Source organism: Varanus komodoensis, unplaced genomic scaffold, assembly GCF_004798865.1.
Source record: "Varanus komodoensis strain SLA01 unplaced genomic scaffold, ASM479886v1 scaffold3, whole genome shotgun sequence".
Taxonomy (NCBI): domain Eukaryota; kingdom Metazoa; phylum Chordata; class Lepidosauria; order Squamata; family Varanidae; genus Varanus; species Varanus komodoensis.
This window is the reverse complement of record NW_025335761.1, coordinates 1694482-1838660: the sequence shown is the minus strand read 5'-3', so window position 1 is coordinate 1838660 and position 144179 is coordinate 1694482. Positions and strand designations below refer to the sequence as shown.

General features: G+C 43.1%; 4 protein-coding genes across 19 annotated transcripts; 3 read left to right on the top strand and 1 right to left on the bottom strand.

The window, feature by feature from the left end:
• The first annotated feature begins 12860 nt into the window (after positions 1-12860).
• On the top strand, positions 12861-24880 carry FGF4 (fibroblast growth factor 4). The gene is made up of 3 exons (XM_044436942.1): positions 12861-13182; positions 16335-16438; positions 24704-24880. The coding sequence occupies exons 1-3, from the start codon at positions 12861-12863 to the stop codon at positions 24878-24880; spliced, it is 603 nt and encodes a 200-aa protein (XP_044292877.1).
• A 33333-nt stretch (positions 24881-58213) lies between these two features.
• On the top strand, positions 58214-64288 carry FGF19 (fibroblast growth factor 19). The gene is made up of 3 exons (XM_044435662.1): positions 58214-58448; positions 59139-59242; positions 63805-64288. The coding sequence occupies exons 1-3, from the start codon at positions 58214-58216 to the stop codon at positions 64135-64137; spliced, it is 672 nt and encodes a 223-aa protein (XP_044291597.1). The 3' UTR covers positions 64138-64288.
• Positions 64289-70382: 6094 nt separating this feature from the next.
• On the top strand, positions 70383-105751 carry LTO1 (LTO1 maturation factor of ABCE1). 16 transcript variants are annotated; one of them, XM_044435649.1, is made up of 8 exons: positions 70397-70563; positions 72362-72467; positions 72773-72843; positions 75313-75430; positions 75557-75693; positions 82511-82635; positions 88699-90275; positions 95415-95460. In XM_044435649.1, exons 1-5 carry the CDS (start codon positions 70505-70507, stop codon positions 75623-75625), a joined length of 423 nt encoding a protein of 140 aa, XP_044291584.1. In that variant the 5' UTR covers positions 70397-70504; the 3' UTR covers positions 75626-75693; positions 82511-82635; positions 88699-90275; positions 95415-95460. The 16 variants fall into 16 exon arrangements, with proteins under 16 accessions (XP_044291576.1, XP_044291578.1, XP_044291577.1 ...); XM_044435641.1 differs by lacking the exons at positions 75557-75693; positions 82511-82635; positions 88699-90275; positions 95415-95460 and adding exons at positions 99117-99353; positions 100456-100521; positions 100800-101137 and having other exon boundaries at positions 70383-70563; XM_044435643.1 differs by lacking the exons at positions 75557-75693; positions 82511-82635; positions 88699-90275; positions 95415-95460 and adding exons at positions 99117-99353; positions 100456-100521; positions 104432-105751 and having other exon boundaries at positions 70384-70563.
• Positions 95211-120402, bottom strand: CCND1 (cyclin D1). Its single transcript, XM_044435640.1, has 5 exons — positions 119832-120402; positions 117953-118168; positions 116834-116993; positions 110152-110300; positions 95211-98657 (listed from the first exon to the last, which is right to left on the bottom strand). Exons 1-5 carry the CDS (start codon positions 120027-120029, stop codon positions 98502-98504), a joined length of 879 nt encoding a protein of 292 aa, XP_044291575.1. The 5' UTR covers positions 120030-120402; the 3' UTR covers positions 95211-98501.
• Positions 120403-144179: the final 23777 nt, after the last annotated feature.

The window sequence follows — 144179 nt, the reverse complement described above, 5'->3', positions numbered from 1 at the left end:
AAAGAGTATAGCATTAAGGATAAAAAGCTTGGTGGAAATAATTTCTTTGTCACCTACCATCTAAAGGACCCTAGGAAGGTATTTTAACTTTTCTGGGGAGGGAATTCTACAACTTGGGCTATTGCACAAGGATTCTGCTATGGGTCCCTGCCAGCCAAACCTCTCTAGGAAGTGTGACATTCAGCAGGGTCTCGGATGACATGCTCACATTTTGTTCAGACTGATATGGGAAGAGGCAGTCTTTCTGATATCCTGGCCTCCAGCCATTTAGGGCTTTGTAGTAAGAACCAGCATTTTGGGCTTGGCACAAAATGGAGGCCTGCACAACTGTTTCAAGGTTTATGTTATCTGGTCTATAAAACACACATCAGAAAATAGTGCGGCTGCCAGATTGTTCACTAGCTGAAATTTATACACACTCTTCAGGAATAGCCCCCATGTAATCTAGATGTGAGGTTATTAAGTCAGTGACAGACACACAAAGGAGCAACAAAGACAACGAGACACCACATGAGCACAAGCTAACAACCCTATACTTCTTTGCCTTGCTGCTACTCACTAAACAATTCCGGAGCCAGGAGAGGGCATTAATAACAAGATTCAAAGCAAGAAACAAAACACATCCTGGATATGATATGAAGGATGGAAAGCACATCTAGTTCATGGACAAGCCAAGTCCCTTTGGCTTCCACAGAAGCAAGTTCTACATAACTAACCTTTTAACATTCTTTGAAAATGCAATTAACACATGGAAAGAGGCATTTACTTGGATTCCCAAAAAGACTTTTGACAAAGTTTTTCATCTGAGAGGTCCTCTTACAGACGGCTAATTAGCTAGAAAGAAAGGAGTCTGAATAAATGGTCAATTCTCCCAATGGAAGAATTTAAACAGTGGTGTCACTGGGAGCTGCACAGAGTTATGATCATCACAGAGAGTTTAGAGATGGTGAAATTGCAGGAAAGGGCTAATAAAATTATCAAAGGGTTAAGGCAACTTCCCTATGAGGAATGGTTATGACAGCTGAGATTGCTTAGCTTAGAAAAAAGGCAAATCAAGGGAAACATGATAAAATGTACACAATTATGTAAGTTGTAGAGAAAAGGGACTGGAACACATTTTTCTGCCTCTCTCATAATCCTGTGACCCGGAGCCATTCCATGAAGCTGACTGGTAAGAGATTCGGGAAATGCTTCTTCACACAGAATACAGTTAAAGTACAGAATTCACTTCCTAGAATGTAGAGAGGGCCATTTTAAAATGGAACTGGACAAATTCAGAGAGGAGAAGAAGCTGATGGCTCTATGCTGCCTCTGGAGTCAGAGGCGATATGTCTCTGTACACCAGTTGATGGGAAATATGTGAGGGAGGCTGCTGTCGTGATTGTGTCCAACTTGTGGGTGTCTTGTGGGCAGCTGGTTGGCCACTATGTGGCCAACATAAAAATGTAAAAAAATAATACAAATGTAAATCAATACACAAAACAGAATGCTGGACTAGATGGATCCTTGATCTGATCAGCAAGGCTCTTCTTACCTCCTTACAGCTGGTGTATTTTAACTTGGCTAGCTGCTACTCCCAGTATAAGAGGCAGTATGCCGGAGAACATGCTTGGGAGAGGACTATAGTACTCGTTTTCCTCCTGTGGTTCAGCTGGTTGTCCACTGTGTGAAGAGAAGCTCCACTAGGAAGCAGAGCAATCCAGCACCTCCTTTTCTGATCTCATCATGCAATTTCCCCATGTTCTTTTCCCAGGTTCTACGTACACTTGTTGCGATGTGTCACGAAGCCTGTGACTTCCTTTATGGAATTGATCCATCTCATAGTTCATCCTCCTATCCCTTTGCCTGCAACTTTCCCTAGCATGATTGTGTTATCCAGTGAGTCTTGCTGTCATAGTTCATGATATGCCTGAACTATGACAGCCTGAGTTTTGGCATTTTTGCTTCCATGAAAATAAAATAGAATACATAAAATGGATAAAATGGAATATATAAAATCAAAGTTTAAAAGTTAAACTATTAAAATATAGGGAAAATAAAAAAGGTCTTCACTTGATGCCAAAATAATACAAATTAGGCACCAGGTGCATCCGACTGAGCCAAGGTACACAAAATCTTTCTCATTTTCAGTGTTTTCATTGTGAACTTTAAAGTTGTGTAATTCTTCTGCAGTCATGTTTTTGCTGTCTGCTTTTGCACTCTCTTCTTTCACTTTTATCAGGAGTTGTTTCAATTTTGCTGCTTTCTGCCAGTAATATGGTACCATCTGGATATCTTACATTATTAAAGTATCTTCTGCAACTTTTCACACCTACTTCCTCTGATCCTAATCCAGTCTCTCTTATGATCTGCATACCGATTGAACAGATAGGGAGATAAAATACACCCTTGTCTGATGTCTTTCCCTATAGGAAACCATGCTGTTTCTCTGTTTTCTACTGTGGAAAGTAGCTTCTTGTCCACAGTACTGGTTACGCATCAGGGCAATCAAATGCTGAGGCACACGTGTTTCTTTCAGAACCATCCACAGCATCTCATGATCTACGCAAAGGCTTTGCAATATGGACTGCACGCTTACCTGGGAGTAATTTCCAATTTTCCAGTGGGGTTTAACTTCTGAGTAAACAGGGATAGTGACCCTTGCAAGTGGCAATTTTACTTGGGAGTAAGTCCCAATGAAGTTAGTAGGCATTGTTTCTGGGAAATCATGCTCAGGAATGGGCTGCATTTCAAACCATAAAATTTAACCTAGCATTTGTGCTCCATGACTATGGTGATTTAAAACTTCTTGAAAGTCACTGCACAGTCTCTCAGGCAGAAGAACATTAGAGAGGCATTCTTAACAAAACAGTAAACATCCTTGGTAAGAGTCCCTAGATTTGTGGACAAGCCTTTGAAATCTGCAGAGACAGACTGGTCCTCCACAACGGTTGTTAAAAGATGCCTTTTAAAGAGGTATTTGACAACACAAGTTCTGTTCCACCAGAGCAAAAAACGAGGTAATAGCTGCCGAGATGGTCTCCGCGCATTGCAAAACAAATGTTTTTGGTGGGGCTGAGAGAGAGTCCCATTAAGGCTTTGTGTCTCTCTGAGCACATTTTCATCCCTCTTATTGGTGTCTGTTTGCTCAATGCCCCATTGTGGCTGGCCACTGCTATACTCCACTGCCCCTGCCCGACATATTACAGTGTCTCATCGTCTGAAGTATTATGGTCTTGATCAGGGTAAGGCGTGAACAACAGCAGGCAACAAAGGAGCACAGAGATCAAATAGGGCAGCAGAATGAAAGAGAGAAAGAAAGGAGTTTGTGTGCCCAGATCGCCAGATTGTCAGCATGCGCATGAATGTGGCCGGGCGTCTGCAGGCAGGGCAGCCTCCAGAGGCCTGGCTGGTGAGGGGTCTCCCGGCGACACTCGCTAGCCATTCCAGGCTTGGGCCCCCCAATACCGGTCTGCATTCCAGCCGGTGCTCCTCTCCCGGCCACAACACTGTGACATAGAGAATCAGCCAGACGTGAACGTGAGAAAGCTTTGGCAGACGAGTCTCTTCAACGGATTGCTGCTGCTCGGAGGCTTCTGAAACGCTAATCATCAAAAGAGGCGTGTGCAGCAAGGGGCCTGGAAGGCGCAAGCAGAGGAATGGGCCTGCTTGTTTGTATTGACCTAGTTCCATACAAATATGGGGCGGGGGTGGGGATCTGCCCAACAATATACTTAATGAAAGGTCAGTCCATGTACCCTGATTGTCCCAGGACACATGAGCCTGATCAAAGGGTGATGGGACAATGTTTTCCTTCATGCTCAGCGTTTACAAATTACATCCATTTAGCCTCCATTTAGCAGAGTGAATAAAGTTAATTCAAAAATATGGATGCTGTGGACATGTGTGCGAGTGAGTGAGCGTATGTGTGGTGTGATATACTGTATAGCTGCATGTGATGATGGTAAGAGTGGACTAGGCAGACAGGGTGGTAAAAGGTAGACACAGAGATCCTGGCAGTTCATAGTCACGCCAAATCCATTGAGGATAATTTGCTGAAGAGAAGTGTGTATCTACTCAGTTGCCCCAGAACCCCGTAGAAGCTACTGCTTTCCCATGCACACAAAGTCTTTCCCCTTCGCAGCAGGGTTCCCTCTGTTCCATCTACACAAGCCAACCAGATGGGCTGGTGAATTGTGCTTCAACACTGGTAACGGGGCAACTTTCTCCGCTGCAGGTGGAGACTGCACGCTGCCTTACCAGGGGCAGGGGACATGGTGCATGGGCTGTTTGCCAAGCCTTAGTATCTGCCGTCTCACATGGCTGCTGCAGCTAAGGCCTGCCTCCAACCTTGGTGGTACTGTCACAGGATTAGATGGACTTGGTATAAGATGGGATGATGCCTACCATTTTAGCGTCACACCAAACTTGATCTAGGGCAGCCTTGGTGCCCTCCAGAGTTGGACCCCCAAAAGCCCTCAGCCTGTTATGTCATTCAGGTTGGGGTAAGTGGACAAATAGTCTGGCGGCTTCCCATGTTTTAGAAAATTATGCCTCTTCCAACAACCCTAGTTTGACTGGTGGGACATTAGACAACCTATATTCAGTGTAAGGAAAGCAGAAGGCTCCACAAAGTTAGAAGAATAGCAGGTACAATAGGTTTATAAGGCCCTTCTCTCCCAGAGGTACAGGGCAGTGGCAAGATAGTTTGACACCCCGCACAAGGTACAGTTCCAACATCCTGGCTATCAGTTGGTCATCTTGTCCCAAGATGTCGCTGCCACCTGAGGCAGGTGGCAATGAGAGAGAAGGTCTTCCGCGTGGGGTTACTCAGCCTGTGAATGCTCTTTCCAAGGCTTACTTGGATATCTTTCTAGCACCAGGAAAAATCCTTTTAATTTTCTCAAAACATTCTGTTATTGCTGCCTTTGCAAACAAGTTTTCTATTTGTTTTATATGCTGCTTTTAAATGGTCTTAGGGCACAATCCTATGCAAGTTTATACAGGAAAAATGCCGGGAGTTGTATGATGACTTTCTGTCCAAACTGCATAGGATTGCACTTAAATGTATTTGGGGGCATTAAAAAAATACTACACATCTACCCTGGAAAAAGACATTATTTAGAGATTGAAATAGATTTTTATAAGAAATATTGTAAAACAGCAAAATCACAAATTACTTCTCATGCAGGCTGGGGTATGCTGGGAGTCACAGACGATTTTTCTGCCTAAAGAGGCATGGCATTGTGCCCTGAGTTTGCTGTACTGGATGCAAGTACCTAAACTTGCCACTGCAGCCCCCGTGCTTGTCCTGCCCTGCTTGGGTTGCCTGTGCTTTTAACAACTTTGTGGCAAGCAGCAAGTCAACATGTGAACATGAGCCGTTGAATCTGGTGGCTCCTGAAAGCCTAACCATTGTATTATGGCAAATTGCAGGAACCACAATTGTATTGGAGGATTCTCTGTTCTGCTGTTTTTGCTGCAGCCATTGGGGTCGACTCTTCGGAATTAGGTGGCACTTTGTCACCTTGAAGCTGTGCTTGTGCAGAGTTGCACCAGAGCTGACTGTGGCTCTGGACCACAGCTTGCTGTGAGGACCCAGGCAAAGCTTGCACATGCTTCCTTGGGATCTTTCCAAAGTGGGTGGTTTTACACTGAGAGCAGAAGGGAACTGGTCCACTGCAGAATATAGGCTTTTGGCCAGCCGTTCACTTAGCAGAAGGCTGACAGAACATCCCATGGTGTTGGCACTATGGACAAGAGACCCCTTTGCCTATTCCTACCATTAGAGAGAGAGACAGATAGTGAGAGAGGGGAGTCCCCTTTTAGTTAAGACAAGGAACAGTAAAGGAGCTGCCAAAATGACTACTATTGAGCATGAAACTTGGCATCCATGATCTACCCAATGAAGTCTATTATTGTGTGAATTTTGGAACAGATAAAATTACCACAGGAGCAGCAGTGCTGGAAACTGATATAACTGTACTTTTTCCTCCAAGCTGCAGACTAGTATATTTCTGTTTCTTTCGGATTTAGTGAAAAGTATGCAATATATTTTATTCAGGTTTGTTGAGATGTGCCTTTCCTGGATTTGGTGAAGTTTGGAGCAGTGGCTTAAAAGTTTTTAAGGGGTATTTTTGCCCATAGAAGTCTATGGCAGCAACTGCTGGCAAGCTAATATTAGGCATGCTCAGTGTCATACTGAAGCTAGAATGCTGCCAATTTTCTAGTGTTTTGAGAAGAATTCCCTGTTTCTGTCAGCATCCTGATGGAAGCAGGCAAGGAGGGAGAAAGGAGCACTATCAATTGAGATAACAGAATACAATAAATAGGAAGGTTTGCAGATTTCTTCAGAAGCTTTCACTGCTTGATAGATTGCTGATAAGGTGATGAGGAGGGGAAGCGGAAGTACATGTTGCAATCCTGTGTAAAATTTATTCTGAAATAAGCCTTTTTTAACATATACAAACATATCTATTCTCCTGTACAGATCTACAGATAATGACTTGCATGTGTTTTATTTTTGAGGTTTTGATGGAGGTGGTTGTTGTTTGAATAACAATGTAATCATACATTTCCTTCTTAAAAACTAGGAAAATTCAATTAGCAACACCCCCGCCTGCCCCTCCCCCCCACACCCCTCCCTCGGGTGCCAATTTAAGACTAGAGTAAAGGCTACCTCAAGAAACTGGAAGATGAGGGTGATGGCTTAACAGCCTTGCCCTGTGGTCAGGAAAGGTATTGTGCAATGTCACAAATTGTGCTTGCTCACCGCTAAAACACTTCCTGGATCTTCTGGTCCAACTCCAAATGGGAAGGATGAAGTACCTTGGACCAGCAAAAATGCCTTGGTGTGTGGATATATTTTATGATCTGATTTTTCACCTTTTCCCTCCTTTGCTGCCGCTGTTGCACTGCAGATGATGGTGGCAGTGGTAGTGATGGCTCACCTCATCCTGGCCCTGTATGGCCTTTTGAACCATATGGATATCACTGTTTTGCTAAATGAATGTGCCTGCAAATTGCTGCATGACTATTTGTTGCTTGTAGCCAGGCACCATTGGTGACACTGTACAACAGGTAGTAACTAAAGGGCATGTCTGTCAACTTACTGGTCTTACTTACTGGTCTTAGCTTCCAATTTCCTGACTTTGTGGAGCTTGAGCCAATGTGAGCTAGTCATAGCTCTGGTCTGAAACCAATCAATTTGTTGTTGTCATTGTTGTTTTTAAACCAGTGTGTATGTGAGTGTATAATATACAGACATATGTCGTTGTTGAGTTTTCTTTAACGTGAACATTTTTATGGACAGTTTTGTTGACATATAATGGGGAGCCACAATTTAATCACCCTCTTATTTTGCACCAAACAACTATCAGTACTAGAAGTAAACAAATATGTACTCATGAAACCCTGTAGTACGTGACACAGTTCTAAGTTTGCCTTTCCTGCAGCCAGTTGGCATGACCTGACTTCAGCATATTATGAAAATAGTTTCTGGATTTCCTCATGTGTTCAACAGTCCATCCATCCCACCTGGACCATACCATGTTGGGGAAGCCACAATCCAGCTTTCCTGAGCTCTGAGAATGCCAACTCTAATCAGTGCTTGCCAGCATGGCCAATAGTGAGGCATGCTGGGAATTGTAGTCCAAAACATCTGGAGGGAACCAAGTTGGGAGAAGCTGTCCTATTCTGTTAGCGCTAAAGAGGACTTGCCTTGCTGTGCCATGACTCTGCTCTAAATTTTATGAAAGTGGAATCAATGAGGAGAGAGCGAGAGAGAGAGAACTGTGTGTGGAATGTTTTCCCTGTTTCCAGCTCACTGGGATCAGAGCTAACAGTGATTTAGCCTAGATTATATGCACACAGCATTTGTTGTAGAGTACATATGCATAAGGGAAGAGGGAACTCCTGGTTCATCCAGGGCTGGACACCCTCTGTGAGCCCCAACAACTTCAGCTGCAGCTTCTGAAGATACTAGAAAACTCTAAGATTCAGAGGAAGGTAAGCAATATATATGTCCAGGGATCTGAAGAAGCCTGGCATGAAGAAACATAGAAACAGATCAAGTCACGAGGGGTCTCCTGGGCCATCTAGTCTGACCCCTGGGTCCAGCTGGCTTTGCTCATGACATGCCTACCATGTGCATGTCCAGCCCCAGCCTATCCTTGAACACCCTCACTGCTGGGGCTTCAACCACCTCCCGTGGAAGCCCATTCCATACCCTTGGGGTCCTAACTGTCAGGAACGGCTGCGATATTTGGGTTTAATAAAATGGTGAGTCAGGTGATGGTGAGCTACAGGGCAGAGGCATTCTGGTCACTCACCTGAATTCATTGCTGAATTGGAAAAAGCAGAGAGAAGGGAAACAAAAATGATCAGGGGGATGGAGCAACTCCCCTTTGAAGAAAGGCTGTGACAACTGGGACTGTTCAGCTTAAGAAAAGGTGAGTAAGGCAAGACTTGATAGAGATACTTATTATGCACAGAGTAGAGAAAATAGAGAAGGATGCATTTTTCTCCCTCTTCTACAACACTCAAACCTGCTGACCGGGGGAAGGCTTAGGAGAGACAAAAGGAAATACTTCTTCACATCTATCATTAAACTGAGAAATTCCCTGCCATAGGAAGTGGTGATGGCCACCAATATGCAGGGATTGGACAGATTCATGAGGGAGGAGGCTCAGTGGCTACTGGACTTGCTGGCTATGAGCCATCTCCTTTACCAGAGGTGGCAAACCTGCATGCATCGCTTGCTGTGGAGCCTGGGCAGGTGGAGGTCTTGCACCCATCCTGTTTGAGTGATCTTGTGGGCAGCTGTTTTGCTACCAGGTGTACAGAGTGCTGGACTAGATGGACATCGGGCCTCATCCAGCATGGCTTTTCTTATGTGTGAGGTGAAGAAAGAGGGAGAAGTTTTTCATTCTTCTCTCCTAAGGTGAGAACCTGGGAATCATTCAAGGAATGGTGGGAGATTCTCACAGTGCATCATTAAACTACGGCATTTGCTATCACAAGACGTGGTGATCGGAACCGACTTAGATGCCCTTAAAGCCGGATTAGCCACATTTCTGGACGAGAAGGTTATCCGTGGCTGTTAGTCCCTGAGCTAGCCCTGTGTGGCCAGCAGGCTGTGACGACTGGGCAGCCCCTTCCGCGCCAGCGACAGAGGGTGCCGCAACGGACGGGCCCCCGGTCTCGGCTCTGACCCAGCGCAGCTCTCGCGGCCGCGCGATTGGCCCGCGCACCGGCCGGGCTGGGCGGGCGGCGGGCGGCGAGCGAGCAGCGCCGCGTTCGGCGACGGCGGGCGCTGGCAGGTGGCTGCGGCGACCGCCCCGCTCCTCTCGCCTCCGTGCGGGCCAGCGGGGAGCCGCGGCGCCGCGGCACGGACGTGATCCCGCCGCAGGCTCCTGAGTCACTCGGGCACCCAGCCGGCGGCCGGCCTTCCGCTGTCCGTTCCTTCACTGTAAGAAGCATCCGGAGCGGCGTGACGCCGCCGCCGCTTCGTTTCCAAGAAGAGCGCAGGGGGAAACCAGCGCGGCGTGGTTGGGCGGGGACTAGGCCAGCCGCTCGCTTGCAGCCTTGCCTACCTCTCAGGCCTGTCGTGAGAATAAAATGGAGGGGAGCGGGTTATGTAAGCCGCCTTGAGCTCCGTGCAGGGCAAGGAACAGGGCAGGGTATAAATAACAGTAATAAGGAGGTCTGCCCGCCGGCCATTCTTATGCTCCTTGACATTTCCCTTTATTGTTACTAGGAACTTTGGGTCCGTCACTGGCTCTCCACACAACCCACTTCACAGAGTTGTGAAGGTTAATGGAAAGGCAGATTAATTTTTGATTTAAAATTTGCTTTGATTTTTTTCCAGGAAAAAGATGGTATGTAAATATGATACATTCAAAAAATGTAATAAATAAAATGTGTATTATGCGTGAATTGATTAGGTTCATGAGATGCTCAATTAAAGAAAGAAAGGTACCTGGAGGCAAGAATTCCCCATTGCTGTCTGTTTGTTTAAACAACAGCTTTATGCTTTGAGCAAAAGCAGTATATAAGTAAACCAACAAAGTACCCACTCACATACATTAATTGTTGTGTCTAGATTCTTTCCCAGTGAAACACAATAGAGGCTGCAGTCTTAAGACACACTAACAGTACAGTTGTGATTGTGACTAGTCAGGACTAAGCCCCGTTCTGTTCAATGGGATAGTCTCACAGCTAAGCATCTTTAAGAATGTGTAGTCTAGGGGTTGGGAGACCAAGTCCCAGTGGGTGTAGGAGAACTTACCTTCAAGTCAGAATAGCTATTGCAACTGGCCCTCAAACCCTAAATGCCTTTCACCCCATGCTCAGCTCATGGATAGATATGAAAGAAGAACATGCAAGCAAGCATGGATTCTAGTGACCACTTGTCCCCTGTTGTTCCCAGGCAACTTTACTGAGCTTAGAGGAGTATTCCAATCAGTATCCCACTGATTGTGTGACAGCAGGAATAATTTGCAGGGGTTTGGAGGGTTAACATACAGGATATCCACACTTCTTGCAACCATGTAATCTGGACCAGCATTATTAATCTTCCTTCTGCTTGGAATAAGGTCACCTCAGGAGTTCATGACTAATGCCAGAATTTGTAGATTTGGGTTCTTGCTTGTTCATAACTTTTGGGGGTGGGGGATTCCCAGAAAGATTCCCAGAAAGCATGCCTGGACATGTTCAGAGCATGTTTAGACAAGCTCTGTCTAAACATGAATTGGTTTGCACCCTAAATCCATCTTGTTTCAGAGGCCTCAGGGCAGATAGTATCAAATAAATAAGAAATAATTTATATATTTATATGATACAATTACAATATTATAGAGTTACAAATAGGGAATGCAAGTTATGTCCAAGCTCTTCACCCAAAGCTGCAATGTATTGCTTTCCCTATACCAACATGCTGAATTTGACTTCCAGTGCATCCCATTCAGACAGATACCAAAGATGTCATGTTCTATTAAAAAGAAAGAAAGAAAGAAAGAAATTTAGAGTAAAAGCAGGCCAGCTTGCACAATTATTCAATTATTTATTTAATTTCTATACCACTCAACAGCCAAATCTCCCTGGGCAGCTCACAAAGCAAATGCAGTTGTTTTAGTGTTTTTCTTTTCTCTTTTATTTCTGTCACATCATTTCTTGAAGATTCTTTGGATCCAACTTTGGCACACTTTCAAATGGAGATGCACAGGGAAAGAGGAACCTGAGCATCTTACAGAATTTATATAGGAGGTACCAGGTTTCTCCAAATATATACTTCTCTTATTATCCTCTCTGGCAAGGTCTGAGCACACTTTCCTTGGTTAGAAACAAAACCCTGTGGGAAGAAAATACTGCTGAGAAAAATGTGTTTGGAACTGTGCTGCCAGAACAGTGTATATATATTCTATAGATTCTATATATACACATATAGGCAGAAAAATGACTCCAAGGAGCATATATGTAACCAGAGAACAGCTCCTCCATTGGCCTGTCAGCCTGACACTTGAAGAAGTGTCTGTGTAACATAAAACGATCAGATACCAAAAGTATCTTTAAGATACCATTCCAGTATCCGTGTGCTCGCTGGAGAATTTGCCTCCTCACCCTCTAAGTGACTCCACAAGGCATTTTTCTCTTTCTTACAGCCCAATCCTATACATATCTACTCAATAGTAAGCCCCAGTAAGTTTGATGGGACTTACTCCCAGGTAAGTGTGCATAGGATTGCAATCCTACAGTTCCAACCCAAAGAGTGGCTTTTCTCTCTGCCAGTTCTTTTAAAGGTCCAGCAAATATCTTTTTTCCCTTCTTTTTTGCCTCTAGTGAGCGCCCGACCTCTTTTGCTTTAACAACTTACTTGTGTGGGTCTGAGAACGAGAAAAAAAATGAAAGTATTTTTCTTCTGGAGGAATAATGCCTTCGACCTCCCATGCAACAACTGTTTTGGCCTGTAATGAAGGATCTGCTACTTTTTCCTGTTCTTCTCTCTCTCTCATACACTCTCTTGCTCGCTCTCTTTTGCAAGCTTAACACTAAAAGCTTAAATTCCACATATTTCCACAAAGTAAGACATTGTTGGAAGGAGGTGGAGGAGGAAGAAGTGGGGAGAGGATAGAAAAGAGTGGCGTGTTGGGCATTCTTTGATTGTTGCGTCTTGAACGAGCAGCATGGACAGACTTGGAAAACAGAAGGGAAACACAGAAGAAAGTTGCAACTTGCAAAGGGTCTGTATGTTAAGGGGAAACTTTTTTAAAATTAAAAGCTGCTCTGCCTGTCTATCCAGAGATATCCATCTTTTCCCCTTCCTCTTTCCAGCGCGCTTTGCTAAGCCCCAATTGGAAGTGGTGGATCATCAGTTCAGCTCAACTGCCTCGCAGCAGCAGCAGCAGCAGCAGCAGCAGCAGCAGCAGCAGCAGTAGGTGGTGATGTAATAGGTACCAAGGCACATGGATATATAAATGTTGTTGGTTTAGGGGGTGAAGGACTATGGCTGAGCAGCTCGAGAAGAAGGTCCCCACTTGAGAGAAACCCTCTGGAACTGCGATCAAGTTCAGAAGAAGCTTCAGCTGGGTGCCCCCCCGCGCGCCCCAGCCCTCGCTCCCTTACACACACTCACACTCACACACACACCCTCGGACTGCTCATAGGATTTCTCTCCCAGGCAACCCGGAGAGAGGGTCTCCAGTGCCTTGGGGGACTGAGCTGCTTGGGATTCCCCCCGCCCAGGATCATCCCCGTCTTCTTCCCCTCCTCTCCCCCCTTTCCTCCTGTGATCCAAGTCCGAAGTGGGAGCTCGGCGGAGAGGGTATATTTTTAGAGCGATTGCCTCCCTGGGAAAACCACGTGTGCTGCCCATGTTGCTCAGGATGACTGGCCCGTCTTCGGCCTGCTTGCCAGTCTTGCTCCTGGGACTGCTTTCGCCGTGGCTGGCAGGGCGCTGCATGCCCGCCTTCGCCCAGCAGCAGCAGCAGCAGCAGCACAACGAGAGCCTGGAGTGGCGCTGGGGCAGCCTCTTCTCGCGCTCCATGGCCAGGCTGCCCGGGGAAAGGAAGGAGCTCAGCCGGGACGGGGACTATCTGCTGGGCATCAAGAGGCTGCGACGCCTCTACTGCAACGTCGGCATCGGGTTTCACATCCAGGTCTTGCCAGACGGCAAGATCAACGGGATCCACAATGAGAATCGCTACAGTAAGTCGCTGCGCCTCGGCCGCCGTCTCCCACCTGGTCAGTTGCAGGCGCGTCAGCTGAGCTGCCGGAAAGGGCGCTCGTCCCCGCGCCTGCCGGGAGAGCTTCTGACTAGAGGGATAAATAAAAGCCAGCCAGCCAGCCAGCCTGCCTTCCTTTTTTTGGGTGGGGGGGGGCGGACTTCTTGTGTTCCTTTAGATCGGGTTGACTGAAGGGTGTAGGGTGGAGAATAATCTGCCCATTTCATGCGTCTACTTACGCCCCGATCATGAACACGTTTACCTAGAAGTAATCCCGATCGCCAACTTTCCAGTAAAAGTGCCAAGCTGTCCAACTCTCCGCCCCACCCCAAACAAATGTTCCGTTTCAAGACGGCAGGGTCAAAGTCAGAGCTAGCCCTGGCTGCACTAGCCTTGCAGCGCCCTCGAATGCAAGACCCGGCCTCTTGGAGAGCGGATGGCGATCCAAAAGCAGCTCCCATGAGGGAAGCCTTGGTCAAGTTAGTGGGACTAAACTTCGTTTCATACCTCTTAAGTTTTCTTAGGACATACTTATGCGGGACGGGTGGGGTGGGGGGATCATGCAAGTTGCATATAGGTTGCCAGGTGTGATGATTTTGCTTGCATGCTTGTTAGTAGATGCTGGAGAATCCAAGCAGCTAAGACCAGACCTGATGATTTGCATGTCAATTGCACATTTTTTGCCTTGACAAAAGGGTGTTGAGTTTTGTTTGTTACAGTTTGCTCAAATGAGCACCTTAATGGGTGAGGAGTTCCTTAATGTCATGTATGAAAGAATTCTGTTTCTGGACTTAATTCTACCAAAATTTAGCCATGTTTCATTTATATATGACACAAGAGGTGTGATAAAATGCTTTTTTAAGCCACTAGTCCTCACGATTTCAAGGGGGAAATTATTTAAAATGCCTAATCCAAAATGTCACCTATGGGACAATTAGTTTTATATTCTCCCACACAGGCAACTAAATACTTTGCTTGTGGCTGGCATTGGTTACTTTTGTTAAGTGAGCACAGACATCTACATTGTAAGAAGCAGAATTCCAAAATCCTCTGTTAGGAAGTTTGTTGCATCACGTTACCTGGGAAATTCACTCAGAGAAGAATAAACAGATGTGCTCATTCTGTGAATTCAAGGTATGATCCCACAGAAGGAAAAACTTGCACTACCCAATCCTGATCATGATTCCTGAGCAGCTGGGTTCAAATAAGCCTAAATATTTATTCATGTATTTATTTCTAGACCATCCAATTGCTGGAGCATCTCTGGATGGTTCGCAACAATTACAATGCTAAAAATACAACTAAATCTTTAAAACGACTATCTAGCAATAATAAAGTTTAAAACTACAGTACTTCTGTTAACCGAAAGGCACCGGGTGCTTTTTGTAATGTCTTGATGCCTCCAGAATTGCAATGAGCAGCAACTCGGATGCCCCCCCCCCCCTTGCTTTTGCAGCAGGCTTACAAATAGTTAATGAGGGACTCCAGATCCCACAGCGACTCTGCCAAGTAGTTAGGATAGTTAAGCATCTGTTAGTGACTTAACCCCATGGCCCCTTGGCTCTAATTCTAACCACCACCCAACTGAAACAATAGGGCTGGGGAAGAGGGGTTAAAGACAGCACCATGACAAATGTTTCACATGTCCTGAAACATATTGTTACTTATTTTAACCTGGAAGATGTGGGGGGTGACTGTTAAACCTTTTTTTAACAAACAAAACCTGTAACTTTTAAAATGTATCTGGCTGATTTTGTAGGTGCTGAAGATGCACTGAATGCATGACAGGACTTCACAGTGCTTCAAATATCAGTTAGCAGCTTGGCTGGGGCAAAAGATGATAGAAAGCCAATGGTGGGTTGAAGACAGAATAGACCAAAGGCACAATCCAATCCATGTTTAGACAGAAAGAAGTCCTACAATTTCTACCAATTTCCCCAGCCACCATGGAACACTGAACCTTAAGTCGTCCCCCACCTGATGCTCTCCAAGTGGCCAATGGCCATGCTTTCCAGGAATGATGGGAAATGTTGTCCAGCACATCTGGAAGGTGCCAAGCTGGGGTGGGCTGAGGTTGATTGTTACACAGGAACCCCCATCAAAGTCAGCCGTTCTAAATCACTTGCTTTGCAGCTGTCATGTGGTGAGTCCTTCGTGGAGACCAACTAGACCATGCAACTTGAGCAGGTTGCTTGCTTATTTTAAATTTTTTTAGGCTGTGTTTAAGGGAGAAACTTGTTAAGGTTTTTTTTAACAAGACCATACAAAGAGGGTATAAAATCCAGAAAGATAGAAATCACCAATACAAATCAATGGAAGTGAAATGTACTCATACAGACAGCAGCCAAGATGTATGGAAAGGCTAGCAAAAACAGGAGAGTCTTTAAAGCTTTTCAGAAGACCAGCAAAGGGGCCCGGTGTTCCTCAAATCAGTGCTGGTTCCACGAGTGTGGAGCCACCACTGAAAACGCCCCTGCAGTCTGGCACTTCTTGGCCCTGTCTTCTGTCTCAGGTTCTGAACTAGCATGAAATCCAATAGGGCATAGACTATATGTCTGTGGATGATGGTGGGGGATTGGCTAACAGCTCTGCTGAACCACTGTGTGGTAACTGAGTGCCACATAGTGGCAGTACAATGTACATCAGCCTTATACTTACTCATGAGTAGCAAGCTCCAAAGAAATCAAGCTTCTGCTTTGCAGCCCATGCATGCTACAGTAATCCAAAGAAATCTGTGGAAATACTCTGAAGCCAAATACCTTGGCTTGGAAATTGTCTGGAGATTTTTAATATATAAAATAGTATAAAAACTTTAAATAAATTAGTAAATGCATCATGCATTCTTGTTTATATAATCATGTAATGTGCTCACCAGAACAAAATGCAAGAACCTTGCAAGTGAAAATTCCCATTTATCTCAATCTAGTCCTATTGCATATATCAGAAAATTCTGGATTACATCCTATCTATCTTACCATGCTAGATTGGCTGCTATACTGATATAATCATGAGAATATTAATGTCACCAGAACAGCACTATAGCAAGAGCGTCCTTGATCATGTGGTTTAAGAGAATGACAATTGCTCTGCATATATCTCTTAACTGACTCCCAATGCACTGTGCTTCTCTTTCAGGTTTGCTTGAGATTTCTCCAGTGGAAAGAGGAGTAGTGAGCATCTTTGGTGTTAAAAGTGGACTTTTTGTAGCCATGAACAGTAAAGGCAAGCTGTATGGATCTGTGAGTAGCAATTACGAAAGTGTTCACCTCAGTTTTTTTTAATTCCTCCTTTAAAATGTGTGTGTTTAACATGGAAACACTCAATCTATAATTTAGTCAAAATATGTCATGGGAACCAGTGTTATGTTTCTTTTGGTTGAAGAGCAGTGCTAGGAGCTGCTGGGACCATGGCATAGAAGTATTTGAATAAATACATATTATAATCTGATATAGTTTCCTTACTGACTAAGCCCAAATGGCACCTGTGTGGTTCTCTTGAATAAGGGCTGTAGCATTAGAAAAAGGTGCGGGAAAGGAAGGACCTAATCTTCCCTAGAACATGCCCATGCTTACAATGGGAGGTCATTCTGAAGGCTGCAGGGTAGTAGGAAGATGCTCTTAATGGGAAGTATATCTCCAAACATGCAACCTATTTGCCTGGCAAACCAAAGGACAATACTAAGAGCTTCAAGCAGCTAATACAAGGATCTGCATGTGTTTTTGCAAGGTACATTCCCAAACTGACTTCCAGGACACATTCATGTATTCAAAACCATGAAAAGGGTGCAATGCTACACATGTTTGTGCTGGAGCTGAGCACACTGGGTCTTTCCTTTGCAGTGTGTTATGCATAGGATGGCAGTCTCAGATTAATTCAAATGCTCAGAAAGAAAGGAGGCTGTGTTCACCGGGCTGTGACTTTCTCCTTCTTCCAATCAACATTTGCCAGGTCAATCATCCTGCTACACAGACCCCAAAAAATTGCCTGCCCTCAGAGAAGGCATGTTCTAGAAAGTGACTCATACAGAAACACAGGAGGTTGCCCTAAAAGTAGGAGAAGGCCTTTATGAGGACCAACTCAAATGTCACAAGATGCTGAGCAGGACTGATGTTCTCCAGGACTTTTCTTGAGGCCAGAAGTCAAGCAAAACAGGTGGGAAAGGGTGTTCATGCAGGGTATGGTGCAGGAGCTCAAATGCTTGCAGTGAAGGTACAGTACAAGAGTCATTGTGCAGATTTAATCAGGACCTAAATAGTTATTCATCCAACACTCTGCAAGAGGAGGTTTGGCCCTTTCCTCTCCAGTCATGATCCTAAAAGATCCCACCCCCCACCCCCCGCAACCCCAGTTGGTGCAGTTAGTGCTAGGAAACCCACTCCCACTGTAGCTTTATTCTCTCTTTAATAGCAGCACAGGGTGGTGTGATTTGCATTGGGACTGTGGCTGGCAACACAAGGAGCCTTCCCCACTCACAGTGTCAAAAGGTAAATCTCCATCCACCATGCCTAGGAGTTAAATGTTGGAATCCCCTAGTTTTGCTGACAGCCATGCAATTAATGTGGGAGGGGCTGCAGCTGCAGGGACTGGTGGAGCAACTCCTTGGCACAAGAAGGTTTCAGGTTCATTAGCACTTCCAGGTAGGGCAAGGAAAAGATGCTGCCTGAAAACCTAAAGAGCTGCTGCCAGTCAGTGTTGACAGTACTGGGCTAGATGGACCAAAGTTCCGACTCAGAATAAGGTAGCTTCCTATGTTCCCAAAATGCAGTTAAACCTTAAGATTAAATCTCTGCTAAGTATAAAAGAATTCCAGTTGCATACAGAGGTCCTACGACACTGAAACAATACTTTTGGTTGTTTTGTGCACTCTTAAAAAATATAAATTGAACACTTATCCAGGTCTGTCTCTAGCACAGAGTCCCATGCCATCTCTGTAATCTCCCCATATGAGTTAGAAAACATTCTTCAACTCAAGGAATCACTTATTTTTTTTAAAAAAAATATTTATTTAATGTCTATACCGCCCAATAACCAAGGCTCTCTGGGTGGTTTACAACAGTGCAAATTACATTAAAAACACTATCTACACACAATAAATACACCATGTTAAGCATCCTTTTTAAAAACTTACCAAAACTGTATTAAATGCATTTTTATATTCCATGCTCTAGAGAAGGAAGAAGCAGAGGCCCACAGTATGAGGGAAGGAGAATTTTAGAAATTCTCTTTTCCCTCTGCCAATCCTGATAATGATCCCTTCTCCTGCAAAGCCAGTATTTCTCCCACTCACTTGTGGAAGCGCATATTCCGGCAAGCTGGGTAACAACAACTTTACCTGAAAATCTCAAGATAAGATTTTCAGATACAGAATGCTATCAATACACCTGCGGGATGCTACTGAGATAGCAAAAGAGATAGGAGCGGGCATAAGGGCCAGTGCAGTGTGGTGGCTAGAGGGTTGGACTGGGGACCTGAAAGATCCAGGTTCTAGTCCTCACGCAGTCATGAAGCTCACTGGGTGACTTTCAACCAGTGACTCACTCTTAGCTTAACCTGCCTCACGGAGTTGTTATTGTTGTGGGAATAAAAAGGGAGCTATGCAAGCCACATCGGGTTCTTCAGAAGAGGGAAGAAGATGGGGTAGAAATGCAATGGAAGGTGGAGTATAAATGCAATGTAATCAAGATCAATTATCAAAGCATGCCCTGCCTCATTCTCCCTCATCCAACTAGGCCTAAGCATGCTTCCAATTTTGATTCAGAAGGAAGTTTGGAAATGCGGAAAGCTGGCAAACCGTCACTCCACATGGTGAGTGGCCAGGGCCTGCCCTACCATTAGGTAGCCTGAGGCAGCGCATTCAGGAAGGGGAGGGGTGGCCAGTGTTGCAGCTGGATGGGAATCACTCCGCCTGCCCCACACTCCCTACGCCGTGCTGCCATTGCCGTCATGCTGCCAGCCCTGAAGTAAGACTCGTCTGCCGGTGGGTCTACAGAATGAAGGAAAGGCAGCAAAACATTTAATTCCAGCCCTGTTGTTGGCTGTTGTTTTATTTAGTGACAAAGCAAGCCAGTGGCTTAAAACAAATAATCCAGTAGCCTGTGCTTCAGATATGCACACATTCATGTGATCTCTTGTAGAAGGAATGAGTTGTTTCGGGGTGGGGGAGGCACTTTTTTTTACACGCTGAATCTTGAGAACAAACCATCAGAGGCATTTCATTTCTTGAAGCCCACTTGGTTACTAAAAATAATTCAAGTCTTGTTTATGGTCATTTCCAGCTGTCCTTCTGTTGTGGCCTCGCTGTTTGTATAAACTGAGGTGGGCTGGGCCCTCTTCCCTGTGTTTCTGCAGAGCGATCGCTTTCACACTGACGGGCCCAAAAGCAAGCGAGATAAATCTAAGGGTGTAAAGGGCACAGGGGCAGGCAGGTAATTTTAGACTGGGGACTTAATGGTCTCATTCCCCACCCACCCCCTCTTTAGATTGAAATGTGTGTCACTGCTGCACTTCCAACATGGTAAGTTAACCCTGCTGTGTTTGGGAGCCTTCCTGCTCATCCTTCTGAATGCGTCCTGGGCATCTGCTCCAAGTCCTGCCCTAATCATGAGCCTGACACTTTCATTGCAAAAGTCACCTTCTTGGGCCTTGGTCAGCTTCTAATTTTTAGATTACACTGGGGTCTGACTCTTTGTTATTTCTGTGCCTGTAGTGATTTGCATCAGATGCCTTTCTCTTTTTGCACTTTCTGCATTTGTGTTTGTGTAGTCAATCCAATCCCACTTCCTTTACTCTATATATCAGAAAGAAAACATGAGGAGGGGTCCTGCTATATAAGCCAAAGGTCCATCTAGTCCAGCTTTTGGTTTCAGTGGCCAAGCAGACCACAAGGAGACCTTGTTTTGGCTCCTCAGTTGCATTCTCCCCTGGAAATCCCATATAGCTCTGTGCATTTGTCTAATTTCTTTCAAAGGCATGGAAACCCAGGGCCAACGTCAGCTCATCGCATGGTTCCCTGCATTGGCTTGTGAGAGACGTTCCATCACATATATGGATCCCCTGGAGGAAGAACTTTTCTAGGTTACAGCCTGAACACATGGCCTCTTCTCTGGGTCAGTGGGCACATTTGAAACATTGGGTGTTACGGGTGCCATCATAAGATGTCTGTCACAGTGGGCATGGCCAGTAACAAAACACTCATTTCCCAGAAGGCAAACTGGGGCAAGTAAAAGACTAGTAGATTGTCCAAGAACCAGAGTACAAGGCAGAGAGGGTGCCTGAGCGCCAAATACGCTCTGAGTTTGCACTGTAAAGGAATGAACAACATGAAATAATCCAAAGTCAAAAGTTTCCAGTGGTGCTAGACTCTGATGCCTCACCTTTTCTTGCCATGTTTCTCACAGGCCAATGTAGGCCTTTGTTGCAATATTTCTTTTGTCAGGCAAGTCCTAGCCAGGTGTTCCACATGGAATAGACTAAGCCCATGAGGCAGGTGTGCATGCTAGCCCCGCCCCATTTCTCAGGTGCATCTCACCTTCTCCTCATGGAGGGCCTCCTGTGGAGCAGGTGCTCTATTGCCTGTCCTACCTGCTCTCCATACTATTCAGAATGCTGATCTGCCACCATGCTAACGGTTTCCAGAGTTTTCTGCCATGGATAGATGAGGCTCCCATTGCAGGAAGTCGCCTTCCAGAAGTTTGCAGTGACAAAGGCCGTGCTAGCAGGTGGCAGAACTAGCATGCTCCCCCTCCTTATGCATTTTGCCTTTCAGATGTAGAATGCCCAGATAGGGATTCAGTTTCCTAAAAGATACTGGTGGCTTGCCTAATTAAGGGGTTGCAGAGAAAGGTGCACTGTGAACCTACTGTGAGAGTCTGGATGAGTCGTCTGTCAGGCATTAAGGAGCAGGCATCTGTTGAGGTAGCATGAAATAAAACAGCATACCAACTCCCGGGCAGGATTTCAAGCCCTGTCGGTAGCTCTGCTTACCACCCGTTTTGTAATTTCTGTCCTTGGGGTAATATGGGGAGCCTGTGACTAAGCAAGGGTTTCTGCAGTTCTCAATTTGGATGCCATCCGAGGGATCTGAGCTTCTGTGGCAAAGATGTAATACTGCTGTTGTTTTCCCAGCATTGAGTATGCTGTATTTTTACCTGGGAAACTCCATCGTGTTCTCATCCCCATCCAAGATATTGCATCTGTGCTATTAAAAGTGCTGTGCAAAATATGGCTGCATGGCCATACAGACTCTTGTTAGATATTGTCTGTGCTTTGGATGATGAGCAGCAAAACTCTTTCTCAAGGCCATTTTGCAAGTTGTAAAAGTTTTATTTTTTTAACTCCCACCCCAGCATTCCAGGCAGCAGTTAAATTTAGGAAAAATATGAGGAAACTAAAAATTTCCATCGCTTTCACCACAGTGGCACTTTGCACATCCTTTGCTTTGGTGAATTTCAGTTTGGCCTTTTAAGGCTGAGAACTCTTCTTTGCCAGTGCTGGCCTGCACATCTCCCCCAGCGCTGCAGCTGCTGCTTCTACATTTACAGTGGTGTGAACTCATTTGAAAATTGAATTGCTGCACAGAAAAGAGCAGGGCTAAGGAGAGGCATCTGGGAAGGGAAGGGAAGGATGTTTGGGGGAGGATGTGGGAACAGAGGGAGGGAGAAAGAAAGGGGAAATAAAAAGAAAAGGGACTCCGGTCCTGCCTAATTTTGGCTCCATCCCTGCTCACCACTGGCATTCAATGCCCAAGAGATTTCCTGGTGTATATGCAGTGCTCAGGGCAGCAGTGGGTTGGAGTGGAGGAAAGGTTCCCTGACCCTCTTTTATAGGAACTGAACATTTCTATATTCCCTAAAGAAAGATGAATCTTCACCCTCCCCTTTGGGTACTATATTTCCATTGTTACTTAGGAGACCCTCATGCAAATGCTAAAATATGGCAGAGATGTGCATACTCCGATCATAGGGGTGAACCTTCAAATCTCTCTTGGAGTCAAGGATCTGTCTTCTGTCCCTTTCATATCATCCTTGACATAAGGCAAAGAGGTCCCCTCCCCCTTCATTGCTCAGGCAGCTGCCTGAGGATTTTCCATGCTTGGAAATATTGTAGGGGCTTTACTGATGTAAGTGTAAGAGGAGATTTTCTCCTTTGGATGAGTGCATGCATCCACACTCTTCAAACAGTAAATTCATGGAGGTTAGTGTTAGAATTGGTATTTAAAAATAAATAAATCTGGCTACATGAAATATAGAAACAGAGTGAGTCAGGAGTCTCGCAGGCCATCTAGTCTGACCCCTGGCTTCAGCTGGCTCCACTCATGACATGTCTACCATGTGCATGTCCAGCCTATCCTTGAACACACTCACTGATGGGGCTTCAACCACCTTCCATGGAAGCCCATTCCATACCCTCGGGGTCCTAACTGTCAGGAAGTATTTCCCAGCATCCAAACTGAACCTTGGTTCCCTGAGCTTTCCTCCATTGGAACGTGCCATATGTACAATATATAATATACAGACTGCTGAGATGTAGCTCGGGATCTGCCTTTTCAAACCTTTAGAGTGTGGATTCCATGGAGGGAGTCTCTGGGTTTAGGCCCCCATCAGCTGACACCTGGCAGAGCTATCCAGAATGTGGATCGCAGCTGGAAGAGAGCAGAGGGCTTGTAGCCGATGCAGTGCAGGATGCGCTGCTGGATGGAGACATGGTGAAATGTGCTGGCACAGCCTTCCCCCATGTGGGGACCCACAGTTGCTTTGGTTCTGTTCTTCCCAGCATCAGGGGGGATGGAGATAGATGCTTCATAGTCCAACACACCTGGAGAGCACCAGGTAAAGGAAGGCTATGCTAGAAGCAGCTAAGTAGTATCAGTCCAGAGAGCTCACCTGAATCCTGAACTTCAAGCAGATTCAATGTGGAGCTTGTACTAAAGGAACCAAGCATGAATGCACCCTCTTAAATGTCCATACGAAGGACACCTGTAGTAGGGATGCATGAGGAATCTGACTGCTGGAAATTCCACTGTGAACTCACCTGATCTGCACCTCCTGAATTCATGTGTGAATTAAAACACAATTTCCCTTTGGATTTCACACTAACCCAAATGTTGTGATACAGTTCTTGGCTCTTGAAAAATATGTAAAACTATCCATATTTCAGGATGAGATAAGTTCATGAAATTGATTTATAAATGCATATTCTGCAAAAAAAGGGTCTTAAATGTGTATATAATTATGTATTTTCACAAACTTCCATATATACTTTTAAATGCACATTAATTCAAAAATGGGACAGAATGGATGTATGAAAGGACACTCTTGAAATTGGCATCGCCTGGAAATAGATTGATTCATTTAAACTTAGCCTGAGGGTAACCCAGGCTATGCTTGCAGTGGATACTGGGCATTGTAATCCAATACATTTGAAAGGGAGCTACATACATGGGGAAAGGCTGCCATACACTGGGAAGCAAGAAAAAGGCAAATAAGTTACATGTCCAGTCAGAAGATGGTTGAGCAATTTGGATTCTGCAGAACCCTCCCAGCTCACATGCTGTGCCTCTTCCACCATTCATACAGGATGCTGCCTCGAACTGAGCCATTCCCCTGGTTAAGCCAGCTCAGTATTGTCCCTACAATGACAGGCTCCTCAGCGTTTCCGACAGGATCCCTCCTTAGTCCTCTCTGGAGAAGCTGAAGATTGTCCCTGGGAGCTTCTTCATGTAAAGTACTGAGCTGAAGCCCTGCCGTCTACGGCAACCCACCAACAATGAACCTCAACACCCTGGCTGCACCTTTGTGTGTGTGGAATGCAGTGTCCACATTCCATGCTGTTTGAATGTCCGCTCCTCAGCCGTGCAGATGAACAGGGGCTTGGAGCAGGCTGTGCACGGACGGCTTCAATGGGCACAGTCACCAAAGCAGGCTGGGAATCAGTGAATGTAGCATGGCAAAAGCCCCCCTCCACACTCCTCCTGGAAGTGCACCTAGCTTGCCTCAAAGCCTGTGGCACAGCTGTGTAGAGCCTCTTTGAGCCCAAGAGCCAAATCCTACTTTGGAAAGCTCTTCAGAGTCATAATTCAGTGCTGGGAATGGCTAAAGGCAAAATAAGTGGGGCCAAAACTAAAATACCAGAATATTTCAGCTTAAAGTTTTTACTGTGGATAACTTAGCCTCATTTGAAACGTTTAGAATGGAAAACAAGCTGCACAAAAGCCAGGAGACCACCCAATAATCAGGCGTTGAGGGAAGGGGGACATGGCCTTTTGAGAACCCTCAGTGGGCTCAATTTGTCCACAAGATCGGAGAGTTTCCATTTTGTGTCGTATCTTTGGTTCAAAAGGGGTTGTTTAAAGCCTCTGTTGTACAATCAACTTGGAAGAAGAAGACATTGCCTGCTAAGATGCATTATCCTTGCGCCTGTTCGCAAAAGCATTTTCTACTCCTAACTGCTATCACATGCACCCTCTTTCTCCTCCTTATCCCCCCTACCTGGATTTCTCATTTCAGAGCCATTTCAACGATGAGTGCAAATTCAAAGAGATCCTGCTGCCAAACAACTACAATGCTTATGAGTCCCAGGTCTACCCAGGGATGTACATTGCCCTGAGCAAAAATGGAAGAACAAAGAAAGGCAACAAAGTCTCACCTACCATGACGGTTACACATTTTCTTCCTAGGATTTGAGAGCTGTCCATTCAGAGCTACCTCAGGGAAGTGGGGAGGGGGGAGAAATGGTGAGGCCCAAGTTGAAGAATGGCAGGGGAGGGTGGGAATTTATGGTGCACTTTTCTTGAAAAGTTTTATGCAAGAGTAGATGTAAGATATTTAAATTATTTAAGTCTGTATATATTGCCAGAACGTTATTTATAGTTCCGATTTTTTTTAATTCCTAAAAAAGAAAAAAAAACACATCCAGCATAAAACAAAACCTCTGACTTAAGCTATTCATTGCACAATGCAACAGTAGAGGACTCTATTTTGCATTGTGGTTTATTTAACTCTTTGGGGTAAGTTATCACAGGTGTGCTGCTATTATGTGTTTGTTTTGTTTTTTAAACATGAAATCCAATTCCTATATTTACAATGTTTTGCACTGTTCTGTGTGTTGTACAGTGTTTGTGAGTGGACATAAATTTGTAGCCCTTTTTCCTGCTTCCTTAAAAGAAAGAAAGAAAGAAAGAAAGGAACCAATGATCACTGCCAGAGAAGGTCTTAGTCTTTGAAAACCTTCCTCAGTTCTGATGCCAGCTTGTAGCTGCATACAATGTCCGACCTCCTTTTGTGCAGGGTTGCTATTTCATTGAAATGGTATCAGTTTACTTCTGGTACAGAAAGTGCAGTGCTGAAGTACCACCCTGCAAAGCTGTTTTTAGATCTGCTATGGCTGAACCCTGAACTTTCCTGCAGTCAGTCTCTTAGGACTCGATCCACCCAACACTCCTGTTGAAAACCTTCTTTGAAATCACTGGAGGGTGCACAGCATTGGGGCTCAGGGAATGGCAGATACTCTTAAATCTTGCTTCAGGATTATCATTATGATTATATGAGCATTTTCCCTTAGACAAAAGCCTTGACTGGATGATTTGGCCTGGATAGTGTGTGTTCGTTTCTTTTCCTCAAACACTTGCACTGTGCAACAGGTTAAAATCAGCCGATACAAACGTCGCGTTTGTAATGCAATCTGCCCAACATTTCCATGCAATAACGCCATTTCTCGCTCCCGAATGCATTATTCTCTCCACATCAGAATAATGTATCACTGCTCTCTTTCTTCCTCCCTCTTTCTAAAAGTTAAGGCTATCAAACTGTAAGACACTGCCAGATGATTGAAGCTGATGCATGCTTGAATATTATGCAATATTGAAGAAGAGGAAGTATGCTGCTGCCTTTGAGGCTGCAGTCCGTGACCCGCTAAGGCTACACCTTGGTTTCAGGGGAAGGTGGGAGCATGCAATGGCAGCATGAACAGGCTGAAATGCTTCTCTTGCGCATTCAGCAGAGAATGGACTGAATTAAGGATGATTTTGCTAGATTACCAGAGAGACATGTGGACAGAGCCCAGCTGAAAATGGGCTGATTAGTATACGTTTTAGCGATGTGCCATTCCACTACCTGTCCCCACACAGCTTACCTGCAATGTAGCTGTGTACACCAGAGCTCAGTGGAGCTACACTTTTGTGAGCGTGTTTTGCCAGTGATCCATAGCCTTTCTGTGGAATGTAGGGTCCCTGGGGTCTTCACGGAGGAAAGCATATGGTGCAGTCCTGTAGGCAAGAGATGCCCGCCAAGGGGCCTACAGGCTATGGCAGAAGTCTTGCTAGCCTGGCAGACCTGAATTATGTCTCTGCCACTGGCGTCAATGCTGGTGCCCCCACCTGGCTGTGCCAGCCCATCCCAACTCTGCCAGTGCAAGGCCCCAAATGGGGCAGAGACATGGGAGGGCAGAGGAGGAGCGGACTGGGGATGACTCATGTATCCCTTCAGGCCCAGGCACACCTCTTGATAGAATGCAACTTTGCCGCAGCCACTGAGCTTAAAGCACAAGGAAAATCCCGCCAAGGGCTTGCTGGGGCATGCTGGTAATTATAGTCCAACACTGCTGGAGGGCACTAGGTTGAGGACAGAGCAAGTTTGAATGATGTAATGTAAACACTGGCCCAGGTATTAATGAAGAATAGTAGGGGTGCAGAACTTTAGGCACCTCTGGGGGTCCCAACCCTGCCTTTGGGGGCTCTCCGGATGGCCATGTCCTGGTCTCCTGATCCCACCCCTTTACACAATCTAGGATTGTTTGGTCCAGGCATGTGGTCTCACTCCTAGGCCGTTCCGTTGACTTGAACTACTGTGATGTAAATGGCTTGTGGGCTGCAGCCTTAGCATTTCATTCCCAAACATAACGAAGTGATTCATGTCTACCTCACTCATCTATTCCTTGAGCCGGTTCCCTGACAAAATCTGCATAGAAGGCACATAGATTTCCCTCCCCCCACCCTCTCCGTTCATTCAGTGTTATAATTCCAGAGTGGGAGGGAGGTTCCCAAATCCCTACTTTTTCTCTTCCATATGTAGCCAAAAGTATTCCAGATAGCGTTGGTTGCATCCAATTTGAGCCTTGTCACATTTGTGCTATCTTTACCCAGTGATTTACTTTTAGTAAGGATAATCATGGTGAAAATATTTGCAGACAGCTGTCAGGCTGTAGCACTATATGGTCATCCAGTAACCCTATATTTTTCTTTATATATTTTGTGAATGTAAACCATGTCTTTAAAGCAAAGAATGAACAGGCAGGTTTAAAGAAAGATGGTTGGGAGTTGGAGAGGGGGAGAAAAGGAAAGTCTGAAACTTCTGTTAAGCTTTGTAGGGATTTCTTTCTTTCCTTTTCCACCCTTTTAATGAAAGTGCGACCTGGAAAGAAAAATGCAAAATTTATTAGAGAGATTTCTTGAGAGCAATGTCTTGCAAGCTGTCTCATATGTTAGCCTCCTCATATTTTAATTGATAGCTCATCCTGCTATGCCTTGAGTTTAAAGCTTGCAGTAGTGTCAGAGAAAAGCTTTCCATAAGACACGCAGGTTATTCTATCAGGGTAAGATCATTAACTTGATATTTCGCTGCTGCTGCAAGCATTGCAACCTGCAGAGATCAATAATTGGAGGGGGCAGGCAGGTGTTCTCAAATAGTTTTGTCTGCATGGGCTACTTTAGACCACGAGTTATTTCCATTGATTTCAGTGGGATTCCTTTGGGATAAATATGCAAATACAAGCGCTTCTTGTTCTATTTAGTTTTTAGCCCAATACTATTCATTCAGTGGACCCAAGAACTCTTGAGTGATCGGGTACCCATTCCCTATGTTGCCACCCCATTTGCAGGTGGTGAATTGGGAGTGGCCATTTTGGCACCATTTATGGGCCCCCAAAGTAATTTTGGGGAGAAGAGGAATTTCCATGTTGGGTGTGTATGTGGCAACTTACTTTCCCCCCTTTCTGTTGTGAATCTTAAAAGCTGCCAGGTTTGGTGGTAAATACTAAAGAAGGGAAGCATTTTTTTTAAAATGGAGGAAGAACCCCTGCCGCCCGCAATTGCTTCCTACAAAATGAAGCAAATAATTTCATGCCTTCCCATTCTTTTCTGTGATTCCAGTTTAGCTTTTGCCCTGGAATCCCTTAAAAGCAACCCCTTAAAAGAAACAAAACAGAAAGAAACTAAGACCTGGGCTTTGTTTGGAAGGACTAGCCCAGCACAGACAGGAAGGGAGATATAGGAATAGGAAATAGGTTCCATGGCAAGAAGTATATTCTTTTCTTCAGGTCTGCTTTCCATATTCCAAAACTTGATGTAGGAACATAGGAAGTGTCCCATGTGCGTGTACCTTTATGGCCCATCCCTTAAGACGTACTTGCAAATGAGCCTGGAAGTATGCAGGGTTGGACATGGTGACTGCTCCATCCATGCAAGGTTGCAGCCTCAGGCACTGCCATGGCCATTGCAGCAGCTTGATGGACAAGGACATCGCAGACCGAGCATGGCCACAATGTTGCATGTGCTTCAGACAAGAGGTGGGCAGAATGTGGTTGCCAGATATTTTGGACTTCCTGACCATTGGCCTGGCTGGCAAGGGCTTCTGGGAGCTGAAGTTCAAAATATCTGGAGAGCTGTCTTCTGCTCTAGAGCAATCTTTCCCATTCAGATGCTAGCCAGATGCTTTGGATTGCAACTTGCAGCATTCCTGAGAGTTGGCCATAATGATTGAGGCTGATGGGGACTGGTCTCCAAAATGTTTAGAGGGGACCAGGTTGGGGAAGACTTCTGCAGGATAAGCTGTGTGATAAGGAGGGCCAGGCCTGCTATGATTTAACACACAGTATGGAGTGGTGATGAAGCCTGTCTTGGTTTTCTAGGCGGACTGTCTTCTCCCCTCTGCAGGGAAAAGTGAAAGATCACAGGCTAGCTCAACATAAGGGGCTGATCTGAAGAGAGATATGGGAATTTGCTTCTGTGTGTGCCTGTTAGTGGAGAGGAAGGGGGCTGTTCAGGATGTAATACTAAACTATGGTTTAACATTACATGCATCAGCCTTAGATTCCCACACACACTTCTCCTCCTCCTTCTGTGTGGCCACAAGCTGATCAGAAACCTTTCCTTTTAAACTCAGCAAGTTGCCTATGAAGTTTGAACTTGCAGGAACTTATGAGGAGGGGCCAAAGTTCAATGCTGTGCATGCAGAAGGCCCCTGGCTTGATTCTTTGCCTCTCCAAATAGAACAGGGAAAGGCCATTGTCTAAAAACCTGCAGAACTGCTGATAGTCCATGTAGAAAATGCTGAGCTAGGTCAGGGTGGGCAGCTGGTGGCCCCCCATATGTTTTTGCCTATGATGCCCAGCTAGCATAGCCACTGCAGAATGAACATGGGAGATGAAGGCCAAAACATCTGGAGAGTCATAATTGGTCACTCCAGACCTAGATTGTTGAAGACTTCAACTCCCAGAAGCCCCTGCCAGCAATGGCCAAGGGTCAAGAATGCTGGAAGCTGGTCTACTTTCTACTTTCTGTCCACCCCTGCTTTAAATTAGAATTAGTTCACACAAGTAAAAATCAAACCTAATCATAATTAGAATTCCCTTTGTTAAGGCATAACAGGGAATTCGGTTTTAAGGAGAAATTGAAGTTTTCAGTTGCCACCTCATAGCCATGCCAGGAAAGGAGAAGAATAAAGGAAGTGCCCATGCTCCCCAGGCTTGTGCACCTAATGCTAAAACTTAAATTACTGTTGTATCTGAACTGACTCTCTGAGTTGGATGCTCCCAAATATGATTTAGCATGGTCTTTTAATGTAACCATGTTGTGATTAGAAGTGTCATAAAAAACAAGGGTGTGAGAATGAGGAGCTGGCTTATACTGATCATATGATAATGGCAGATATCTTCACTTGATTATTTGAATGCACAGGATTGGTACTATTGTTCATTCTGACATTTATCACCTTGAACAAACATGAAAAGACAAGTCGAGTGATGGCCACACTCATCCCATGTCCACTAACAAGCGTTATGTCAATTTGCGCCTAGTTTGAAATCATCTGTTAAACTTGAGTTAAAGATTACAGCCTTCTCCAACTGTTGTGTTCCTGATGTATTAAACTACAGCTCCCATCATTCCTAGCGAGCATGGCATTACCGTCTGGGAATTATAGGGCCAGCACATTTGAAAGTCACAACATTGGGACAAACTGCAAATATGCTGTACAGTTAAAGGAAAGCTGTAATTATGTATGTGAACAATTAATTCTAAGGGTGTTTTAGCTGTGGGCTTTCTCAGTCTGTCATGGGTTTGATTGCTATGTATAGGTTTGCAGCATTTCTTCAATCCAGAGTAACCATCCTGGTCATATTTAGCACATGATATACATCTCTTGGAGTGGAATCAGAAGTGAATCACTTTCATTTTGCCACAGAATGTTGTCTCCCACTCTTCTTTAGTGTACCTTGACCTTTGATTCCATTTTTAAATGTGTAATCAAATGAAGGTTGAAGTGATTTCAGAAATTTTCACTCCTAAAATAACTGATCCTGTAAACATATCCTTTTTCTTCAGTCATCCTAGAAGCCCCACAGAAAATAATATAACTGCTCCAGGGAAAGTGATGAAAATTTTTAATATTAGGAAATGCTTACATGCTCTACATATTTAGGTTCAAGCAAGGTTCCACAGCTGCAGAAAACCTGGAGTGCAGCTTTCTTTCTTTTTTTTTCCTTTTTTACATTCCTGTTTCAAAACAAAACAAACAATCAAACCTCCAAACCTTCAAAATAGTCTGTTAGACTTACACATACATTATCAATTTTGTCCTTATGAATGAGTTGCATTTATATTGTACTTAATAAATGACCTTGAAGGATAAAGCTACTCAGTAGTCCTGATGGAGATCAGTTCATAAATTGGAATGTTATGAATATGAAGCCTGAATTTGGGACTGGCTCAAAATGGGGATGCTCCACCCCAGCTGCTAGCCAATGCTTTCTGCCTTCCCTCCACCACTTCCCAAGCAAAAACCAAACAGACACAGAGGGATTACCTGGCAATAGAGGACAGGAGAGGGCTGTTTTGAGGTTTCATCCCTAACTGGAAATGGAGCCTATCCCCATGCTCTGAAGTCCCATTTCCAGTTAAGGGCGAGTCTTGCAAGTGGTCCTTTCCTATCTCTGGGGAGCTAAGAATTTTTCATTTGGAAAGGGAGGGAAACTGAAAGGGAAATGTGAGTTCCCCCCCTTTCCCCCCTTTTTTGTAATGTATTTGGGAAAGTGGAAACAATTTCAAGTATTATCCAAGAAAAGCACATTGCTTCTGAATAGAGCTGATGGGAGTCCTCCATCACTATTTTCCTGTGAGATCTAAAAATTGCAGGACCAGATTTCTTTAAATCATATTGGTGCTGTTCATGCAAATATAGTAAAACGAGACCACGTGATCCAGTTGTAGGTAAGCTCTTAACAGTGGGATGCTAGAACATTTCTGTGCAGTTTGATGTATTTCTGTATCCTTCTCTCTCTCTCTCCTTCTCTTTTCAATGTGTGGGTTTTCACATGCATAATCATCTTTCCAAAAGTACTCAGAATATTTCCAAAATACTCAAAATCATTGACTTGACTTGTGAACACTTGGATGGTTCTCCATCTGTGTCACTTTTGACCTCCTTTTGGTTGTCAGCAGGTATTCAAAGGTAGTTTGTATTGTAACGTTCAGATAATGTAAAACTTTGATATCCATGTTACATGGTATAAGCTTTCACCATTTACCGGATCTGTCTGTAGTTTTATACAGGTGTTGTTCAATATTGTGGTGTATGTGCTGTGCACATTAAAATGCGTAATAGTTAAATGTTTACAACCGATGCTGCAGAGTGGTTGAAATTATTTAACATAGCCTTGCATTATCAAAATTTAGCAGAATGACTAGATCTCATTTTGAAAAGGCTTCATGTCTCCCCAAAACCTGCTTTTATTCACTGCATAATCTTCTGCATATTGATGCAGAAGTTAGTCCTGTTTTCCCCATTAGGACTTACTTCATAATCCAAAACACACTTACCAGAGAGTAGGCAGAACTGAGCATAGTAAGACCTACTTCTGAGTAAATATACACATTTACACAAATATGCATAGGGTTGCACTGTTAGTTTATTCAGAAGTAAACAGCAATGAGTCCAATGGTATATACTCCCATATATGAGTGAATTGCACCTTTGAAGTTCTGTGACTGCACTTTTTTTTACATGAAATGTGTGTGAGAAAAGAAATCTGCATAGACCCAGAATAAGAGTGGGAAAACTGTGAAGAGTTGACACACAGTAGAAATGCATAAAGATAATGGTGCAACTATATTGAAGAATCCGAAGGCTTTGTTTAGTATCACTCCCAAGACCTCCAAAATTCTGACAAAGGGTGGTAAGATGCCGACTGCTTTTCAGACATGCAGTGAGATATTTGCAGACTTGGGGTTGCTCATCATTGGACCAAACACAACTTTAGCTAGCAAGATTTTTTTCGCATTGCCAAAAGGAAGTGTGGTGGCACTGGGATTCATCTTGCATTAAACGGACCGGATGAGAAGATTTCAATATACAAGTGTGTATATATACTGCTATATTAATGATTGCTCAGAGGTGCCAGTCTACTGTCTTTCTCCAGAATTAGATGTTCATCATGTGACCAAAAGTTTTTGGCTCTTCTGGGACAACTAGTGAGCTAAGCCTAATTAGACATTTATTTCTTTGTTTACAGAGTTATAACACGGGGACAGGAAAATTATTCTCACTAAGCAAATAATAGATAACAGGCACACAAATGATCAAATCAACAATAAGATAAAGCAGTAAGAACTTGGCAGAATAACACTGAACAAGAAAATAGCAGAGACACAAATTAATGTGTGGATTTTTAAAAAGAAAAAAGAAAACATTTTCAAACGGCACAAAGAGCTCTTGTTCACTGGGAACATTTCTCCAAGGAGGCAATTCCACAGTCTTGGGACCATTTGAGAAAATTCTTGAGTCATGCCTCTAGCATTCCTCATATGTCTATATTTGTATTGGGCAATGATTGCTGGAAAGGTTGAAACTGAGCAATCACAAATCAAGGAGGAAGACCTCGAAAAAAATAAATTTATATTTTTAAAATTCCATAACTTTGTGGTAAGGATGGGAAAATCAGGGGATTTTCAAGCTTGCCTGAATGCTCCAAAAATCATCCAAAGCTGGTTTTGGCTCAGTCCTGTTTTCAACCTGTTTTATTGGCTTATTTAAATAAGGAAAGTGCACATTTCTCTGCCTATTTTTCAAAAGTGTGCAGTTCCACCCATGGATTAAGCACGCAAAGATGTGCCTTCAAAGTGCACATTTTAAAAAACACACTTAACCATCATTTTCCAAATGTGAGAGAAAATTCAAGGATTTGCGAACCTTTCTGCAAAACTAAAGAATGTTCCTGCTGACATTTGATTGTGAACAAGACATGCTCGCATGATTTGCAGTCAGAAATAAGATTCTGATACATCATTACATAGTGGCTGCTTGGGCTTGAGCCAAGCAAGTGGGCAACTCAAGGCCTCCACGAACCCTTCTTTTTGAACCATGGACTACTCCTATAATCTGGGAGATGGCTGAATCTTTATATTGGCTTGCAAGGATCTCTACCTTAATATTTTTTTCTGGAATGGGGGGAAGAGAAAACACAGGGTGGGGAAAATAATCGCCTCTTTTCTATGCCAATTCCATGCATCGTACTCATGAGTGGCAAAAGGCATCTACAAGCTGCATTTATGCTTTGTGGTGTTGCCCTTGCAGGTTGGATGTACAAAACAGCTGCACTAACTTCTTGCAAAGTTATCTGGTGCCCACAATTATTTAGCATGAACTGTACGAGTTACCAACCTGGCTGAGGTTTCATGTCAGGTGTGGCCACCCATGGTATGTCCTTAGGCGAAGGGGACCTCTGCTGTATCCTTTCCATCAACCCGATCCCCCTACAGAGGAGCATTATCAGCCAGGAACTTAACAGAAAGAGGTGAGGCAACAGGTAACAGCATTTTAGCTCAAGCCAGTCAGTGCCTGCCTGTCTGCCTGCAGCCCCTCTAGCAAAATAAAACAAAAATAACGATGAAAAATAAAATAAAAGAAACACAGTAGGTCAGCTGCAATTCACAAAATTGCAAAATTTGTAATTTATTGCTATAGGATGTGATGTTTATGGATGCAACCTAAAGCTATAGCGCACATATAAACGAACAAACGAATGAATGAACGAATGAATGAATGATGCATGCTACAGCCCATTTAAGTCAATTAACATAGAAAGGGTGCACATAGCACCCCATAGGATTGTGAAGGGCTGGGGAAAAATCTGGAAAAATGCAGAACAACTCCCCTACATTTAGCTTAAACCTCTTCTTCTGCCATTTTCCCCTAAGGTAGGATACTTTTCCATGAGGCAGTTCACATCTTCAGCGGCAAGTCCCTGACGGCTGGGACATCCAGACTTCTTATGGAAAGGCAAAGTCATCCTCAAGTACAGCGGCAAGCTTGGTGCCTTCTGCTAGAAGAGCACATGTGTGAATCTATAGGACTGCTATGATGCCTTATACATCCCCAATTTTCCCATCGGTAACATGGAGAGCTGGTATGGGAGAGAGGGGGCAAAATGTAGCAGAGAAAATGCACATTTTGAGGATATAGAAGATGTAGATCAGGAAAGACAATCTTTTGAGGAGCATTTACATTAGAGATAGTCAGGAAACAGTTGCCATGAGCTGGCATGAATAGCCACAGAAGTGTCCAGAGACATTCCTAGGCAAGTCATAGGCTCAAGGCTCCCACTACATTCTGAAGCAATCCAAATGGCCAGCAAGAAGAAGGTATAATAATATTTTTTTTAAATAATACGGCCTGGGAAGAGTAGGATGTTTGGGTGGGCACCAAGAAAAGTATATGGTTGATGCTTGCAGGTGCCATATTACCTCCATTTGGAATAATTCATACAGATTGAGAGTTAAAGGAAATAATAGCTGAGGATGCTGTTGATGACATATCATGTGAAAATATGGGGATTTTTAAAATGAGCTTTCCAAATTAAAATTAAATGTGTTCCTTTCCACTTGCCTCAAAATTTACCGATGAAGAATTGGTATCAGCCATCCATTAGAGAAACCTTTACTAATTAGGGGAAAATAAATTTAAATCAGTATCTTTGTTAATGTAAGCACCATGAAGAAGACTTCCAGAGATAGGTTTTTCACCTTTTTTGCAAGAAAAAAATAACATCAAGTTAGACTAAATGTGCCATCCAACAAAATGTCTCATACACATTTATGAAACATGCTGTGCTTTTCTTCTGTTTTTGGGAAGCCTCTTTACGAGCTTTATCCACCAACACATGGAATGTCCATCATTTGGGGCTGTAGAGTAACATGTTTCACTCCCAATCATCTCTTGCCAGAGTTTTCCTTTTAACACTGGAGTCTAAACAGTCTCAAGCCTTCTGTCCCCACCCCAAGGGACGGGCATTAAAAGTATTTCCCCAGGTGGAAAAACCCATGCTCTTTCAGGATGACCTGCTGTGCACATCATTTGACATTACGCAGCTGTGTTGATCATCAACTTACATTCCCAAATACATTTCTCAGAACCACTGGAAACAAACAGATGTTTCCAAAGAGTGAATGCAAAAAAAGGAGAGAGAAGTAAATAGTAATTCACTAGAGGCCACCGTGTTTTACAATATGGCTTTGACACTTCCTAGACTCCTCTAAGCTTCTGAAGGATTGATTTGTACTTCAGACGTAGCCTAATTAGAAGACAGATTTAACTGTAATATGCTAATGGGTGCAAACACCATGGAATCACTTTCTGTAGTCTCTTTGAAAAAGTGTAAATGAGTACATATGATGAAGCTACAGGACTGAAGCTAAGGGACCAAACTAGTGTTAACAAACTAACAATAAAATATCCTAATTTACTCTCATGAGCAGGAACTAAAATTTCCTCCTTTTAAATGCTCTTAGACATCACCTAGAGGTTGTCTTAAACAGATCACAGAGATTCAGTATTATATTGGCCTTTTACAGAATATTTGTGAACTATATTCATAAAACCATAAATTCAGTCGAACAAGTTATCCAGAATTAAAAGAATTCCTTAGACTGGTTATCAGATTCCATATCAGCAAAGTTATTTTCAGCAAACCACATTAGTACAGCCAAATTTCTGTTTTTACAGAACATGTTATTTTTGTATTGCTATCTCTAAAGGAGGAAACAACAGGATTCTGATCAAGGTGTTCTCTTGAATCGCTGCATAAGGCAGATGTATATGGTTGATCAGTGCTTGAGCTACACACAAATTATTTCTTTATTTAAAGTTTTTCTATGCCGTCCCCTTGCTACATAGCCTCAGGATGGCTTACAGAAAATCTTCATTAATGACAGGCAGGTTGGTAGATTGGTATAGTTAACTGATAAAAGTAATTAATTCTGTTTAAAGGCACATTTGAAGTAGTGTTTCATTTGTCAGTTTCCAAGGATAACTCTAGGGCAGCTTTGCCCAACATGTTCCTCCAGATGTCTTGAACCAAACTACCAGAATATCTGACCATTGGTCATGGAGGCTGGGAATGATGGGAGTTGAAGTCCAAAATGTCTGGAGAAAACCAGGTTGGATGCTCTAAGGAATGGTGGACACTGCAAAACACACTTCTTCCCAAAATACTCATTCCACCAGCTTTCTGTCATAGTAGACTGAAAACAAAGGAAGGGTTTTGCTAACGAAGGTATGGGATTGTTTGTGTGGGTGGGAAAATAGAACATTTGATTGCCACTTACTATATGTATGTCATGACACACAAAGCGATAAGGAACAGATGATGTGTGAAACGTAGTGTCTTGTTTGAATGTTGGTGTTGTTTGCCTATGCAAGGTTTGGATGTAACTCAATTATCAGGGTTGCACTTATTTTGCAAATAAATGGATGAACAAATTCCTAGCCTTTAACTAGCCAACAGAAAAGCACTTTAGATGTTATTAGCAAATGTGCTTTGTGTTTAGTAGAAGTACATTTTCTTCTTAATCCTCAAAATTGATTACAGTGGTGCTTATTTCTAAAGAAATATGCTTCATGTGCTAGCTGTAGAGATTTTATTCTACACATAACTGCCTATAAAAAACTGATGACACGCATGGTTTCATTAGCACAATTAAAGCACACAATTTGACCTAACAGTGAGGTTAGTAAAAAAGACAGAAAGACATTGAAACAGGCAGAAGTTTTGGAAACAGGAGCCTGCTGCAAAAATTCTGGTGTCTCTGCTGAATGCTGAAATATGCATTCACTGGAACAGGTAACTATGGACCAAGAACATAATTCCATGCATTTATTATATTTATCTGTTTCCTTTTCCTAGCGGGCAAGAACCTACCCAAAAATTTAATATAAAATTAGCCTTTTCTGTCCGTAATAGGAGTTGTAGCCTAGTGTATTAAGGGCTCAGGGTTGTGGAAGGCTGATATAATTAATGCTACAGAAGAATTGCACAACTTAAATGTCAATAATGATGAAATTGAAATTGTGAAAGATTTTGCATTTCTTGGCGCAATCTTCAATCCAGAGGGAGACTGCAGCCAAATCTGAAGAAGACTGACTTGGAAGGGCAGTAATGAAGGAACCAGAGAAGATCATCAGCTATAAGACTATTTCACTGGAGACCAAGGCTAGAATACACTACTGTATTCCTGATCACTCTGTATCACTGTATTATTATCTAATCACTATGAATGGGTGAGAAAGTTGGAAAGTGAAGAAAGCTGACAAGAAGAAAATGGATGCATTTGAAGCATGGTACTGAAAGAGAGCTTTGCAAATAGCCTGGGCTGACAGAAAGGCAAATAAGTCAAATCAAGGCTGAACTGGAGACATGTGCCAGCAACGACTCATTACTGTGCCAGCAATGGGCATAGCCAGAGCTCAAACAGGGCATGGTCACCCCATTAGCTCATGGATCATTCATATACACACATGTGAACACACATGCAGAGCAGCTGAAGAGGGAGGGAGAGATATGTCCATCCTCATCATGGCATGCTGGTTGAGCGAGAGCTGAAATATCTGATTGGCACTGATTGGAGGGAAGTGCTTTTCCCTTCCAAGGAAGAGAGGCTGGGCTTGGGAAAGAAATGGTTGGCCAGAGATTCCTCATGCCTTCTGTAGCAGCAGGTCACCAGAATTAAAGGAGGAACAATTATTGCCGTGTTCTGTAAATTAAATATTTGAGGTGGGAGAGCTCAGCTCAAGCATAGAACCATGTTGTGAATGCAAAACCGGGCTTTGCATGGGATTTCTCCATGACCTGGCAATCTGAGTGGAAATGAACGCAACAGTACTAATCCAACTGCTTGCCAGTGAACAGTTTCTCCACTATAGCCACCAACGCTGTGGTGTTGATTTCTCAGAAGCTTCCCATTTGCATGAATTTCTGCAAATAAATTATTTGCTTATTTTATTTTTTAAAATGCACCAGCTGGGTACCAGGCAACCGTGACACAGAAGGCTGTCCCGCAATCACTTTTCCGAAGTCTGAAGGTGCACACTTTGCCTTTGGGTTGTCTTCCCCTCTCCCCGCATCACATCCACGCAAAAGAATGAAATTTGTTTGTGATTTCATGTGGTGAAGGAGCAATCTGTAGCAGTGGTGGTCCCCACCACCAGACATGGGTCAGGATCACAAAGGTTAATACCCTTGTCATGTCATGGGGGTCAGCATACCACACACCCTTGGCTACTCTTACAGCCTGTATCAATAGTGGTGCTTAAGGAAGACAGGTCTGAAATATTCCCTCTCTTGATTACATTAGTCATAGCTGCCCAGGCTGTGCATAGGACAAGGAGTGTAAAACTCATTCCAAAAGGGCCATTTATTATTCCGTATTTAGGTTTGCAATATGTTGCATCTATCTAGTTTTTTTGCTAAAGGAAAGCAGTATATTTACATGCAGTTTCCATGAGCTATTCAGCTAATATACTTGTCAGAACTGCACGTGTTGATTTGAACAAAAGGATGCATCCATCTCCTTTTCCTTTTCATTGCTTAATTCTGCCATATGTTTGTTATGTTTGTGTACACTATTTTTCTGCCCATCAGGTGTTCAGGGTACTTATTGTAAAACACAAACACTTGGGGTAATTGTTTTTTCAAAAGCATCAACCTAGAGCATAGCGAACTGAAGTCTGATGCATTTTTGAAAAGGTGACAAGCATTTTGGAACCAGCAAAATCCGGTGCCGCTAAAGGCTTGGCAGAAAAAGACATTAACGTGTTTTAACGGGACGTCTTATGGCCTGTTCAGGAGAGAGATTCTTCACACCTGTGCAGCTGCTAGGAAGGCTGAATTCTTAGAAGACAGCCACACAGCTGATCGCGATGGCCCCTGACACAGCACTTCCCAGCTGACCTCAATGCACAGGGAGACCGTTTGGGCTTAGATATTTCCCAAGGGGAGGAATCGGAGCCCACTTTGCATGCATGCATGCATAAAGTCTTGGCTTCAATCCCTAGCACCTGTTAAAAAGATCAGGTAACAGCGGATGAACGCGTCCTCTTTTTGTGAGAGCTGCTGCCAGCCAGAGTAGACCCATTTGGTCTATGCGGACAACTAACCCGGCCTGATAGAGGGCATCTGCCCGACATCAGGTCAAGCTCGTTGTCCATTCCTAAGGCAGACAGGATCTCCATGCTGTTTTTTACTACGGCCTCAAGACCCACCCAGCGGTCCCAGGCACAACGCAGTGGCATGGGCAACGGCTATAGAGGAAGGCGGCATAAGGATCAGGATGCCTCGGGGAACATATTCTAGGAATCTATTTTGAGCTAGAGTCCTGTCACACGCAAATCCATTCCTAGTTTCTAAGCCAAGCCTTGGGGTGCTTCCCACTGAAGCTTTCATGTCACCCACCTCACTCACAGAGGTTTATTGGGTGGGTCCGTACGTCATCCTCCTCTACTTGTGGTCCTTCCACGTTTCTTTACAGGCTTTTCTGCATTTTTCCGTGATGCAGAAAAAGATGGAACAGCTGCACACTGTTAGCAATAGAAGACCCTCAATAGAAGAGTACCCTTCATTTCAGCAGTCTAATAGGATGAGGGAAAGCCTTTTATGCTGCTGCATTTAATAATTTGGGAGCCTGAATCTTTGCCAATCTAATGCAGATCACTCAGAGGGATGCTGATAGATGCTGATCTGTTTCTGCCACTCTTTGCCTAAGGTGTCTCAGGCCATGCAGCCTTTTAACATTTAAAACCAGCCCAGAATTTGAATTTAACTTGGAAGCCAGCTGGCAGCCAGTGCAGATCCTAATAAATAGTACTGCTTCTGATTGAAAGTTGAATGACTCTCCCACCCACGTTTCCCAGGAACAGTCTCTGAGACTGGAGGCAGCATATAAACATCAGGACTAGTGACCATGGATAGCATCCTGTTCCATGAAAAGCCCTGATGGATCAGATCAAGCTCCCACATTCTAATACCCTCCTTGTGGAAACCCACAAGGAGGGTATTAGTCAATAGCATCGTCCCACCCGTGATTTTCAGCCAGTGGCTTATATAGCAATCCTGCCCCTGAAGCAAAAGGTAAAACATGGGCACCAATACTAGAAGCCATCGATAGCCTCCTCCTCCACCTGTCTAAAATTCTTCCTTGTGCAGTGTTCTCTTCCTGGCAGTGATCAGCTTGGATGGCTTTTGGGAAACTCTTTCTCCCCTCCCCTCCCCTCCCCTCCCCTCCCCATCACCACCCCCATATTCCTCCTCCTCCTCCATAGAACTTTTAACAATAACAAGCCAAAATCCAGACTGCCTTGCTCACCTTTCAGGCACTCAGCAGGCAGCAGCACTGGAAGGAACTTCTGATTAAGTCTATTAGGAGATATTGGAAGGACAGAATAGAATAAAATGGTAAAATAAAGAGCACATGCATCACCATCAGCATCCTTGTAGAAGGCAAGCACTGAAGCCTTGCATTCTGCACAGTTTCTCCAACATTGTCAATATCCCAGGGAAAGGCAGAAAAATAGATGCTATTTTTGCAGGGAAACTAAGAGGTTGTAGAAAGGCATCTGGATTTTAGCACAGTGCTAGTTAAACAATTAGAAATGCAAATATGAGTAGATAAATAGGTACCACTTTGGTGGGAAAGGTAACAGCATTCCCTGCACCTCAGCATTTAGTAATACAGGCCACGTGATCACGGAAGCATCTTCAGACAACACGGGCTCTTTGGCTTTCAAATGGAGATGAACACAGACCCCAGAGTCAACTAGACACAACCAGCAGGCATGTGAAGGGGAATCTTTATCTTTACCTTTAGTAAAACAATTAAGCATCAGAGATCCATGCCAAATGGATCTGGGTTGCAAATCATCCAGGTATCTAACAGTTGACCCCTATCAAACTTCTGCTCAGTCCTGATCCAGTCATTTATTTCAGAAGTGCTTGTATGTCATACACCAACACCATGTTCAACCACTGGCATGGGAACTTGGATGCATGCCCATAAATCATGGAAGCAAGAAGCTTTCTTTAATAAAGCATTTTCAATGGCTTCTTTAAGGATTCCTTGCATTCATTCTTCAAGCAAAGCACTGCTCTTACCAAAACAGAAAGCAGTAGCCTTTCCTTACTGTCTGACAGTACCCAAGTTCTTCAAGGTTCCAGCAAGCATGTCATGAAAACAGCACCATGTTTGCTGTCTGCATCTGTGGATGTCAACAACTAAGCTGAAACAACAAGATGTCAAAAAGGGATCTTCTGCACAGCAAGTGTCCCAAGCCAAGGATCCTCCTCCTAGCAGCCAAAGCCACAGACCATTTCCTTGCAAAATGTTCTCTATTACTCCCAAGTACAAATCACCCAGAAAGAATCTCTGAGCAGCCACAGAGTGGTTTGTTGAAGCCAATCTAGTGTTTATCTCCAGATACTCTCCTTATGAACATGCCTAAGCCCCATCCCTTCAGGAGAGGCTCTCTGAAACCTACCAGATTCCTCTTTATGTACCAATCAGTTTATTGAGCCATCCACCTCTGTTGATGCCTCATCAAGGGGTCAAGCGCTGGGGGTGCCTGGTCTCCATCTGAGAACTCCTCATTCCTTAACCTTAACCCTAACCCAGCTGTACATCTTGGTTATTCCCAGGAACTGCCTACCCTGCTGAATAATCTAGCCTTGAGATAAGCAGCTTGGTTCACTTCCTTTGATTTGCTTCACATTCCAATTCCGAACTTCTGAACTTCAGCCAGCAGCCTGTGAGAGGGCTGCCATCCTTCTCACCCTCGACAAGAAGAGACTCAGAATATTTGTTGTTGTTGTGGCCTCTGTGTTCAAAGTGGAATCCAAGGCAAAACAGAACCATTTTTAAATTGTTTTCAAAAAAGCCATCTTATCTGGAAAGGGGTCCATAAGAAGGATTCTACTTCACAGAAGATGGAAGTAAGGCTAAGGCAACAACCTCTGTTCAGAGAGGTTTTGGTAGAAGTTGTTGCCTGGTGCAATGGAAAGCCAGTCAGGATTCCCCACTCCCCTGGCCAACTGGGCTAACTCCCACCCAGAAGCCCCTGGTCCAGAAATTGGATTCAGCACACAACAAACCCAAGCTTGGGGAAAGAAACAACTTTATTAAAAGGTTAAATATAGGGGTGAAGGGACTCAAACACACAAGTCTACAAGGATAAAATCAGGGAAGGGGGAGAAAGGAGGGGGAAAGGGGAATGGGTCAGCAGCAACAGAGAAAGTTACAGCCAACCAAGAACCTCAATCTCAGGCCTTGCTGACTCACTTGGACAATAAAACAAAAATGTCTTCTCTCTTAGCCTAGATACAGTATCTTGACCTTCCAACAGCACAGCACAGCAGGAAACCATAACAGTCATCAGTACAGAGGATTGGCTGCAAAATGGAACCTCCCCGCAAGAGGAACAAAACACTTCTCAGTCCTTGGAGCTTTATCCCCTCCACCACACCTTTCCCAGCCTTGGTCAGCTGACCATGGAGTGATCGCCTAATTCCCAGCCTCTGGGATTCACCCATTAACTGCAGGCCATCAATTCTTCATCAATGGTTATCTCCTGTAGCCTTGAGGTCAACTGAGAGTTCTCGCCTCCCTAACCTGAGAAGGAGGTGAAAATCTCCCTGAGGCCTTGGCCCCCTGATTCCCACAAGGCTGGCACCTGGTTAACCCTTCCCCTGTCTCCTGAAGCCTGGGCAGCAAATTCCCATTACACATGGATATCTTGGTGACTGAGGGGAAATAATGGCCTTTCCAGACACTATCAGTTCGTTGTTATGTGCCATCAGGTCATCTTCAACTTCTGTCAACTCTATGGGAAGTGAGCTGGATTCAGACCACATGCTGGACCATGATGTTCATAACCCACCAAGGCAGAATGTGTTGTGTGAACGCAGTCATACATGCAGTCGTGCTGATGGTGGTCCCATTAAAATCAATAGGACAAGTTAGTCAAGGCTAGCCAAACTCACATTGATTTCAGTAGGTCCATTGCAAGCATGACTAAGTTTAGATCCTTTATATAGATTAGAGATAAGAAATATTCTATCAAGCTTTTGGAAAAGTCCTGGCCCTACACCAGCTGAGAAAGTTTCAAAAGCTGCCACGGGGTGACTATTTCAGAATCACCACACAAGGCAAAGGCAGCCTCTGAGAGCTATTCCGTACAAACTATCTTTGACTTACTAATGAACAAACAGAAAAATAGGTTCCCTCTCTCTTTAAAGGGACCATTGGACAAAATTAACTTTAGTAGGAAAGTAAATGCTGAGGGAGAAACTGTAGCAAAACAAATGAAGCACATGAACTCGCTCTGATGCAGACAAAAATGATCACTGAGGGAGAATATTTGTTTCAGAAAGGTCATTTATTCACTTTGCCTCTACATTCCTTCACCCCATTTTCACGCCCCCTAACTATTACTCCTCAAAGGTCTTTATTATTCTTGTCTTGGCACACATAAAACAATAACTTTCACACAGAATGACATCGCCTCTGAGAAGAAAAAAACTGATGAAAACAAAGAAATTTACTTCATTTATACAAAAACTAAGAATCATTTGGAGAAAACAAAGAAAAGGGAGATTGTTCCCTGGGTCTTCATGATCCATAATTCCTTACAAAAGTTCCCTGGGTCTTCATGAACCATAATTCCTTACAAAAGAAGGTGCACTTAATATTTTTAGCCTGACTGAAATCAGTTCAAATCCATGAGCCAACATTTTGGTGTAAGTTGATCTGGTCTTGAATAAAATATTTAATGCTGTGCTGCCCTCTAGGCAAGAGTCCAATTCAAGAGGGGCCGACCCTGCTGCCTTGATTCACACATGGCTGGAGTCAGCTTTACCAAAGGTGCACACACCCCACCACAGAAGGGTTTCTGGACTAAGTTCTTGGTTTTCTTGCAATACCAAAGTTGACCAAGGCAGTGAGAAGTGCAGAAGAACCTTGGCTAAGGTAGCAAACCCTTTCAGTTGACTCTTTGGCCAGAGGAACTCAACTTGTTTTGCTGTTTGAGGGAAAGGAGAAAATGCCGCCCTTCCGTTCCATGAATCCACTGCCGCTGATGCTCACCCGACGCTGGCTGCCTCCACTGCACAGGAAGGCACAAAGCCAGCTTAGGGGGTGCAGGGCAAGTGCAGAGGTGGGCACATGATTGTGTCCGCCACCTCCTCACTGCCAGATCCTTGCTCTGTCACCTTGGGCACCACTCATTGTCAAAGTGATGCATACAGTTTGGAAACACATAAAAGTAAAAACCAATACATAGAACGTAGTTGTACTTACACCTATACGACACCAGAAAGTTTGCATAAATACGAAGATGTGTCTTCAGTATCTGCCTATGTTGTGCATCCATTGTGGGCCATTGGACCTCCCTGTGAGCCTGGTGCTGTATATCAATGCACAGCATACAATAACCTTGAGCACTTTTAAATAAACACCGAAAATAGGAAGGTAACATGAATGGAATATACATGCAAATGGAAGTATACTTCTAGGTTGAATGTCACAGCTATATTGCACCTACTGAGAAGGCCATGCACACGGATCATGTCCCACCAGTCATGCAGGGAGGTTTTTGGCCAGGACTTGCATGACCCAATCAGAGTGTACAACCTAACTGTATATAGATCAGGATGAACAAGTATTTCAACCCCGGGGCTACATGTGAAACAGGGTTGGAAGTCATATGCTTGCACACATGCAGGCATGCAACCCCATATGACCCTCTGGAGATCTTGATATAGACCACATTTTGCTAGCTCCTAGCAATGGTGAGGAGAGAGCAATTTGCTTAAATACCTTCTCTCCACCTGCTTCCCCAAGTAATTTTTTCTTTGCTGCTGCTACCAGCAAGGAAAGAGTAGTCTGTATCAAGACCACAAGGGGAAGGAATTCAGTGCGGTAGACGGGTAAAGGCACCCTTGGGAGCCACAATTAAGCTCTTAAGGAAATACACATGACCCCATGTTGCAGGTTGTACAGCCCTGATGTAGCTTTATCCAAGAAACATATGTTGGCAGGTTTTTAAATTTACTTTATTTCACATGCTATACCAAAGTTCCTGCTTGCATCGACCTGGAAAGCTCTGTAAGATCTCATGAAAATGACCATGTAACCAGCAGTGCTATGAGATACCATGTTCCAATCACTTCATTTGAAGCCCCAAAACTGCGAAAGGAAAAGGGATAGCAAGAAAGCAAGCAAGCAAGCTTTTGTCACATAAAAAAGCTTTGCCATTGGAGCAGAAGCAATTGACCAGAGAGCTCTGACCCTCTTGTGCTGTGTGACTTAACAACATCCATAATGTCACTGAATCTAATAATAATCCAAAATTGGCCATATGGTAGTGAACAACTATATTCTTTCTTCAGGACTGACAATGAGCACCTTAGCCATGCAGGTTCCCAGGCTTCAAATCTGGCCTCTTATGTTCATGTTATCACACATCTATGCATTATCTGAAGCCAGCAAAGCCCCCTCCCCTCTCCTTTTTGCACCTCCATTACTAAGGGGTTCTCCTCTGAGAGAAAGGAAATATTTAGTCTCACTGTGGTCCTGTATGTCTGATCCTAAAATGGTTACTTAACTAAAGACAGTGTGATTATCTGCTAAAAGGAATAAGAAAGATCATCCTTAATGGGTCTGTCCTTCCTGCAGGCAGTGAAAGCCCTTCTTTGATGGAGGCCTCTATGGTAATTGATGTTAATGAGCAACAAACCACAGAGAAGCTCTGGGTCACCAGGTAGGAAGCCACCAAAGAGATAATCTAATTACTCTCCAAAACAAATTACTTTCAACCAAAACAAATGAGGCTCAATCACTCTGCAGCAGATAAGATCATCCAAGAGAGCCAGCAGCTGATGACAGCTGGAGACCTGGGGAAGGCTTCCAGCATTTATGCAGGGATCAGTTCTCCCTTTGGTCCCATTTGGTGAATGACAATGGGGTGAAAGAAAAGCAGGGCTATGAAGTGTGCTGCCCTTTCATTTCACTGGGATGGATGCAAAGATCTCATCAGCCCAGCACTGTGGCCAGTGACATGCTATGATGGATAAAGGGCGATATGGGAACCAAAGCTGTCACAGCCTTCACCCAAGTGGCCCATTGCAGAGGCAGGGTCAGCTTGATTTTGAGATATCTTTAAAGAACCTGCAGCTCTTCTGTTGCTTCCTATGGGTTGGATTTAGCATCTGATTAAGTGCAGCATTCCTGTGGGTAGAAAGGCAGGGGAGGTGATCGTTCTTCGCTGTTGTACTGCCCTCTGTTGTCTCTGAAAATTTGCTCTGGCTGGCATGTGTGTGTTGTGGGGAGCGGCTCCGTGGAGCAGCATAGGAGGTGGCGCTGGGGGCTGCAGGGTGGGAGAGATCCGCGAAGGTGGCTTCCCCACACTCCCCATCTGGGTGGAGTGACCTCAGCAGAAGTCTGTTCAGGGTGTGCTCTGGCTGGTGAAAGGAAATGCTGGATCCAGTCATATGACTAGAGGAAACTCTTGCACATAAAAGGCTAAAAGGAACAGTGGTCCTATCAAACAGTCATGGAACATTTACTTCCTTCCTCTTTCACTTACATGGGATTCTTCTCTCTCACACACACCTTTTCAGAAGCAATATGGAATTAGAGTTTGGGAAGTGCGATCGTACACTCAATCACCTGTATGAATGGGTTGTACAGATGTGAAAGCTGGACAGTGAGAGAGCTGACCAGAAGCACATGGATGCGTCTGAAACATGGTGCTTTGAGAATACCCCAGATGGACAGAAAGACAAACAATGCATCCTGGATCAAATCGAGGCAGAGCTTTTCCCTAGAGGCAAAAAAGACAAAACTGAGGCTATCATACTTTGGGACACATGAGAAGACAAGAGTCACTGGAGAAGACAGTCATTCTAGGGAAAATGGAAGGCAGAAGAAAAGCAAGGCCAAATAAGAGAAGGATTGCCTCCATCAGGGAAATCACCACCTTGACCTTCCAGGAGCTGAGCAAGGCTGTCATGGACAGGGCATTTTGGGGGAGTTGCACACTGAGCGTCACCACAAGTCAGAGATGACAGGATGGTACATAACAACATCAACAGATGCGGCCTGGGAAGGCATGCAGTATGTTCATAGACCTATTTAGCAAAATTATTCAGACTGCCCGGATTCAGTCTATGATTTCATTGGTATAGCGACAAAAGCAAAAAGGGCCCTAACATTTAAGAGACAATAACACTTCCCATTTAGAACATCCTGTATGTGGGACTGTCCTTAAAGAGTGCTCAGAATCTGCAGTCAGTGCAAACTGCCGTAGCCACATTGCTTTCTGGCACACACTTTGCTGACCCTGTTGCATCAGTCTTGAAGCAACTGCACTGGCTGCCAGTCGGTTTCTGGGTGCAATTCCAGGCACTAGCGTTTTAACTAAAAGGCTCTAAGCATTTTAGGAGCCAGGATGATGCAAAGATTCCCTCTTTCCATATGAACATGCATATCCTTTAAGAGCTTCTGTGCATGCCTTTCTCTATGTTCTCTCCTCGCAAAGATGCTAGGATGGCAAGAACATTAAGTCGAGTCTCCTATGTGGCAAGAGCCTCCTGTGGAACCCTTTTGCCAAAGAAGGTAAGCAGGCCCTCGTTTGCTCAGTTTTAGGCAGGTTGTTAAAACCTTTTTGCTCTGTGTAGGGTTTTTTGATATTGTAAATACATTAACTCCACACTCTGTTTTTAAGTTTCTCTCCAGTTCTTAATTCTGGTTTTGGTAATGTGTAAAAGTTTTTAAAATGTTTAAAGGGTTTTTTTAAACAGCTTTTAATGGCACAATCTCATCACCCCTGCCCTAAATACACACAAACCTCCCAACTTGGAGGTTTATATGTATCTAATGGCTAGACCAAGAGGACAATTTCAGCTGCCACTGACCTTGCCCTGGGCATTTTATCTGCCATTTCAGTCACCCAGATAAAGTGCCAGGGAGTGGAAGGGAGGGGAGAGGAGGAGAGGGGAGGGGGCTGGGTCACTGACTGGAACTGGCAGAGGGAGATGGCCCCAGCCCTCGACTCCCTCGCATGCCCCTCTCCCCCTTCTTTGAGGTGCTTTTCTGTACAGGTTGCTGGGTGAGGGGGCCGGCTTGGGCATCAGAGGTTGGCCATAAGAGTCCAAGGTCAGAGGACTTGAGTGCTGATACTCTGGAGAATTCTATGCATCCCCCCTCCCTTGATAATGGGAGGCCATGGAATTGCACCCATACTGAGCGGGGGTGGGGTTCTACTTGAGGGGACTCCTAATGTATAAATAAATGAGGAATCATTATGGAATCTGGTCTTAGTGACACTAAATGTGTGTGTTCTTTTTCCTATATTTTTAATGGCCTGCCCTGCAGTCAATGGTGAGTCCCACAATTATATTATGCTCATAATATAACTGCTCATAATATAATAACAGATCGATTCAAAAAGAGTATAAATCAGGGCCAATGAAACAGTAATCCAGGACCAGAATCATTAAATTGGTACACATCGTATCATCTGCAGAGATAATATGAATGATCAAAATTGGCTCCAAGTATAGTTTTGCCTTATAAATCTAGAGATTCATGAATTGCTTTTATTAAGCCAACTGAACACATTTATAAATACACTTTTAAATCTGAACTCGAGTGCTTACTATTGACCCATCTTCTTATGAGTGTGTGATCTTGTTCAAAGCATTTTGATAATTCATTTCTATGAGTAGGTTTGCACAATCACTTACAGGCCACTGTGGTCTATTTTTATATATTGAATATATATTTATATATATTCAAGCTGCCCTCATTGTGTCTTCTGAAGCCAAGCAGAAGAAGTTGTGTTGGGATTTTAAAATGAAACAAAAAACCTCATGTACCTCTAGAACAGGCTGCGGGTTATGGGTAGCTTGTTTAACCTGCACACAACCTCAGGTGCTTGGGTTTGGACAACATGTCAAGCTGCAACCATGATTCATAACGGCTGCCTGCACATGTCTCAGGCCACCATGGCTTGAAAAGCTACAGTAGCTTGTTTGATCTGCAAACTGGCCCTCTGTCTGCTGGTTCTGTTCTACTCATCTTAATTTCAAGTGGCCTTTTAATTGACCATTTAGGCTTTGGAATCAAGCCTGATTAGGATCAATCTCAATGCAATGTTCAGATGCAGTGTTCAGATGGCTATTCGACCACCATTCTTTCGAGTCCCAAGTTATTTCTGCTTTGTCAAATAAAGGTCAATTCTGGCTGCCATTGGCAGGATGCTTCCAGTGACCTTTGGCCTTCCATTCTTGACCCCAACTGTCCCTGAGCCATGACTCATAGTGACAAACCACACAGCATGATTAGTTAAGAAACTGGAATGGGGATGGAGACACGGGGAGGGACAGGGGGCTCAAAACTAATACTTCTCAAAACCTGTTCTTAAATTACTCCATTTAGGATTTAAATGGATGCTCCCTTTTGGTTTCAAACGATTGCCAAGATTTCTGTAGTAAACAGTCACTTAAAGAATCCTCAGTGAAGTGTCCTTCAGCCAAAAATCTCAGCACTGTGAATGTTGACAATGATTACATGCTGTGTCCAATGATTTTGTGCACTTGAAAAAAGAGAGCATTCAAAAACATTTTTCCCACCCGCTCGCAAACAGGATACTATCTAAAGCAAGATAAACACTGCTTTCATACTTATTATTTTAAACCCGTTTGTCAGAGCTTAGGTTAATACAGCTGTGCAGTGAGAAATAAGTCCCAGTGGTTGGGTTTACATGCTCCATGGAAAAAGAAGCCAGGATGGCTTCTTTTCCCTGTTCTAGCGTGTGCCAGCTACACGCCACAGAATTTGACTAATTACCTACATGGCTTGGTTTTCCTAAGTCATCCAAACCCAGTGGGATGCATGGTGGGAGTGGCTTGAAAACTACCCCAGAACCCACAGCTTGGTGGGTCCTAGGGTGGTTTTGAAGAGACACCGTTCTGTGCACCTCCCTGGATTCAGCTGCCATGGAATCTGGGCATCATGCAAATCACATGGTGTGTGCCAGGCACCCACAAGGGCAGGAAAAAGAAGCCACTGTCGCTTCTATTCCATTGATCATCCAAACCTGGTCACTGTGTAGTCGGCTGACTACTGGCAAATCTAGAATGCTTAGGATGAGGTGTGTGAGGAAAGGCCGGGAGATGAGGTGGACAAGAAGGAATTGCAGTAGGCAGTATGCAAATTAACTTCCACGTGCCATTTATACTATGTCAGTTTTGTTTATATTTGTATTTAGTGGTCCCTGATTCATGTCTCTTGAATTAGTCAGTATCTTGTAAATCACCCAGACAGCTTTGGGTACATGTGGTATAGAAATGAAATAAATAATAATAAATAATAATAATCAGACATCAAAAACACTGTAAAGTGTATGGAGCTGTGCATTTGACCTACAAGTCAATAACCGCGAGTTACCTTTTTTTGGGAAAGCTGGAAAAACTCTTTCTCTCTCTGTTTTATCTCCAGAAACGAGTTAGGTAAACTCCATCTGGGGTCGCTAATCCCTAGTTCAGCCTAGAAGAGCACATGTAAGCCAAAGCTTATAGCCAAGTAAATTTGCAAACAGCAATCGGTTTTCAAACACTCAAAGCAAACAATCTGGGAATGAACAGAACACAGGATGGGACAGAAGGGCTGTTTTCTTCAGAACTGGAGGTCAAGTTCCATATGACACATAGATCATTTTCATAGTGGTGGATGGGATTTATCCTGTTGCTAATTGTGCACAGGGTAGCAGCAAGAGACTATTTTAATTTAGTGGCATAAGGATATATGGTTCAGATGAACACCTGACACGAACTTGCTTGGATTTCAAGCAGGATAAAGGTCTGTAGGGCCTGGAAGAAGCCAAGATGAACCACCTGTGCTGGGCAGGGCCAGTGTTAGTAGCCAGCATCCTGGGCAACATCTGGAAGCTCTGCATCCCAGCAAGACCTACCTACCTGGTACCTGCCTCCTTTTATGGTGCTTGAGTGAGTGTCAGGTAGCTTGGAGCTCCTGTTTTGCATTTTCCACACTCTCTCAATGCGGCTACATCACAGTCACTTGGGGTAAGTGAAATGGTGGATCCAAGCCACCTGGTACTCACCGAGAGTGGTGTAGTGGGCCCAGGACAAACAGGGTCAAAGCACTGGGACTTTTAGAATAGCAGGGATGATGATGTCATCTGCCACCCTCCTCACTTTCTTAATTACCCTGAGCTTAGCTGCCATGGATTTTCCCAGCAGTATGTTGTTTGCAGTCATTTCTATTGTAATGTAAAGTATTTGGGGTTGACATGCCCTTGAATGAGCAAGGAAGACCCATTTGATTTAGGAAAGGTGTGTTCCTGGTGGAGATAATGATTTTGACTTCACATTTGGCTTATTTAAGATCACTCTTCAACAAAAGGGGTAATATAGCTGATTTTTTTTTAAAAAAATAATATTTCAAAGCATTTCTTGTGTACATCCTTTCCTCCAAGAAGGAAAAAGTCAAAATGAGATGGATCAACTCAGGTGCATGTATTTTGAGCCTCTCCTTGGGGTGTGGCTATGGGGACTGCCAAGATGAATATCCTTATTTTCAAATGGAGCACTAACCGCTTCTCACTGACATGCTTTTTCTCCTGACACCCCCAGGTAAGCCCACCCATATAGGAGCCCTCCTCATAGCTGAAGCAAACTATGATGCTGGGGCAAAGAACAGCTTTCTGCACAAAATGGTTAATGCACAACCCAAAGGACAGTAGGAATAAAAGCAACCTGGGAATCAATGTGGTGCAGCTTAGATTCGTGCAAGGGATTGCAGGAAGCCAGGAGAGATTTTTCTCTCTTTGAACAGCTGCTCCTTATGATAAAGGACTAAATGTTCTGTGTTTTTTTTAAAGTCCTCTTAGTGTAAACAGTGGTTTAGCATGGGATATAGAAAGGTAGAGCTAGAGCTGCTTTTTCAAGGAAATATCCTTTAAGAGAAAAAAAACCACATTTGGGCTCATGGAACTAGTTAAAATTTTGTTCAGTGTTTTTATATTTTTGCAAAGTAATTCTGCAAAATAATCACAAGGGTGTTTAAGTAATTATACTGATGACATGACACAGTAGGGCAGGTTTTTTTGTAGGGGGGTGGGGGTGGGGGTGGGGGTGGGGGTGGGGGGAGGGATCCAAAGCAAAAACAGGATTTTCACAAAAGCCTTTCAGAGTTGAGAAATGATTTTGACTTCACATTTGGCTTATTTAAGATCAGTCTTCAACAAAAGGGGTAATATAGCTGATTTTTTAAAAAAATAGTATTTCAAAGCATTTCTTGTGTACATCCTTTCCTCCAAGAAGCATTGTTTCGAAGATCATTATATCTACTTTAGAAATTAAGCATCTATGCTCAGGAAAACCATGCACCACTGGGTGAGCTCTGTAGGAACACTCTCTTTAAACACACCTGAAAGTAAAGGGAAATCATCCCAATGACTACCAAATCTGATGAGCAGAAGGAAGTTGCTGCCCTTCTATTTAATTTGTGCAGCTTCTGACCATGCTTAAGAATTGGAGTTCTCTTAGGAATTTATTCATTATCAGAAGTGTACTGATCTGTCAGTGGCTTTTCATCTTCTGTGCTTTAAATTAAGTTTTGAATTGTATTGATTTTTAAAAGACATGTTCCTACTTCAGATGGACTCTTAATTTTAGAATTCTTAGATTTTTAGAACAGGGTTTGTATGTTTGTTTGTTTTTAATAAACCCACATTGGATCTTTGCAGAATGCATTAGGAATCAAGGTTGATCAGTGGCACAAACTGTCAGTTTAGTCTGTGACAAGAACAGAAAACAAAGATTAAAAACTCTCCCTCTTCTTCCAGAAGCTGATAAGGAGGAGACCAAAATATATTAAGGACACCATGAAATGCTGTTTCCAACCTTTATAAGTGCCTGGTTTGGAGCTTGAACTTGTAAAGCTTGTAATGCCTGAACGTATTATTTTTCAAGACTTTCTTAACTAACTTGGAAAATAAAATTCTGCACATTGGCAGTCAGCATTCAGGATGATCAGGGATTTTTTTTGTTGCATGCAGAAATGTTCTGTAATGTTAGCTTCATACTCCTGATAAAAACTTTTGCTGAAACTTTTGTTGATTGTTGTGAAACTGTCTGAATGACAAAGCCAGCTGCATTGTAGCAACACATGCAGGAATTCTTTCTCTAATGTCCTTTACTCTCAATGAAACTCACATTGAAACTCCCATAAATCACTGTGAAAATGTATAAGCAAAGTATTCAACAAATATGTTGAGGTGTGTACATCAGTGCACAGGAACCAACATTACCAGAAGATAATTCTTTGAGGGGAAAAAGACATGAAAATGCTGATTGAGCTGAGGATGGTCAGCACTCCAATGGTCATCACTCAAAGCAGACTTATTAAATGAAGAATTCCAAAAGCCATGTTGTTGTAATACCAAATGTTCACTCTCCCCGCCAAAAAACCCCCAAACCAATATGGAATGAAGGATTCCTATTCTAATAATGTTACATCAAAATAGGCATTGCTTTACATGTGTGTCTATCAACTTTGCTCTCCTCCTCTTTTTTAACTTTAGAACAGGCAGAGAGCTCCTTACCTAGGTTGCAATCCTTGTATGAAGGGGAGCGGGAATGAATATCTGGGTCAGATCTGCTATACCTAGTTAGAGTGGAGTTGGAAGAAATGGTAAGATAGCTGATAGATAAACATTTAGTCCTTTCTATCTGATGCTTTCAATCCATCACTTTACCAAGGCTTCTGCTTCTAGGTTCTTTATGTGATAAAGATCTGATCTTCTATGTATTCTGCTCCCCCACTCTGCACCGCCTCGGGAGTTTTTTCTTCTCTGCTGTTCCATATATTACTTTGTACAAGCTACAGGTGACGCTTTGGCATAGCAGAATTGTACATGAAGGTTTCATTCCACCATTGCCACTATACTAGACTTTGCTCAGAATTGACTCCCCTACCCCAAACTGGTTGTAGAAATAAGCAGAGGTCCTGGTGGATAGTGCCATTATGTGAAGCACCCACAAACTACCCTTAGTGACATACACAATAAGTATCTTGTGTAGCAAGGCTCTTAATGTTTTTTTTGGTCTTTAGAGTAACATTCCATGAAGACCCTCCTGTGAATTTTAATGTTTTTGGTTTCCTTTCTACAATTCCTTTCTACAATTTATTCCTTCTTGGAATAAACACATTTGTTGAATTCTGTCAGCTCGGTGTTGAAAAAGATTGTGGAGTTCTGAACTCTGCAGATTGATGTGCTGGATACATCAAATTTATTGTTCAGGGATGCAGGACCATCCACAAAGAGAGTTGTGACCACTGGACAGACTACTGTTCATTTGTATTGTGCCTCCAACAGACCTTATCTGAGTATCTCTAACATGGCTGCTTCTTTATCAAGGTCATTTCTTCTCTGTTCAGTGCAAGTTATTTGTTAGCTGCTTGGTTTGCCATGGAAACTTTGCAGTTCCTCAGAACCTTTCTTCAGCCAAATATTACCTTAGTGAACAATCCTTAAAACAGGTATCTCTCCTCATACTAGATACGAAAGCCCAAACACATCTTAACAATATGATCAAAAGATGGGCAGGCACTGAAAGAGGTTCTGTAGATGCAACCTTCTGGAACATCAAGTGACAATGGTTCAGAAAAGGAATTATAAGGTAACTGAGAAGCAAGCAATTTATACATAAGCTGTATTTAGGCAACTTGGTTGCCCCTACCCAATAGACCTAATTGATGAGATTTAATCCAGATAAATGTATGGCAATGTGCACTTAACCCAGAAAGATGCTTTGTCCCAAGTCATACCAATGGTCCATCTAGCTAATTATTTGCATTAATGGAAACTTTTGTGAGAACAACACTTGCTTGAAGTCACAGATCCTAAGTAGGTCCTCTCTTGTAACTAGCCTAATGGGATTTGCCTCACCTAAAACCCTGCAGCAACATCGAGAGCACCCAAAGCTTCTAGGAAACCAGGTGCATTTGAAGCTTTGCTACTATGGTTAAAGGTAACCATAATACGCTAACATAGAACCTTATGAACTAACAGTGCAGTTTCTCTACCATCTGTGACTAGTCTGAACCTGTGAAAGAAGACTTAAGGTTTAAAGCTCTCTCTAGTGGTCAAACAAAGAACTAGGTGAGCCAAATGATTTTTTGTGGGATTCCAATCCAATGCTATTTGGATGGATTCCTAATATAATTTTCTGTATTGATGCAAAATAAATTATTTCCTTCATTCCCAGAAAAGCTTCTTATTTTAAACCTATGCTGTGTAAGCCAGGGGACCTCCTTGTAGTTTTAACATTTCTCTAAACATTTTATTCATTTTGAGGAGAAGGTACACATAATTTTCCACAGAACTTAATAATTTCCATAGGGAAAGTATTTACACAATCAGCTAGGAAGGGCAACATTTTATCTTGCTACAAGTATCTAAATTTATCAATCAGTACTAATAATGACGCACATTCACACTATACTTGATATGGGATGCATGACCAGGTGGATACCCTCTTCTGGACACAGACATAGCTAGGAAAATGTGGCATCAGCCCCCAGACTATCTCAGAAATAAATCCCACTAAATTCAATGGAATTTACTGTAAGCAAGCATGGATAGGATTACAGCTTTAAAAACTGATTGATAATTTTCAAACTTTTTAAAAGGGCAAATGTTAAGAATATTCTTTCACATTAGGATGTGAAGCCATGCTGTGAAATTATTGAAATGCAGCTTTTCATAAGAAAAGTATACAAACAGTTGCCTTAGGCAACAGTCTTTGCAGTGTATTTACCTGCAAGTAAGTCCCATTGATAGAATGCTAGTGCTAGTGACAAAAAGGTTGTGATACCCCTCCTGGCTGGCAATCTGGTACAAACTAGGAAAGAAAACTAACCAGGACTTTCTCTTCCTTGCTGAGCCCTAACTTGGGCAAGGGGGAATGAGCCAAAGTGCTAATTTAACAGAAGAAGGCTAAGTCAGAAGATGGCTCTTTGCCTTGGAGTGCCACCCAGAGGTTCAGTATGTAACTTTTACCTAACAGTTTTAGGACTTCCACATTGCGCATCAGTGTGCACGCTTGTACCATAAAACTCCCTCTGTGTGCACGCATCTATACATGCGTGCATTTTTGCATGCATTCCTGCACAATCGTTTAAGTATATAGAGCTGCATACATTTAAACTTAAATGTCTGTAAAATTACTACTGTTGGCTATTTCCTTCAATCTGACTGACCATGAAAAGACACATAAACTTTTCTTTCTGGCGGGGCTGTAGGTGTAACCCCTGGCTTTTCCCCTGTGGATTCTGGGAGATATTGCATCAGCAAACGTGCTTGGATACCTTGTGGAACAAAGGCAATAGGGATATGCATGTATGGATGTGTGTCTGGTTCTGCTTTTCTGGATCAATACTAGTCAATCAAACTTAGACTCGCTTCAGCTCTTCGTTCGTTCTTCAAACTGAGTGGAATATAATGAATAACTGGACTTGCTCAGGCAATTTCTAAAGATGTCCGTGCAAAAAGGAAACTCCGTTCTGCCTAACGCAGGCGGAGATGTAGAACCGCTGTCAAAATTGAGCAAAACCGTGCCACCAGGAAATGTGGAACTGCTTTTATTTGAGGGGTTGTGAGGGTGTGGAAGGCCCTTTTGAAAAAGCGAAGAACGACGGGGAGTTTGGTTCCTCCTCGCCACCCCTCAAAGAATTGCAAGTTCCGCCGGCTGGGCTCTCTGCACAGGGTTGCCTCGCTTCTCGACCGCTTTCCAGACGGAGCCAAGCGGGGCTGCTCCTCTTCGTTTCTCATCGGGACGGCAACGCGGCGGGGATGGGGGAGAGACCGTGCGAGGCTCCTTTTCTTCTGGCCGTCCGGTAACCCAAGGTGGCCCGAAGCAAGTCGCGGGGAAAACGCGCGGCGCGGCTTGCTCGGGCGGGGCGCGCTTGCGGGGGCGCCGGAGACCGGGGCTGGTCTTGCAGCTCCTCAAAGGAAAGCAGCGGAGTGGAGGAGAATCGGGCCCGGAGGGGAGCCCCGCGGGGAATGATGTCATCCTGCTCCACGCCGTGGGGCGGGTGCTGGTCCCAGAGCCTTGCCGCAGAGCAGTGTCTGTATCGGAATTGGCATTCGTCTTATCGATCGAGCTGATAACCGAGACCTATAAAAGGGGGGCGATGGGCTCTGCCTTCCCTGCAAGCCCTCCTCAGGCAATTGGCTCCTACCACGAGCCAGCCCATCGCCTCTTTCCCGCTCGCTCTCCCGCTCCCTCTCCCTCTCCCTCTCCCCCCGCGCACACACCCGTGGGGACCCTCGCGCCCTGCGCCTGCGCGCCCCTTTCGGAGGGGAGCCCTCTTTCGGAGACCGTCTCCCTCCCCGACGAGGATGTGGCCGAGGTCGTGCCAAGCCCGCGGGCCCCTGGCCCTCATGGGCCTCTGCTTTGCGTTGGCCGCCCCCTCCTTGGCTCTCACCGACGCCGGGCCGCATGTCAACTACGGCTGGGGGGAACCGATCCGGCTGCGGCACCTCTACACCACCAGCCGGCACGGTCTCTTTAGTTACTTCCTGAGGATCCACAGCGACGGCCGAGTGGACGGCACCAGCGCCCAGAGCCTGCACAGTGAGTACCGGCGCCTCTACGGCGGAACAGGAGCCACGCGCCCGCGAACATCCCCGCTCCGGTTTGGTTTCCGACCCCTGAGCTTACGGAGCGGTGCAGCGCGGCCGGACCGTCGGAGCAAAGTCCAGGGTTGGCCTCGCAGCCCAGCCCTCCCCTCCCCCCATGACCACCCATAGAGCGGCAGGTGATGCAAAATCCAGTGGAAGTCAAATCCATTTCATTCCTGCAGACGCGACGGGCTATCATGTAAGCGCGCTCAAAATGCATAACCGCGCTCGAAAAGGATAGCAAACAGCACTGCAAACAGTTTTGTTTTGTTTTGTTTACGGATCAGGAATGTAGAAGCGGTTTTAAAGCGCGGAACGACACGTGAAGTGTGTGTGTGGGGGGGAGGTGTTAGTTGTGCGTCTCACACCTGGAGCCACACAGGTGGCTCCTTGAAGCAGCCTCCGTGAGACCATTGCATTACCCCGCTGCTGCCCTGAGCTTATATCTGTTACTTTGGGGCACACTCGTGTACGGCTGTTTATGTACAGGACATCCCTAAGGGGAAATTTCATGTGGCCATTTTGGGAAAGTGCGGTGCGCGCGCGCGGGTTTTGCAAGGGGCCACCTTTTGCCGCCGCCGCCGCCGCCTCCTCCCGTTCGCGCGGAAGATCCGTTCACGCTGCTTTTTTTCCTGCTGCGCAGGTTTGCTGGAGATCAGAGCCGTGTCCCTTCGCACGGTGGCGATCAAGGGCGTGCAAAGCTCTCGGTACCTGTGCATGGAAGAGGAAGGCAGGCTGCGAGGGCTGGTAAGTTACAACTGAGGGGCTGCCTGCCCCCCACCTTCTCTGCGCTCTCCCAGGAAAGGGTTCTGCATGAGTTCCCCCAACAGCTTGAGGCGTTTTTTATGCGGTGCTCCCAAGCCAGAGCAAACAACAGCAGCTTCACAAGTGTGTGCTATTTGCATACACCAGTGCAGTCTAAATGCATCACACTGAAATCCTAAACGTGCTTGGAAGAATAATCTAAAAAATAAATTAGATTACATAATTTAGCAATGGGGTTTTTACAGTGGCATGAGCTAATATATCATTCTTTTTTTACTTTTTAATACATATTTTCATTGTGCAGTCATTTCCAATAATATTCTATCCAGCCAATAATTGCCATAACCTTTTCCTCTTTATAATGTTCTTAACAGATCACTGGATTACACTTTGTCCTGTACATTTGTATGCTAAAATTAAGAAAAACAGACTGCTTTTCAATAAATCTTTCATTTTTCTCTTGATCTTTTTTAATGCCAATAAGCATTTCCATTGCTGTGAGCTGATTTTGTTCAGCAGATTTTTTCTTCTTAAAAAAATATCCAAGACTGAAGTCATTTTGGGGACACCAGGCACACTGATAGCAATGTTCAGGAAAAAGGGAATAGTCCACACTGGTTTGCTAATTATTTACGAGAATAAGACAGTGATGTAATAAAATAACTTTAGGCTGAACAAAAAGAGTGAGTAATGGATGGGTTTGATCTTCGTTAGTAGACACTGGTGTGGGGCTTTTATTTTTGTTTTTAATGAAGCAAATAAAGACATAAGCAGAATTTTGACTACCAAGACTGTCTACTTGTTTGGATTCCTTTTCTGACCTGTTTCAAAGGGCTCCAGGCTGAAGAGTTGAGCCTTATCTCAGGCTATCCTCACAGCAACCCTTGAGGTAGAGGAAGCTGAGAGATAATAGTGTTCTCAAGGCCTGCCAGTAAAGCTTGCTGACTAAGCAGGGATTTGAGGCTGGATGCTCCATGTCCAAATACAACAGTGCAGCCAGCACGGCATGCAGTCATGTTCAAGAAGGAGTCTGTACATCAGGAACATTATGGCTTCATGTCTCTTCGCTTTGGTCCCAGTTTTTCAGAATTAAAATCCAATTTTTATCATAAACCTGAAGCATATGCCTCCCACTAAGGGATGACTGTCCTTAGAATTGAAATGAATGAACATGAGTTATACACCCTTCAGGCAAAATCCTATGCATGTTTAGACAGACAAAAAAGGCCTACAACTCCTAGCATGTCCTAGTCAATATGATAATCTGAGGCATTGTGGGAATTGATTTTCTTGTCCATATCTGCATAGAATTGTGCCCTTAAGAAATTTCAACCTTCAATATAAATGAAGGTTCAATTCATTGAACTGACCTTCTGTTGGAAATATGTGACAAGATATATTTCAGTATATGTGAAATGAAAGATTAAAATTAATCCAAATTAAACAATCCTTAGGTGCAACCCTATACAGGACTAGGCAGAAAAAGGGCTTTTTTCTGTCAAAACTTGCATAGGAGTCAGCTTTTTATTTCTTAGGATGGTCTTAAACTTCTCCTGTTAACTTCAGCTGGACTGAAATACAACCAGTGTATATTGCAGGAAGCCATATTGGCATGTAATCTTACTCCTCAGATCAGGTATTCTGCTCACTTGAAGAGGGAGTCCAGGGAGGAACAGGTACCTTTATGCATAAATCTAAGTAAGGGACAGTGCAAAAGGAAGCTGCTGCCTCCTACTTATTGCTTAACTATGCGCACCTTTGGGGAACTTTAAGTTGGATGTTTGTAATGTCTACACAGTAGATTCTATGGGTGCTCTGCCTAAAGAGCACTTTCCAGAGCTGCACAGGGCATTTTCATTCACTCAGGGGTTGCATCAACAGTGAGGTTGCTCGCAGTATTTAGACCAATCTGGTCCCCTTTAGACGCATTGTGTGGTGTACAGAATTGCATTACAGATTGCTCTGTTAGCTGGGACAAAGAAATTGTTACCACTAAATATCATCAATTAAGTTCTGAACTGTAATATTTATTTAGCTCAATTGCAGAGGGCAACTAAGGGCATAATCCTAAGCATCTTGAGACAGAAGAAAAAAGTCTACAACATGGCTGACTGGGTGAGCACTGAAAGCTGTAGGACTTTTTTCTGTCTGAATATGTTTTTAGACAGATAAGAGCTTGGTGAGAATGATTCCCAGAATTGAGTTGGGGCACAAAAGCCTGTGTAAAACTTAATGGTGCCAATAGAACTGTGTCTAATACGTTGTTTCCATAAATATTTACCTGGAAAGTTACATTTCTTGTACAAAGTGCAATCCTATGCATGTTGAGAGAAAAAGAACCTACAACATGCATGAATAAGATCACACTTTACAGATATAATCCTACACTTGTTTAGACAGAAAACATCCTACCGTAGCTAGAGCATTCCAAGGAGTATCAGATTTTTTTCAGTCTCAAAATGTATGCAGAGAATAAGCAACTTTCCATTTTGAGACATTTTGCTGTTCCAGGACCAAAGCAAACCATGTTTCCATATGTGTGATAGCCCAGTCTGTAGTACTATGCTATTTAAATCAGGTTAGTCTCACTGAGGGAATTTTGTTCTATAACAGTGTCAGTAATGTCCTAAAAGCATAGGGGTAAAGAATAGTTTAGGTGCTTGATAGGGAAAAGTTCACACAAGAACACAATTTTTCTTATCATTGAATTCCTATATGCAATCAGCAATACTTTACTGACCAGGAGTTTAGTGACCTCTAATCACTGAACCAGAATAACACCAGATTTTGAAAGAAAAACAACATTGTCAGGAAGGGCATCTTCCAATTTTTGGTGTGCAACACTTTTCTGAATTAGCAAGCATACCTTTTGCTTCTGCACTCAAAAATATGTAAAATATGACACCCTGTGAAACATTACAGGTCAAATACATATATTCTGTTACAAAATAGAAAAAGAATGTGCAAAAAAACCCCCATTATTTTTGTAAAAATCAATGGGAATTTTTCAATAGAATTAGCATATTGAACTGAGGTTCTTGTCTACTGAGAAATTTTAAAAAACTTAAAAATTCCAGCAAATATATTAAGTGTATTTTAAAATATCGATCATTTTAAATGCTGAGGGTTCTCTTGGATCAGCCTTCTCATCTTGGTGTTCTCTGCATGTGTTGGACTGTAGAGGCCACCAGCCCCAGTCAGCATGGATTTGTCAGTTGGCAATGTTGGGACCTGTAGTCTAATGCATGTGGAGGGCACCAGGTTGGGGAAGTCTGTCGTAAATCATTCTGGAGGACTGATTGTGTGGTTGGTCACTTATCAGTTGGAACATCTTCGCTAGATGGGCCTGTGCAGATGTAAAGGCATGGTGAAGAAACTTTGCTTTACCGTCTTCACCATCCCAAGCAGTATGTTATCAAGTGAGCTTTAGTCCAAGTCCAGGAGAACTTGTCTTGATTTGTTCTCCGTCTGTGCTCTAGCTTTCTTCTCTGCTGCTGCTTTGCCCTAGAACACAGACCCCATATCACCTATGGTGCCGTGATGTTGCTGAACAGAGAACCTGAGAGGACATGTCTGAGTTAAACTGACTCTGCCTATCTTATCCAACTGGGTCTTTGAATTAGAAACCCACATAGCACCCACATCCAGAATCAAGCTCTTTTACCATGTACTGACCCCTTGTCCATGAACTTTTTTCTGTTGTTCATCCTTAGCAGATGTTAGTCTTCGGTATCTTCATGAACGTGAGTAGCCTTTGGCTCAGACTCACATGGAACTGTGAGGGTTCCACTGTATTTTGTGTACCTAAGGAAATCCAGGCTTCCCAGCCAGAAACTGTGGGTTGTGATTGGTAATCAGAATTTAAAAATAGACTTAGCTTTTCAAGCAAGTGGAATCAAGGGATCAGACTGAATCCTGCTGCATAAATAAGCCATAGCTGAATTACATTCCTTAATAACTTACCAGCTACCATGTCTACTGTCCATACTTGAGTTATGAATGTTTCCTGAACAATTCAGCTGTCTGGGAAAAGAGTTCTGATTTAACTCACCCATGGATACAAGATTAATCTTGCAACTGAATGGATGGTTCCGATATAAGCCAGTGGTGCAGATCTCTTTCTACTTGGGCAAATTCCATTTCCAAAAGTCCATAGGGTGCATTTCAGGGGTCAGCAGGGCCGCATGCAAAGAGCCTCCCCCCCCACACACACACAGAAATCCCAGCTAATTTTAAAAACTTTAAGCTAAATCCCATTCTTTAGCTTACAGTTTTTAGTGCTAGGAACTAAGCCTTAGGAGAAACATTTCAGCGTTTTGGAAAGAAGGAAAAAAACTGCATGAAAGCCAAGAAACCACCAAATGATTTATGGTTGGGGGAAAGACAGTGGGCCAGGGGAAGGGGGAACTGCTTTCTGGGGAATCTAGACTGGGAAGGCAGATTCGCTCTCCATATCTGAGGTTTTTAGCCCTGATTGCAACCTATGCCAGTTAAGAGACAAAATAATACCAAACATATACATAAGAATACTTCTGTATGTCCAGCTTAGGTATTCTATGGAGGACTGTTCTTTCGAAGAGGAGATGCGTCCTGATGGCTACAATATCTACAAGTCAAAGAAGTATGGAATCTTGGTGTCCTTAAGCAGTGCCAGACAAAGACAACAATTCAAAGGGAAAGACTTCCTTCCATTGTCTCATTTCTTGCCTATGATCAACACTGTGCCACTGGAACCTACAGATTTTGAAGAACGTGGCGACATCAGACACCCTGTTGCATCATCTGATATTTTCAGTTCACCCCTGGAAACTGACAGTATGGATCCCTTTGGTATTACTTCAGAAGTATCGGTGCAAAGTCCTAGCTTTGGGAAATAAGCAGGGGTTTCTATACTCCACAGGAAAAACATTGCCAGTAGGCTAGACTAGGATTTTTGCCAGTGATATTGAAGACATGGAGACTTGTTTAGATATTGTACTTCCCTGTTACACAAATACCAATACTAATTACAAGAAAGAAACACACAAACCCAAGTTAGATTCCTTCTAAAAGCTACAGGAATGACTAAATGCAGAGCATGCATTGACTTGGAGGATAAGCTCATGGACATTGATTTTACTGCTTCATTACTTCTTTGCCACAAAATGCTGTTCATTCAATAATTTCTCTTCAAGGTTAGAAATAAAACAGGAGCATCTAAAAAACCCACCAGAAAATCTACTAATCAGTTATAAAATGTCTTACAGTGATGTCCTATGTACAAATACTCAGAAGTATACCCCTCTGGTCAATAGGATTTACTGTCAAGTAAGTGGGTATTTGATTGCAGTTTTTACATATTATAGATTTAATTCTCTCCTCAAACCTCTGCTGCTGATTTTAGAAAGAATAAACTGCAATCTGTATCCACTAATGGGATGAAGCCCCACTGACCTAAGTGGAACTTGCTTTTGAGTAGAATTGCACAGTTGGAAAACAATGTAATATTCCTGAGGTTGTCCAATACAGACAGGAATTAATTTCTCCTTTTCTCCCAGTGAAAGGGAGAAATTCTTTATGCAAGCTGTTATTTTTAGCAAGCTAGTGGGTTGTATCCAATGTTAGTCCAACTTTGAATAGGCCCATTGAAATGTATGGGACTTGGGTCAGAACAACATTGGATAAACCCAGTGTCCATTTCTAAAGGAAGCTACTAACTTTCAAGGTACACAGCATTCATCAGGCAAAACACCTGCAAATATCTGATGTGCTAAACTTGCAAGAACAAATCAGGCTGCCTTCTGTCTAGAGTAACTACAGCAGATGAATAGCTAACCAATGTTGCTCTCCCGCTAGAACAATAACTAGATGTTTGCATGATGAAGAATTTTATGCAACTCTGAACTTACACAAAATTAATTTTAGCAAAATTAATTGGTTTAAGAAAGCCTGCCATCTTCCTTATTTTATATTGTGTATCTGTAGACCAGGTATTTTTCCCCTTTAAATCATTGTGAAAGATGCATGCTGATCATTTAGCTGGACTTTGGAGCCAAATTCCAGCTATTTTGGTCAGTGAAGGGAAAATTAGTAGGGGACTAATCTAATGGAAAAATTCTTCCTTTTAACTGTGAGAGATGCTTTGGATATATAGACCAGTTTTTTTTTAAATTCTTACTGTGATCTTATGCATGTTTAGATAGAAAAAAGCATGGCTGCCTAGGTCATGGCTGGAAGTGGTAGAACTTTTTTTTCTTACTAAACACACATAGGATTGTGCCCTTACTGACTTTAATGTACTAGGATGATATATTAATGTGAATAATATGTCATGGAAATTTTGAATAAAGGTTAGTGCTAGAATTTCAAGTAATAAATATATATTTTCCACTAGTTTGTGAAAAACAAAGGAAAGAAAAAAGATTTGGAGATCATTCTTTTTCAAAGCTTCCTGTATAGATAATGGTATGGCTCTGAACAGAAAGCAAAAGTAAAACATTAGTTTCTTGACCTAGCACTTCATTATCAATACAATATTTATAATTAATTTATTAAACACACACCTCTGTTTATTTTGTTACTGTATTTATACTGAAATTTCTATTTATGTACTCAAATATTTTGTTTTTTAGAAGACTGGACAAATGTAGCAAAATTTTGTACACTTGATAATGGTCAGGAAAATTGAAACATTACAAAATTGTGTGAAATCTGTAGGTTTAGTGTGTAACATTTTTAATAAAAGTAAAGTATAAGAATATGTCTGCCTCTTCCCTGGATCTGTATTTTTTACCTCTCTTTGAATGATATCATATGATACCCAGACATTTTGCATTTGACAAAGTGTGGTGGTGTGTGACTTGTATTCATGAAACAAATTAATTAAATATGTATACACTTATTTATTTTGCTTTTTGCAAAGTGGATAAATACGTGTGCTGAGTGCTGAAACTATACCTCCATACCCCCTGATGACTGCAATCACACTTTGCCTCCCCGTACCCAGTTTCTCAAATTTCTCTTCTTAATATGTGCAGAGTTTCAAAGCTATCCCTGGACCCTTTAATATGTGCTTCTTTGCAAAAAAAAAAAAAAAAAAGACATAGAATGATTTTCTTTCCTAATTTGAGGAGGTTGAATAAAATCTGTATGTTCCTGTAGTATTCCTTACAGCAGCTCAAGCACAGATTCCCACTGGCTTCATTGTGACTTCCTTCCCTGGCAGGGTTGTGTGAAGAAATGCAGCAGTCAATTAACATGATGGCAGATGAAGGTGTGATACCAGGTGTGCCTCATGGTCACAGCAAGGAGCTGCCCACTTCAAAGAAAGCCATCCACAATGGATTGGGTCACTTGTGCAATTCAGTAAAGGAGGAAAGCTCTTCCTGGTCTTAAGTTCCTTAGCCAAAGAGAAGGTTCTTCCTGTCCTCTGTCCTCATACAATGCAGATACAGACTTGCAGATGATGTCCCAGATCATCTTGATGTGCCCAATAAAAAATACAAGATAATGGACAAGATGGACTTGTCTGTCCCTGACCTTCCCCAATGTGATGCCCTCCAGATGTTTTGTACTACAATTCCCATCAGCACCAGAACAGCTAATGAGCCGGTTATGGAAGTTTGTTTATTTTTCAATTTATAGCTTGCCTTTTTCCTACAAAGGGCTCAAGGCAGCTTACATCATTCTCCTCCTCCATCTTATCCCCACAACAACAACCCTGTGAGGTAGGCTGGGCTGAGAGGCTGTGACTGGCCCAAAGTCACCCAGTGGGCTCCATGGCCGAGCGGGGACTAGAACCCAGATCGTCTGAGTCCCAGTCCTATGCTCTTAACCACTACTCCACACTGGCTCTCAGTTGACCAAATCAGGTTGGAGGAGCCAAATCTAAGTGAAGGTAATCTTTTTTTCATCAAAGAGTGCATTGCCATGAACAGAAAGTCTGATTTTTTTAAACTGTCTTGCTTTTCTCAGAAAATAAAGTATAATCTTTGTTTGTATCACTACATTATATATTTAAAAATGTAGCTGTGAATGAGGTTCATTTATGTTCAGGAGAATGACACTTAAGCTGTAGTAGCACAAATATTTGTTTCTACCTCAGTTGCTAAAGGAAGGAGAGGACTGCAGCCTGAGGCCTTAAATGGTTTGCAGCCAGGATATCTAAAAGATTGCTTCCTCCCATATGAAAAAGTCCATAGATGAAAGTCTGCTTTGGAGGACATGAGTGCCCTGTCACCAAAAGAGGTCAGGTTATATTATATGCAGAGTTCTTCTATCTATCTATTGTTTCATGCTGTCAAGTCATCTAAGATGTATGGCAGCCGTATGAAGGAATGCCCTCTAAATTATATTTTTTACAGTCCCAATCAGTTCCTGTAAACTCCAGGCTGCAGCTTCCTTTCTGGAATTGTTCTATCTCATAGTTTATCTTTTTCCTCTTCTACCTGGCAAGATGGTTTTCTCCAGTGATTCTTGTCTTCTCGTGATGTGTCCAAAGTACTGCAGCCTCGGTTTCATCATTTTTTCAGAAAGTTCTGGCTTGATTTGACCTAGGATTCACTTCATCTGTCTGTCAGTCCAGGGTATTCACAAAGCTCCCCCTGCCCCCCGCAGATGTTTTAAACACCCATTTTCTTCTAGCCAGCTTTCACACCCATACATAGTGCTTGTATGGAAATGTAACAAAACATATGTCACTGCTTTCAGTTCACAGTTCTTCTGACTCATGGTCAAGTTAAGTTCAGTAAGACAAATCTGTTCTTTATGTGGACTTTAAATTCCCCAGGAATGTTGTATTTTGGCACTGTACTCCTGTTAGTAATCTTTTGAGCTTTCCTCTGATTTTTTATATTAATAGTTCATGGTATGTTGTTCATGTTCAGCAGTTCAGTCATGTCTGACTTATAAGTGATCCTATGGGCCAAATTTCGCCACACTTTCTGATCCCGTGCCACCTCTTTCAGCTGAACTATGCTCTGGCCTGCATCCTCTTTGATGGAGTCCAACCACCTCGCTCTTTGGCGACCTGGTTTTGTCTGGCCGCTGAGCATTCCAAGTATTATATCTTTTTTTAATGAGCTTGATTGTGTGCCGTGGCCAAAATATGTGAGTCTCAGTTTTGTTATTTTGCCAACCAGGGATGCGTCTGGTTTAATATGCTCTAGCACCTGCTTGCTTGTCAGCCCTGCTGTCCATGAAATGTGCAGGAGCCTCTGCCAACATCACAGCTCCAATGAGTCAATTTTCCTCTTGTCTAGCTTTTTTCATTGTCCAACGTTCACAGTTGTAGGTTGCTGTAGGAAAAACAATCACTCGAACCAATCAGATCATGGTGACTACCATGCAAACACATACTTCAGCCATGTTGGCTGGGGCATCCTGGGCAATTTTTTTTCTGTCTAAACATCCATGAAATTATGCCCATTATTATGAAAATTATATTCTTTCACTACCCCTCTGCAAGCTAGTCTATGCCAGAACAGGAGAAAGAAGAAATGAGATTCATATCTCCATTTCAAAATACCCTTGTTTGCCTTCTCATTCTGTTCCACTATTTTTGAAATTGAAACTAAGTACATGAACACTGGGAACTGTTGGAACCAAAGTGCTACAGGAAATGTGTTTGCACAAATACTAAACAGAATACATGTGTTTTAAGAAGTCTGACTGACTCTTTCCTGGATTGCCATGTATGATCTGAGTATAAAGACTGAAGGCCTTTGTTTCTCTAACATGCAAACCTGACATCTCCAAACTGTTGGCACCAGAGGCTGGTGGCTCCCATGTCACTCTGAACTATACAAGATCTATCCCTGGTGGTGAACCCCATTCCCAAACTAGCTTCAGTACTACGGACAGTTCATTAATGTTTCAAAGTACAATCTGGAATGACTACACTTGCACCACTGGCATTGGAACCACCAGCCTCCACTGCCCAGAGGTGAAATGTTGCTTGGGAAGAAAGACCTCTGGGCAAGTGGGGAATGATCCAGGAGACCAAAGTTAGTCCTGACCTCAGCCCAGAAGCAGGTACCTGAATCCTTTCTCCCTTGCTCTCACACAGAAATATGCAAGAACATTATTATTTTTAGCTTAATCACTGCAATTTGTCAAGTTCCAGAAACAAAAATAAAATATAATGTTCTGAGACTCTTTGTCAAGTTTCTCCATCATCCATTGGACATAAGACAGACAGTGACAGCAGAAAGGGCCTTTTTGGTTTTGGTGCCCTGTCTTTGAAATAGCACCCCCCCACACACACACACAGACTCCATCTCCAGCTTCTCTCATACTATCCATTTTCTTTTCTTTCCTCTGCACCATACGCACATTTAAAAAAAAATGCCAGGCTTTTTGGGTCTATCAGTTGTTGTGCATTTCAGAACTGGAATTATATCTGCCCTGGAGCTTTTTCCTGTTCTTTTAGCTTGTGGTTAATAGACTTTTTATCCTCTGTTCATTAAATTTTACCCCATTTGATGTTTGTACTAATTCTGCTGGCAAGTTTTATACTCAAGTGTTATGCTTTTGTTGCAACGTGTTTCCTTGCAAATCTAGCTGTCCAGGGAACCAGTTGAAAAAGAAAGTAAAAGAGCGACGTAGAGCTGTATGGACTTATTTTTATTCGAATTTCGTTGCAATGGAAGTAAGAGTGGGGAGATTAGGATAGGAAATATGGAGGGAGGAGGACAGCATTTAGAGAAACGTGAATTTGTGCAAATGTATTCACAAGTTCTGATCTTTCTTCTCAGGAGGAGTTAAGGAGAAAAGGCGCTAAACTGAATGCGACATATCACGAAGCTCCTGAAAAACAGGCTGGCCGAAATCAAACAGGGGGATTAATTTTTGCGCATGTGTATGCCTGTCTAGAGTCTGGAAACTTCTGAGAGGAGACGGCTGAGCAGTGAACAGTAAGAAACTACAAGCAATAAGAGAATAAAAGCAATTAATTAAAAACAGTCCCAAGTCCCAGCCACACGTGCACCATTCCCCAGCCGGCTTTTGTTTCGCAAGGGAGACGCGCCCCCTCTAGTGGTTCACCCGGGGAAGAAAGAAAAGCAGGTGGCGTGACGAGGGAGAGGGAGAGAGAGCGGTGGTCCGGCTCTGACGTCATGAAGGACGTCAAACCCCCCTCTGGAGCATGCGCGACGAGGCCGCTCGAGGTTAGTGCCTCTGGCTTGCCGTCGTTCGTCACCCAGAGCGTGAGGAGACCATGTGATCCGCAAACGCAGCCACGGCTCGGGACGGAGTGAGGCAGGAGCGATGGAAGCGGGTGCGTGCGAGCAGGACGCCTTCGAGGCCATCGTCATGGCAGACTCCAGGTATGGCCGGGTCGTAGTCTCAGCTCTGCTCCGGCCTTTGGTGTCCGCGGCCGAGAACGCCTCTCTGCCGCCCCGCCTCCAATTCTGCGCGGGCGGAGGCGTGGGAAGGCGTGTGTCCGTTGCTGCCGACGGGACTGCGCCGTGCACGAGCCTTCCCAGCTGGGAGCTCCGCCCAGATGTTCTGGATGGCCGCTCTCCGCAGCCCTGACCCCTGGCCGTGCAAGCAGGCGCTGGTGGGAGTGGTGGGCCAGAACACTTGGGGGGCAGCAGCTTGGGAAAGGCTGGGACGGATGACCGTCGAGCCCTCCTGAACGTCGTTTAACTAGTTTCTTATAGGCTGCCTTTGTCTTAAAGTATTTGCTCTGGGAAGTGTGAAGAAATTGGTAGTGTTGTTATCTCGGATAAAGATTATTAATAATCGCCACTCTGGGTTAATTGGCTAACCTGATTCCAGGGTGTTTGTTTTCAGCAACTATTTTGCAAATTGGCAGTATTGATAATGAGCTTGTCACTGCCTGTGCTTTCTCTGCTTGATTTTCTCCAACCTCACTGTTTACAAGTCTGCCCTTGCTACTGTCTGGATGATCAACATGAATTTGGTGCTTCTGGTGACTCGGGGGTCAAATTGGACAGCCTTTCCAGAGGAGAGTGTGACCAATGGAAATGAAAGACAGAGTTCCAGAAAAATCACCAGGCTCTGACTCGCTCCTCCTCTGCTTGCTGATGTCATTCCACAAAGCACCCAAGGCATTTTACATGCCAAACCAGGCCAAAACCTGAATGGAAATGGATGCCCTCAGTTTCACTGAAGTGCCCTGAGTTGATAAACAATCACATGCCTGAACAGCTTGGCCCTGGTGGTGATGTTAGCCACTGAACTATTCTTGGAAAACCTTCTAGTTGCAAAGATGGTATTTCTGGCAGGAGAGGGTGCACTGTTGCCTCTTTTAAGAAGGCTAGAACCACTCTCTTCCTAATAAGGAATTGAGCACCTCCCTGACCCTGCCAGTCATCCCCTCCCTGCTGGATTTAGTAAGCTATGAGAGATCAAGCATGCCTTGATCTTGAACCTGACCAAGCACGAGGGTTATCGTGCCAATCTACTGTGATAAGCACTGGTGTGACATATTGTTTAGAGTATGTATTCATTTGTGCACAGTATAGTAAAGTATGCGAACCACTCCCTACTTTGTTTGGCCCCACATCAAACAATTCTCTTTCTCCCTTATGTCTGTAAGAAAGTTATGCACACCCATGTATAAGGACCATGGAAACATTTTAGTCTTTTATGGTGTGTTTTATATTAAGGTCTCCTATATTAGGAGATAGATTAATATGATCAACTTATTGGGCAGTATCCTATTTGGCGCTAATGCTACAATAAATTAAACTGCACAAAGCTACCTTTAGCACAGTGTCAGTTGTGTTTGCTGGCATGATGGGCTTTTGGGAAAACCCACCACCCCAGCAAATGGCATTAGCATTGCATTAGATACGGCTTACACTAGTATGGTGTAATTGGATTAGTATTTATGCTGAACAAGATTTTGTCCAATGTGTTTTATTCCATGTTAGTCCTACTTAGAGTAGGCTCTTGAAATGGATGGGACCTACATTATGCGAACTTTTACATAGCGTAGTGCCACTAACATCATGCAGTTTGCTAATCAGTCAAGATTACTGCATGGCCATAGCTATTGCATTATTAGATTCACTTCTTTAACATTAACACGTGAAGGATTGGACTGTTAGATGTTTTTGCGGCTTCAGACTTACACTTCATTTTTCCTTTTTACAGATTTCATGGAGAAGGCTATCAGGAAGGTTATTCTGAAGGGCTTCAAGCGGGTGTCATTGAAGGAAGGCAGTATGGGTTGCAGCAGGGTGCCAGCATCGGCTTGGAAGTATGTGTTAAAATTTAAATCAGCATTCTGATCAAAAGAAGTGACATTATTTATGCTCAGCTGAATAGGACTCTATGCATACATTTCACTGCTTCTATAATTCTGTAACTGAACATATTGCCCAAACAATCTCATTATTTAAATAGCTTCATTTAGACTAAGTTAAGCTTCTGAAGTTGTGCTTTTACTTAAGCCCATGCAAGTGGTTCCTTGGGCATTTTTTAAATTTGTCATTTGCGTTCTTTAAGAAGAAATAATCCTATTGGCAAAAAAGAGCAATAAATGATCTATTTTCAAATTTATAGATCGGATCATACCTTGGTTTTGCAGTGACATGGCAGAGGCTTCTTCATAAAGGATCAGATGGAAAACACAGGTAGGTTTTAAAAAGGAAGCCACTGTTTCCCTAATAAAATCATGCTGGCAGAATGGATGAGAGGTTGATTTGTGTTGTGTGTGCTGTTTCCCACCACCACCTTGAAACCTTCTATAGAAGGAGACACACTGGAACAGTAGAGCAATTGATGCTGGGGTCTGCGGAATGGCAGGGAAATCAGGATAACTCTCTACCCCTTTCAGCCAGTGAGCACATGCTGAACAAATGTCAGCCCAGGATGCCTGAAGGGAAAAAAGAACTGAGTCTGACCCACTGTCTTACTTTTCATGGGCTTGTTCGCATTTGATTCCTAGAACTATGATGTTTTTCCTTTGGCTCAGAAAGGTCAAACTTGTTCATTGAGCAAAGAAGATAAAGAGGGAGACTGTATCAGCCTGAGATATACAGTAAAGTCCCTCCCTCCCTCCGTGTGTGTGTGTGTGAGAGAGAGAGAGATTGAGATTGAGATGGACAGACAGACAACACTGCTTGGGAACATGTGCTTGCAGTATTATTTAAAGGTCAAACATGGTCATATTAGCAGATGTGGACCTTTTCAGTATCATAAATTATGTGATTTTGGTGATGTTCCAGCAACTTTGCACATATAGTGGTATTCAGAAGTGATGCAGAATGCTCGAGTCTTTTGCATATATAGCAATGCTTAGGCATAGTATTCAGCCTCTTTAAGTGGAGTTTTCTGAAGTTTCTATATATTGTTTTGCCTCATTAAAATAAAGGATTCAAGTCAAGCCAGGCCCCCTCCCCCCCGCCCAAATAATGCAATTCTGGCTGAACTACTACAGCATGTACGGAGTGCTTGAAAACAGCCTGCCAGTAAATATCATATCATGCAGAGGCTGTTTCCATTTCTCCTTCAGATAGAGAGGTAATTCTAATTTGGCAGGAATCCACTTTTAGACACTGAGAGGTGAGGTCATGTGTGGAAGAATATCGGTGCTTTTTCATAGATGAACATTTCTGGGCTCATTGCCTGGCAGATGGATACCTCTCTGTTCTCTCAAGTGCCAGATTGCTAAATAGGGGTATTTCCTTGTGAGTTGCAATTGCAGGGCCTCCTCTTGCTAGCTAGTGCTCTGAGGAGCAGGGGGCAGGGAACACTGCAGTCCTCTGACATTGATCATAGCAGTGGACATTTATCCTGCTTATTTTAAAGCACACATGATTTAAGCTACATGAAACCAAAGCAAGCAAACAAAAAAGCAAAGATGCACTAGACCATGACGGGGGGGGGGGGGAATAGAAATCCCCAGCTGGCCAGCCCCTTTTTTAGGACCAACCAAACGGCCACAATGTCACACAGTGCCTTTGCTGGCTCTTGCAGAAAAGTTCACAGGAGAACAGCACTGCCAAAATGTCTTCTGTCTGCTTCTGACAAACCCACGTATTTCTTTCCCTGTTTACTACTTGCAAGGGCTTGCTTGATGAAAACGGGGACGTAAAAGATGAGCTCAGTTGAATGGCTCAGGAAGTGCAGCAACACTCAAAAGACTGCCGTGTTGTTATGCACCAAAGTACAAGCACCAAATCCACTGTTTCTGTCCAGATACAGACATTTTCAGAGCAAAAGCAAGCCCTATGGGCACCTTCTCCCAATTCACATCCCTGTCAGTGCATTAGGAGAAGAAATGGAAACTGTGTCCATGTTGTCTTTCTTGGCAATAGTTTCCAAAATGTTCCAAACCACATGTTTCAGTTCTAGTCACTACAGGGGCTTCCCGTTTCCTAGTGGGAAGCATACTTGAGGAAGGAGTGGATGAATGGAGAGTTAAAAGGAGCACAGAAAGGTTGAATTCTGCTCTCTCTCTGAGGAGCTCTTCCCATGAGGACAGTGACAGACACCAGACTTAGGTGAGGAGAAGCCACTAAAACAAATGTTTGAGGAGAGCTGGGACTGCTTCCTTGAAAGTGAATTCAGAGGTCCACCTGATTTGCAGTTTTTAATCAGTCAGTAAGATGAATTAATGAACTAATGTAACACTTCCAGAAATCCGCTTGTCTATTATTGATACTAAATAAATCATAGAAATTTGGCTGTTTGAAAAAGCAGGTTTTTCTGACAGATTGTTCCTGTACGCTCCTCATGCATCATGGCTGCATCTCATCCTGCTCTAAGAATGGCATGTCTCCTTTGGTGCAGTCCTTTGGGAAGTGCTAGTCCAGGCATCGTTATCCTTTATTTTTGCTGTGAATGCCAAATTGTCCAGGGCACCCGCACTGCAATAAGCACCACCAAAATCATGGAAGTGGTGGCAGTGATGATAATGAGGATGATTAACTAGTGAATGTAGTCTTAGTTTTGTGAATTCTCTCATGTTGGTGTGATACTGAAATTATATTGCAAGGGGGCTGAGTGAACCAAAGCCAGTATTTCAGAGCTGAATATTCAGAAGGTCACACTCTTAATTGGTGACTAAAATCAGTGTATTTGTGTGTGCATTTTTTCAGGAAAAAGATAAAAGTACTGGAGTCTTTAATAGAGATGATTCAGAAATTTCCTCGTGAGGATCCAGTCTATGACAAACTTCAAGAAGACCTGGTGAACATCAGAGGACGGTTTAAACAGGTCTGTAACTGTTCGTTGTCTGCTGTTCAAATGGAATGCCGATGCGATTGTAAAGGTCAGATGAGGTTGATGCAGAGCATAAATGCAATATAAATCATCATTTGTACTTCTTGTTTTTCTTTCTAGGTGTGTTCATTATTGCATATTCCATCTGATTCTAGACTTGGTTCTGAGGGAGCTGCTCTTACATTCTGAAATAAGCATGAAAAAGAAGAAAGCTTTGATAGGATCCTCACCAAGAGAAACCTTACATGGATAAAGGGGTAAAGCCAATAAATTAGTTTTACGTTACTTGAATTTTATGTTACTCTTAGTTCAGTTGGCATGTGCTAGATTGCATTGGATGTTAGTCCTACTTAGAGTAGTCCCACTAAAGGGAATTGAAAGACTAATAAGGCTTATTAATTTTACTGGGGCTACTCTAAGTAGGGCTAATATTAGATACAATCCTCTGGCTTATGAATACAGTGACTCCATGATGATTTCGATTAAAGTACTGTTCTGCATCAGCTGAATGTTGGGATTTATATTGGCCCATAACAGGGCGACATAAGAAGGATTTATTACTCTCCCAGGGCCATTTCTATTAGGTAGACAGTGTGATTTAGGGCACAATTCTATGGCCTCCTGACAACATCATGGGATACCTTGGAGTCCCAACTCTGGCCTTGGGAATGTTTTCTAACCTCAGAGGGCGCTGCCCCCTCTGCCAGCACAGCCAGCTGGATTCTGAAGATGGAAGACCACATTTGCAGCTGGCACAGTGTGCAAAATGTTCTTGGGGATGAAGGGAAGAGTGAGGCACTGCCATCATCCAAAGAATCCTGACAGTGTCTTACAAGAGGGGGAAAATGTCTAGATGGTTGAAATTTGCTGTCAAAATGTTTTGGAGGATGAGGAGAGAATGGAGGCAGTTGCTGCAGTGGTATTCCTCACATCCTCCATGGAATGCCTGTAATCCGCTTGATTTCAGAGGGTAGCACACAGCCACGTTGGATTGTGCCCTTAGGCATTCCAAACTCCCAGCATGCCTAGTAAGTTTTCAGGTAATTCTTGAAAGCAGACATTTAGTTAATTGAATTAACATTCTGTTGAAAGTAAGCAACAAGAAATATTTCACTATATTAGTGTAACAAATGCAGTAAATTGTATAGCATTGATGTTATCCATGTATATATTTGTGTGTATCATACATGTAGTGGAGTCTCAAATGGCACATAATGTAATTTGTATATTGTGGACAACTTTTTTCAATAGATGCCTGACCTCTAGGCACTCAGTACATTTCTCGTGTCAACAGCTTTCCTGTTATATGATTATTGTTGTTGTTATGATTATTCAGCTCACACAGCTTCAGAACTGAGATGGGGGGACTTGGTCGTAATACATTTTATGAAATTAAAGCTTTTAGAAATACAGCAACACAAGACAGAACCTGTAAAAAATTCCCAGGAGATGGGAATAATTAGCTTTGGGAGGGGTGCCTTCCAGGGCCAATCTGCACCCCAGCCTGGGGAACATATTGTCTTCCAGATGTTGTTGAACTCAAGTTCTCATTAGCCTCAGCTAGCCTGCACAGTACTAGGGGATGATGGGATATGGATGGACATAAGTTCCAGAGCCTTGGTTTAAAGGATCTTTTATCGGGAGTGGGGAGGGAATGAATTGGACTTAGAGTCAGTCTCCCTCTTGCCCTCTCTTTTGGCATCCAGTTAAGAGAAAGTAGATGGCAGGACTGACTCCCAGCCCTGGTCATGCTCTGCATGCTGCTCTTAGCTGCCGTAACTGCAAGGCAACATGAGAGCAGCAAACATGCAATACAGAGAAGCTCTTTCCGACCCCAGAATTCTTCCTTGCCTTAGAAGTTCTCACACCCTGCTGAGTCCCACTCCTGCCTTTCTCCCATATTTTGTTCCCAGTATGTCCTCACTCACTGTACTTTCCTCACTTCCTCTGTTAATACATTTTTGGGTGCTGGCATGCTTCTGTTTTCCTGCTGTGTGCACAACATCATTTGGGTATGACCCTCATTTTGACCTGTCCCTCCCCTGAAACTCCAGAGATCAAGTAACGGTCTTAGATCAAGGAGGAGGGTGGATGGGGATCTGAGGGGTCACAGTGACCTCCAGGCTGCCCTGCTGTGCTGCCTGTGTGCGTGCCCGGAGCGGGGGAAACAGGATTCCCGTTGGATCCTCCGGCATGCAAGGGCTGCACCCAGATGGGCAGGATTGTACTCTTTCTAATTAGCTGCCCTTCCCTGATCTGCTTTCTTTCAGAAGTTCTGGATTTCAACTCCCATTAGCCCAAGCAGCATGACCAATGGTTAGGAACCCTTGAAGCAGTCCAGATATCTGGAGGGCACCAGACTGGGGAAGTATGGTTTGGATGATTGAGAAAAAATTCCAAGTGAGAAAGCAGCTGGTTTAGGGCCCCCTGGTGGGAAAAGTAATTATATCAACTAGGTAGCGGCATAGGACGGCTTTTGTGTTCCACTGGAAATTCCAAAGTTTACACATACACACACAAACACCATCATTTGTTAAAAGGCAAAACACAATTGCCTTTAAAATGAATGAGATTTGGCTTACTGAACCTCTTTTGGAATGCAGAACTCTGAATTCAACTTTTCTTAAAGGGCTCTAGTTCCATGTTTTTATATCTTGATTCTATTGTAAAATTGGGGACAATGCAATGACATCCAGTTTGCCTCTAATGTCACTGATGTGCAATTTATTGCCAATCTATCAGTAGTCTCTTCTTCCTTACACTTGTTTTTGTGTTGAATATTCTCTCTGGTTTCCTAAGATCCATTGTGGATTGTTCAGTTGTAAGCATTACTTAAACTTCATCCGAAACTATCACTATTACTATTATCTGTTATGCTTATAATGCAACTTGAACATACCGCTTCATGAGGTGAGGACATATGCAGATTGCCTTGTATCATGTCTCCACACTGATGTTGAAGCTATTCTTTCTGGATAACCTCTATTTTGTACTAAAACATCACTGGGTAACTTTGGGTAAGTCACTGACTTTTAGCCTAACCTACCTCACAGGGCTGTTGTGAGGATAAAATGGAGAGCAGGATTATGTAAGCTGCCTTGGATTCCTTGCAGGAAAAAGTGGAATATAAATATAATAAAAGTACAATATATACAGAATTGAATCCTCTGGCAGTCCAATCCATTACCTAAACTAAATAAATACATACATACATATATATATATATATATATATATATATATAATTATTCTAATCTATTTATTTTTATCATTTGAAAAGAAAAAAATGGTAAAATAAGCAACTGTAGAAACATGGTGAAAAATTCTGTACTAAAGGCAGGGAAGAGAAGAAATTCAGAAGTGGCACTGCTAGTCCCCAATTGAAAACTTGGATCCAGACTTGCAAAAATGGTCGTCCAGCTCCCCCTGCTCCATCCATGCCATTATAGATATCCTCCTGACCCTTCAGAGAGGGTTCTTGGTGGTGCTGGGAGCAGGAGATGGAAAAGCATTGTGATGTAAGCAGCCTTCCACTCAAGTAGTTTTGGATCCGAATTCTGTGTAGTCAAAAGGAACAGGCTAGTTCTGTCCTGTGACTTGCTTTTGGCACTTTTAAAGCACAGGCAGTCAGAAGACAAACTTCCAGAAATTTAGCACTGAAGCCAGAAGCCCCTGCAGTCATGACCATGAGCTGTGAAGACTAACAGATCTGCTTTCTGCCCATCCCTATTGTGTAAATGTCACTGATCACTATTGGTCAGAGAAGCAGGTGCTCCTTCAGTGCTTGCCTTTCTCATCCCTTCTCCATTCCATTTTTTCCTGTTGTGTCACTTCTGTTGGATTGTGAGCCTTTGGGAAGGAATAGTCTTATCTTTCAATGTATGTTCACCACTTAGACAATGTTTAGGTGCATTGGAAGAAGTGTCAAACAGGAATAAGTGTACAGTTCAATGCCTTGCGTTCTTAAAATTTTATTAAAATTTCTTAAAATCTTAAAAAAAAATCTTAAGATCCATCTCCTCACAAATAGCTATTTGGCATCATGATCTTTGTCTTGTTCCTTAAGACTATTACAATTTCTGGGGTTTAAAAAACAACATTGAAAGAAAAAGAATTTTTTTTTTTTTCGATTTATATCCTGCCTTTTTCCTACAAAGGGCTCAAGGCAGCTTACATCTCCTCAGCCATCTTATCCCCACAACAACAACCCTGTGAGGTAGGTTGGGCTGAGAGTCTGTGACTGGCCCAAAGTCACCCAGTTGGCTCCATGGCTGAGCGGGGACTAGAACCCAGGTCGCCTGAGTCCCAGTCCCATGCTCTTAACCACTATACCACACTGAATTGGATGAGTATGGTGACTTCTCTGCCTGTGTGCCAAATATCTTCTGTTTTGCCTTGGAAAAAGAGAAGGTGACAATTGGGGCAGAGGGCAGCAACTAGGGGGAGAGCCTTTTTGGTGATGGCCCTCCATCTTTGGAGTAACCTCCCTGCTGTGGCCCACCTGGTGCCAAATTTTCCATCTTTGCATTGCCAGGGCAAGACAGCCCTCCTTGAGGAGGTCTTTAAAGACCTCCCTGAGCTTAATTATTCTGACATAATTATTCAGGCATCATTACCCTTGGCCAGGTCTTTTTAATTTAATTGTAATGTTTTATGCTATCTTAAATTAATTTTTAATTCTTGTTAATTGGTTTCATCTATTGCATTTACTGTTTTTATACCTTGATATAAACTGCCCAGATATTATAATAGTAATAGTATAATATATAATAATAGTATAATATTTTATTATAATAATAGTATAATATATAGTATAATATTATAATAATAGTATAATATATAATAGTATAATATTTTATTATAATAGTATAATATTTTATTATAATAATAGTATAATATATAATAATAGTCATGAGGAGGAGGAAGAGGTTGAAATTCCAAATTGGGGGAGCCCAGAAGAGCTAATGTGCAGTCCCTGGCAGTCCACCCACTCCCTTCAAGCACTCCTTGCTGCATGAGGTCTATTGGATGAGGATGAGAAAGGATATCTGTTTAAAATCGGAATATTTTAGTGGTAGAGGAGGATTTAATAAATGCATACATTGACTTACATTCAGCTGTGCTTGGCTGCCAGCAAGATGGGTTCCCTCAGTCCCAGGTGCTCCTCACTAAATTGTTTTGAAGGGTGGGGCACCCTCCATCAGATTTTGGGGAGGGGAGGAAAAGGAGCTCCTGTTGTGCAAGAAGTTGGTTGACATAATGTTGGCTGTAACAGTCCTTTGGGCCTTGGAAGATCTTTGAGGAGCACATAGATCAGTGGTAAAGCATCTACTTTGCATGCAGAGGGGACCACATCTGATCCCCGGCCTCTCCAAAAGCACTTGCTGGAAACCCTCAAGAGGCACTGCCACACTAGGGCTTTCTAAGTTCCTTTTTTACTAGTCAAGCACCATGCAATCGCCAAACCTCTGCTTTTAGAGTTAGCTTGCTCGTTGTTAAGGAACAACAGCTGTTTGGGGAACCAATTGGTGTTTGGTTCTTTAGTTCTGAAACAAAGAACTGGTATGGTTCTACCAAAAAACCCTAACCCTAAAATAGCATGCTGTGTTCATTTCAGTCCAACTCTATAGAACCTACTTTTGGAGGAAGGGAGGTAAAATAACAACAAATCTACCCATGCCCAAATATTACAGACTAGGTTAGAAAAGGTGTTGATTCCTTTATATGGGATTTGATTTACACAGAGGACATGAGATTAATCTCAATTTGCAAGGTTTTCTGAAACCTAAGATCCATAAACTCTTTTATGTCTACACCTATTGTTCTCAGTGCTCCCAAATTAAATATACGCCATGCCAAGTGTGGAATGTCCTTTTTCCAGGCGGCAGCTTTTAAGGTAAAGATTTAATTATATCAAAGACTCTGCACTTAGGAGTAACACAACCCAGACCATTAAAATCTATATGAAAATGTCTCTTCTGTGTAAGAACTTCCACTGATGTTTGACACAGACAACAGTGGCCCTTGCGCTTTGATCGTAGGTAGTGTTTGCTGCCTTTTATGTTTTCCATCTACAATCCATTTTACGAATTAGCTTTCTAAATTATTACAAAAACTGTTAGAGCAGAATGTATTTAAACTTGAATGTTTTGTTTTGTTTTGTTTTATAAGGAAAGGAGATAGTTAATAGCACTAGGATAGGGTGTTCGTTGACTACCCATATCATGCCATATGATCTTTACTTTCATTGGTAACATTCAATTCAGTTTGCAGATAGTGAAACCAAATTTCCCCAAACATGCATCAGTAGAAATATGGAAATCTATGTACAAGATGAAATGGAGTGTGTTTCAAGTAACTTTTCAAGGTCACAGATTCAGCAACTTCAATGTAAAAGTGCAATTGAACAGGCAGATAGTTGCACACAATGCATTTTTGCATAAATGCATTTTGTTTGTTCCTTCTTCAAAGGAGAAATTTTAAGAAGTGCAATGAATTTATTTACGTATTACCATTTCTGTCAGGAGTGGGGCACCCTTTTTCAACCTGAGAGCTGCCTTTGCTCATACCCAGTCTTCAGGGAGCTGCATGCCAGTGCTGAACAAGACCAAAGTACTATCCTCTCTCCTTTTTGCCCCTGCCCTTCGCTCCCCTTTCTCTTCTCCCTTCTCCCTCATTTCTTGGGGCTGCAGAGCTTAGCAGAGCCCATAAGGTGGTTCACAACATAAAAATACAATTCAAGTGTGTATGTGCGTGTGCGTGTGCGGTGCTCCTGTGCTTAGCCCTGTTACAGTCATGGGTCAGGGATAGGGCAAAGAATACATACCAGCAGTGGTACAGGGGTGAACTTTGATGTGTAGCTGGTCAGCATGACAAAACCCACAGCCACACCCCCAAACCAAGGAAACACATAGGTAGGCATGTTGATCTACATCAACAAATCACTTCTAGCAGTTGCCATCTCCACCTGAAGCAGGTCTTTCACAAAGCTAATGGTTTGAATTGCGCCTTCATGTCCTCGCCATCCAAAATACTTTGCACAAAATACTAATGGAGAGCAATGTCTTGTTGCCAGCAACTGTAAGAGCTAAGCTCAGAGACAGCAGAGAATTCTGAGGGGATATTGTCCATGTCCCTGCAAATAAGAAAGTGTTGGTGCTGTAGCCCTGAGAGCTGACTCCACTACGCCACTGGATATCTGTGAGTATTAAGTTAGTGACATCATACTCTTATTTTAGTGGAGAACAAGAGAGAAGGTTTGCTGTAAGCCGCTATCTTCAGGTGTTCAGTGAAACCTATTAGCTTTAATCAGAGTTTCTAGGGAGGGTGGAAGCCTTTGAGGGATTGATCAAGATGAAATGGGGAATATTCTACCTCCTCAATTGCTAACTAACTGCAATAACACAGCATCCTCTGATTATGTTGGCTGGGGGATTATGGGAACTGTCATCCAACACAATTAGAGGGTGTCAGGTCAGGGAGGTTCACTCAGGAATACGAAGATCACATAATGGGAATGCAGCAGCCCAGATGTCCATGTGTTCAGTGCATGTGAGAAGGTGCACCGTGGATCTACTGACATATAGGGGTGGAGCTTCACCAGGCAAGTGGAAGTTTTGGGTGGAACTTCTTCAGGCATGAGGAAATTGTGGCAGACTGAGGAATCTTCATCTCACAAGCCTCTTCTTGTGTGTGCCAAATGAGCAGACAGCAGGAGCCTGGATGGGTGTGTGTGTTGGTGGCACAGGCCGTGCTGCTTGATACAACTTTGGATATGTGAGCAGCATCTAGTGGGCTCGATGGAACAACTATCAGGTGGATCCACTGTTGGCTAGAGAATCGGACTCTAAGAGTGCTCAACAATTGCACCTTCTCAAACTGAGGGAGACCAAGTGGGATATTGCGGGGTTCAGTCTTGGGCCCAGTGCTCCTCAGTATTTTTATAATTTGGATGAGGAAGTGCAGGGAGTGGTAATCAAATTTGCAAATGACATAAAACTGGATAGGATAGCTAATACCCTGGAAGACCGAAACTAGATTCAAGGTAATCTTGATAGGTTGGTATGCTGGGCTGAAAACAACAAAATGAAACAGTAGGGTCAAATGCCATGTTCTGCACCCAGGAAAAGAAATTACATGTATTATTACAAGATGGGGAAGACTTGGCTCAACAATACTGCAAGTGAGAAAGATTTTGGAAGTGTTGTAGATCACAACATCAACAATGTGATGTGGCTGCATAAAGGACAAATCCTATGTTAGGCTGCGTTAATAGAAGTATCACTAGTTAGGCCTCATCTGGAGTACTGTGCCCAGTTTTAGGAAACATGCAGCCAAGCTGGAAATGGTTCAGAGGAAGACAACAAGGATGATCCAGAGATTGGAAACAAAGCCCCATGCGGAAAGATTGAAAGAAGTGGGCATGTTTAGCTTTGAGAAGGGAAGACTGGGGGGAGATATGATAGCACTCCTCAAGTATTTAAAAGGCTACCACAAAGAGGAAAGATGGAATCTCTTCTCAATTATCCCAGCATGCAGGACAAGGAATAATGGGCTCAAGGTACAGAAAGCCAGATTCTGGTTAGATATTAGAATGCATATCCTGATTGTCAGAGCAGTAAGAGAATGGAACCAACGACCTAGGACGCTTGTGGGTTCTTCCACACTACAGGCATTCAAGATGCAACTGGACAGCCACCTCAGAGGGATGGTTTAACTTGAAGTCCTGCACTGAGCAGGGGGTTGGACCTACTGGCCCTCTGGCTCCTTCCAACTCTACAATTGATGATTCTAAGTGAATGTTCCCTACGTTGTCTTCATTCATCACAGACTAAATGCAGCTATCCAAATAAATGTCCCATCTAGTTTGTCAGTTACAGATAATGCCTTGAGAGCAGAAATGTGAAAACAGGAACAGCTAAAGATAATAAGAGAGAATGAAATACAAATAATTTTTAGGAAACATGAGAAATGAAATGACTTAAAGCAGACCTCTCCAAGCTGGTGTCTTCCAGATGTTTTACAGTTGAACTCAGCCAGCGTGTCTGATGATCAGAAATGCTGGGAGATGTAGCCCAAAATCATGGAACAAGTCTGAGGAAGATAGCCTTAAGCAGAGGCAATTATCTGACATATAAGGCAGGAAGCATATGCTTAAATTTTGAAAGCTGTATAAAATAATGGTATGGCCTATTATGTTGTGTGTTGAAAGGTTATGCAACCAGAAAGAAAGAGTGCTTAAACAGGCAGTAGTAACTATGGTATTGTGTTTGGGTGGGCCAAGGCAGAAAATGAGACGATATTATTGCTTCAGTCCAAATGTAATGCTAATGAATAAAGTTTTGGATGGTTTGGACATTTGGCTAGGAAGGATGATGAACAGATGTGAAAGATATTAAAAAGGATGGAAGGAGATGAATAAAATGAGCAAAATAACAGGAAACTGGTCAACAGTTGGAGGTTAAAAGAAGTTGGTTGGAGACCTCTGGTGCAAACTCAGTAGATGGCCAAGAGTAAGACCCTATTGTGTCAGCTTCTCAAACACACAAACACACTGACCTTGCCTTAGTACTACACATCAGGGAAAGCAATCTCACAAATTCCTCTTTACTGAAATCCTATGAATGACAACCTATTAAGTTATGGTGAGTACCCAAACAGTAATGCATGGCCAGGGGTTGACAACCTTTAACACTCAGAGAGCCATTTGGACCCATTTCCCACAGAAAAGAAAACACCAGGAGCCGCAAAATCCTTTTGACATCTAAAATGAAGATAACACTGCATATATCTTTTTTTTTACCTTTATGCTATGTATAAAAAACTATAGTGTGTTGCATTTATGAAATCAATGAACTGCTACAGAGAAAACAAATTTTTATTTCTGCATGCAACAAAAACATTTTGAACTCCGAAAAAAAAGATGCTGGGTTGAAGGTTACTTTCAAATAAAATACTCAATGTCTATTTGAGCCCTCCTCGTATGTATGAAATAAAAAGCCAAACTTAAATTATCCACCTGCAGCAAACCAAAAATGCCGTCTGCTTCTGTGTGCCCTCATCCTTTTATCACGTGTATTGGAGGGTGCAGTCAGCTGTCAACCTGAATAAAAAAAGGACTAACTGATACTTTCATACAGTAAGTAGAGTTTCTGCAGTACAACAAATATAAATAATAGTCTGGTGAAATATTGAACAAACATCCCTCTCCCAGTGTAATAATGTTGCTGGAATTTTTATAAGAATCTTCTTAAAACAAGGAAGTAGATCTATATCTTCATTATGATTTAGCTGCAGCTCTTGTTCAGTCACTAAAAACTGTTTTTTTTAATCTTACATTATAAACTTTCATATATTTTGAATAGGAGAACAGCTTCTTGCAAAGTCGAAAGTCAGTGCTAAAGGGCTGCATGCATTAAACAGCAAACCCCATAAGTTTGTCAGCAGTAAAAGCAAATTAATCTACCCACATACCATTAAACGTTCAGTTTTCTTCAGAAACTTTTCGATTTATCCATGGTTGGCCTACTGGGGGAAAAAGCTCAGTAAATTGGTGCGGGTCACAGATTGGCGGCTGTGACACATATTTTGAGCAACGGAGCCTCAGCAGAGGGATTCAAGATCCATGTGTGGGCTCTGGAGCCGCGGGTTGCCGATCCCTGCTCATGGCTGTCTGCTTGTTGTATCTGAGGTGGTGGCAGGGAAGCCACCTTGCAATTGGCTTATTTAATTAAAATAGAATGTGTTTATTAAAGGCCTCAGAAATAATTTTTTCAGGTATTATACAAAATGCAACACAAAATAAAAACTACTAAATCAGCCAACAATATAAAACCAATAAATAGGGAATACAGCTTAAGATATACTACACATACAAAAACTAAATGCACTGGGAAGGAAATTTTTCACATCACGGGGAAAACCCTCTCTCTGGTCGTCATCTTCCATCAAAACAAGGGGACTTGGAGAACAGCTTCCATGGATAAATTTAAGGCCTAAGTTTGAAAAATGATGCTGGAGGAGAGCCCTTCAAATACCCTGGACTGACAGAAAGACAAACAAATGGGTCCTATAGCAAAGCAAGTCAGAACTTTCCCTGGAAGCTAACATGCTGAAACTGAGGCTGTTGTACTTGGGGCACAAGATAAGTAGGCCGGACCATTGAAGAAGACATTCACTCGGGAAACCTGAATGCAGAGGCAGAAGAAGAGATGGGATGGATCAGTTCCATTAAAGAAGCCACAACAGAGCTGAGCTGAGCGGGGCTGTCAAGGACTGGACATTGTGGAAGCCATTCATTTATAGGGTCTCCATAAGTCAGACATGACTTGATGGCATCTAACAACAGTGACACATGGGAAGAGGTGCTTAAAGCACAGTAAAGCATGAAGTAGCTCACAATATTGCATTGCCAGAAATCTCAGTTGTAGATAATACTATATCTGTGTGCAGGAGTTTGACTGCTGATGAATAGTGGAAATGTTTAGGGGTTAGACTATCTGTAGGGCAAATGTTGGGGGTGGGGTAAGCCCCACCCTCAACATCCGTATATGTCCGGCTGCCAATTAGATCTTCCTGAGCTGTGCTTCCAAAATCAGACACCCTGATAAAGCCAGGTTGTTTTTGTTTTAAAATTTGCTTTCTCTTTTGACTTCTCCAAACACATTCCATCATACTTCATGTGCCCTAAATATAAAGTATGTTTGATTGCATTTTGGGAGCAGCATGTACATGGATCTTTTGTCTTGAAAAGGCAGAAATCTTATTTTCAACTGCACACAACATAATAATAGTTGTGTTTCAAATGGGGCTCAATGATTTAATAGCAGAAAATGAGGAAAGGGTGAAATTTGTATTATGCAACTGAAGATTAAAATACCAGCGATGAGGTGCCAGTTTTGAATGGGCCTGCCTATTTTGGAGACTATCCATAGGGAAAAGATTGAATGATGCCTAGGCAACCTGTCATCTAGTGTGTGTAAAAAATGGGGAATCATCCCACTGCTTTGAATGATTAAAAGCATCCACAAGGGCCTTCTTTAAACTTTCAAGAAGGCATTTGTCTATACTCCAAAGCAGAATGAAGAGCAACAACCAAAGTGATCATTCCCAATTTTGTACAAACACTAGATGAGGAGGTTGCCTCGTCTTTAAAGTTTAAAGACTCTGAAGGTATAATTGAAGTTTCTAATCTTCAGGGGCCCCTCAGAAACCAGGGTCTAATCAATATTGCATGGAATCTTTCTTGAATGTAGGAACTGGGAGTCAGCAGCTCTTTAATTTTTTTAGTTGGTGCTATTGTTCCAACAGCAAGCTTTACTGCTATTGTCCAGTGTTTGTCCAGCTCACGTTTACTGGACTGTGGGAACGGATTAGGGTTTCATGGCTTTTTTCCCCCCTTCTTGCACAAACTCTTGATCAAAGACATTCCTTGGATGACAAAACACTGTATACTGTGTCACACAGTCCTGACCAGACTGCTCGAACAGTAGTTTAAAAACACATGCCTACATTGTTCTCCCGCTGGCTTTTTTTCCTTCCAAATTTAGGTACTGACGCACTTTTTATTTTTTTAAGGCCTAATTTACCATTTTTATAAGCAAATGCAGCTAAATATCATGGTAAATTTTATCATGGTAAATAATTGTCAGAGAAGCTTCCCCACCCAAATTAAAAGTAGTGGAAGGCTGCTTTTTCCTATGGTTAGTGCAGTGAGGATTGATGTTAAGAGAAAAATAACTACAGTTTTTCCATTATGCATCTTCTACCTGCAAGATAAAAGGTTCAATTTTATCTACATGGTGCCATATTATTATTAAACAGGTGTCACACATAATAGTTTGGCAGAGCCTATAGGCCACATTTTCACAGGGATGTTTTCTGCTTCGTTCTTGCACATCACTTGTTCTTACAAAGGCACTCCAAATGTTAAATTCAGGTTATAGCTGTATACCTCTCCTGTATTTATTAAGTCCTTATTTGCTTGTGCTTTGTAAAGATTTGTATTTTACACCCTGTCTGCACTCTAATGGGTTGCATTTAAGGTAAGCCCCACTTGGAACAGGAATTTAAGTTGGACCAACATTGCATATATCCCACTGGATGTCAGAGTAGCAAAGATCCTTCACAATACATAAGGAAACTTAGTTTCTGAATAAATGGAACCTTCTGCAGCAGGATGAGAGATGGGGGAATGCAGGACTATGCAACTTCCTCTCCTTTGACACTGTTAAATCCTGATGATGAGATGCCATTCTATTTCAGATCACTTCTGTTTTCCAAAAGCAAGTATGAAATATCACTTCTAAACACAAATGATTGAACTGTGATTCCAAGAGCTGAATATCAACTGGATTTCATCATATCCAAAGCAGCAACAAGGAATTTTCAGAGACATTCATTCAAACAATGGATAAAAGCCCAGAGGCAGCTCCAAGCAAACAGTCGCCAAACACCCAGCACAGCTCATCCTGCACCATCTCCAATGGCTTCTTCTGTGGCATGGCCTCCTGCTCTTCCTCCTTCTCCTGCTCTCTCTGCAAACCTTTATTGCAGGAGGGTCGCAGAGGCAGCGGGGAGATCCCACCCTGGAAATACTGCTTTTGGCATTCTCTGTAGTGGATGCAATATGTGCTCTGCTCTGGTATCACTCATGGTCAAATATGGTGGAATTGGATGTATTGCTCCTGTCTATAGAAGCACATTACTCTTTTAAAAGAGAAACGGTATTGGGTTAGTTCAGACCGCTGGCCCATGTGCCTTATCCACTGCACAGAGGTTTCCAGTGGCCTGCTTGTCCCCTCCCAAGGCCCACTCCCTCTCCCAATGCTAGAGAAAGGCTAGTTTCTCTAGTGCAAGAAAGGAAGCCCCTTTCTTATCCCCAGTCACTGACTGGAGATAAGTCTAGAGATTCCAATAGATAGATTCCACATTATAAAAAAGAGTGGATTCTCCTGAACAAGACTAGACATTTCTCCATACAGAAGAAGGCAAGGAATGATCGCTCCATCCTCTTATTACACAGAGAATAAACGTTAGAAGGAAAGGGAGCAGGGCTTTTGGGGGAAGGCTTGCCCCTGACATCATCCTGTCCCTGGAGGGCAAGCTGAAAAAGCAGTTCAGCCCTTTCCCAAACCCTAGAAAGGACTGGGCTACCCACCAAACTGGAAGTGCTTGGATCCCTCAGAGAAACCAACACAATGACTAGTAGGGTTATATTGCAAGAAACTCCAGCAAAGGCTGTTGGCTGAGACCTGCCCAGTCCAAAGGAAAAGAGTCATGGCATCTATAAGGATTATAGTAATGGCAATAACATGGCTCATTTATGTGGTGAGGCGGCCTAGAAAATGGTCATAGAGACAAGGGCCTTTGAAGGGCTCTCATGGCTGAGGCATATCCTCATGTCCACGCTGCTGCTTATCTCGGAAAGGATGACTATCCCATCCCAAAGAGGAGAACAGAGGATCATCCACATGATTGAAGCTGCCCTCCATCAAGTCAATGCCTAGATGGTCACCACAATTTTCCAAACTTGAATTATGCTTCCAATGATAAATACTGCTGTTGTGCTGATCTGAACAGAAAGAGCTGCTTGGAGAATCAGGAATATGAGACATGGAAAAAGGGTTGGCACATTCCATTTTCTCTTCCAAAAAGGCAGAAGCTTTCCTCATGCCATAATCTCTTCCACAGTGAATTAAAGTCGTCTTCAAGATCTGTTAAACCCTGTGCAGAACAGATTCTCTCTTTATTCCCAGTACAGACAGAGACAACTGTGGAATATTTGTTTGACCTAAGGAGATAACTGAAGTGGAAGTTGTCATAGACTAAGAAAGTTGTGGGTGAGTTTGCATGTCACAAGAGGCAAGGGTGTAGACTTGTCATGATTGGTAGTAACTTAACTGGCAGTGGCATAGTGGTTAAGAGTGCAGAACTGGGTGACTTTGGACCAGTCCTGACACTCAGTCCAACCGACCTTACAGAGTTGTTAATGTGAGGATAAGATTGAGAGGAAGAGGAGAATTATTTAAGCCGCCTTGAGTCTTCTGAAAGGAAAAAAGGCAGATTGTAAATATAATAAATACGTTTATAATGAATAAATAAAATTTCCAATGACTGAGTTCACACATCATGGCAAACAGCCCTGTATGGTTTCCATGCTGTGCAGTTGTTGTTATGCCTAGATGTGTCTGATAGTGATCTAAGTGATTTCTAGACTAGCATGGCTTCTACCCTGCTTGCCCAGTCCTCCCACTGTTGGCAGGTATCCCAGCAGCCACTGCACCTGAAATTTAATCCCATGTCAGGACCATTGAGGCCACAATGCTGGGTTCAGACAACCAGAAAAAACACAGTGAAAGCATAGAATAGACCTTTACTTCTTATCGTGGTTTCCAAGAAATGAGCATACCATGCTGAAATACCCTGACAGGCTTTGGATGACACAGCAGGCCATCCAGTACAAGAACTCCCTCCTACCCCAGCTTGTTGTCCCATGCAAACCCACCCAATCACAAACCCTTGCTGGTTCTGGCTTTTCCTGCCTCCCCATTCTCCCACTTTCTCCAGCAGCCAGCAGCCCCTCCTTGAGCAAAATCCCCTTCAGTACTTTATTGTTCTGTATCTGCCTCAGCTGTTTCTCTGTTAAGTTTGTCCCTCTTCCACCTCCTGTGTTCATCCCTCTCTTTAATGCTCCCTAGTGAATTCAGACTCCAACACTGTTGTTTTTTTAGATTAAAGTGAGCCCTTCTGCTGAGATTCCCTCTTGTCCCTCCATGCACTTACCTGCTTTTTTCCTTCTTCCAGAAAGTAAACAGGGTGACAGGCACAGCACTTAACTGAGCCAATAGGAGCAAAGCACGCAGTGACATGTGTGTTGCTAGGATGCTGTGGGTGGTAGAGATTGGATTGGAGCCCCTTCTGTCGCTGCTCTTTCCACAGGACTCAGTGGCACCTTTTCCCTGCAAAAGGAAAAATTGAGCTCTCTGCTCTTGAGAATTGTGCTAATCCAAACCATAAAACAGACCAGAGAGGTAGATCTCTCCACAACCATCAGAGGAATGATACAAACTAATGCCTGATTCTTCTGCTACATCCATTTCAGCTCCTGTGTGCTTGCTTGTTCCTTGCCCCTTTGCTCCTTGGAAAGAGCCTTAGCATGCTCAGCTCAGATGTACTTGTCACACTAAGACCTGCTAGCACTGGTACTGATTCTGTGGCTGGTGGAGCAAATTTGGCAGGGAGAGTGGCGCAGTTCATGTCCCTTGGTGCAGCTCCTTCTGCCTTGGGATTAGCATACTGAAACTGAAGAGATGTCGCAATTCACAATGGAGGATGCTGTGGCTAGATCTAGCTGTGGCTTCAACCCTGTCACCAGCAAGGCTTTCTCTGGAAATGTAATCTGAAATCTCAGAGATGGATTCCTAGATTTGAGAAACATAAAGTAGCAGGAGCAGGACTCAGAGCAATATTGCTCCATCAGATAGATGAAGGATTAGTTGTGGCCATCTAGTAGTGGCTATCTTGTTCCTGGAACAGTGGCACTTCTTAAAGGAGAGTACTTCTGCCATGGGTCCGTAGTGAAGTCTAAAAGAATTAACTGCCCAAAGGAAAATTGCCAGCAGAGAACTGGGGAAATGAGTGTTGTGAGCTGAGTACTCCCTCCCTGCAGTAACAGACTCACCAGCACGTCTTGCTATGCATCTTTATTGTCCATATAAGTCTCTGAGCATACACAAAGTGAAAAGTTGAACCCTCTCTGCCCCCCTTCACCCAAAGCTTTGCTTATGAATCCTTCTGTGCCTGTCTCAGGAGGGATAAGCGCTTTGGAACTGGGCATGCCTGCATTTTTCTCTGTGAGATCCCAACTGGGTCACCCTGCAACTGTGAAGACACTTTTGGGTCCACCTCTTCAGGAGGCTGGAGTTCTTCATCTGATAAGACTCCCCATAGCTAAATCCCTCCCCCCCCCCAGATGTTGTTGTTCTTCTTCGTTCCCACGGGCAGGTTGACTGGGCCCCTCAGCTGCCCTTGAATTAATCTCTCCCATAGCAGGCACAGGCGGGTACCCAGGGCCTTGGACTGCAGCTGGAGCTGTGTCCGTTTCAGCAACCCTCTTGTTATGAGAGCCCGAGCTGTCAATCCTGCTGGGATCGGCCAGCTCCCCTTCATACAGCTCATTCTCAGAGACTGAGCTGTCAATCCTGCCAAAATGGTCGGCTTCTCGTGCACACCTGGGAATCTTGCCAGAACATGCGTGCATGACAACAGGTGAATAGAATGGAAAATAGTTCCTTAAGCTAAACAATTTATCCCAGTGCCACAGTCTAGGATGTGGGTGGCAGGAGACAAGACAGAGGCACCGGGACCAGGGCAACAGAACCTGAAACCAGGCAGAATCCAAACACAGTCCAATAGCAAGGCTCAAGTTGTAATCATAGAACAGGCCAAGATCAGGAACCAGGAATACATATCAGTACAAGACGAGGAAGCAGTCATGAACAAACCGAGGGTCGAGAACCAGGAAGACAAGCAGGTGCAGGATGAGAGCCAGAGTTCAGGAGCAGCAAAAGTGGGCAAGGAAGGCTAAGTAGCAAGGCAGTGAGACAGGCTGAGGCAAGGCATGGTAGGATATAGCAAGGGTCAGCATGCCGATATGGCAAGGCAAGGCAAGATACACTGCATACGTCAGGCAAGATACAGGAGCTGAACCAGAGTTAGCAGGATGACCTCCATTGCTAAGGCAACATAGCAAAGCAGGATGCAGCACAGCAGGATGGAAACGATTGGGCAAGACACAGGAGCTGAACTAGGCCCCAGCTTGCAGGAAGCCATGCATTGCTGAGACAGCACAGCAAAACAGGATACTGCATGGCTGGACATAGCAGCAAACAGATGCAGCAAGGGTCAGGCAAGGTGCAGAAGCTGAACCACAGCTATCAGAAAGACGTGGAGTGGGACAGCGAGGCAGGATGCATACAGCAAGATGGGCAAGACACAGGCAAGACGGAGGCACTACAGCAAACAGGAAGACCTGTGCTGCTGAGGGAAGAGCTTACTCTTATATAGTCCAGAGCTTCAGACTGGTGATGGTCAAGAAGCTGAGAGCTTCAGCAGGGCCTGGGACTAATCTTGAAAAATACTAAGATGGGGATTCTGGTCCTGGCCACAGGTGCCCTGGGGGGCTCAGATCCTAACATCCAGTAAGGTATTGTGGAAAAACAGAAATATATCCATGCTGTTCTCAAGGTGGTCAGAAGGGAGAAGCTGCTTTCCCCTCCTCTTTAGACTAATGTAGTAGCTTGACAGCTTACTAAGAGGAAAGGGCAGTAGTACCAGCTCCCTGGCTAGAGCTCTAGATGGTTCCAAGGTTTGCTTGCAACCTCCCAGGTGGAGAATCCTTGCATGGGACTGCACCAAGACAGGAAGGGCTGGAGGATATTATCAGAAGCTGGTACTGGTGGGGACCTGCTGAAGTTCCTTTTGCCACATGTTCTGGATTCCTTTCTTGCTGTCACTGCTTGCTGACCTGTCTTTGTGCATTGAACAGTACCATGTGTGAAGAGACAAGAAGTCTACTCCACGTGCCTTCTGCTCCTCCTCTCAATGGTAGAGTAGGTTGGGCCCAAATGAAAGTGCCCCGGCAGCAGCAGGGTGGGTTGAGCTTTTACTTGGGGAAACAATATGGACATACCAAGAACCCCCTGCCAGAGGTATCTTGCCCAAGCACCCCACCCAAATATGGAAATCGCATTGGGTTAACATATCAAGATATGCTGTAATTTTTGAAGTCAGACAAAAGAATGTCTTAAGAACAGATGAAAGCTGTAACTTGAGAAGTGCCCCCAGTACACAAGACTGACCCTGTCACCTCACAACCTTGACTCCTGTTTGCTCCTAGTGTTGGAGAACAACATGCAGTAACAAAAACTGAAAGTGCATGCAGTTCAGGTGTGACCATTTCTTTCCAGATACCCTTATATTATCATTCAAGACCTTTATATTCCCATGCTCATGTTCTTTGCTACACTGTGGAAGGTGGTAGACCAATCAGCTGATCATGTCCGTTGCATGAAATGGGATGTAATTTAGTAGAACATGCTTTGCGTGCAGTTGCCAGGTTCAGTCCCTGATAACTTCAGAGGGCTAGAACCACTCCTCTTTGAAATCCTGGTGTCTACAATTGTTGCCTAGGTAGAAAGTAATCTGACTTGTAAAGCTGGGTTCATATAACAAGCAACACTAATAGTTCTCCTTAAATCATTGGTTGTTGTAAAAATACGGTTGCATTGTATAAACTTAGCCACATGGTTCTAAGCAACCCATAGTTTGTCAGTTGTGAATTATGGGTCATTGAACAACCCTTGCTTTATTAGCACAGCTTGGTTCAACTCACATTTCAGCAACCAATGAGTTGAGGATTAACTCATACACAACCTTGAATGTGGCTTGTTGTGTTGTGTAAACCCCTCCAAGGCACCTCTCCTGTGTTCCCAATTGTGATGAAAGGCAACTTATGGCCTGTGACGTTCTCCTTTGTATTAGTGGACTTGGAGAACGGCTGTATTCCTGTTTTTGGATTTTTCTTGATTTTGGCAAGTGTGAGTTTCATTTGTGACTCTTACTCAATGCCAAAAGTATTTTTGTCTTTATGAAACAAAGACAATAACTCAATTATACTTATTCCTGAATCCTCCTAGAAATAAAGGGTATCAGTTGGCAAATTGATGGTTCATCAACTCTTTAAGTATGAACAAAAACAACACAGAATGCAAGCATTGGGTTTGACAAATTTATTTCTAGACTTTTAGGGGAGGTCATTTTTTTTCATTTTCATTTGATGGAAATTTATCCGTTACAGGTCTGTTGGTGACAATGTGCATTTCAGACCAGTGATGTCAATAAGTACTATATATATATGTATATTACATACATACATACATACGTGTGTGTACAAATCTGAATTGCTTTGCTTTCTACAGATCGTTATAACAATGTGACAATAAAGCATCTCTGTTGGCACGTGAACCCGCTTATCAGCATTTGGCCTTTTAAAATTCACACTGCCGCTGCTCAGTGAAGTACATAATATAACCAACAACCACTAACTCAATAATCTTGTTTGGTTCAGAGACACAGAGATGCCACAAACAGAAGTGTCTATGAGGTAAGCAGTAAGAAATGTTCCTGAAATCTGGACAGAATGTATCCGGTCCTCCTGGGTCATGCGACTGCTAGTAGCATTACGAGGTGGTTGTCTTTTCCATTTGAATAAGCTTAGGTAGGATCTTAACTGCATTTGCCCTCAAAATGAAGTTTTCTAATTCTGTTTTGGTTTAGCAGCATACAGGCAACTAGATTATTCTTCACCATACAACTCTGTTAGCTGGCTGATGTATGAGATTTACAGGTTGTGTTTTTTGTTTTTTAAATTAGCATTATGCTATAATTAACATCATCAACAAAAACCCTAATATATCATAACAGATTAAACACACAAATACTTAAAATTCCAGAAGATAACCTATCATACCGCATGATGATTCCCCATTGATGGAAAACATCAAAGGGCATATAAGAGTTATATTATAACGCACCTTTCATATATCAAATGTGGCTAATAACACAGCTTAAAACTACTATGATAATAAACCCCAGATCAGAAAAAGAAATCCACTTTATAAAAACACATAACAAAAGAACCTGACATCACTCCATCTTCTGCAATGACTGCTGTTTTAAAAGGAGCACAAACTATTTGCACATCGCGAGACCCATTCAGAATAATGTTCAATGCATTTCAGCTTGCAGTAGAACTATGAGGCATTGTGAACGAACATTAAAACCTGATCTAGACACGGTTAACTGAAGTATGAGGTATTGTGAAACAGGAACCTTTTTGGAATAGAGCAGTAATCACATTAAGTAAAATTGATCACATAAAAAAATCTACCAAAAAAAAACTGTTGTCAATAATATAATTTTCTATGAGAAAATTTAAAACCTATAACATGGCAGTATATGACATTGTATAAACAAAAAATGACCACAAAATAGCAGCAAAACACAATGACAAAGATACAGAAAAGCAATGTTAATTTTTTTTCATTTCATGCTGGGAACTTATCCATAGCAGCTCAATAAAAAAATGGGAGCATCCGCTCCTTTTTTTTTCCTTTTTAAAACTTTTTTTTGTTTTTTTGTTTTTGTTTGTTTTACAATCAACACCTTAGCGGCAGTTTCTCACATACATTTTGCCATCACATTCTCCTCAAGCATCAACTTCAACAGCTATGTCCACGTCCCTTCAGCTACTTTCTACAATAATAATAAAAAGATACATAGCCAAGATGTGCAAATTTTCTATTTGTAGCTAAATTTTTTTTAAAGGTGGGGGGAAATACACTGGATTAAGAACTTTTTTTCTTTTCAAGTACACCAATTCTACACTTTTTAACTATGGTGCTTCCTTATGGTTAATGGTATTTTGAAAATATCTGGGCCAAATATCGTACTGTATTGAAATGTCCTCATTTCTTAGTAAGACTGCAACATCACGGGCAGAAAGATCTTTCTTGTTTTCTCAGAATCGAAGGGGGTGATTTATTTTACAAATTATACTGGCCTTCTGAACATCCTCTGCAATAAATATTCTTTTTAGCCTTAACTATAAATTATATATTTTAGTGTTTAAAAGCCTTCAGTTGTACAATATCTAGAGACAATTCTCAAAATGTGTGTCCTATAGGTAAACCTTTCAGGCCCCTAAATTTATATTAAAAATGAATTGGCACCAAAAGATTTCTAAACATCTTTTCAATTGAAAAGGTTCGGAAGATATCCTGGCAAATTTGTGAATGCATTTTCTCTGACTGGAACACAACCTTCAGAAAAAAAAACCCCACACCTTTCCTCAACACCATAGTTAAATGCACTTGCCTTGCAATTCCAAGTTTGCACACAAGCACTTTCTATATAGATTTATATATTTATATATATAATTTCCAACCATTCCATTTGAAGAAAAAAAATTCCCACACACAAAAAAGGAAGTATTTCCTATACCTAATGAACTGAAAGTGCTTTGAAATGGAATGGTTTTAAAACAATTAAAAAAAGATAAGCTGTGGATTCAACCTGGACATAATTAGGCTGTGTATCTTTTAGGTAAAAACTAGCTTTTTTGTATACACAGGTAACTACAAAAATAGGAAGGTTACAAAAATATATTATGTCACTATTGCAATTTCTCTTTATCGGTGGAACTGTATGTTGGGCCTTTCCCTGGCCGTGCTACACTGGAACCTAGAAGCCCTTATGTACAGGAAATCCACAGGCACAGAAGATTACATATAATAATGCTGTATGCTAACATATACTAACGTAAAGGTTACATTAACCATTTATAAGGTGAAGAGGATAAAAACCTAAGGGGATAAAATAAACATTTACAGATGACTTATAAAGTGACTAAATGCATAAGCAAGCAAGATACAGAAAAGCCTAGAACTGCATTAAAGCTATGCTTTTTAAAGGAAAGCAACAACAACACACACCCAAAACACATATAAATCTATCTAAAAACAAACAAACACCCTCTTCTACTTTAAAAATGGTTGGCTTTTAATATGCAAGAATCAAATCTAATACCTCCCCTGGAGACAGTGTGTGTGTGTGTGTGTGTGTGTGTGTGTGTGTGTGTGTGTGTTAATGCCTATTCTTACAACATACAGACAAAAACACTTTAATATATAAAAAATCTAGTTGATTATTATTGTATAAAATCTTCTATTTTCGTAGCGCGAACCCCTGGAGATCATGCAAATACTATTTTTTCTTTTTAAGACAGTTGGGGGTGGGGGACCGGGGGTGGGTTGTCTGTTAAAAAGTCACAAAGGGAAGGAAGGAATAGCGAAGAAAAGAATGAATGACATTTTCCCTTCTGGTATAAAAAGTCCTGGAGAAAAGGTTTCTTGTGGGGAGAAGATCCTGATTCCAATTCCTTCTCAGATGCCCTTTCGTCGTTTGCTGGAACTTGCGCCAAGCAAAACCAGTCGCTGAAGTTCTCCTTAAATATTCACATCTCTAACATCGGTGGGTGTGCAGGAAAGATCAGCTTCATCTTCAACAGTCTTTGTTTCTGAAGATATGTTGTGTTGTTGTGCCTGGCGTAGACTAGATTCAAGGAGGGATTCAATCTGTTCTTGGCAGGCTCGTAAACAATCCTGAGGAAGTTCAAGGGAAGAGGAACATCATTTTAGGGAATACAGAGAAGGGGGTGCAGCTGACTGCAATCTCCTGAGGAAGTACAGGGCAAACTTCTTTTCAAATGACCCTTTGATAACTACTACTTATCAAGTGGCCATCAGCGATGTGATTGCCACTGTGTTGTCCAACAAAAAGACCCAATTCATGCACCATACACATGAATTCATGGAGAGGGTGCAGAAGCAAGATCACTCTCCCCAGACGTATTCCCAACTTCAGTATTTTTGTGGAGAGCTGTAAAAGGGTTTACGTGCACACAATTATATGCACGACTGGGCACCCTGCATCAACTTTCCCATGTGCTGAAATCATTGTCTGAAGTCTCCCCCCCCCCCCTTTGGTATGGGGTCTTACTGGTTTCTATGATTTTATACTAATTTTGTTTCTGTTCTTTTTGTGCACACTGCCCTTTCTAGCCAAAGAATGGGGAAACAATACTGAATATACCCACATACAGGCAGACATACATGATGAAATGCAGGGCATTTGATCACATGGACAGATTGTACAACATGCACAACTTCTGGACATTTGTTCAATCGGTGATAAGACAGAAGGAGAAACACGTACTGCAAATAAGGAGCATCACAAGCAACTGTTGGCAGCCATTTCCTACCATGGTCAGCAGAAAAGCCAGCAGTAAGTGGGCCTCCGTGAGTAACGTTTCCTTTGCGTCACATAGCACTTAAACATTGGAATTATTAACCAGGGATGCTACCATTCATTCATAAACAATAACAACATGCAAGCTGAGAGGAGTAAATTTGACCTCTTTCATGACCACGTATTTCTGTGCAATGTTTGAGTAGTAAAAGAAAATGGATTAGACAGGATCCAACCTATTATCTCTGAGTGACTGTATCCTGAGGACAGGAGAACAAAGGACAACAACACATTGCACATCATCAGATTTTCTCCAACAAGTTGCAGTATTACCAGCAAATGTTCTGAGGCATCATTGTCTCCTATCCACCCCTCTTTACGCTCCTCCTGTACTTGAAAGGGTTCCTCTAGTCACCTCAACTGATGGGGCATTTCCCTTGCACATTTGCAACTGGTCTGTCTCCAAATGAATGGGGAACTATGCAAGTCAGAGCATGGCACAGCATGTGTGGGCAGACTTAAGGCTTCCTTGATCTACGGGTACAAAATAGTGACTGAGAGATGGATGGAAACAGATCCAAAATGGTGGCTCAGAAGGTGCAAGTCACTTGTGTTATAGCATCCTACGACTTACACTCAGGGGTGGCTTCCATGTATAGTTACAGATCTACACATAGTACAGATTAGAGATACGTGACAGAAGGTGGAGAAAAAACCCATTGCTGCTCTTGCTGAACGGTGTCTTGTGCATCTCCTTCCAGTGATCTATCAATATATCAAGATCTAACTTTCGCCTGAGCCTACTACTGTGCCTAAGTGCCAGGCAATAAGAAAGTCATTGTAACCAAGGACCCAGACATGAAATCCCAGTCTGCATCTTCCTCAAAAGTTCTAAATGGCTTGCTGCAGATGAAATCTAAAGGAGATGGAAGTAGCCCTAATAAAATACTTAACATGAAAACAAAGATTTTTGCAAGCACTTTCTTTACTTTCTAATTCAACGGCTATCATATAGACCATTTCATGCATACAACAGAGGCTGAAAATACACAGGTTTTAGAATGCTAGCAGTTAAATATCATAAATGGCAAGTGTTTCTCTTTCATCTCTACCTATTACAAAGCAGTTCAAACAATTTGTTTCTCATTGCAGGAAAGCATGAAGGGGCACAGGGACAATGAAGTCCAAAGAAGATGGAGCCAAGCAACACTCCAAAATGTAGGTGGCATTCATACAGCTAGCCTAACTGTAGCCTTTTTCTGAAAAAGTAGCAAATTTTAGGGCTGTTAACAATCCTTGAAGACTAAGCAATAAACAAAAAGAAGGGCCTAGCATCCTAAGGCTAATGCACTGTGAATATTTGGTGCCATAGGTCTCTACCCTGTTTTTGTGGCAGACAACCATGATGATACTGCTTGTGAAACAGACAGGGTAGCTAGGAATTAAAAGCAGAACAAGACCTGGAGATCACCAACACATGTATTCTGGTCTATCAGGGTGACATCTCTCTCCGTGTCAAGTCTCCATTGCATCTCTCCATTGCAACAACAGCTGCCTTAAACAGGCAAAACAAACAATCCCACTGCAGTTTGACAAAATTCCTCCGACTCACTGTTTACTCCCATCTTTCTAACAAACATCGTAAAAGCTCTTCTCAACATGTTTAACTCTGTGCATTAAGAACTTTGAAGTTTCCTTTTGGGATTGACTTCTCTGATTTAACCTATGACATGGGCTAGCCCTTGCAGTGAACCCAGTCTTCCATGATAAATTGCCGTCAAAAGTGTTAGGATGTGCATGACTGAGAATGAATGTTGTTTTCCTGAGATGGTGACCTGCCTGCTGTTTTCTTTATTTTCCTGTTTCAATTCTGCCTTCATTCAGAGGCTTCTTGTGTGATCTACCAGCTTTTCACTGATTCCACTGCCACAAGAACCTTCTCTACCACACAGCATTTGGGGTGGTGCGGAGCAGGGGGGTGGGTAAAATAAGATTAAAAACCCAAGCAAACAATTCTCCGCAAGATTCTTTGGAGAGAGAGGGGAGCTTAATCCTACCACTAAGCAGATCAGACCATCAGTTACAGCTCACTGAAAACAAATAACCTTTAACCTTTACTGGTTTAAACTCTAGTGTAATATTTCCTCTTGACAGAGACACAGTATTTTAAATGGCAAAAAGAAACACCCAATGTCCTAGAGTCATTATGCCGTAGGCTCCCTACATACCACTGGCCTTTCCCAAGAAAGAAATGAACATGGTGTCTCCATGGCATGAAATACCTCCTCTGATCCCACAAATTCTTGTTTAGAAGTTCCCAGGAATAATTTGCCTCAGAAAGAAATGTAAAAACTAGGTTTTCATAAAGGGCTTTCTTTTTTCAAAATAAGAATTGACTCTTGCTTTTCCTTGAGGTTCATGTATGAAATTGGATTGTCTCAAGTCTTCTGTTGAGATTCTGTACGTGCAGAGCCAGTTTCAAACATAACATCTAAGATGAATATTATACACATCTAATTACAATTAGATTTACAATTACAGAATTCTCAAAACCTAAAAACAGGGCTACAACCCTAAATAAAACAATAGGCCTTGTAAACCCCCAACTTTTACGTGGCCCCTAATACAGCAATTCACGCTGTGAAACTTGGTACCACATGAAGAAGAATCCTCTGCTCCTTCCCAGCTTTCGGTCTGTAAGATGAGCATTTGTTTCTGTTCAGCCTCACAAGATCAGTGGAGCAAAGCATCATGCTAACTATCCTCCCAAGCTTGGAATCCAGTGGTGGACCATCTGAGCAGGCACAATATGACACTAAGGTGCTTTGGGGGTGCAGGGCTTGCTAACAGAATACACTACACCCAAGCTCCAATCCTCCTTTCAAGCTTGGAATGGGGGTGCCGAGAGAATATTGTGCTGCTCTTGGAATGATTCCTACTTCTTCTTCAGTTTCAAGTCTAAGAGGAGGTTGAGGTCTGACAAGCTGCATTTCCAAGGTGAGAGCAGCAGCTATGATGCTGTGAGGCACACTGTGGGGTTGCCTCCCCATCAGCCTCTGGCCCAGTTCCAAGGTGGAGTTGAAATGCTGGAGCTCAGTATTTTGCAACTGGACACTCATCATGTTGAATGTGAAGTGGTGTCAGACAGTAGAGGGTCGTGACCTGTTCCCCCCTGGAGTAGAGGAAAGGACATGGTCCAATGGGGCAAAACTCAAGGTTTCAGGTTGGATGTCAAGAAGTACTTCCTGATAGTTAGGACCCCTAGAATATGGAATGGGCTTCCATGAAAGGTGGCAGGGTCCCCATCAGTGAGGGTGTTCAAGGAAAGACTGGACAAGCACACGCTGGGTATTACATGAGTGCAGCCTGCTGGAGTGAGGGGTCAGACTAGATGGCCTGAGAGACCCCTTTTGACTGGCTATGTTTCTATGCTGAGTGAGTGGAACAGCAGCAAAGGAGCTGTAACAACCAAGAAACTCCAGCATTTATATGGTTTTAAGAATGGTAAAAAATGTGTTGTTACATCAAGGAGATATTGGAGACAATTTGCCCCAAGCAGGGCACACGAATGTTGGTTGCCCTTGCCAGTGGGGCACTGATTTCAGGTGCTATCACTGGAAGATACGGAGAACTGCTCCATTCCGAAGAAGCCCAACACTGGGTGAGTCCTTCACGTTGTCTTGGACCTTCTCCAGTACCCAGGATTGGGACAAGACATTTTGCTACCCAAGTCAAAGGACAAGGTAGTGCCCCTTTCCATTCCATAGACAGATTAGATGGGCAGGTAACTTGACTTCAGTACTAGCAATTGGATGGGGGTCACTCTGTAGCACCATGATAGGGTCCTGCCCTGTTGAGCACATGCAACTATATAATCCAAGAGATCAGCCACTGACTTATCTATTATTTTTATCTTAAAGACAGACACAAAACACATACACAGAGTTTGTGTGCATATTTTAATTAATTCAAAGTTGCTAAAATTCAAAGTATTGCAACCTTTGTACTGCAGTAGAGATGAAGATTCTGAATATAACATGTGTTTTTGTTCCTACAAATTTGGTCAGGAATTAAAATTGACAGATCTGAAATGACAAAGACAACCTTGTTGTGAAAGTTCAAATGAGCTAAGTGTATAGTCCTTGTGATGGAGGAGCAATGCAGATCAATGAACATCCACATGTTGAACAATAACATCTGCATAAGACACAATGCATTGTTTATGATTAAGTCTTGGACTCTACCTATGCTGGTACTGTACCCAACTTAAGGTCAAATGGCAAGTTCAACACAGCAGCTCATCCACGTGGCACCATCTTGTTCCCCCAACTGTGCCTAGGTTCAAAAGATCTTGTTCAAAATACCTCTGGAAGTTGGGAGAAAATTCATGCATTTGCTTTGCTAGCATGAACAAATATGTTTTGTTGTAACTAAAACAATTATTTGGCTAAAATGCAGTTGGTTTGGGGCCTGGAAAGCAAAGGAAACCAGCATACGAGAAAAGTAAATACTTTTCGTATTTACTGCCTGGTTCACCATGGATTACAGACAATATACTCTTGAGTGTGAAGAGAACTAAGGAATATTGACCAATTCACTAAAATGGACTGCAAATCAAATGTACTCATGTTCTGGCCTTAGAAATAAAGGCCAGGCAAAATTCTCTCTGTCTGGATGATGGGATCAGGAACGGAAGGAATGAAGGCAGCTCAAGAGTTTAGACTGTGATGATCCAACTTCTAGCTACTACGGATCAAAACCTAGGAAACTGAACTCCTACCAACATAAACCATAAAAGAATTTCAGTCAGATGATAGTAATTTTAACTTTTACTTTCTCATGGCTAAAGATAAAAGTTTAATTAGAAAATCTCTAAGCCTTCTTGATCACCTGTTCCAATAAAGTGCCCTGCTCTCATTTAAACTTAAAAATTTCTAAGTTCTTAGTTGCAGCACTGGCTCTACTTTGTTGTAATCTTTTATTTACAACCTCTATTATTGTATTTTATAATCTTACTATCTTACTGTTTTATTATTACTACTACTTTATGGCACTTTTATGTTATGGTATGACCCATGGTTACGACAATAAACTTATTGACTGAAATATATTTTCACATATCCAAAAGTGGTTTTTAATGCAGGCTTTCAAGACTACACCTGCATGACACATCATTAAAATCCATATACCCGCACAAGATAGATAGCAACTCCTATGTGGCAAGCAATCAACACAGGAAGACCGTTTTTTAATGGCCCATGACTTCTGGAGGCTCCTTGCAGCTCCTGCCTATGGCCATCTGAAAGCAAAGGTCTAACAGCGAGACTCTGAGGAGGTGCATGGGCTTGGCAGAAAAGTGCCCCCCCTGCCCAGCCACATCAGGTGATACAGTATGCTTGTGATATCACCTGAGGGCCCCAACTATGGGCATGCACACACACCTGTTGGGAACTCTTTCTCTTCAGAGAGCACAACCTGGGGCAGCTGTGTGTCAATGCAGCTTTCAAGCATTTGAATCTATCAAATCCCACTGAGAAAGCAAAGACCCAGAAGATATTAAAAAGGTTGAATCTTTCATCTCTCAGTTTGCATGGAAACAGCACTTTAAAGAACCAGAGAACAGAAGTGAGATTTGCCAACAAGAAGCAATGGAGCAATCCACCATTTGATGATCCATCACAGTATCCAGTCTACTAGAACATCCTAACAGAAAGAAGGTCCTGCTCTTTCCTGACTGCTCCCCACTTTTTCGAGTGTTCCACTTATTAGCCCTACCAATGCAAATGTAATAGTTAAGTATTATTTAAATGCAATTCCAAGACAAATGTAGTTCATTATTCCTATCATGGAGGTCAGAGAGTGAGGAAAAAATACTGCTGAATAAGGGGCCAGTCAGGCTGAGAGATCTGTTCACAACACTGAAGTATCAAGCCAGTGATACTGTCATACAGCTGGTTCAAGTTTGATTCTGGAAGAATAGCTTATGTCAGGGATGGACAGTGTCCATATTTTCTGGACTTCAGCTCTCATTTACTAGTATGGCCAATGGGTCAGAAATACCGGGAGCAAAAATTCTGCTTCAAAACATCTGGAGATCTATATCCCATCCTCCAACCTCCCAGGATCTACAGCATTGCAGGCTGAGCTGAAAGAGTAACAGATTTCCAGTATTGTAACATGTTTCACTGTTATATTGTTGGGGTGCATGTGCTGAGGCAGTAACTCCCTACAATACAAGCCCTTGTTCATACTTCCGCTCAGAGGCAGGGCTGAGCTATTACATTCCAGCCCCCAAAATCCTCCATTCAAGACACTTCTTAGGTGGCAGCATTGGCCAATCTATTTAAATTGGCCCTTCAGACCTTCCACTTCACCAAATACACAGTACTCAGTTTAATGCAGGCGAGTTGAGCTTCTCTATGCATGCTAAAACAGACACAAGCAAGTCCTGGCTCATCTTTTCTGTTTTTTTTTTTTTTGGGGGGGGGAGGACATCTCCTGTCCAATCACAGATAACTATATCATTTGGGATTCCTTCACTGATTTCTATCAGGGTGCAAGATCTTTTTTTTTTTTTTTAAGTGGAGGTTGGCGTCTCTGCCCTGTGTGTAGCTGTATGAGAAGAGAGGGGCAACATCAAAAGAGAACAGAGCAGGTGGGAGGAGGAGAAAAATGCACACAAGATTGTTAACAAGGAGGGGGAAAGAGAGCCAAGGGAAGGAGGTGGTGTGGGGGAAGCACATCAGAGAGAAGGAGGGTGGGCACAGGATAAAAGTAAGCATAGCACTTCATGTCCAGTGCATGGCAGAGCAACACTTTTTAGTTCAATGTAGAGCAAAGCTCTTTAGTTCACATTTAGGGGGGTTTTAAAGGATTTTGTAAAGTTGGAAAAAGTGCAGAAAAGGTAACCTAAAATGATCATGGGGCTGGATAATCTCCTCTATGAGGAAAAGTTAAGAACTGAGTAAGAGGAAGCATGATAGAGGTGTACAAGATTATGCCTGATATGGAGAAAGTGGAAAGAGGGACATTCTACTCCCCTTCCTGTGCACTAGAACCTGGGGTCACACCATTAAGCTGATAAGTGGGACAGTTAGGACAGATAAAAAGAAAGGAATTCTTTTCACAAGACACCAAGTTAACTATGGAATTCACTGCTGCAAGATGTGGAACGGGGCTGCACAACGCATGAAGGATAACACTACCAACAGCTGCTAGTCCTGATAGATTTATGCTGTCTCCAGTATCACAGGCAGTATGCCTATATACACCAGTTGCTGTATGCTAGTGTGTTACCTCGGCAGGATGCTGGACTAGACAGAGCCTTGGTCTGATCCAACATAGCTTAAGTTTTTATACTTATAAAACTGTAAATGCTACAAGTTGTATCCAGTGCGTCATCCTATTTCGAATAGGTCAACTTAAATAATTGCAACTTAAGGAAGATCAATATTTAATGCTTCACATTGTAAACATTTGCACAAATCAGTAATTGCTGAAATACCTAAAGAACAACATTTTAGCTCTTACATATTCAGATCTGCTCAGGGCAATCATATACGTGCCTCATGCAAACATCCCACTGCCTTTAATTTGGTTTGCTTCTTAGTTCAAGTGCATTTGGAACTGCGGCCTCAGTGATTAAACTGGGTTGTCTGCAAGATACCAACACTATCGATGTAAGTACCAGAGAAGCAGGGACACAGTCAAAAGAGGTACACTGATATTCTGTTGACCAAGGACCCCCCAAAATCCAAAGCCAGCCCTGCACTCAAAATCTAGCCCAAGGTAGGCAACCTGGAGTCCTCCAGATGCTTTGGACTTCATATCCTATTAGCCCAGCAAGGGGAAAGGGGACAAGGGGAAAAGCTTATGCAAAATAATAATAATTATTTGGAACACAGTCCTATGCGTGGCTGGACAGGAAAAGGTCCTACAGCTCCTAGCTAATTACACTACCTTGCGTAACACTCCAGATCTGGGTTGTTGAGCCTCAGGTCAGCAAGCCAAATCCAGCCTGCTGTTTCCCCAGGGGTCATGTATGATGACTTCCCAGATTTTACTGCATCTTCTGCTATTCTAAAAGGCTGAAATGCCTCTCTTAAGGCTTCGTTACTTTCACTAAGTGAAACTTTGCCAATATTTTAGTCCCACTGCAATGTGGTCCACACGAGCATCTCCAAAGTGGAATCCAGCCCTCAGGCTGAAAGAGATTCTTCAACACTCTTGCTATACAGAGAAGTTAAAAAGGCCCTTCTGGGAGTGGCAGACCCCTTCTGCACAGCAAGGGCAAGTCTGGAGCAAACCCTTCATTTTGGGCCATATACCCTCGTCTTTGAAAAACTTGACCAGCTCGCATATAAATGCCTTGTTGCGGGGGCATATCCTGTGGTGAAAACCTGTTCAGTCCTAAGTGTCAAAATATCTAAATATCACAATCAGTACATGGTAAGAGGTCACTTAGTTGCTGCTAAATGGCCTGCAATGGCAGAGGTTATGTATGCAGGAAAAAAACCTGAACAGTTCACAGATGCAGCTTTTGAGCTAGAGTATTTATATCATCTGCCTTCTTTGTGGCTACACCCAGATTATGAAAGTCTGTCTCTAATGAGGTTAGATTGGCCCTTCCTTCATTTAGCATTAGGCCAGTTGTTAAAATCTTAGTTCCCTTTGGTTGTTGAGTTATTTTAACTGTTTTATTTCTGCTACCTATTTTTAAATATAGTTTTTATCATGCTCTTTTATTTTCTTTGGTGGGATGTTGTTTTGAAGTGTGTGTATCATTTCAATGTTTAAATAAGCAGCCACCTTGGGGACCTTCTCCGAGTGACTCAGGAATCATTGCATAAATACATAAAACAGATCAACCTTAGTTCAGACTTTGAAATAGCCAAGATTAACTGTGAATCTAGACTACTGAAAATGAAACACTCTCAATGAAACCTTCAACTGGAATTGATGGAATTGAAACCAATAAATAAATAACTTGGAAAATAACCTGGATCACTACCTTTAAATTTGCGGAGTATGAACTCAATCCACTAAGCATCACCCTGGCACATCTGACATGCAAGATAAAGGGCCTACTTACAGGACTGGCAAAGGTATCAACTGGAAATGAACAGAGGAGATGCCCAGTGGCACACTGGACTGAACTGTATTCTAGCATCCTGAGCACCCCTCTGAGAAGCTTACTTGTTTTCAATTTGGCACCAAGCAGGAAATAGCCAGCATGCAATATAGCAGAAACTTGTGTCAATATGCCATCTCGGCTTGTTCTCATTGGCCTGGTCTGTACATAATGCTAAGCCCTTGTATAATTGCTGAATTCTGGGCTGTCAGATATGTGAACACAGTCTTGAGAATAAACCATGGTTTGTTAGCCATGGACAAGGCAGACAGAGATCCCATAGTTTGTTGTGGGCTTAGAAACTGGGTTGGTTAAGCTATGTTATGTGTGAACCTAGGGCTGTGGGCCACTCATGGATTGTTTTGCCAGGTTACTTCCCCACCATCCTTCTGCATGCTAATAGTTCAGAACCTCAAAGGCAACTGAGTTTCAAGGAAGGAGGGGGCAAAACAGGCAAGCAAATAACCCAAGAATTCAGAAAACAAACCATGGCTTGTTTGTGCAGGGCAACAATAAATGGGTTAAATAGACCATGGGTTAGCAGCCTATGTGAAATAGGTCACTGTATCAAACTGGCTCAGCTAGAAACTTCTTTTTGCTATCCAGATAGTGATGGACCTAACTGCATGTGATATCTATGACACATTACTTGCATTAACTAAACACATCTGATCCTGAAATAAAAACTTTCCTTAAGTATTACAAACTATAATATTTTGAAGTAGCAAAACACAACAGAATGACACTATGCATAATACCAGAGTGAGGCAAACATTTCCAAAATACAAAATACTCTATTTGTTATGAAGTCACAAGATGCTTAGGGGCCTAATGTGATTTACAAGGCCTGCTTTTGGACTATTTTGTATATTTATGGACATATGAAATGAAGGCTTTAGCCCTGCCTCAAAGATTCAGTTACAAGCCACAGGGCTGACTTTATTTGACTCATTGTTGGCACTGGGAGACCTCACAAGAACCTTTTTCAAGAATCTATTTATTGGGTTTTTACATTGTTCCAACACAAAGCTAAACTCTGCCCCAACTTCACACACCATTAGGGCATGGATCATTGACTTTAGGTTTCCCTTGTAGGAGCCCTTCCTGCCCATTCATTCATGAAAGGTTTATTGCTCACTAGTTACTGAGGAGCATCTCCAGGAAGCTGCAGGGCAAGGGGGGTGGGGGGAATCCTATGAGGACTATCCACCTTTACAAAATTATGGGACAATCCTCCGTACAGGGAGAAAAAAATGAATTTTGCAAAATGCAGCAAACTAACCGGATAATTAAAAACCCCTTAAGAAACTTTTCCACATCATGTAGCATTAAAAAGAACTCAAAGCTAAAAATACTATCAATTCCATTTAGTGCAAACATTACTCTGTAGACTTATTTTAAAGGATTCTCTTCTCCAGCTTAAATTACCTATAAACCAAATCAAGAATACCTTGATTTAAGTGCTTTCTCTTTCTTTCCTGGATGCTTGTTCATTGGAAGGCTGAGAACATGTCTCAGCCCATGTAATATGACAGTATGACTTCCAATTATGGCAGAATTATGTACATGATCACATTTGGAGAAGACAAACTAACATGCGCAGAACAACTTTAAGAATCCACACACAACGAATGCTACATTGAGGCGCCTAGATATATCATGTCATTATTTATGCCGCAACAACAAAAAAGTTAAGTAGTGGATCACGAATTACTTACCGGGTCACATTTGATAACTTTTGATAGGAAATGTGTGAGGCATTGATAAGAGAGAAAAGTATTAGTGTTTCCAAGGTGAAGGCCTTGCACGGCGGCGACCACACTACCAGCGGCAATCATGGAAGGTGGGTTTGAAATAAATTTAACATCTGTGGGGAAAAAAATGAATACACGGAGGTGAGCTTGCTCATACAGATCATCCCATTCTACAAGCAACCCAGATACAAACAAGCAAATTTATCCAGTGCAGAAATAAAATCTAGATAGATACCTTACAACTTAAACTTGTAGACTAAGACAGCATCAACACTGTACAGCGGACTTGCCCAATCTGATGCTGTCCAGCTGTGTTGGAATGAAACACCCATCATGTTTCACCACTGGTTATGCTGATTAGGACTGATGGGAGTTACAGTCTGACACATGGGAAGGACACAAGCTTGAGGAGGGCTGTCCTAGAACATCTCCAGAATGTTTCCTCTTCTGGAAAATATCCTCTTCCTGTTAACAGGTCCATCTACACCAAACTAGTCCTGTAGGCAGATTCCTCGGCATGATGCCCTTCCATCAGTAAAGCACACAGGTAGCAGACCAGGGGCTCTATGGCACAATGTCTATGTCTCATCACATCAAACTGAAGGGCAGTCCCTCGGAAACCTGACCATAATTGTGCGTTCTGCTCAGTTCATGTTGGGTCACTCACAGGCAGCTGAAAAGGTCATTTGTCACCCACTGATAAAGGATCTGCTGGTGTCACCAGCAAAGATGCCTCATCTCAGCCCAGACTGCACCTTAGCGAGTTTTCCAATTTCTCTTCTATTCAAGCTTGACATCATTGCTTAAGCTCTGAGCAAAGCAGCTTCTAAAACTCCCATCATGTATTTACAAAGTAATACTTCCGAGTTCAATGGGATGTGCTTTAAAGTAAGCAGGCAGGAGTTTGGTGTCCAAGACTTCAAGTTTCAGCAAGCTCTTTGGGATGTGTTCCCCATCTGAATATACTTCCACCCATCTATTGCTAAGCAAACCATCTTGCCACTCTTCCCAAATAAAGCTGAAAAATCAATCCAACTGATCAGGAGTGGGCAACCTGTGGTCTTCCAGGTGTTTTGGCCTGTAACTACCATCATGCCTCACAACTGGCTATGCTGATTAGAAGTCATGTGAGTTGCAGGTCAGAACATCTAGAGGGACCTCAGAATGCAACAGCAGCCACGATCCCCAAAGTGGCAAGCTGGCGGAGGGACTAAACTTCAACGAACACTTCCTCTCATAAATGTTTCTTTCCGACATTTTCTCTTATCAACAGCTGCCTTCTATCCAGGCAGCGGGAATTTCATGTAAATGCGGCATAACAGAATGAAGCGGGTCCCAAGCACTGGCAGACAATCAGTTACATTCTGATGTGACACCATGCTGACAAGAGCCTGGGCCCACATCCAGGTTGCATTGCTGTAGGTCTTGCTACAAAGCCACTCCCATGCTTGCTTGGCCTGTAGCTGCCATCAAGAATGTTACTCCTTTTTACAACAACAACAAAAAGTAATCATTTACATTTTTAGGCTTCTGAGCAGGCATGTTTGATTCATGCCCACATTTGACCATGACCAGGGATTAAGAGAGTGAGAGCACAGCTCAGTATCTAATTGTTAGCAGGAAAACTGAACATGCCAATCTATGTGCCTCAACTCAGGAAATCCTCCCAGCAGCCTGCAAGCAATCCATCTTCCCACCTAGGAGCCCCAGGCCATCAAGGAAATCTTGATTATCAAGCCCACAGGCCGCCACGGAACCCACTGGCTATAAATGAAACATTTTAATGGTAAATCAGAAGCCTCTCCAAGCACCCTAATTGGGTGGAAGAGTTAGGCAAAATTAGCAAAATGAAAAAAATTGATGCACACAAAAACCCACCATGCAAACTGTTTTATCAACCAAGTCACATCAAGACTATGAAAAATTCCTGTCCCTTGTTTACCATAATGGGTGGAATTCAACAACACACAAAGTGGGTGTCCAATCTGACATCAGGCCTTTCCCCTCCCAGTCTGCTCTGGAGGCTTCTCAGCCCCGCTGGAGTAGATTTTAAGGGCACACAGTGGGGAGAGGGATCACTTTCTCCCCATTCCATGGACAGAAGCTGTTGCATCTGTGGGAGGGCATCACAGGATACCACCCATTTTAAGTAATTGCTGCAAGCTGGCATTTTATAATAGGGTTGTGTCTTTTGAAAAGGGTTAGCAATTATTTAGGGAAAGGAGATAATTTACAAATCACTAGTATTTAAAAGCTACTGTAGTGGAGAACTACACTTGGCCAAGTGTTCAACAAACAGAATTTTAAATGATCTTAAAACAGCTTACCCCCAAATGTTTTGAACTATAGCTCCCAGAATTCTTAACCTCCTGGCTAGCAGGATGGAGCTCATGAGAGCTTAAGTCCAAAATATCAGGAAGGCACCAGACTGGTTAAGGCTTCCCAATATGCAGTCTCTCATTACTCAGCTATTATGCCTTGACCGAGATGATAAATCCTACCAATTCTTATTTTATAATGGCGTATCTTTTTATCAGAAGTCTTGGCATTTATGCACATGCATGGATCCGTACAAATTAATGCACAATTGCAAAGGTTGTTCCAGTAATTTCCCATTTCCCCCAGAAACCAAACAAATTATTGCTGTGAAGCCTTCAAATGTAATATAGGAAATATTAGCCCACCTAGATTTGATTTGTCCCAAACTTTATTTATTTATTACATTTGTATGTCGCCCCATAACCAACCTTCTCTTGTATTGACTTAGCTGTTGCATTTTTCAACAACTTGGAACAAAATGTCCCCACTTTTTTAAAAGAAAAAGAGAAAGGAGGTGTGGGGAGAGAGCAGTCCAAAATGGACAGGATTCATGAGATCACTCAAAGAGCCCCAAGTTTGGGAATCTAGAAAGCACTTCCTTTTAAAGGGGCAATAAACAAGAACATGAATTCCTAGTCACGCCCCTCTTTCTTTCCAAGGTGGAAAAGTGATAATGAAGTTTAAATGACCAGTTTGTGTCTGTCCCCAGAACCACTCTAGACAGGCCGCATGGACAGACTTTTTTGTTGCGACACAACAAGGAATTATTTGTGGCAGAGAAGAGACCACTAATTTCAGCATATTAATCAGGGGGCCCCTCTCGGCTGTAATTGGATGCCCCCAAGTGAAGAGTGTGGCATCATTGTCAGCCTCCATCGCCTCATCTTGTGCTATTGAGCGCTCAGGAACAAGGGGGGCTTCGGTGAGATGAATTAGACCTGACACAGCTACAATGGGGAAGGGGCCCCCTCAATTGAAGCACACATCCCCAGAAGCCTATCTGAGACTTCATCCAAAAAGAATAAACAACTTCAGTGTTGTTAAAAAGAGAGGGAGGGAAAGCGGGGGGGGGGGGGAGAGGAGAGAGAAGAATGCCAACCACCCTGAAGGGAAGACAAAGCAGGCATCTAGGCGCTGTAGCGCTTTAAAAAAAATTCCTAACAAGGCAAGTCACCCCTTTTCCTTTTTAAATGGAGCAGCAATCCCCTCCGTCTGGAGAGCTGGGGGCTATGAATGAAAATCTTTTCATTGAGGCAAATCAAAACTCTGAACATAAATCACCGGCTTGCAAGATGCAACAAGTTCCAACTGGTCACATACCTTGAGACTTCCAATTTTAGAAAGGCTGCGAGAATGGCAGAATTGTAGCAAACTCGGTTTCAAAGGAAGGGCTTTTTTCTCCCGGGGTGGGTCAGAGAGAGAAATCAGGCAAGAGTGAGAAGAAATTATCCTAAAGGGGACCCTATTTTGTTTGACAACCAGAAGGATGCAACAAAATCCTACACTATCTCCCAAGACTGGTTCCTATTTATTATTTTGCTTCTGGGACTTTTCCTTCGCAATAGTCTCAGCTTGGATCAATAGAACTCACTTCATTTGCATGATTCTCTCTTTTCCTTGGTCATGCCAGCACCCTATTAATTAAGCTAAAGAACTGCAGGAATTGGTGCAGTTTTTCTTTGCCTCCTCCTTCCTCCATCCCAAGCCTCCCACAGCACAAAAGGAGTCCTTGGTGAAAACATATTCACAACAAACAGAGCAAAACAAAAATTATGTTGGGTCAGGGCAAACAGCTGAAGGGCACAAATGATTTTTTTTAGCATCACCTTTGCTTGTGATCCTTTTTCTTCTCCGGAACAAAACCGCTCAGAGAACTTCAAACGTTGTGTGTCCCCCACACCACTGCCTTCACCTGCCTTCAACAGAGGGCATCCCCCTGGCCCTTCCATTATATGAAATCGAGGGCACAACCCTGCATGTCTACCTGAGCATGCCTCAAGCTGCACCCTTCATGTGCAGAGCTGTGCTGCCTGCAGCATCTTCTAAGAGGCCTTCTTTCTCCCATTTCACATATAACTGAGTCCATGCTCGAAAGCAATGCCAAGAGCCACACACATCTCTGGATGAAGCCTCATTCATTCAGACAGCAATTCTGTCACTCAGCCAGCGAAAACCTGGAAAATTGTAATTGCCACCACACAACAACAGCAAAGCCAAACCAAGCTACCGAAGGACCACGCACAACAGCATGTCCTCCTTCCCTGATCTCTCTAGACATCCATAGTCAAGTTTTTTAATGGCTTTTAAGGATACATTCATGAACATAAAACCCTATTAAGCACTGTTGACTTAGGCAAACTGCCCACTGACTTCACTGGGGTTGGGGGCTCCTTGTTGACCTCCACACTTCCTTTAAGCCTGCGTTAAAACATTTCTGGACAAGGTTTGTATTCACCCATTCATTTTCCCGTTCTATGTATGGGCATTTAGAACAAATGGTTTAAGATAGGCCTCCAAACATGCCCTTCTAAAAAGAAACATAACAACACTAACAGCAGATCAAAGTACTTGGCTCTTTGCAAGCGTCCAACCTTTGAACTATTCTTGTTTTCATCATTGTGGAACGGTTTCTGCCAGCCCAACAACCCAGGTTAAACATCCCCCATCCCAAAGAGAAGGCTGGGTGGGCATAAGAAAAGTTGTATGAGCAAGAAGGGTTACTAAACCTGTGCTGTGGCTACCAGCTAGGCTTGTCCCACCTCTGAGCTTGCTAGCTTGCTGTTAAGACCATTCATTTTTCTAAAATGGTTGGTTCTGTTAGTTAGTTAAAAACTATTTCAAAAATGTCCTAACAATTTTAAAAGGCTTGGCAAGAAACATGAAGCCACCTACCATCCTACAGTTAGGCTTCGGATGAAAGACAAGCTTGAAAGGTGCCAGTATTTACATATTTTTTTCTGTGGCTACCTCTCCAAAGCAGACCTTGCAGTAGGAAGGCCTGTTTAAAACCAAGACGGAAAATAAAATCAAAATAAAAATCTGCTTGATATTTTTCTTGGAGCCTTCCACAAAATTCATTTTCAGGTGTGTGACATCATTAACTCTGCTGAGCATTACCTTAGGCGTCAACGTGACCCTAGGGTTTTAAATGCAATTCAAGTGTTTAAGTTTAGAGAAGTCTATTTAAACCAAGCTGCCCCATGCTCATCTTGGCTTGTTCTCTTGGATGAGTCCTATTTCATAAAACTCAATATATACAAATCTTGGTAAGCCTAGTTTTTAAAAACACCAGCTAAGATCCCTGAGAAGCTTCTGTTCAAAGGAACATGTAATTGGCTTCCTTATTCTTCAACCATATGTAAACACAGTTTTCTGGAGAAAACTACATTTTCTCTAGCTCGGCTGTTTCTATTTGGCCTACCACTCTTCTCAAAAAAAAAAAAAGGTGGAAAAAATCAACAGCTTGTCTACCTGAACCACTGCAAAGTTGCAATGTTGCATTTCTGACACCATACTCCTTGCTTGTTAAGGATGGGGGGGGGCGGGGGCAGGCACAAGCAATCAAGGAAATGAAACAGCAAAGAAACGGGGGGGGGGAGTTAAAGAGTACAGGCATGCGCACGCGTGCACACAGAGAGATTGCCCTTGAAACCCAAAACCAGGCCTCTCTGAGAAATCCTGCAGCTTAGTCAGTGTCTCCAGCTCCTCCCGAGGCTTGAAGTGCACATGGCTTCAGCTGAGCACATGGTCAAGTTGGGTGCGGACAGCTGAAATGCAGCTCTCTGCCAGAGAACTTTAGCTGTGCACACGTCTGTGTTCCCCCTCCATGTTTCCTCCTCCACTTTTCTGCCAGCATTCTTTTCAGGATGGGGAAAGAGCAGAAAAGGGACAACATTCAAATCTTCCAGGGAAAGCAGACAGAAATACTTCACCCTGAAGACTTTAACAAGCACCACAACCTAACTGTACAGGCCTTCTAGCTTAGGAGCTCTTTGGCAGACTCCTGAAACTCTGATGCTCTACAAAAGACAACCATTTTAGGCCAAGCTACAAACACGGCGTTACATTGCCACATTCCTCAAAGTGTTTATTCCACCCTTGAAGCAGACAGGAAATGCCTCTTTCTGGAAAAACTCACCTTTGGCAAAGTAATCCAGGTTCTGGAAACGTGACAGTGCTTGGCGCAAGCCTAAGCAGCACTGAAATTTCGCACCCAATTTACAGGCTGCGCCCTACAGGATTCTGGGCAAGTGGGCAAGGGAAGAGGATGTGTTTGCAGGGGCACACAGACACACAACACGCCTTTTCGAGGGTGCAAGGCTCATACCTGTAGCACATAGAGCCACAAAAGTCTGGGCGTGTTTACGGATGATCTGCTTGCTGTCCTCAGCCACTGGCATTTTATTTAGAAAATGTTCAATAAAATCATGAGGGGTCATGGCCGCCAGGTTCCATTTCAGTTTATTCACCAGAAGCAGTTCCATTTGCTACATCAAGGAGAAAAGGGAAGGATGGGGGGAAGAGAAAGAGGTGGTTACCACGTTCTCCTTGATGCACGTGCAGCATTTGCCTGTGTATCGGCTACCCCTTGGGAAAGGTTTGACTTTAGACGTTCTACTTTGTGGAGCAGAAGCCATGATTTTGCCAAATGCAGCAGCAGCCATAACGCCACCAGAGAAGAACAGAAGCAGGCAGGAAAGGTGCCTTTCCACATGAAAATTACACAATTCGCTTCCCTCCCCCTCTGCCCCTCTTTTCCTTAGCACCATCATCACCCAGCTGCTCTGAACCAAGTGTTTCATTAACCAGATGTATGGCTTGTGTATCTGTTGCCACAAGAGGGCGCCAGCCACCCATTTTGCTCCCCCCCCATGTTACTTTATTTCTCTCTCTTGTGAGTTAATAATAAAGATTTAACATATTAAGGAATTTTCATTCAATTAATCTACTGCACAATGTGGGCTGCAGCTGCCTGGGGTGGATTAATACCCCAGTGTTAAATGCATTGACTTACTCCCCCACACTCTGCCCCTGAAAATGCGCCTAGGATTGAGGCTTAACCATCTGACCCTGGCACAAGTTGCATTTGGAAGTACTTCCGATTGAGTTCAATGGGTCTTACTCCCAAGAAGTCTGAGTACTGGATCGTTTCTCAGCTTTCTCATTCTGAAACAGCGAGAACTGGGGTCACCCTAGCTAAATATCCAATTGTATTTATTAAGCTTCAAGTGGTCTAGAATGAAGCTTGTATAGATTTTGTAAGAAAGAATTCAAATGGCAAAACTCTAAATAATTATCAAATTCAATTGGGAGCAGTGGGGAAGGAGATGTTGGGGGAACCTAAACTATCAAATCTTGGGGAGAGCTGAAGAAGCAAATCTTTTTCTACTTTTTCTTTATGCAATTTGTTGTTCTGTTTCCCCGATGAGGTAAAATATGGAATTACCAGTAATTCATTGGGTCTAATGGAGTTATCAGTGTAAATACACAGTTTTTCTGCAGTTAGGGGAATTGTTTCCTTCATTTTTGAAGCCACGAACATACAGGTAGCTCCCAGCAGTTGCAAGCGGCTTTTCTTGAGGGGTTCAAAAGAAAGATATCTGTCCAAATAATTCATAGCCAAAGGGAAAACTTCTTCCTCACATTTCTGCTCCTCACAAACCTGCAAAAAATAAGCACAAGAAAAAGAAAAAGAAGAAGAAGATGATGATGATGAGAAGAGAAGAAAGGAAGAAGATAGGGAGAGGAAGACTGTTGAAATAAGCACTTAACTTTTGGAATCAAGGTATTCTCTTTTGCTTCTAGCAACAAACCAATTTTCAAAGAAAAATGAAATTAAATGAATTCGCTTTTTGAAAAAAAAAACCCCCAGCAGTGTATGTGGAAGAACTGAAAGAGAAAGTCGCAAGTGAGGAAAATGTGGCATTCGAAAACGTGGTCTGCGTTGGTTAGAAAGAGGAAGAAAATGGGCTTTTTCAGCCCCCCAATTCATTCACAGGCACCCAAACAAGCAAGTGGGGTTTCAAAATGTTGGGGGGGATGGCCTCGGTGCCCCCTATTGGTTTCAATTGGCTTGGGTGCTTCCGATCCCCCCCCTTTGCTCGAGACACAAAGGTGGCGTCGAGAGGCAGCTGCCAGCTTTTTCCCCAGACGTCATCTTTTCAAAAAATATTTAAAAATATTGAAAAAATCAGCAGAGGACCCAAAAGGGCCTGAAAACACCCCCCTGGCGATCCTTTACTGATCCCCTTCGGAATGGGGCACGGGGAACGCTCCAGTGGGACACCCCGAAGTCAAACTCCTGAGCCCCCCATTCCTCTTCTCTCTTCCCCTAGAGAAGCAATGTGCGACATTTGCCTGCACCCGGGCTTTCAAAAATTAATTAAAAATAGATCGGAGTCACGCAGGGTTTCGGAAAGGGGATGAAAATGTAGCTCAGTCCCCCCTGCTCTTGTTGAGACCCCCCTGAAACGTGTCTCACAGTGGGAGACCGAAATTCACACTCGTTTTTGCCGGGCGACCTTGCCGACAAGTTTCTGCTGCAAAAGCATGTCTTCCAGGGGGTGGGAGGGAGAGACCAGAGTCTCTCTCTCTCTCTCCTTCTTTCTCTGCTCGGAACAAAGAAAAGTTTCGAGCTGCAACTCCCCAAGGTTTGCAAGCCAAGAGCCCGATCTGTCTACTCGGCGGCCCCCCGGGGACCCCCACTTTTCTCTGCTCCCTCCGGCGGGCTTCTCCCATTCTAATTATTAATAAACACTCGGCCTTTGCAATAAAGAACAAAGATGGCGCATAATACTGGCACGGGGCGCACTTGCATACGTGTCCATGGATATTAATTTAAAATAAAATCCCGATCAAACTCATGGCAAGCTGGAGGGGCTGCCCAAGAGCCCGGAGGGGCCATTCTGGGGCTCGTCGGATCTAATGATCCTCGCCTTAGGATCCGGCAGACGGAAGGAAAGGGGGGACCCCTTTGGAAACTTCCAAAACTTACTTTGGGACCCCCCAGTCTTTCATGCTAGGTGGACTCCTTAGCCCCCCTGAGTCTTTTGTGACAGCGGAGCCTCCGCGTTCTCGCCTAACCAAAGTCTCTGAAAGAAAAAGAGGGGAAAAGGCATGGAGGGAGGGAGGGAGGGAGGGAGGGGGCGGGGGAGATCGCTCCTTTGCAATATGTTTTAGGGTGCAGGAAATGGGGGATGGGGAAAGACACGCACGCACGCACACGCACCACACGCACACACACCGTGGGACACAGGAATGGTTTTATTGCTAGAAAGCACAAGCTTTTGCAAAAAGAAAGCAGCAAAGCGAACCCGTTCACCAACCTCCAACATCCAAGTTGCCACTATTTTCCTCATATATGGTAAGATCTCCTTCTGCACGCACTTGAAGTAGGACACCGAGGGCGAGCAGGTCTCCTCCGCCTTCAGCATAGTTTGCAGGACCCTGTCATTGAGGAGGTTGGCGTCTTGATAGGCTCTCCGGATGGTCTCCACTTCGCAGCAGAGCAGCTGATGTTCCATGTCTGCCGCCTCCACCACCTCCTCCTTCGCTCCTTCTCCTGCAGGCAGTTCCGCTCAAAGGACCGAGTGAGTCCCCGGGCTTCTCTTCCCCCCTTCTCGGAGTCCCTCGGATGCTGGGCTCGCCGCTCCTGCCGCTGCTCCAGCCGCTACTGCTCCTGCCGCTGCTCCTGCCGCTACAGCCCTCTGGAGGCTGCAAAACTTTCTAACTTTCAACAAAACTCCTGTGTTGAGTCCCCGTGACGTGACTGTTGTTAAGCAGAGATCAAACGCGGAGAGAGAGAATGCGAAAGAGAGGGAGAGGGAGAGAAGCCAAAAGAAGGGGGCAGAGCCCTAAAGCCATCCCATAGGCTTCAAGTCCTTCCCCTTTGCTTAGCTGAGACAGAAGCAGGGGTTTTAATGCAAATGAGGACCAAGAGCTCGCTCGCTTTCTTTCTTTCTCCCCCCACCCACCCTTTTCGGGGAAGGCGAGAGAGAGGTGGTGGGGGAAGCCCAAATTGTCTTTCCACTGGATCAGGCAGAATTTTTTTTTTTTAAATGGAGGGCTCCGGGAGCCGAATGACGAATGAGGGCAGGCCACACACAGACAACGTTGCGGACAGAATGGGCTGAGAGACGGGTTGCGGGTTCGTCCCCTCCCCCCAGGAAAAAGCACCATCGCCACGGTTTTAGAGATCAGGGTCCACATTAGCCATTAATTATCAAGGAAACCACAAGCATGGTCGTCGGCATCGTCATCTTTTCCTTTTAAAAGACAACCTCTCCGTTTTCAGGAGAAGTTCGACCAAGTATCAGAAGTGTCTGGGCTGCAATCTTACCTGAGAGTAGGCCCCAGTGAATTTAATGGGACCTACTTCTGAGTAGGCAGATATAGGATGGCATATTACTGCCACTGAGGCACAGCTTTGCTATCTCTGAATGATTAAAAAAATCCAAACAGATTTTTGCATATGTACCCTTTCCCTTTTTTAATAAAAAGAAGTCGAGTAGCCTGTTCCTAAACGCATTACATTGCAAGTAAGCCCCCACCTCTGGCGCTTTCAAGGGGACCTTTAAGTGCCATGCAAAGGCTCCAGGGAGTTATTCTGCAATCCGCAGGTAATAGAGATCTTCCCGCTAGTGTGCAGCATTGTGTATCTCCATCTGAACTGCATTGGCTCGGTTGCAAGTGGACTCTTTGGAACTGATTCGGGCTTCCGGGTCGCTGCGTTGGGATCGGGGGCAAGGAGAGGAAGCCTTGGACGCGCAAGATCTAGTAGCAGATTGCATGCCAGCCACCCAGCGAAAGGCCAAGCCTGGTCTAAGCAAGATGGTGGTCAGCATTTCCTCTGAAAACCCAAAGGCGGAACGGGAAGCAGGCTCCTATTCTCCCTCCTGCCCCCAAATTCAGGTTCCATTATTAAAATCGAGGGAAATAAATCCCTTCGTTTTTCAGAACTAGAATCTGCTTTTCACTTCTACCAGGAATTATACGCGTTCATTACTCACTAGCAAAACCTACCACATCTAAGGGAGGGTTTTAAACAACCGTGTTTGCAAAAGACGGACTCGGATTAAGGCTGCAATCCTATACCTAGTTAACAAGGATTAAGGCCCAATGAACGTCATTGGCATTACTTCTGAGTAGACATGTATTGGATTGCACTGTAAGGCCGCAAATGTTACACATGAATAGTCGACTTCCAAATCCAGTATATATTGAGAGAAATGTATTGCTGTTTCCTTACGTTCTTCCCACCACCGGAATGGATCCTGATCCTACGCGTGCTTTGTTGGAAGTAAATCCCAATGGGATTCACTCCCGAAGTAAGAGGGCGTTAAAATAAATTTTTTTTTGCAGGAAGCCCAAACGAGGATTTTGACAGCTCAGTGCTACGTTTACTCGACAGTAAGTCCCACTGAATGCAATGGAGCCTACTCTCACGTAAGCGCGTTGGGTGGCAACTAGATTCTTTCATGCTTTTGGTTCCATGTGTATCTATATACACGCACACACATTCAGACATATATAAGTGCCTATGTATTTCAAGGAGGTGCCATTATTTCCTCTGCAGTTTCTGTCTCCAGGGCGCAGCCTCGCATTGTGGAACGTAAACTCCCCGCAAATTCCAGGCACGCCTTGATATGCAAACTTAAAGGATATGTTTTTGCATAATAATAATTCCTGACCCTCCAAACCTTTTTGGAATGACCTCTCCCCACCCTTCCCTCTTCATGTACTAAAGCGTGAACATTAAGAAGAAAGAAGTATCTTTGCCCTCGTTTCATGAGTTCTCGCTCCGACTGTCTGCGGCTCAGAATTTATTTCTTAATTTGCTTTTAGTAAATAAAACTCGATCAATGGCCAGCTGCACGCACTTTCCCTCTCCCAGACAATATTTGCTTTGTAAAATCGGTTCTCTTTTCCAATGCCCCTTTTTATTTATTTATTTTTAAAAGAACACGATGAGAGAGCAATGTTGTTTTTTCATTCATAAAAAGTCCGCGTCGGTGTGGCAGGAGCCCTTGATTTATGAGACGGAGTGGTATCAGCTACAGCTTTTCCGGAGCCCCCCCGTACCACCACCCTCCAGCTGAGACGGCTGCACAGAAAGACCGGCTTCTGCTGCGTGTGGCAATATTGCATGAGCGAGATCGCCCACTTAAAACAAAATTGGCTCTAATTCCTGGAGGGAACTCCCCCCTTCCCCAACTAGTCTCCAATACAAGAGGAAACTGGAATTAGCATAAACCAATAGGGGAATAGATCTGTTACCAGGCGGATCAGGCAGATCTGAACTAGGAACTTGATTTCTCTCTGACAAGACAAAAGGGGTTTGGTCAAAAGTGCGCGAGCTCAAGAAAAACGTGAAGGCGGAGAAGAACACGAGGGACAGAAAACTTAAATGAAGCTTTGTTCTCACCTTCACCGATGCATTTGTCTCTCATGTCCGCTTTGCCAGCGATCAAAAGAGAAGACAGGGATAGAATTAAGACTCTCTTTCATAGTGAGGACTAATTGGGAGATAGTCGCTGTTTTACAGATTCCGGGGCCAGAGGGCTTTTCTAGTGCACATGTGCAGTTTAAAGAAAATGACTCCACGTGGAGAATACATCTGTAAAACCGTAGTTTGAGATATGTGTGTGCAGATTTTGAGAATGAAAAAAAGATATATTCGAATTTGGCTTTTAGTGCTTTATTTAGTAAAAGGCTTGGGACTGCTTGGAATGGGGGTGGGGGGAGTCCTTTACTTTTCCCTCACCCCATCCCCGTTCCTTTCTGGGGATAGTTTTCTATTTCTGCTGCGAAAGCAACCATCAGATAACATAGCCGTTTTCCATGTGCGTTCAGGCATCTCTGCGCTTGAAGGCGCACAATTTTCCCTCGATCCCCAGCGTCGGAAACCAGCCTTCTTTTGTTTGTAAGAATGCCATAAATTAAACAAACCACTTCCCACATGTGTAGGTGGAATCTCACCTTGAGCTAGATACCTGATCGGCAACTTTAAAGGCCTTCTCGCTCTTTTCTCTCTCTCCTTTCTCCTCACACCCCCACCCTTCTCTGCTCAGGCAATGTTTTCCATTGTTAAATTTTCCTTCCATTAAAATTATGTTGTTTCCTTGGCTTTCACGTTCCAGTGTTCATACATGGGGGGCTTCTAGAGCACTCACGCGCCCACCCACTTTATTTTGCACCCACGAATTTACTCCCACCCAGTTTTGGGCAGTCGGACCCACTCAAGGAGGATGCGTGCTTTACAGGTTTGTTCTGACAGGTTTGCAGACCGCGTTACCCTTCGTAGTTCCAGCCCGGGAGGTGGGAGAATGTTTGTCTGCCACCGCCGCCCCCTCTATATTATTAGTTGCAACCGAACGATCCTCGGCTTAAAACTTGCATCAAAACATGGAAAGGGGTGGCGATAGAGAATCCCCACTCAAGCACCAGGGAAAGATAATCTGACTGGGACCTACAGCCCCCACGTACTGCGTTTTGCTCCAGAATTGCGGGCGATCCAGCTGGCACTCGATCTAAGCAAACTGTTAAGTTTGGGGAGAAGAAGGGAGATGCCCCTCACTTTCCTTGGGTTTAGAATGGGATTCCGCCTTCCTCTTTCTCGAAAAAAGCTGTTTGAGGAAGAGGAGCGCTTAGCTACATGCAGCTCGATCCTCGCCTCGCCCTTACCCGGAAGTAAGTCCCATTGTGGCCAATGGAGCTTACTCCTAGGTAATCATCGCATCAGTGAACCTAAGAAAGGTGTTTGTTATCCTCGCTTAAGGCTGGTTTTGCTCCTACCGTGGGGACTGGCATGTTCGTAGCTTAACCCCCTCTCCAAGAGTTTTACTATGAGAAAGCGGACTATGCTTGGAAAGGCGGACGACTGGATGAGTTGTTGCACCCCGAATGGGCTGCAAGGGAGTAGTGTGTTACCTACCACACCGCGGCGCGCATGTGTCTCCCCCCCCCCGACTTGCTGAGTCTTGCTCGCCTTCTCTGACTGAAAGTAAAGAATCGTGTTAGCCCAGGCAGCCGCTGTTTTCTCGATCGCCGTCTCCAACGACGTACTGAATGCATGAAACTCTCAATTCCCCCCGACCCCTATGGCAATTTCGTGCGTTTTGTTTGTGCTCCGGTCTCTTCCCCCCTCTTTCGCTGTGAGAAATTTTATCTGATCTCGCTTCCTTATACTTGCATAGATTGGATGGCAACATCAGGAAGTTGGAACTTGCGCGAAGAGGAATCTTGCAAGCAGTTTCTCATGATGTAATCGGCATTTTCCCCTCCCCCGTCTCCGTTCCACTTCTCCCCTCACCCCAACACACCAAGTCCTTTCCGCCTCGCGTTCCAAAAAGTGTGTGTGTGCGCGTCTATATATGCCACCAAACGGGTGGACGTCAGAAAATAGAAGTCGCTCTTATGCTGTAGAGGTGTGGTTAGAAGAGTCGCTTCCCCCTCCCCTCTTTCTCTTTCTGCCTCGTCTGGAGAAGCAAGCAATAATCATCATGGGATTATGCATTCTTATTGAAAAAACAAAATCGCGAAGTCTCCCCTTTACATAAGGGCCATTGATTACATTGTACTTGCATAAAAGAGGTGGATCCAAGTGCAACTGGATAATGCAAATGATGATTTTTCGGAGATCCGAGCTCTTTCGATCATTGCCCAAACTCTGGAGGACTGAGGACAACGGAGAAGGGCGCGGATAGAGACTGTTAGCGGTTTCGAAATGCGTTTTGAGATGTTTAATAGACGATACATTTGGTCCTTTTGTGTGCGCGCTTTTTAAAAAGGGGGGTTTCAATGGCATGTGTAGTTTAATAAGAAAAGACTCTGCTCATTTAATACTCCGGTTCTTATTTTCCCACGCCAAACTGGCCAGGGGGACCAAAAATAAAAACTTTAAAAAATCTAAAGTACATTGATGCCCAGACTCGTCGGTGGACCAAGTTTGTGGGTTTTGTATCGAACCCAAGGCTGGGAGAAATGTAGGTTCATATCGCTTTAATTGAGGCTTCTGTCTTCTGATCATTAAATGGAAGCGCGGCGAATTCCTATCATTCCTGCCTGTGCCTAAGTTAACAAGCCCACATGGTTCTTCTTATCACCACCGCTCACCGTAATGTCTCTAAGAGGCGGGCCGTTAGAACTATGAAAAGAAATACTTCGGTAACTTGCTTGTTCTCACCATAAGGTCTGCTGTTCGAAAGTTTTGGAAAACTTGCTGTTTCCAACAATGGTTGTCCTTCTTTGGGGGAGGGACCACTTTTCCCTTTTTATTTATTTGCTATTCTTGTAATGGAGCCAGTGCTGTGCTCATGGCTGCTAAAACTGATTTATTATTGTTAGTAATATTAGCATTACTGGAATTGGACTGACACCTCCCACCCAAATCTCACCCAAAGAGAAGGATATCTCATAATTTCCACTTAATATAAAATAATACATCCTGTATGTGTGAGTCCTCTCCTGCCACCCTACTGACCTTGACAATTTAAATTACAATCCTGTGCATGCTTAATTTGGGATTGCAATCCATTGAACTCAGTGGGCTTGCTTCTGATTAAACATCTGTGGGATTGTGCAGTTTGCTTTCCTGTCCATTTTATTAACTGTGTAGACTGAAAGTGGCTCAATTATATCTCTGTGCAGGATCTGGAGTAAAAGCTATCACAAACCTCTGCTTTATGTATAAATTGCTTGGCTATCTTCTATGGTAAAGCAATCTTTCTAAGCATAGGACATTCCCAGATATTGGGTTACAGTTCTGCCATCCCTAGCCAGCATGGTGAGGGTTTGGACTTGTACATCCAGGCAACCTGTGCTGGATAAAGCTGCTTTTAATCAGGAATTGAAAGCAGAGGTGTGGCTCTTGGTCTGGCCCACCAGAGTTTTCCAGTCATGCACCCTGGTCTCACCTCTGATTGGTCATTTCCTGCCTCCCCCCCCCCCACTTAGAGATTGAAATGTTCTCCAAAGCTTAGTTAGTGGTCAGTAGAGCTTTAAGTAAAAACATACTGGTACTCCTGGCATTTTGGCCCCAGCCCTTTGAAAAGAAGTTTACATCAAGATGCCCTGAACTCCAGATCTAAAAGAACCAGAAGAAGCCAGACTGGAAGCAGCTCTCATTCAGTTCTATTGCATGAAACATATTGATCACAGTTGAAAAGGATACTAGGGTGAGGGCAATGCCAAAGGGGGTATTCAGTCACCTTAATGGGACGGAAAGTGAGGGAACATTTAAGTCTAAGGTACAATCTACTAGTAGATGGTGATCTGATAGAACTTGCTACAGCGAGCTCTTGTAGTCCAAATGGACCCAAAGTGTCTTTCTGCACACAGGCCCAACAGCATTTTAGAGATAGACTCAGCCTCTCCTGTGAATGATTACATGGGGGGGCACAATACTGTACATAGGGTCCCAGTACTGTACCTTCTGTGTTGTCTCTTTAAGCTCAGATATATTTTGAATTGTACATAGCTCACTTCTCCCTATGCCCTATAAGGCTATTCTTGCTTATAAATATAAGCAGCCGGTTTAGAAGTGGTTCCCTTCCCAGAGATCCCAGGACATGTGTTGGTGTAGTTGCACTGGTTTGTCTCAATGGATCCTTGCAGTCCTAGTCAGAAACAAGTCTGCTGAATTCAGTGGGATTACTTCCTCAAAAACATGCAGAGAATTTCAGCATCATTACATTCAGAACCTTTTGGGGCACAGGCCAGGAACTTCCATAGCTATCCCCCTCTCCTCTCTTTTTCTCCTCAAAGGAAATATATATTCAGAAAATCCCTTTATAATATTGATCTGCAGCTTCCAGATCATGGCCAGCTGGGAAATAAGGACTCATCTACATTCTCTCCATGGCAAAAAGGAAATGGGCAGCTAGTGAACAACAGAATCATCAGAGAAACCCACCACATAACTGGCACGAAGAGGAAAGAACAGAACCAGCTTGATGACGCATTATAAATACTTCAAATTGCTAAGGAAGGTCAATCAGTCAAGCACCATGCAGTGACTCAGCTGTTCTGGGTGTTGATAATGTCAGTATTCTTGAAAAGCTGGTGATTTCTTTCTTTCAAATTGTGGCTTTCCAAATGTGTTGAACCATAACCTTCATCAGCCCTAGGAGCTGTAGGACTTTTTTTCTGTCTAAACATGCATAGGGTTGTGTCCATATTCTCTTGACTGGTAACACAGATTTGGACTGTGTTCTTCCTTTGGTGGTGGGGAAATAAGACCAGAATTTTAAGGAGATTTAAAAGCATTCTAACTATTTCAAGTGATCAAAAAAGTAACACCCAGGTAATTAATTGCTCTTAAGAGAACTTGTAGATGTTCCTTCAGTGAGTTGCAGTTCAAAGTGGAAGTGGTCACTTTGGAGGAAATAGAAGCTAGCAGGATGCATCTGGTGCAAAGAACAGTCACCAGCAAATCAAGGCTGCAGCAGGAGAAGGAAGATGTAACATTTCCCTTTCAACCCCATGAACCATGCTTGAATAGTTATCTGCAAGACTGAGTGAAGACTTTAAAAAACCACATCCCCAAAAATGTATGCTGAATGAGAAATATTATTGAACAGGCTACATCCCACTTTTCTTCAATGAGCTCAAGGTAGCATGCCTGATGATTACCCATCTACTTCAATTTTATCCTTGCGGAGGTTCAACAGAAGAGGAGTGACTGGCCGAAGATCAGAAAGGGAGCTGCATGGCTGAGTGGGGGATTTCAGCCTGGGTCTCTCCCAGAATTAGTCTGGCATTGTAGCCTAGCTGTCTCCAGCTAAGCTCTCTTAAGTTATTTTGGATTACAACACCTATTGTTTCTATTAGCACAGCTGCTGGTGAATTGTGGGAATTATAGTCCAACAAGTTTGGAGGGTCTCACATTGAAGAAGACTGCTGAAATCCACCCTTCCTAAACCTGGTATTTTCTAGGCATGTTGAACTGTATGTGTCATTGCTGACCATAGGTCATGCTGGCTAAGGTTGATGAGAGCTAAAGTTCAGCTCATCTGGAAGGTATCTAATTGTAGAAGTCTATTCTAATGGCTACATCACACTGGCCTGGTAGTGGATGTTTTGCTACTGACATGAATGCAAACAGAATGTAATTATTTATGGCATTCAGTCCTGTTTCTCAGAGTGATTTACATAGTCAAGAAATAAGAAAACTCCTACTGACAGACATAGCATGTAAAGGACATGACACACAAGGAAAGGGGATCGGGAAGGAGAAGGAAAAAGGCAAATTCAGGCACTAAATTCTTAGTTGCTAAGCTCAGCAGGTCAGGCAGCTTGATCTAAGTAAAAAGGAAAGGCTGCTGCTTCCTTCCTCGGATGCTTCTGCAGCAGCAGTGGATGGCAAGAGGGAGGGCCTCCCTGCTGGAGCTGCATCCAGGCAGGATGGAAGGTTCCGGACTGCTGCCTCTGCTCCTTCCAAGGGTTTCAGCTGCTCAGTTAGAGCAGGAAGGAGGCTGGATGCATTATGCCTCTGGTAGGTTTTTTGTTTTGTGTTCTTACTTCTTGTTGATTTAGTACCTCTGTGTATGTGGGCACTGTAGATAGGCCAAAGATCTAACAACGTGGGGGATGGGATGAGGCCAACTTGGGCTCTGAGCCTGCAAGCAGAGGCCTCTGGGGAAGGTGTGGTGAGCACCTGTGTCCCCTAGGGCATGAGCGCCCAACCTCCCAAATCCTGCCTTCCTGTGTCCCAATCTGGCCCTCCATGATCCCTTCCCTTTCTCCACCCACAGATTGTTCTGTGTTTTCTTGCTTTCTGTGCAGTTCATCCCCATTCTAAAGGCTGGAATGCCTCTCTTAAGACCCTCCTACATATATGGTGGTTAAGACCAAGAGCAAGAGCTAAAGTATACCAGCTTGGGGGTATATTGACCCCCACCTCTTTTGCCTTTGGCCCTGCGCACCACTGCATAATCCCCCTCCCTGCTTCTCCAAAATATAATTTGGCCCCAGGATGAACAAGGTGCATCATCCCTTTCTGAGGGGACACATCTCACTTGCATATTTTTGTAAAATTTTCTGATTTCCATGGTGTTTCAGTTTTTTCCCACATTGTCTGGATTGGACTGAAGACTAGAATCAAGTCTCTCATCAGCCCCATCCCATAATCTCATGTTCGGTCAACAGGAGGGCATTTTTACCCCACTATTCTTGCAAAGAAGTGATGCAAAAAATACACTTTCCACAAAGAGATCATAAACATTTACCAGTCTAGTAACAATGTGTTTTGTTTCTTTTCTTGCACCTCCATTATTTTAGTAGTCTATCAAATATTGGTTTTCAAAATTCTCTCCTAATTTCCATTTGGCATTCCTCCAGCTACCATTTACTTCACTTTTTTATTGCTTTTACTAGACTTGGGTTTCCTCTCCCCCCTTTTTTTTTGAAAGGCACTTGGGTGGCTTGGTTAACCTTTTGAATGTTGTCATTTAAATAGACTAGCCTGAGTAGAGATGAAGGAAGGCCACTGAAGGACAATAGTCACTTTCTGTTAAGGACTTTAGCATATGAATGCTTCAAAAGACAGACATGCAGTTATAGAAGGAGGGCACTTGGACATCATTGCAGAGTCATTAATTGCATTGTGATTCCAGGATGTAAATAACAACAAATGCAGGCCAGGGTGTTAATAGTTAAAGGGACTCAATACTCATATTCAAGGACACTGCAGTGGAGAGTACCTTGGGTTTTGTTATCTTCTGAAGAACACTTCAAGCTCACTTTTATTTGAATGAAGAAAGGAAAAGTTTTGGCTTCATTTGGATGATAAGGTCTTGTTTAGACTATGAGATCCTTTGACAAGTATTATGAAGAACGACTTTCTGTTCTTAATAATTAAACAAAAATCAGCTTGTGAATTATGATTGATAGCTGTATATTGTATTAAAAATGTAGGGTGCCCATACAAGTGATCAGCTGTAGAATGCAGCTATTTAATTTGACTGATATGAGTAAGCTAGATGTATGCTTTTTTTGCGCAACAAGACAATCCTATATATGTATTCAGGTTTTGCTGAATGCATAGGGAAGTGAGTGTAGATGTCCATTTCTTAAGATGTTCCGCTCTGGGGATTCATTGCCATCCCATGTTGTCATAGATGAGACCAGTCTGCTCTTGGATCAAGTAGTTTTCAAGATGCTCTGGGAGATGTGCTTTCTGATTATCTAACAGGATTGCGTCTTGGGGTATCAAGTATCTTTTTTCACTAAACAAGAAATCAGAATCTTGCTGTTCCACCTGGACATACTGGGTAGAATGGACAATCTGTTGTAGAATGGACAATTTATTTATTTATTTTTATTTATTTATTAAAACATTTATATGCCGCCCCATTCGCCGAAGCCTCGGGGCAGCTTACAGCATAATAAAAAATTACAATAGTAACAATATAAAATATAAAATAACAATATAAAATAAATAACAATATAAAAGAAGTCACCCTGGCCAGATAAATAAGCAAATACTGTTAACAATTAAAATGACGCTTAAATAAAAAGGTCTTTGCCTGGCGCCGAAAAGCAAATAACGACGGCACCAGGCGGACCTCTCTGGGGAGCACATTCCATAGATTGGGCGCCACCGCAGAGAAAGCCCTCCTCCGAGTACTTACCCTCCTAATTTCTTTCACGGAGGGTTCCCGGAGAAGGGCCTCTCCCGCAGATCTCAAGGGGCGGGCAGGCATATATGGATGTAAGCGCTCCTTCAGGTAACCAGGACCCAAGCTGTTTAGGGCTTTATAGGTCATCACCAACACCTTGAATTGGGCCCGGACTTCAATGGGAAGCCAGTGAAGCTGACAGAGGACTGGAGTCATGTGAACATAACGCCCAGTCCCCGTCAGCAGCCTTTATGGCTCTCTAGATTGGCCTTCAGCTCCTGTCATACCTTACCATGGGCTATACTGGCTGGCCCTGATGGAAGTTCTAAGTCAAAACATCTGGAGGACCACAAAAGGGAAAAGTGTGGTCCCTCTTGCAGAAGGTTTCAGCCCTTCCCATCATCAGCATGTGCCCCCCACCAAATTACCCTGGATGAATGTGGCTCTTGATGGCAAAACTGTTTCCCCTCCCCAGCCAGTGCTTTTCCTTTGACACTGATGAAAATCCCCCCCACCAATTCTGCCCCATCTGTTTCTTGACTTGTGTAATCCCAGGTGGCACAACTACTTTGAATGGATAAATGTTGGTGATTTTGAGTTTGCTGATTTTAAATGATTCAATTGAGACTGATTTATAATTTCTGATTTTAAATGTTTTAACTGTTTTGTGTGATTGTATGAAAAGCCACTTAGAATTGAGATTGGTGACTCACTCATCATGAACAATGTGACGGGCTTCAAAACAATTTTAGGTTCTGTCAATAGAAGTATAAATTGTAAATCATAGGAAGTAATAGTTTTACTTTACTCTCTGCTGGTCAGACTTCACCATGAGTATGGTAGCCTGTTTGGAACTTCACACACAAAGAAGAATTCAGATAAATTGGAAAGAATTCAGAGAAGGGCAGCAAAGGTGATAAGGGAAGGACATGTTGAAGAGACTGGATATGTTTAGCCTTGAGAAGACTAAGGTGGAATAATAGCATTTTTCAAGTACTGAAAGGATTGCCACTCAGAAGAGGGCCATACACACCCTGGACTTTAGAACACAAAGTAATGGGCTTATATTAGAGGAGGGGAGATTTCAGCTGAACATCAGGAAAATCTTCCCAACAGTCAGACAATGGAACCAACTGTCAGGTGAAGTAGCAAACTGAGTGTGCAAGGGGCCAATGTATCTTGGTGGTACTTCAGCCTCCTTCCTTCCCTGTCCAAAGTGCTACAGTTACATGGGCAAAACTGTCTGTCTAGCTGACTCACCAGGTAGGAGGCGCATGAAGGCAAGGACGGCTTCTGTACTCCTTCTACTCAGCACAGAATGCCTGTAACCCTCCCAGTTTAGAGATTGACTGTACCCTAAGGATATTTGCATTTCGATCTTGTGTTGTAAATTGCTTTGAGATTCCTTTTAGGTATGGTAAGAAGCCCATACATTGGTCAAGTGAACAAATAAAATAATCACTTTTGCCTTGGTGACGGAATGTTACATCTAGTGCAAAAACCAGAATGGTCTTCCTGTTGTACTAGGGCCAAGGAGACCCAAGATCAAATTACCATTCAGCAGTGAAGTTCACTGGATGAGCTTGGGCTGCTCACTACATCTCAGCTTAATGTACTTCACAGCCTTGTTCTGTTACCCCATTCCTGAGCTCCTTGGAGGAAGTGTGGAATGAAAATACAAGGTTATGTTCATAGTCTGGACAGTAATGGGCTTCATTACTTCATTACTTCATTCATTAAAGCAATTGGGACAGGGCAGAACTTCATGAGATGCATTCTAGCAATAATATGTGCATTCTGTGTTTCAGGACTGAAAAGTTTGTTTCTTTGGAGAAAAAATTACAGTCCAAATATGTTAGGAATGAAGCGTGTCATGTAAGTCTCTCTCTAAATAACGAACTTGTTTTTTTCTGGATGCTCTTCTATGCCAGACTCACTGCTATAGGAATTCAGTAGCTGGAAGTACAGCATTGCTTGCGGTGATCGTATGACTTGGATTCTGTTGTTTGTGAAACAGTCTGGGCCATGGGCTTTTATTAGCATTTTTTCTCATTTAATTCCTTGGGTCAGTTCCATGTTTTGTTGCTTGAGAGGATGTAGACAGGATCTTGAAGTGTGTCTGATGGCTTGCTTTGTTCCATGCTACCAAGAGGTATAAGCTTTGCTTAGTCCATGATTTGTCAACGCTTTTCTTTCTGATGGTGTTTTCCCTTCATCTTTGAAAGTGTTTGTTAGTGGAGAAGTTCTGTTTTGGCTGAGGGTTTTCCACTTGGATTGATAAATTGATTGACTGATCTACTGTTTTACCTATTGAAGAAAAGCAAAATATAAATATATGTTTTGTAAATATCTTTTTTCTTTCTTCAGTAGAACTCAAAGCAGATGTATAGGTTTTGAGAAGGTCTCTAGTCAAAGCACTAGGCCTCAGCCATTGGGCATATGGTTGAGCATATGGTTGGATTTACAGCTTTATTTTTTTTCAGAGAAGGCTGATAGTGGAATCTATTCCAATCTTGGTTCTGGCTGGCTTCTGAAAGTCTTTGTTGGATTTCTTTCTATGGAAATGAGTAGGGGATTTGTAAGTGACCTGTTGATTTGCTCGACTTCTGAGGCACTTTTGTGGATATCCTGCAGGAGCTGGCATGAGTGCAGGTCACAGCAGTCTAATGGTTTGAGTCCCACCAGGCTGGGAGACCCTGTTGTTTTCCTACCCTGCTTATTGGATTCCCAGAGGCATCTGTTTGGCTGCTGTGGGGAAAAGGATGCTAGACTACATGGAACCTTTGGTCACCTTGCAGTTTTTACAGATAATGCTTCTTACCCATAAGATAGGAGCTGCAGAGCTCCCTGGGGCTCTGTTTATCACCTTTCCTGTTCAACATATATATGGTTCTACTAAGAAGATTGTCAGAGGTTTTTAAATACTTTGTCATTCATATGTTGAACTCTCTTTTTATCCAGTTCAGGAGTAATGCTGATATCCAGTTATGGTCATGCATTGGATGATGGGTTAGAAATCAGATTCAGGCTGGACATCAGGAAAAGCTTCCTCACTGTTCGAGCAATACAACAGTGGAACCAACTGCCTAGAGAGGTGGTGGGCTCTCCCACACTAGAAACATTCAAAAAGATACTGGACCCTAGTTTTAGGGTTTTAATTTTCACAAGCCATCCATATATCTTTGGCTATTGGCCCATAAAGAAACATGATAAATAAAAGGAAATCTCTTAGATATACTATTGCAGTGGCCTCAGAGGAGTGATTCCTAAAGCCAATTTCCAGTGCATCTGGTTTGACTGTTACCAAGGGTTTGGCATAAAAAACATGACCCTTGATCAGCCAGGTATCTTTTCATATAATTCTATCCACCCACCCCCAGTATGCTCAGATAAGTGAATAAAGAGTTGCTCTTGGCCTTTTCTGTTCTGTTTTTGCAATTGTGAAACTCTCCTCCCAGGTTGACCTGCTAGTGCATGTCCCTCTTGACATTTGGAAAGGCAGGTTAAAGATTATTTTGCTCAGCGTTGTAGGACCTGACCAGAATTTTTTTTTTAGTTTACCAGTTGCAGGGAGTATTGTTGTTGATCCAGTTATACAGTTTGTAATGTGAATTTGGTTATCTTAAAACACTGCAAGCTTTATTGTTGTTGTTTTAAAAAGTGAATTAGTAGGCTTCGCTCTGCTGTTGAAATTCTGAATGTGCTCATAGAAAAACTGTATGCTTCCCGGCCCCCACCCCCCATTCCCAGGTGTAAAGCAAATGTCTTGTAGGATATAGACCTATGACAGGGGTGGGCAGAAGACAGATTGAATGGTGATTTGCAGTAGGTTGGGGAGTGTTTCTGTTTCCTCTTGGCCAATGATAAGAAGTAAAAGTGTCCCTACCCCCTAATTTAGGTTGCTGCGAAAGAATTGCTTGGTGACCTGTACATGAAAGGGCTTGTGACCTTGGTTAAGGTGCGGATCACACATTCAGGGGCAAAGCATGTTCACAGAGACACCCTGTTCCTTCATGCTGCAGTCCTGGGGACTTGGGTAAAGTGCCTATGGGCACCAGTGTGCCTGTGGACACTTAACTGGGTGCATGTCTGGTTCCCTTCCTCCCATCATCATCATCACCACCACCACAAAGCAAAATGCTGTGTTCTACCAGCATCTTTATTTGATTTCTGAAGAGGAGTGTGTCTTGTATTATACCTCTGTTTTGTGGTTAGCTTCTTTGGCAAGCTGATTTTTCTTTTATCTCACCATTTTGCTTTACAGGAAACAAGTATTTTGTCCATAATGGTAGTCACTTTATGAATGGGCAATTCCCCCTCCCACCACATTGCAGCCATTTTATGAGAGTAAGTCATGACACTCATGCAAAATTTAAAACTTTCCACTTGCCCAAAATGGTTATAGAGCCCTGCTATAGCCTATAGCTATCCATCTGTGCTATTATTTTGCACCTAGCTCCAGTTGGTTGATCTCAGTCCTCACAATTCTAGTAAAAACCCTGAAATCCATCCAGCTCAGGGCTATAGTAGGCCCTGAAAGTCCATGCAGCATTGAGTTTGGCTCTGGCCAGTGCTTGGATGAGAGTTCTTTTGGGGACAATATTTAAATACCTGTTGATGAGAGGGGTGGGATACAAATGATAGAAATATCTCACAACCACTGGCATAAACAAAAGAGAGGTCAAGCTAAAATGCACCAATTCTGAAGGCTAGAAACATTTGCATTAAGCATCCCTTTTATTTATTGCCTTTTAAAGGATGATACATTCATCCTGAGAGTTTTGGCAGCCATGCATAGTGCTTTCTATTCTGCTATTTCATCTGGTTTTTGTTGTGCAAGCTTTTTGATACTGTCTTTGAGGATGTGCCTATCTTTCCCAATCTGGAGAGTTTTACCTGCTCATTTGCCCATGGAGCTATAGTTTGTGACAGCAGGGAATGTAAGGTATGATAATGACCTCCTATTTAGCCTAATTGAATTTCTTTTGTTGGGTAATTTTCATTTGGGATTATCTTGTTTACTAAATTGGTCAGATTTACAGACTTAAAACTGTGGATATTTCTGGCCAGGAGGAAACCAAATGGGGAAACTTTTTTTGCTTGCTTGGCACTTTTCATTGAAGTCAGTGAATGAAAGATTAGGAAGACAAAGTAAGAGAAAAGAGAGAGATTTATGTAAATCAGAAGAAAATGAATCTGTGTCAGTTTTGATTAGTGTCCACATTAAATAATACTTAAGTTAATGCTGTATGAAAGAGGCATATGGGAAACTCTCATATATGGAACAATCCATATGTGATATTTATTTGTTGGATCAACCAGCTGTCTAAAACCATGTCAAAATAGGATTGTGAGCTATATACTTCACTTGAGACATATTGGGCTGCATCCAGATGTGTTTGCAAGCCAGCAGGACCCACTGCTGGTGCACTGTGAAAGCTAGCAGTGCTAAAAGGGACCAGCAACAAGCAGAAATGTTTGCTGTCTCTTGGTGAGCACTTGTGCAACAGAGTGAAGGGTGAGCAGTGGCAGTATCGAATACTGCCTGAAATTCAAAAATTGGTAAATGGAAGTGTAGATCTTACAAGGTGTCCAGATGGATGGCTATATATTGGAGGGAACCATAGTGGTGGCCTGAGAATATCTCTTGGCTGCACCACTTTCCCCCATCATCATCTTCATCAGTTTCTGTACTGCTCAATAGCAGAAACTCTGGGCAGTTCACAACAATTCATCAGTTTAGGTACAATAATAAAAATGGATGCAATAACAATACAAATACAATAAAATGCAGTGGAACATTCTAATATTATTACATTGAATATATGTCTTGCCTTTTTTTTCCTCTTGCAAAGAACCCAGGGTGGCTTACAGAGTCCTCTACCCCATATTATCCTCAGGACAGCCCTGTAAGGTAAGTTAGGCTGAGTCAGTGAGTGGCCCAAAATTACCCAGTGAGCTTCATGGCCAAATATGGACTAGAACCAACAGTAATGGCCCCTCCATACTGACACTCAGAATTTAGAAGATATACAAAATTCAGAACAGTTTAAACAATCAAAACAATTTCAGTAAAAAACTACACTTGCTAAAATAGAGAGAAACAGAGGAAGTCAGGGGGGTCTCCTGGGCCATCTAGTCTGACCCCCAGCTCCAGCCGGCTCCGCTCATGACATGCCTACCATGTGTCCATCAGATGACATATCCCATCATAGACCATTAAATGCCTGGGAGCAGAGGGCAGAAGATGCCAAAAAGAAGACAATATTAGTGCCTGGCTGCCCGGCAGACCAGCTGTATGGTAGTTTCCTGGTTTTACATGTTTTCTTTTCCTTCCTTCCTGGAAGGTTGAAGTGCTCTTTACAGACTGTAAGAGCTTTAAGTTACAAGATGATGGATTTTGTAATGTTCAGTTCTTTGACCCATCATCTTTGCCTTCACCACTGTGTACCCCTGGAAGTGTCCCAAGCACTTCTTGCTGTTGCGGGACTGGAAATTAGATGTGGCCCATGGAATCCCTGCTGCACATGTTGGCCATAAGGGCCAGGGTTGGCCCTGTCGGGACACCTGCCAAAGCGCACCTCACTGCAGAAGGCCCCCAGAGTCACTGCACCTCACTGCACCTCAACCCCAGAGTCTCCTGGCCCTGCTGCCCCATTCATGGCTGTCACTGCTGCTCTCCTGTGCTCTCTGGGCATGCAGGCGTTGAGGGGAACATGAGGAGGTGGAACAACCTCATGCACTTGCCATGCCATATTTATTCCTCTGGGCAGTGGTGTGGATTGGGCATAGTGTAAGTAAAGGAGCGAGTTACACGTTGCAAAAAAAGAGGGCAAACGAGGACTCAGGGTTGCACAAAGACTGGCTACACTTATAAGTTTGGAAAGAATTGCTTTCTTACTTTGACTTAAATCAAAATGCCATACATCTTGCCATAGGGTAGAAGACTGGGCCCAAGTGACCTCTGCACCTTTTGCCCAGGTGCTCACCATTGCTGGGCAACTTCAGGGCCTTCCCTACTTTCCTTTATATGGCTTCCGATCATTTCTCTTTAAACCGGACTTGGACTGGAGAGCCCTCCCAACCTTCAAACAGAACTGTCCTCTGACAGACCTTTAAACAGAGGACTGTCCTCTATAAAGGAGGACACTTGGCCACTGTAAAAGGGAGAAGGCAAGGAATGGGCAAGGGGGGTAGTAGTGAAAACTAGGAGGTCTACCCCGAGGGCATCTAAAACTTGAACCAGCACTGTGGACCACCGTAACTTGTAGGCTTTTTGTGGTATGTTTAAAGGACGCAAAACGTTGGTTCTCTTTTTAGAGGCAGGGAAAGAGGGCCCATATAGACTGAGCTAAAAATGCCTGGACTTTAGGCAGAGTGCTCTTTGCAGAAAGAAAGCAATTAAGAACAAAGACGCAGAAAGTGAAAAAACAACAAAAATAGAGTAAATCCTTTCTTCATCTCTGGTTCCATCTGAATCTCACTGAACTCTTGGCAAGGCTAAGGAAACAGGGGTGATGTGCATCCAGTCACAGAACTGTTATCGGGCTAGTTCTCACATCAGATAGCGCTTCTTTGGTATGGCTACATAGACAGGTGAACATGGTGTTTTGACCTCTGTTTTCAAATGCTTTGCTTGAAAAAGTTCCATGAATGCTGACTAAATTCATGGACAACTGTGGTTCACACGTGCTCACCTAACAGCTTCTATAGACCTTCTGAAAGAGGCTTTGCTCTTGCAAGTACCTGTGCAATTCAAGGAATTTTATATTGGGTCTAAAGATTGTCTTCCATTTGTCACCCCCTCCCCCCTTTTATTTATTTATTTATTTATTTATTTATTTATTTATTAAAACATTTTTATGCCGCCCCATTCGCCGAAGCCTTGGGGCGGCTTACAACAATAAATAAAAAGTAATTATAATATAAATTGTGTCTCTGCAGCTTTTGCTGTTCTTTTATTACCAACAAAAATCTGTTCAGGAGGAAAAGACAAAATAACTGCACGATGCCTTTTGATAAGTAGTGCTGGAAGCCCTCCATATCAAAGCACCCTCTGTTCATGCGGCTATGAAACCTGGTTGGCACACCCACCCATGGATGCCAATGTCATTAACAGGAATTGATTTAGAAGCATCAATACATTCAGCCACAAGTTGATTTAAGCTGCAATCCTATATACCCTGATCTGAGAGGAAGTTTCATTGAACTTAAGATGATCAAACCAGTCAGTCCTAGAGGAGATCAACCCTGACTGTTCTTTAGAAGGCCAGATCCTGAAGATGAAACTCAAATACTTTGGCCACCTGATGAGAAGGAAGGACTCCCTGGAGAAGAGCCTAATGCTGGAAACAATAGATGGCAAAAGAAGAAGGGGATGGAAGAATGAGGTGGCTAGATGGAGTCACTGAAGCAGTTGGTGTGAGCTTAGGTGGACTCCGGGGGATGGTGGAAGACAGGAAGGCCTGGAGGAATGTTGTCCATGGGGTCACGATGGGTTGGACACGACTTCGTGACTAACAACAACAACAAAGAGTTGGAAAAATGGTGGTCTTGTGCTGGATTAAATTGGACTGTTTGCCCATAATCTTAGTCTTCAAGGTGACTGAAACCCAGGAGCACAACAGCATTAAAAGCACCACCTTTTCTACATGTCCACCACCCATTATGAATAACTAAATAAAGTCTAGATAGCAGGGTGGGCAAAAATGATAACTACACAAATAGTTAATACACGTAACACTTGTGTCCCATCTTTCCTCCAAGGAGCTCAAGCTGGCAAACATAATGATTTCCCTTTTTGTCCTCACAACACTCTAGTGAGGAAGACTGGATAGTGACTGGTTCAAGGTTAATTGCATAGTTGAACTAGTTTGTTTGTTTCATAGCTGAGTGGGACTTGGATCAGGGACTCTCTGGTTCCTACACTGCAACAGGAATAAGGAAAGTGTGGTCCTTCAGGTGTTGTTGGACTGCAACTCTGATCAGCACCAGCCAGCATAGCTAAGGGTAAAGATAGAAGGTTGCAAATTAATCACTACTCATCTACCATCTCTGCTCTATAACCCCTATACTGCACTAGTTCACAGTATCTAGCATGTGGCTAGTGATATTGTCTAAAACAGAGTTTAGAATTATAATTGATTACAAGTCTTTTTATTATCTTATTCCATGGCAATTGGTGTTAGTATCTTTCATGTGGAAAAGTTTCACCTCTGTGCATAAGGTGTAACCTCCTTGAATCTGTTACAACTAGTGATAGGAAAGACTAGTTCTGGGTTCTGGAAATTCTAGGACATTTACTGAATGCATTGTTCCACAAGTAGAAGGAATGTAGTTCAACTCTCCACTCTCCAGCATAGCTGGACATATAAGTCATCTCCCTGGGCCATCTAGGACCTGACAGCATTCTGTAATTTCTCAAATGAATGGTGGATTGGCTAACTTGGTGTAGTCACTACATTAACATTTTTGTTACATGTGAGGTACAGATAATGATTGACTGAAGCTGATTCAGTGCAGTGACATTTCTGAAGTTCCTCATCATATGATTCCTTGATCTTGGCTTTAGGTGATTGGCACGAACAATAAGAACTTGTTCTTTTCAAGCTGAAAGAAGATGATAAATATTCAAATTAGGGCCAGCATCAAGGACTGGCCTAGTCAGGCAGCTGCCAAGAGCCCCCTTTCAGTAGGGCCTGTCCTTTGCTTTGCCATGGCAGCCTTCTTGCCCTCTTGCCTCTCACTCTGGCCCAAGCAATGGTAGTGGGGAGAAAGGGAAACACTTTGTGCCCCTGCTTGCTGTCCTTCTCGTTGGTGTTCTTCCTGTCAAGCAAGCAAGTAGTAGCTATTGGGAAAGGGGGACAAACAAGAGCAGCTAGTGACAACAATGCTGAGAAGGCTGCCTCATGAGGGAGGAGCTCGCTGAGGGGGCCGTGAGAGACCTGGAGCCAGCACTGATTTGAGTAAGACATGCATAAGAGAAGATCAAGACATCGAGCCACGTGCATTTGTGGTCATCATAGCACACAAGGTGAGTTTTACCAGTGGCCAGAAATAATTGCTCTAGCAAAATCACAGTAATGGCCAAACGGTCTCCATCTGTGTAGCCAGTGCCTATTTCCAGGAGTAGGATCAGTCTATCACTTAATGGGGTTAGGGTTAGACTCTCCTGTGCCTCCCACCTTCTCCTGGCTAGGTAGCCCAGATTGCCCTAGCTGCAGGCTGCTTGCCATTACCCAAGGCTACTCTTGTGCCATCCTCCTTCCAACAGGGAACACCCTTCCCTGCTCTCTGAAGGTGCACCTGTTTTGCTCTCTCAGGAATTGGGAAGCTGCAACTACATAGGAAGTTGGGAGGGGGCAAGGGAAGGGGCCTACAGTGGCAGAACTTGCATAAATAACCTTTTTATGTAACTGTTATTTTAAAATTTAGTAATTTTAATAGTTTACAGTTGCTTTGATTTATTTTATTGGTTATATATGATTTTATTGTTTTATTGATTGTTTTTATTCGTTGTAAGCTGTCCTGATATTATTTTCGCAAAGGATGGCATATAAATGTTTTAAATAAATGGATGGATGAATGAATGAATGTAAAGAGGTGACAGATCGGCATTGCTCAACATTTAAAGTGAAGTTGAAGAAGGGAATCCAAATTTCTTGTAACTAACATTAAGAAATGACTTGATGGTGGTTCTTTAATTCATTATTGCTATCAAATCTAGAAAGTGCACATTAAACTCTATTAAGCCTAGCTGCCGATGAAAAGATATATTACACCAAATTACATATCGAAAATCAGTTCCAGTTCAAACTGTCTTGAATTATATGCAGAGTAATGTGATCAACTGCAAAACCAGTGCAGGCCAGCAAAGAGTTGTGCTTAACATAACCTTTTATTTTATTTCTATGTAACTATCAAATCATTTAATTTTTGCTTAATTTTGTTACTTATACATGCAACATCTATTCTTTCCATACAGGACAAATTGAAGAAGAGAGAGGGGAACCTAGGGAGGAAGGAGTGAGAGCCAAGAGCAGATTTAGAGTTTAGGGTTTGTTTTTGTTAAGTTTTTGTTCATATAGTCATACAGGTCTTAATAACAAACACTTATAGTGGCCATCTGCTGAATTGGGAGCTAGCATTTACCAGGTGCCTTAGATTGGGCTGACCAACAGGAGCAATAAAATAGAGTCTGGAGGCATTAAGTGATGGAGGCAGCATACATATGGATGTCCACACATCAGTTCCTGACTTTACAACACAATTACATTTTTCAAATATTGTGTATGTGGGAGGGGGGTGTCTTCCCTCCATGGGAGAGGACAGACAAAGATGGAGGATGAGTAATTTTATTGTGCCCAACCTTTTGACTAAAGGGCAAACTGTACAAAAAGTGCTGAGAGGTGGAATACAGCACAGAGAAAGACGTGTTCAAAATGGTGACCATTTCACTTTCTCCAAATGCTGATGCATACAGCAAAATCGCACCTCCATTAAGAGTTGGAAAAATAGCAGTGTTCAGGCCATCTTCTGCTGTGGAAGATGTGTTGCTTTTCTGTGGGGGGGGGGGGTTGCCTCCTTTTAAAGTCAAATTTTCGGAGTTCTAAAAAGACACGGAAGAAGACAGAAGACTTGATTTGGTGTCACCTGGATTCCCTGCAAAAAGTGAGTGAACGAAGAATAGCCATTCTAAAGTAAACAGCCTGTACCCTGAGCCAAGCATTTACTATGGTTGGGAGCCTTCTGCATCCATTTGACTGCCTAGCAAAGGACTGAAGAAGCTCCAGCTTATGGGCCTCACTTGGGTCCCGGGATTTTTCCCATCTATCCTATTCGGTCTTTTGGATTCTTCTAGGGGTTGGGGCTTGGCCTCTAAGCCCCAGTCCTGCATAAATTGCCCTGCAGAAATCCCACTATTTATGATTGGAGACTGGCAATAACAGCTGGGATATAGACAGGAGGGATTTGGCTAGCACTTGGTGCAGTTGGCCAAAAGTCGGTTTAGCCATTTCTGCATGGAGACCCAATGAAGCAGAGTTCAGTCCCTCACCTAAAACTTGTTTCTCATTTAGTTTGGCATAATGAAAGGTGCATGTTTCTCTAGAAGTTATACCCGTTTCTAGAGATAGGAAGCAGCTTGGTTCTGGTTACTCCAATTGCTGGAAGACAGTCTTGAAGACACCTGGAGAACCTTGTGTGCTCAGCCAGTTGAATTTCAGGTTGCTAGTCTTGAAATCACAACTTCCTTCTCTTGCGGCGGCACCTCTATACTTCATTTTCAGCTTAGAGAATGGTTACCAAAAACTGATGTCGTCATAGGTTTGTAGTCCTCTTGCTACCTTGTTTAAGGTGGCCCGGAACTTTTAATCTCTCAGGTAGGTAGGTGACAGTCAGTACTGCTCAACAGCAGACTTTTTAACTTCACTGTTTTCTATATTCAATTCTGTTACATATAACCCCCAAATCAAATCTCTTTTTGATGTGCTCACTTTCTAATTCACCCTTTATTCTCATTGGCTTTGGTTTTGCTTGTGTAGTCTAGCAAGCTTTGTGTGGGTGAGCAAATTTGAAGAAAAGCAACAGGGCCAAGGAACTTTAGGCAGTAAAATAAAGTCTTGATGACATATTTCAGATTTTGTGGACTATAGGTTATCTTATTGTCAAGGGCACTGCTATAGTCTGGGAAAGTCTGAAGGAATTTGCTCCTGTTTCTTACTTAAAACACAAATCAAAAAAAGATTTCAGACCTTAATTTAAGTTCCTTTCTAAATGCAAATTTATACTGTTTATATAGTGGATATATCTATATAAGGGATAAATGCTTACTCCTTTCCTTCCAATTCCCCTCATTTCCTAAGGATCAAAATGATTTTACCCAAAAACCCAAATACTTTATTAGTTATTCAGATTGCCCAGTATTTTACAAGTTTTATTGCATTTCCTCTCACAACAGTCCCTTGAGGTAAGCTGCTATTATTCCTATTTTGTAAGCAGGGAAGAATGTTCCCGCATGTTAACATGTAGCAAGAAGAAGAACGAATGCTGTCTGAT

Coding starts and splice junctions, on each gene's coding strand:
- FGF4 (XM_044436942.1), top strand. CDS start 12,861: ATGACTGGCCCGTCTTCGGCCTGCTTGCCAGTCTTGCTCCTGGGACTG. Junction 13,183..16,334: donor CCACAATGAGAATCGCTACA/GTAAGTCGCTGC, acceptor CTTCTCTTTCAG/GTTTGCTTGAGATTTCTCCA. Junction 16,439..24,703: donor AAGGCAAGCTGTATGGATCT/GTGAGTAGCAAT, acceptor TTCTCATTTCAG/AGCCATTTCAACGATGAGTG.
- LTO1 (XM_044435641.1), top strand. CDS start 70,505: ATGGAAGCGGGTGCGTGCGAGCAGGACGCCTTCGAGGCCATCGTCATG. Junction 72,468..72,772: donor GTGCCAGCATCGGCTTGGAA/GTATGTGTTAAA, acceptor TCAAATTTATAG/ATCGGATCATACCTTGGTTT. Junction 99,354..100,455: donor CCAGCAGTAAGTGGGCCTCC/GTGAGTAACGTT, acceptor TTCTCATTGCAG/GAAAGCATGAAGGGGCACAG.
- CCND1 (XM_044435640.1), bottom strand. CDS start 120,029: ATGGAACATCAGCTGCTCTGCTGCGAAGTGGAGACCATCCGGAGAGCC. Junction 116,994..117,952: donor TTAGACCCAATGAATTACTG/GTAATTCCATAT, acceptor TCCTTGATGTAG/CAAATGGAACTGCTTCTGGT. Junction 98,658..110,151: donor AAGTTATCAAATGTGACCCG/GTAAGTAATTCG, acceptor GAACTTCCTCAG/GATTGTTTACGAGCCTGCCA.
- FGF19 (XM_044435662.1), top strand. CDS start 58,214: ATGTGGCCGAGGTCGTGCCAAGCCCGCGGGCCCCTGGCCCTCATGGGC. Junction 58,449..59,138: donor CAGCGCCCAGAGCCTGCACA/GTGAGTACCGGC, acceptor CCTGCTGCGCAG/GTTTGCTGGAGATCAGAGCC. Junction 59,243..63,804: donor AAGGCAGGCTGCGAGGGCTG/GTAAGTTACAAC, acceptor CTGTATGTCCAG/CTTAGGTATTCTATGGAGGA.